The 115124-nt window shown below is 56.0% G+C and overlaps 2 protein-coding genes across 4 annotated transcripts; both read right to left on the bottom strand.

The window, feature by feature from the left end:
* Positions 1 to 6882: 6882 nt before the first annotated feature.
* Positions 6883 to 14807, bottom strand: HGFAC (HGF activator). The gene is made up of 14 exons (XM_082838966.1): positions 14649 to 14807; positions 13869 to 14088; positions 13624 to 13720; positions 13317 to 13396; positions 12556 to 12678; positions 12345 to 12476; positions 12092 to 12202; positions 11841 to 12015; positions 11524 to 11609; positions 10525 to 10789; positions 8825 to 8964; positions 8309 to 8449; positions 8059 to 8207; positions 6883 to 7183 (listed from the first exon to the last, which is right to left on the bottom strand). The coding sequence occupies exons 1-14, from the start codon at positions 14763 to 14765 to the stop codon at positions 7001 to 7003; spliced, it is 2019 nt and encodes a 672-aa protein (XP_082695092.1). The 5' UTR covers positions 14766 to 14807; the 3' UTR covers positions 6883 to 7000.
* A 2150-nt stretch (positions 14808 to 16957) lies between these two features.
* Positions 16958 to 107666, bottom strand: RGS12 (regulator of G protein signaling 12; the record flags this gene model as incomplete). 3 transcript variants are annotated; one of them, XM_082837970.1, is made up of 17 exons in its annotated part: positions 16958 to 17184; positions 24836 to 25276; positions 26616 to 26769; positions 27112 to 27191; positions 28620 to 28716; positions 30547 to 30673; positions 31089 to 31162; positions 31531 to 31725; positions 33611 to 33687; positions 35476 to 35629; positions 35915 to 36094; positions 36849 to 36992; positions 37705 to 37797; positions 38216 to 38385; positions 66530 to 66551; positions 91144 to 91260; positions 105789 to 107666. In XM_082837970.1, 17 exons carry the CDS (start codon positions 107664 to 107666, stop codon positions 16958 to 16960), a joined length of 4230 nt encoding a protein of 1409 aa, XP_082694096.1. The 3 variants fall into 3 exon arrangements, with proteins under 3 accessions (XP_082694096.1, XP_082694097.1, XP_082694098.1); XM_082837971.1 differs by having other exon boundaries at positions 27112 to 27182; XM_082837972.1 differs by lacking the exons at positions 16958 to 17184; positions 26616 to 26769 and having other exon boundaries at positions 25214 to 25276.
* Between the last annotated feature and the right edge of the window lie 7458 nt (positions 107667 to 115124).

The raw sequence follows: 115124 nt of genomic DNA, 5'->3' as shown, positions 1-115124 counted from the left end.
CCCGCCGGCAGGAGAGGGGAGGGCTCAGTGGTGTCCCGTTACCCTGAAATCCGCCTGGGTGGGAACAAGCGTGTGCATCTTCATCCCATCCAGGTCTTGCCTCTCACGGAGGAGGAACTAACGCTCAGAGCTGCGGGCGCCTCCAGGACTGACCCACGTTGGCTGAGCCCCAAGCGGGGCACAGGATCCGTGGGGGCAGGCTGAGCCCTGGGCTGGAGTCCCAGCTCAGCAGCCACCATGCTGGGCACAGAGAGGGCCAGGTCACTGTCTCTGGGGAGCTGAGAAGGCAGGTCCCTGGTGGGCACCACCCTCATTCAGACGCCCTGGGGATGTCTTACCAGGGCGTAATGCAGAGCAGTGTCACGCCAGGCCCAGGAAGCAGCTCTGTGTCCCCTCCTCCAGCACCACCTCCAGCGGCACCTGTGCAGCCACCAGCCGCCTTCTGCAGAGCAGTTGCCCGACCACAGAGCCCCATTCACGCTCCCGACACATCGCAGGCCCCCAGGGGCTGGCCCAGGACAGCCGGCGTGGAGCCCGGTGGCGCTGGGGGCTGTGGCCACCAACACATCCGCCGCCCCAGGCGCCTGGCACTTGGTCATCCCTGCAGGGAGGGTCAGTGCCCCGCTGCATTCCCGAGCGCTGGACCCGACCCAGGCTCCTGCCGTGCCTGGAAGCTGCACCTGCTCCTGCACTGGCCCGAGAGAATGCGGGCCGCCGTGGGGACAGACGGCTCCCCCTGCCCCACACCGGCTCCTTAGAGGTGGGCTGATCTGCCTGCCTGGCTCCCACTCCCAGACCCTGGCTGGGCTCCTGGCCTCTCTCTCCTAAGTTCCTGCTGTGGACCGAATGTTTGTGTCCCCACCCCCCAAGTTCACGTTGAAGCCCAACCCCCAAGGGGATGGTATGAAGAGGTGAGGCCTTTGGGAGGTGATGAGGTCACGAGGGTGGGGTCCCCAGGACTGGATTACTGTCCTTATAAGAAGAGGCATGAGGGACAAGTTCCTTCTCCTCACCCAGCACTGAGGACACAGCCAGAAAGCAGACATCTGCACGCCTGGAAAAGGGCTCTCACCCGACCCCAGCCTGGCATCCTGATCTCTGACTTCCGGCCTCCAGACCTGTGAGAAATGAACCTGCTGTTTTAGCCTCGCGGTCTACAGTGTTTTTGTTGTAGCAGCCCGAGCGGACTAAGACAGTTTCCCCAGCTGTTGCAGCCAGAGTTGCTGGTTGCAAGTGGCAGAAGCTGACTCTGGCCACTGAAGCAGGAAGGAATCTGCTGGAAGAACGTCAGGTGTTGAGTAGAACCCAGGGGAGGTGGGAATCCAGCGGGAGCTGCAGGAGGTAGGGCGCCAGGGGAGCACAGCCACGCTCGTGAGATCGGACGCCACGCCCGCCCTGCGCCACTGCCCTGCCGGACTCCACAGCCGCCTTCCAAGAAGCCCCCCGGCCATGGGTCAGAGCTGTACCACCGGCTGGCCACACAGCCACGGGCACTGCTGCTGGACATCACTGCCAAGGACACTGCCACCACTGCCAGACTCCATGGCCCCAGGGCAGTGTCACCCCATCTGTGGCTCTGCGGCCGAGGGACCTGCCATCAGACGCTGCACCTGCCGTTCACCATCCAAATGAACTTTAACCATCACACGACTTTTCTGGCCTGTTTCCTCTTCCAGCCTGACGTTATTATGATGAGCCCCTAAATGAGATGATGTATGTGAGGGTCTCTCAAAATGATCACGGGTTTTACAAACACAAGGGAATGATGGGGACCAGGGCCAGGCCGCCTTGTCTTGTATCTCCAGGTGCTCAGTGAGGCTGGAGGACACACACCAGCTGATCGTGGCGAACTCTACGCCTGTGTCCACGCGAGCGATACCCTGTGTCACTCCTTCACAATTCCCAGCTCCCCTCGGTCAGGTGGGGCCACATGAAGGGGCTCTGGCCAGCAGAGCGGGAGGAGGTGATGACCGCCACCTTCCAGCCCTGCACGTCTGCCACCCTCCTCATCCACTGCATGGCGAGATGGGGTGTTATGGACCCAACTGTGTCCCCGCTAATCCGTCTGTTGAAGCCCTAACCCCCAATATGACTGTATTTGGAGATGAGATTTTTTTTTAATATTTAAATATCTATTTATTTATTTACTTGGCTACACCAGGTCTTAGTTGTGGCACGCGGGACCTTTTAGTTGTGACGTGCGGCATCTAGTTGCCTGACCAGGGATCGAAGTGCAGAGTCCTAACCACTGGACCACCAGGGAAGTCCCTGGAGATAGGATCTTTAAGGAGGTAATTAAGGTTAAATGAGGTCGTAAGGGTGGGGCCCTAATCCCATAGGACTGTGGCCTTAAAACACAGGGAGAAACACCAGAGCTCTCTCTCTCTCTCAGCACACACACAGGGCAAGGCCACGTGAGGACACAGCAGGACAGCGGCCGTCTGCAAGCCTGGAGGAGAGGCCTCCCCAGAGATCAACCTTACTGGATCTTCATCTTGAACTTCTGCCTCCAGAACCACGAGAAATTTCTGTTGTGTGAGCCCTGTGTGAGCACCACCTCCAGCGGCACCTGTGCAGCCGCCAGCCGCCTTCTGCAGAGCAGTTGCCCGACCACAGAGCCCCATTCACGCTCCCCACACATCTCAGGCCCCCAGGGGCTGGCCCAGGACAGCCGGCGTGGAGCCCGGTGGCGCTGGGGGCTGTGGCCACCAACACATCCGCCACCCAACACATCCGCCACCCAACACATCCGCCACAGAAGTCTGTGGCCTTCTGTTAAGGCAGCCCAAGCAGACTGGTACAGACAGTGTGGAAGACTGAGTAAATGGTGGCAAATGCCCCTCACCTGCACCCACACCCCTTGAAATGTGACCTCCTCCCACGGAGAGGTGGAGCCTGCCTCTCTACCCCGGAATCCGCTTTGAGCAGCTCACGTCCGCTCTTTCTTTGGAACCCGGCCACCACCATGTGAACGGGCCCAGGCTAGCCTGCCGGATGACAGAAGATGTGTGGCCCGGTCACCCCACGGCCCCAGCCAAGAGCCAGCCAGCCCCCGGGGGCAGAACCGCCTAAGACCCGCTGACGACCCAGGTACGTGGCGGAGCCAGCCCAGGGCGGTGAGAAGCACCCCGCCAAGCAAGGCCACGTTACCAACCCGCCCGGCGTCGTGAGCTCAGTACGTGGCTGCTTGTACGTCGCTGCGTTTGGATGTCATCTGTGTCATCGCAGCAGCACTCTGATACACAATGTCTGGAAGCTCTGCAGAGAAGGAGCCTGGACCCCGCCGAGTCGCCACGGCCAAGGGCACCGGCAAACGTCCAAGCTGAACAGGAGTCCGCACACAGCAGGCGGGATGAGTCGGGGAGACGCCCCCACCCGCACGTGTTGTGGTGAGGCCGCAGCACAGCAAAGACAAAAGGCACGAAGGCTGCCGGGCGGGGTTGGGGGGGCGGAGTCATGGCAAGAGAACAACAGTTCGACTTAAAGCAGATTTCTCAGCAGGAGTGACAGCAGACAGCGGAACACCACCCAAGTGCTGACAGCCAGTAACTGCTGACGTGTGAGGTGCGATGCCAAGCGAACAGCTTTACGGCAATAGACGTGGAAATGGAGACAGATACACTCACGGAAGTGTAACTTCCTAAAGCTAGCTCAAGGAGCTCAACAGCGCTCTCCACAAGTCCCAGAGCATGAAAAAATGACTCAGTAGTTAAATAACATCCTGCAAAGAAAACACTGGGCCCAGGGAATTTTATAGGAGATTCTACCAAACTTTCAACACACAGATCATTCCAGCTTTCTGCAGCCCTCCAGTGGATCAGGAAAGAAGGGACATTCCTGAACTCTTTCTATGAGATCAGTACAGCCATTCAAAGAGTATACGAGAGGAAGATGACAGGCCAGTGTCACTCAGGAACGTAAATGTAAAACCCTAAACAAACTTTAAGTCAATCCAAGAAAAGCTTATAACAAGTATGACAGAATGCGTAAGCCAGGGCCCCAGCAGCTGACACTACGTTAGGACAATTCAAGGAGGGATTATTCACAAAGGTGTGCTCTTGGAAGGAACCACACCTTTGTACGTAAGGGGTGCAGTACGTGACTGTGTAGCCCCCGGCCAGTCAGAGAGCCGTGGAACCACCTCTAGACCTGAGGTGGGGGGTTCCCTGAACCATGAAGGGGCGTCATTTCCATCTGGGGAGGATCACGGCCTTCAGTTAAGGGATCTGGGTGTATCCCTTGCTGGGGTACCGTCACAAAGCACCACAGACCGGGGGCTTAACCAACAGAAATCGTCTCACCATTCTGGAGGCCAGCAGGGCTGGTCCTTCAGACGGTTGAGAACCTGCTCCAGGCTCCGTCCTTGCCTTGTTGAGGGGCCACTCCCCGCTGTGTCTCTTCACATCATCTTCCTTCTATGCATGTCTCTGCGTCCAAATTTCCCCTTCTTAGGGGAACACACTCATATTGGATCAGGCCCCACCACACTCTCTAAAGATCCTCTTTCCACATCAGGTCACATTCTGAGGTCCTAGGGGTTAGGACTCCAATATACGAGCTTGGGGAGGACACACTCCAACCTATAACACTGAGGCGACCCCAGAAGAGGGAGCCAGGGAAATCAGCACCCCAACCTCACACTCCTCCCTCCTCTGACCTCCTGCTGGGGCTCCCCCAAAGGGCGCAGGAGCCCACTGACACAGCCCATCAAGATCAGCCTATGGGGCACAGGGCAAGGTGGGGAATAAATCTGGAGAAGCCGACGGACGGTAGCTGGCTCCCACCCTGACTCGGCACGGCTCACTACAGGAATGCAAGGCTGGCTTGACACTAGACCATCTATAAATGCACGTCACCTCTTTAACAGATCCACGCTTAGCACTCGCAGGGGAGGAGGTCAGGGAGAGCTCACATCAGGCAGAGGTGCGGTGGGACTGAAGCAACACGCTTCCTGGAGCCGAGAACAGGCGCTCGGAGCTCCGAGAGTCACGAGTGGGAGCCGCTCCGCCCTCCACGCTCCTGGGGCACCGGCACCCGCCTCTGCTGCCCTGGCTGCGGTCAACGTGGTGGGGCTTCAGCAGCACGTCCCAGTCCACTTCAGGGCTCTGAGCCCCACCCCTGGCATTTGGGGCGATGGGCACACACACTGCTGTCCTCCCAGTGCCCGTCTCTCTTCCTCCGGCTTTGCTGGGGGCAGTGCACGTCCCTGGTGATTTGTCTGGTCCTGTCATGACAACCCTGTTCCCTGCCCTCCCGGCTTCCTCTGCAGCTGGGTGTGGCCAGGGGACGCCATTCAGGCAACGGTCAGGCCTCTCAGGGCTCCAAAGGCTGAGTGAAGGGGGAGGGGCGGTACGGGAGGGAATGTTCTAGGCAGCAGTGGGAACACCACCCGCAAGGGCCCTGGTCAGTTTCACGAACACAAGGAGGCCCGAGTGGTCAGAGTGCAGTTGTGGGGCAGAAGAGGGGCTGGAGGCAGGTGGAGTCAGACCACACAGAGACTGGGGGTAGGCTCCCAGATGGGAGGGGTGACATGGAGGAAGCCCTGGCGTGTCACCCGGGACAGGCGGCGAGACCCGGTCCAGGTGGAGCTGTGGAGATGACAGCAGAGGGGAGTAGGGACTGTGGGGAGAAGGACCCCACCCTCTGGGCTGCTCTGGGCAGGGGCCCCATGCCCAGAGCAGGATGGGTGGGGCTGGGGCTGGATGCGCTGAATGCCACCCTCTTCCTGACCCTCCCTGAGACCAGGGGTCCCAGCGCCGGGCACCGCTCTGACCCACCCCCATACACCCAGGCCTCTTTTCCTGACCACAAATGTCATCACATCCCCACCCTGCTGTCCCATCAGGGACACTTGGGACACCCCCAGCACCTCACTACAGCCCACCCCCCCAACACACAATCCCACCCTCTTTGGCCTCAGCCACACTTCCTTACTTTGATTCAAATAAGCCACTACCAGGGGCTTCCCCGGTGGCGCAGTGGTTAAGAGTCCACCTGCCAATTCAGGGGACACGTGTTCGAGCCCTGGTCCAGGAAGATCCCACAAGCCGCGGGGCAACGAAGCCCATGCGCCACAACTACTGAGCCTGCGCTCTAGAGCCCGCGAGCCACAGCTACTGAGCCCGCGTGCCGCAACTACTGAAGCCCATGTGCCGCAACTACTGAAGCCCGCACGCCTAGAGCCCGTGCTCTGCGACGAAGAGCAGCCCCCGCTCGCTGCAACCAGAGGAAGCCCACGCGCAGCAACGGAGACTCAACACAGCCAATAAATACATAAATAAACAAATAAACAAATTTATAAAAATAAATAAGCCACCATCAGTCTCCTGTCTCAGGACCTTTGCATGTGCTGCTTCCTCTGGCCCAGGATTCTGGGCCCTTTGGGCATCTCAGATCTCGTGCCCACAGTGTCTTGCCTGGCTGGTGCAACCCACTACCCTCCACTCACCCTGGCATTGGGGCTCCTCCCTTCCCCTGGCTTCCTTCAGAGGAAGTCTCCAGTTCTCCCCGCCTAGAAAACACAGCTGAGGGAGAGCTGCAGTCAGGCGGGCGGCCTCCTTGAAGCAAAATGATAGCCAGGGGTTTTCCCAAATAGCCTGTCTTAAGTTCTAGCGTCCGCTGCCGTGGGACAGCCCAAGGCGCCCGGACCCAAGCCCCACTTGCCTGGGGGAGGGTCTGAGACGGGTCTGGCTGGGCACAGCTCCTGCTCTGGAGAAGGTCTCGTCTGGATCCCCGTCCTGACTGCCCAGGCCGTGGGGCCAGACCCTCCCTGTGGGGTCACAGGCTCCCTTCTCCTCTGAGCAGCTGGGATGCTGGCTTGGGGGCCCCCAGCCCTGAAGCCACAGCATCCACAAAGCTGGGTCGGGGGTCACGGCCTGGGGGCGGGGAAGGCTGAGCTGGCGGCAGCGGGACAGGCAGTGTGGGCCGGGGTCTTTTTGGAAACATGTTTATTGCCAATGAGGAGGGAACGGCAGGAGGCACGATGTCCCCAGGGGTGGTCTCAGGAGGGATTCACGGGCCGCTTGGGGGGCCGAATCCGGTCGCTGATCCAGTCCACGTAACGGGTCACGCGGGTGTAGACGCCGGGCTTGTTGAACTGCCCGCAGCCGTCACCCCAGCTGATGATGCCGTACAGGTAGGCCACGCCGTTCTTCTCGCAGGCTAGCGGCCCACCTGAGTCCCCCTGCGCAGAGCGGCCGGTCAGAGCCTGGGGCCCGGCTCAGGAGGCTCACGGCTCAGCTCCTCGACACCCATGAAACAGTCCACCACCCCCTCACCCCAGGCTCCCTCGCCCCAACCCGGAACATGCCTCCAGAGGGGTCAGCCCTCGAGGTGGGCTTCCCGAGAGCTTGGGCACAGATGACATGGGTATTCCAAGTAAGGGGGCTGCCCCCCTTCCCCCAACCGCATAGGCAGGGCGCCCTCCCAGTAGTGGGCTGCTGCGGCCCCCTCTCGCCTCCACAACCAGCAGAGCCCTCCTCCATCTGGGTCCCCCCTCCACCCACCATGTGCACCAGGCGGCCCCGCGCTCCAGCAGACCTGGCAAACCCCTATTCACCCCCTGGGACAAGTGCCAGCGCCCCTTCCTCCATGAAGCCACCCCTGACTTCCCCCAGGGCGCTTGCTGTACCACGCAGTTGAGTGCCGAGCTCCCCCCCCCCCCTTTGCCACTTGTGAGTTGTGTGACCTGGGAAGAGTGAGCAGACCTCTCTGGGCCTCAGTCTCCCCACCTATAAAAGTGGGGAGTAAAGCAGCTTCTCCAACTCAGCACTGATGTGCAGACCCGAAGAGCCCTTGAGAAACGGGACACTGGGATCGGCCGATCGCTCGAGCCCATTTGGGAGGACTCTGGGTGAAAAGGGGTTTGGCCTTCGACGTCACGTGGACAGCCCTGCCCTTGGCTGGACAGCTGGCCCGAGCCTGGGCTTTGGGAGCCGGCCCCTCCCGGGCCTCAATCCCCGCCCCCTGTGAGCAGGGACCCCACTCCTGGCCCCCGGGCCTCCAGCAAGAGTGAGCGCCCATCCTGGGGGTGCTCCCGGGGCGGCCGTCCCGGCTCACCTGGCAGGCGTCAGACCTGCAGTCGAAGTAGCCGGCGCAGAGCATGTTGGGGCTGACGTCGGCCCCGTACACCTCCGGGCTGCTGCATTTGTGGTCGGCGACCAGGGGGACCAGGGCCTCCCGCAGCAAGCTGGAGTAGCCACTCACATCTGACGGCCGACAGGGGGCACTCAGCCCGGGCGAGGCTTGTGGGGCCGGGCCGCTGCTCCCGGGGGGCACGACGCTGGCCCCTCGCGCCCACCCCACTCACTCTCATCCTGGTGGCCCCAGCCCGCTATCTGGCACTTGTGCCCAGCGGGGAAGGTGCTGCCGGGCTCAGGCAGGCAGATGGGCTGGACAAACTGGGAGCGGACAGCACAGCGCTCCCCCTTCTTCTCCAGCCGGATCAGAACTGGACGGGAGAGAGGCAGGGGGTCAGCCTGCGGCATGGGGCTGATGGGCCGAAGGTGGCTGCTGGGTCACACGGGGTCCAGCCCCACCGGGCAGAGGGGCTGCGGCCTGGGAGGCCCAGGAGGCGACAGGAGGGCCAGCAAGGCTGGGCAGCCAGGGTTTCCTCCAGCCGCGCCGAGGCCACTCGGCCACACCAGCTGCTCTCGCTGCCCTCCCCCCGCCCTTCCCCGCTCTGTCTCTCCTTCCCCTCCCCCTCCCTCCCACCCGTCCCCTGAGTGTCTGAGGACCCTCCCCTGCCTGGCACCCACTCCCAGCCTCTCTCCTGGCTCTGGCCCTGGGTGTGCACAGAGCACACAGCACCGGTCCCGAGCCTCACCGAGGTCATGGTCACTGGGGTTGAACACTGAGTACAGGGGGTACGGGATGTACTTCTCTATGCCGAACGTCTGCGTCACGGCCGTCGTGCGGTTGAAGAAGTGTTGGCCGAGCACCACAGAGACACTTTCCCTGGGGGGGCTGTGCAGTGGGAGCTGGTGGCAGCATGACTCTCGGGCCCCTGAGGTCAGCTCGCCCCCTACCCACGGGGACAGAGCATCCGGTAGACGATCCCAGGAGGGTGACGCTGTGCAGGGCCCCCGCCCCCACCAGGCCCTGGGAAAGACCTGAGCAGGGGCTGGGGTGTGGGCCGTAGTGCAGTAGGGAGTGGGGAGCTAGGGCCACAGCCCCCGTCCTGGCAGCACCGCCTCTGAGGCAGCGGCATGAATGACCCTGGGGGGCCTTGTGCAGGTCTAGGTGGGGTCTGCGCTGACATGCACCCACGTTGCTGCGGATCCCAGCTCTGGGCACCGGTTCTGCCCCATGCCCCTGCTACAGGGGCAGGCCTCCTGTGAAGTCACCCGTGGGGCCAGGAGCCTGAGTACTCCCCTCACCCCCCGCACCTGCGCACGAATGCCCTGTCCCACCCACCTCCTCCAGCCCTGCTTGGCCCAGGCCAGGGACCAGGGTGCTGGGGTCCAGCCCACAGGGGATGGGCCCCTCCATCCAGCTTGGCCCTCCCCAGCCCCTCCCTGGACGTGAGCAGAGGATGCCTGCTCCCCTTCTCCAGCCTCTTAACCACCCCCATCCCAGCCATACTGGGGAGGCCTCAGGGGTCCTGTTTCACAGGTCGCACAGCGGTCAGCACAGGGCAGGACGTATGCCCACTGCCCCCCACCCCTACGCTGTAGTCCCTGGGGTGACTGATGGGGACTCACCGTCGGACTCTCACGCTGCCAAGCCCCCAGACCCCGCTCACGTCCCACTCCCTGGGATGCCACTGTCAGGCCCGTTCCCTCCCACTGAACCCCCCCCCCCCCAGAGAGAGCACCCACTCCCCACGGCAGAGCCTTGCTCGCGGGGGACGGGCTGACCTTTCTTGCTCTGAGCTCGCTGTCCCCCACCCTGGGGTGTGGTAGTGGGCCTCGCACCCCTGACCCTTCCCCCAGCCGCCAGCCCCAGCCGGCCCTCCGCTCCGGTAGCCCGCCGAGTGGGCGGGGCCTCGGCCTCCCTGCGCCCCACGGTGCCACCAGCTCGGTCTGGGGCGGGGGAGCGGGGCCGGAAGGGGCGGGCCCTGCGAGGCACGGGCCACACCCACCACCCTGCCGCGCACGCGCTGGCCGCCCCGCCCCGCCCCTCCCTGAGCGGGGAGACCTGGAGCTCCCGGGGTGAGGACCAGGGCTGCGCGGCCACACGGGCAGGGACAGGGACAGGGACAGCACCCCGGGGCAGGAATGGGGCGGGTCTCGGCAGTCTCCATGCCCAGCACTGGGCTGAGCGCTGAGTCCCACCTGAGTCAGAGGGGCAACGGGGAACGGAGGGACCAAAGGACGGGGTTTACACGGGTAGGTGGCGGAACGTGGGGACACATGGGTGATGGTTAGGACAGGCGGGTGGGTGCGTAGATGGGTAGCGGGTAGAGAGTGGATGATGGGTGTATGGCCGGGTTGGGGAGCGGAGGCCTAGATAGCGGTGGGTGGAGAGGTGGATGGCTTGAGGGATGGCACAGGGGTCGTGGACACTGGGGCCAGAACCGCTCACCTGTTGGAGAAGCAGTGGGCGGCAGACACCACCCAGCAGGTATGGACAAGGCTCCCGGCACAGAAGCTGTTCCCGATGTAGATGGCGGCCAGCCAGGGGTGGGAGCCGGGCAGCGAGGACGAGCCACCGATGATGCGTGGCCGTAGGAAGCTCCTCTTCTTGTGCCTCTTGCCACAGGTCTGGCGTCCGGCTGGTCCAGCTGCCGCGGGCCCAGGCAGGCTCAGCAGGGCCTCGGTGGGCGGGGGCTGAATCCTGGCAAGGGATCCTGGGAACACAGGTTACCCGCTCACACACCCCGGGTCCCTTCTGCACACCCCAGGCCAGAGAGGGTACTGGCTGCGTCCACCATCCTCAGGTCCCCCGTGGTTCACCTGCCTCCTGACCCAGCCTAGGCAGTTCGTCTGAAAGAGGGTCCCCAGCTCTGCCCCTGTGGGCACATGACTTACTCTGAGCCTCAGTTTCCTCATCTGCAGGATGGTGAGAACCGCACCCAGTCACAAGGCTTTGTGGGAACCAGGGTGGCCTGGCACACCTGGCAGGTATTCATGTCCTTCCCAGCAGCCTGGGACCCCAGAGCCAACTCGGGATGGTCAGAGAGGCCTGGAGCACGGGGCCAGGGGGCGGGCTGGCCTCATGGAGCAGCCCACTGCCAGGGTCTGACTCCAGGGTACTCACATTATCCACGTGCACCCACACTTCCCTGTCTCTGGGGACCGTCCTGGCACAGTGCAGCCCGGCTGGACCACCCAGAGGACCCGGTGACCAGCTCGCCTGCTCTGACCTCTGGTGTCAACCCGCTGCGTGGCCTTGGACCAGCCCTGCTCTGGTGAGCCTCAGTTTCCCCATCTCTCTGATGGGGCCGTGGTCCTCCGGAGAGAGGAGGCCTGGCATGCGGGTGGAGTGGGTTGGGCCACGGCGAAACCACGGTGATCTCAGCGGGGGCGGGGCCAGTGCTGCCCCCACCCTGCTGCTTCCCACCCAGCCACTAGCTGCGCGCACCGCAGGCTGCCAGGCGGCAGTACTCCCAGGAGAGCGCGCTGTCCTTCACCACGTAGCACCAGGGCCTCTCGTCCTTGTCCGGGTTCCTGGGGTGCAGGGAGAAGCAGGTGGGCAGGGGAGTCAGTCACGGCTCCTCAGTGACGGGTGGGAGGAGAGAGCTGGGGTGTGGCTCCTGGCATTCTGCCCACCCCCACCCCACAGCCTTTGGCCCCTTCTGCAGGTGGTTCCGATCCCTGGCCCTGGGCTCCTCTCGCCACAAAGCCTCCCAAGCCGAGGGGTCAGGACCCAGGGACAGGCCCTGCCCGCCCGGTGCTGACCGGCAGTAGGCGTGGGGCCCCAGGCCGAGGAGGGCCGCGGCGCCCACAGAGTCCACGTGCAGCTCCTGGTAGAGCAGGTCGGAGTTCCAGGCCAGGCAGCTGAGGCCCGAGGCCGCCGTGCTGGCCACGCCTCGGTACTCGGTGCCACTCCCCACAAAGCAGGACTGGGCCGGCACTGCGGGCGGCACGGTGCGTGGTGAGCCTGGGCCCCAGGACGCGGGGCCACGCAGCTCTGAAGTCGAGCGACTCACCAATGTTGCAGAGCCGCCCGGCGTGGTCTGGGGGGCAGGCGCATACAGTGGTCCCGGTGGCCACGATCAGGTGACAGGTGCCCCCATTCAAGCAGGGGCTGCTCAGACAAGCTGGGGGTAGGGCTCAGAAGCTGGGCCTCGAGGGGCAGGGGCAGGGCCTGGTTCCCACCCAGTGCCCGTCTCTGGGTGGCCCTGGACGAGCCCCTTCCCCGGGTGGGAGGCCCAGCGATATGGCCCGCCCCACCCCCCGTACCTGTGTGGCGGGTGCCCTGGCACCGGACCTGGCCCCCCGCACACTCGCACTGTTCCACTTGGCCCCGGTGCACGCGGGCCCAGCGATCGCCCACCTCCAGGTACTCGTAGCGGCTCTCGTCAAAGCATTTCCCTGGGGGCAGCACAGTGAGCCGCTGCTCCCCGCGCGTGCGCCTGGCGGCCCCCTGCCCTGCAGCCCCCACCCTGCTCACCCGTGCCGCAGTCCTTGCCAGTGAAGGCCACGGGGCAGGTGCAGTGGTACGACTCGGGGTCCTGGGTGCTGGAGCATGAGCCCCCGTTGAGGCAGGGGCCAGAGGCACATGGGTCCAGGGCAGCTGGGCACACGCAGCAGGGAGGGGTGTGTCTGAGAGCCCAGCTGGGCCTCGTGACTCCCTCCCCACGCCGTGACTCTCGCCACCTTAAAGATGCCCCTCCTGAGTTCCGTGGTGTGTACGTGCCCTGGGAGTGAGCGCAGGCCTTCTCCCTCCTCACCACATCCTCTGCCCAGCTCTCAGACCCTGGGCAAGTGGGCCTCTGGCTCTGCATCCAGCACCCTGAAAGCCCGACCCCCATCAGGCAGCGCAGTCCTTTCCCGTGTGCCCTGGGACCCTTGTAAGCGGGGCTGCCAGCACCACACCCTGCGGACCCCTTGGGCCCCCTCCACGTCCAGGGCTGTTCCTGTGCAGCCGCAGGGCCCAGCCTGACCACCAGGGAGCGCTATGACCCCCGGCAATGGCCAAAACAGTTATGTGGCCCCCCGAGAGGGCAGGACCTGCGGGGCAGGGTGTTCCCCACTCCCCACTCCCCACTCCTGCAGGCCCCGAGGCCTGCAGTGGGGTTAACCCCGAAGCCCCCTCCTGCACGCCAGGCAGGACCCCAGCCCCAGGTCAGCTCTGACGCCCCTCAAGCTCACCGCCACCACCGGCCCAGCCCCCTCCTAGCTTGCACTCGGGCCCAGACCCCCGGCACCCACCTGGGCCCTCCCGGGGAGTGGAAGCCTGCACACAGTAGCCCCAGGCCCTGTCCCGGTCATAGTTGTGAGTCGTGGCACACCTGGGGGTGACACATGCGGTGACGTGGGGGTCCCAGGCCAGAGACCCGCCCACCGTAACCCCAACTCACGCAGGGACCCACGCTGACCACTCTGGGGCTTTCTCCCATGCACTCCCTCATTCATTCATTCACTACATCTGCTGTGTGCCAGGCTCAGTGTGGAGTAGGGAGGGCAGGGAGCGGAAGCGTCTGCAGGGCGGGCACGGGGCATAGGGACTGGGACCCACCACTTCCTGTGGGCGCTTCCCTCTGTAGTGCAGGAGTGGACCATGCGGCCGCCGTAGCGGAAGGGGAACCTGCAGGGCTGCCCGGCCTCGGTGAGCACTGCCAGAGGAGACACGGGGGTCAAGGGCTCCCGCGCTGGTCACCTCCCAGCCCCCATCACATACCCCACTCCCTAAGTGCTGCTGTGTTCCTCCAGACCCCCCATCTAGGTGTAGCCTGCCACCTCCAAGAAGCCTTCCTGACCCACCTGTGCCCCCAGGGCTGCTATTGGAGGGGGCTGCCCTGGGCAGGTGGGTAAGCCCTCCATCATGGGGTCCCTCTGCCCTGGGTGCTGTCGCTGTGGCTGGGGTCCTGGGGGTCACCGAGGTTACGGGGATCGCGGGGGTCCTGGGGGTCACCGAGGTTACGGGGATCGCAGGAGTCCCAGGGGTCACCGTGGCGTTACATTCTGGGGGTTCCGTTGGGTTCTAGGAAGAGCCGAGAGGCCTGTGATGGGGTCGGTGTGGGATGGACCCCGCTCACACTCAGGCCCTGACTCAGTTTCCATATTGGGGCCCTGAGGTCTTGGAGTAGGGACCAGGGGACACTGGCTCTCCCACGGCCTCAGCTGGACCCTGTCCCCTCCCCTCCCACCGAGTCCAAGGAGTCAGGCTGAGCTGGCTCAGGGTCTGCCAGGCTGGCACCACTGCCCTCCAGGCTCGAACCCTGGGGGTCTGTTCTGGGGGACGGACGAGAGCCGCTGCGAGGCCTTCAGCGGCCCCCCCCCCCGCCCCCACCTCAAACACATGGACCCAGCAGAGGCCCAGAGAGGCGAACAGTCTCCATGCCCCTGGGTGGGGGCCAGCAGGTTGGATCCCCAGGCCCCCCGTCCCCCAGGCCAGCCCAGCACGCCCACCTCACCCCCGGAAGGCTGGCCGTTGCCACGCTGGGCCCTTCACCCACCCCACACCCTGCCCTGGCCTCAGCCCCAGGACCCAGAGTGGGCACGGAGAGCCCATGATCACAGTGCAGTGGGGTCAGTGCTCACCCTGCCAGCCTGGGGCTGAGCCCCTCGAGGCACCAGCAGCAGCAGCAGCAGCAGCAGCAGGAGCAGGGACAGCCCAAGCTGGGGGCAGGGGCTGGGGACCCAGGCCCAGCGCCCCATGGCTCCTCCTGGGCTGGCGTGAGGAGCAGCAGGAGGCGGGAGCAGAGTGGCCAGGGCAGGTGGGGGTCAAGGCCGCCTGGAAATGATTAACCCTGGCTGCCTCCCGTGCCAGGCCCACACGTCCCCCATGTCTGCTGCCCAGCTCACCCTGCCTGAGCCAGCCGGCCTCTCTGGCCTCAGCCATGCTGGTCCTGGACCTGACAATGTCCTCGAGTCTCAGCTACGACACCTCCTCCAGGAAGTCTTCCAGGATGACACGGCAGGAAGGGGCCTGGACCCCCACAGCCCCAGCTTCCGGCCCCTACCTGGCCACAGGGTTGGCCACTGTCTATTTGTGAGCTATACTAACCAGAGCACCTACACATGCTGAGCCCTTTTGAGGGCCCAGGCCTGGAGCATGGGATGTGGCCCCTGGCCAGCAACAGGCCAGGCACAGAGAGGAGGGTGTGTGCACCACTGCACACAATGCCCCCTGGGACAGGGACCTCTGCCACCCTTCTCTACAGCACTTCTGCCTGTGGCTCCCAGGATGAGCCTGGGGTGGGGCCTCCGGGGGGAGGGGGAGTGGAGCGGAGGAGGTGGGCAATACCAGAGCCCCTGCCTGCTGTCCTAGCTCCCCGCCCCCACTGCTCCTGGACCCACTGGGGCACCCCCTCAGGAAGCCCTCTCGCCCCTGGGCTTCCCCTCGTAGCCGGGACCACCCGTGCCATCCCGCCTCTGTCCTGGGCTGCCCTCCTTCCCATCCCAAGCCCCGGCCAGGCACCAGGGCCACAGAGACCTGGCTTGGGGTCCTGCCCAGGTCTGTGAACGGACGCTGGGGTGTCGCCCCCCAGACACGGCCACAGTTGTCGCCCCAGCTGGCCCCTGGTTCGTGACTGCAGCTGCAGGCAGAGCTGCCACGGGAATCTCTTCTGCAATTTGAGGGGCCGCGGAGGCGGCGGGGGTGGTGGTGGTGGGTGGCCCGGTCCCCATGAGTCAGCTCAGCTGCCTGCATGGGGCGGAGAGAAGGGCTGGCCTGGGGATGGGCCTGGCACTGCAGCTGTCTCACTGTGCACCCCCAAATCGCACTCTCTCTGGGCCCCCGTTTTCCCCTCTGTGCAGACGGAGCGAGAGCAGAAACCGAGTGGGTACCCAGCTTGGCACGCGGTGGGTGCCGGGCCCTCTCTTCCACGCGGGCACCCCCAGCTCAGAGCACAGCTCCCTGGGAGGACCCAGAGCAGCCCCAGCGGCCAGGGCGCGCTCAGGCCTAGGGCCCTTCTGACAAACCTGACATGCATCTCGGAGGAGGGAGGTGTGCCGGGGGCCCCTCAGCTGCTCAGCGCCGGGGTTCCGCCGAGGCACCTGGGCTGATGGTGCCGTCTCTATCTGCCCTGCCCACCCAGTGTCACACGGCAGCCCTGCCCACTGGCCTGGCCTGCTACCCCGTCCCCTCCCGGCTCGCTCAAGCCTCAGGACCCCTGCACAGGCTGACACTCTTTCCCAGGCCTTCTGGGCAGGGCAGTCAGGCTTCCCCTGAGGTGGTCCCTCCAGAGACAGGCCCTGCCAGACCACCTCCCTAAATGAGGCCAAGGGCGGGGGATTGGGTCAGAGTGGCCTGAAGGGTCCCCAGGCCAAGCTCTGCCCCCACCGGCGGCCACCCCAAGAGGAGACCCTGCACCGAGCTGCACGAGGCGCTGTGACGTGGACAAGACCAGGGCCCTGGACGGGGCAGGACCACGTCCCACTGCCCACAGGCTAAGCCTCGTGCCCCGCGAGGCCAGCCTTATTTCCCTGCTCACCTCCGACCTCACCCCCGAGAGCCGGTTCTCCCCAGCCCCCTGCCGATACACGCACAGGGCCACGGGAACAACGGCTCCCTGAGGGCAGGGTCCGGGGCCCAGGACCAGGCACGAGGCCGACGATCTGGTCCTCAAAGACGCTTTATTGCGGGAAGGCTGGACGCCGAGCGGGAGCTGGGGCGGGGGCCAGGGAGCCCTGAGCCAACGCTGGCGAGTGTCCGGGGCCAGGACCCTCCCCGCCCTCTGCTGGTTCGGCCCCCAGGGGTGGCTGAGGAGGCCCGTCCGAGGCCCTCGAGATAGGCTCAGCAGCTCCCTCGGGATCTCTGCTCTCCACGTGTGTGTCCAGGCAGGCGGCTGGGACGCCGGGACGGGAGGGAGGGCCGGCCAGCTGGGTCGGGTGCGCGGGCGGCAGCCTCAGACGAAGGTGGCGTGGTGTGGGCCGGCCTTGGGCTTGGCAGGTCCCCCCAGGACGGGGCTCAGGCCGGGGCGGTCTGATGTCAGCGTCCCGCCGGCCCGTGATCTCCGGGGGCCCGTCCACACCCCCGGGATGCTGCTGCCCGGCCCAGGCACTGAGCCAGCCACACGGTCCACGTCGACGATCGTGCTGACTGGGAGGCCTCGGCTGCCTCGGGCCCCACCTCCTGCCGCGGGGAGAAGAGAGAGTCTGTCACCCGTCTGCCCACCCTGGGCTGGAGACCCCACCCCACCCTCCTGGCACAGATGGTGGCAAGGGGCTCCTGAGACCCCCACGTGCATCCCAGGGGCAGGCGACTTCTGACCTGGGGCCCCCAGGCCTGGCGCAGGGAGCCCTCTGCAGTGGGGAGGGTCCCAGGCCGAGGGAGCTGCAGGCTGCAGGGAAGCAAGCTGGGGGAGGGGGTCTGGGGGCGCAGGGCCCAGGTTCCGTGTGGTGGGACCGGCGCGGCCCCTCATCTGTCACGGGTACACCCTGCACCCTGTCCTCACCCGGCGCAGCCAGGACAGTGGGGACGGCCCACCCACTAGGGTGCTGTCCGCCCAGCTGGGGCCCCCTCTGGGGAGAAGCCCGGCACCCGAGCCCCTGCAGCTCCCCACTGACGCCCTGGGGGCATCAGGGGCACCCGCCCCCAGACGACACCGCGCTGCCCCTCGCCAGGGTGGGAGGGGGGAGGGGTGCGTGGCTGTGTGTGGGTTTGCGTCACGGGAAGGAGCACGTGGTGCCCCTCGGTGGGCGCTGAGATGGCGGAGGAGCTGGGGCGGGGGGGGGGGGGGGCGGTCCCAGGGCCCCTCAGCAGGATGCAGCCGCCCCTGGGGTGGGGGGTGGCCGAGGAGGGCCACATGGGGGACGGTCTCGTGGGAACCCTCCCAGCCACCTCCGCTGCGCCTCTCAGACACCCCCACAGCGCGTCCCGCACCCCACTGCGGCTCAGGTTCAGGGCCGGGCCTCCACTCCTCCTCGGGGGGCTGTCCGCAGCCAAGGGGCCGTCAGGGAGGGGCTCCAGGGGGAGGCATGCTGCTGGGCTGAGGGAGGACCAAGCACTGGGTGTGGGTTGCCCCAGATGGGGCTGGACCCTCAGGGCACTCTGGGTCTCCATCCACAGAGCTCACTGCCCAGCGTCTCTGAGGGCTGCGGCTCCCAGTGGGGCAGGGGCCTGAGCCCCACCGCCGATGCCCCCCAGGGCCCTCGCGACCTGGCCACGCAGTTGTCCACCTGCCCGTCGACCCGGGCCTACCTCTTCAGCCACACAAACTCTGAGTCCTTCACGCTCTCCTACCCCATCAGCAACACCCCAAGCCGAGTGCCCCTTCCTCCACCCTACCCTGCCGCCTGCCCCCTTCCAGGCTGCTCAGTGGTCAGCCAGGCCTCTGTCTTCAAGTCCCCACCTAGGCCCCAGGAGTTCCAGGCTGCCTGAAACCGCCTTGGAAGCTTTTCGATCCCGGGCTGGGCAGCCACACTTCCCTGCCAACCACCCCAGCAGGCTGTCACCGCGCTGTCACCCTGGCTGGCCCCGGGGGTGGGCCCTGGGGGACAGAGGTGCAGTCCCCAGGAACCAGGTCGCTGCGGGCAGGGCACAGGGCGCTCAGCAGGCGCCCTCAGCCTCGGCTCCCTCCACCGAGCCCCCCCAGGGCTCACCCCAGGGCCAGGGGTCAGGCAGAGCCCCAGGCCCTGGTGTGGCCAGGTGTAGCGGGGAGGCTAGCATGCCTGTGGGGTGCTCTCAGTGAGCCTGGGAGCCAGGGACCCTCAGGTGCCTGGGGTGCAGGGGGAGTCCCAGCCCCAGGTTCCCAGTGGACAGGCTGGAGGAGTCCAGGCGCAGGGACACAGGGTCCTGCTCTGGTGACCGCCCCTCCCGGGCCTTGCCGGTGGAGGCGAAGACTCTGCTCCCTGCGTGGGTCCGAGGCCTACGTGCGGGAGTGGGGACGGCCGTGGGGGTCAGGAGCCTCGCCTCCCCTTGCAGGAGCTGCTCGGTGGCCCCCAGAACCCCCGGGGCAGGTCCGAGCCTGTGCGAGGGCCTTGCGTCCTCTCTAACAGAGGCGGCAGAAGGGGCCTTTCCTGGGGCCTGTGGGACCCACCCCTCCCCTGCTTGTTGGCGGCTTCCCAGGGCCAGCAGATGATGGGGTGGGGCTGGTCTGCGCTCGGATGGGGGCTGTGCAGAGAGGCAGGGCTTTGCTCCCCAACCGTTTGTCCCCATCTGGGGCATTTGTCTGGAGCATTAAGAGGCCCGTGACCCCACGCAGGTTGAGGGGCACGGCCCTTTCGTGTCCAGCCCCGTTTGGACCCCCCAGGAGGACAGAGGCCGGCGAGGGGGAGGGGCCTCAGCCACGGCCTCTCTGACGCCTGGGCAGCTCGGGTGCGCTCAGGATGCGGAGGGCCGCCTGCCTCTGTGGACGGGAAGCTCGTCCCCGGGCCAGGGACGGGCGTGTCACAGGGAGGGTGGCTGCAGTCCAGGCCCTTCCTGCCTGCCCGCCCAGACTCGCTCTCCTGAGGAAGTGGCAGCCCCAGGCCTGTGACTCAGTGTCAGGGGCCCAGCCCCGCGCGGCGGGCGGGCGTCACGGCCTCCGTGCCAGGGCCTGCCCGGGGTGGCTGCCCTCCCAGCTTCCCGAGGCTCCCCTTGGCTCTCCTGGCGGGGGCAGCAGCACGGGGGACCCTGCAGGGCTCAGGGGCCACCGCTTCCGAAGGGAGCCGGGTCTGCCCTGTTCATGAGGGTCGCCCCCTGGACCTCTGTCCCACGTCCCTCGGACACGCGCACGCGGGGCCGGAGCCAGCGCCGCATCCCCCCCGCCCCTCAGGCTGCCCTGCTGACCCCTCGTCTCCCCAGGGACCACGGGCCCTGCCCCCCGGCTGATTCCGACTCTGCACAGTCAGGCCCTCCCGCCGGGCGCCCTGCTGGAGCCTCGTGGCAATCGGGAGCCCAAGAGCCCCTCCCGAGAGCCCACCTACCAGCCCCTTGCCAGCGGCCAGGTCTGCTCTGGCCCTCAAGGCTCCATATCGGGAGAAGGTGCAGGTCGAGTCAGGACCCTCCTCCTGGGGCCGGCGGGTGCAGGGCTGCACGGGCGGAGCCAGGGCGGTGGGTGCAGCCTGACCCCTTGGCCATCTCCAGTTCTCCCTGGGTGCTGAATCAAAGCTCCTCATTCAGCAGATCTGTACTAAGCATCTAATGGGTGCCAGGACTCCCGCTCATGGCAGCACAGGGTAAAAGGGGGGGGACAGTGACCGGGCAGTCACGGGGCCATACCGAGTGCAGGCGTGCAGACGGGCGGAGCCTGGGGAGGGGACGTGGGCAGCGGCTGCAGCAGTGCTGGCCCCAGGTCAGGGTGTGGGAGGTCACGCTGCCAGCCACTGGCGGCCCGTGGCTTCCACTCTGAGAGACCCAGGGGCCGGGTGGAGCAGACCAGCCGCAGGGAACATGGGGGAGACGTACGGAGAAGGGGACACGAGGAGGATGGGCGTGCGAGGGGAGACCCGGGGCCGTCGGCCTGAGCAGCCAGGAGGATGCAGCTGTCGCAACCCGTGCTGGGGTCTGGGGAGGGGTGCTGGGCCAGCTGGGTCAGCCCTGGGAAGCCCGTGGAGGCCTGTGGAGTGGGCCGGGGGCAGGCAGAAGCCCCCAGACATCTAGCAGGACTCAGGTCCATGCTAGCCAGGGCAAGGCCGGAGCCCCAGAACATGCTCCGCTGGAAGGGGGGTTCTGGAGAGAGCCCTGGCAGAGGGCTGCCTTCGCCGGGACCCCCGGCACCAACGTGACCCCGAGAAGGCCAGGCAGCCCCCCACATGCACATCACGGTTTGCGCTGGGGAGGCTGGCCCATCCTCCTGGAAGGCAGGTGTGCGTGGTGGAGGTGTCCCCCAGCTGCCCAGACAGAAGGGCCAGGGCTCTGCTGGAGAGAGGGGACATCTGAAGGGACAAGTGCAAACTTGGCAGTGGTGGGGCGGCGGTGCAGGTTCAAGAGGCTGGGGCCCGGGCTGGGGAGATCCGCACGGCTGTCCCGGGAGGCCCTGACGCCCCAGGGGACGGGCAGCTGGATCCCCACTGTGGCTGCTGTCCCGTGCACAGCTGCACTTCCCCTACTGTCCCCAGCCCAGGGCTTCCGCCTCACCTGGGACTGAGCAGGTGTGACACGCCGAGACTGGCTGGGGGTCCAGGCTGGGGGCAGAGCGGGGGGTGGCTGACCACTGAGCAGCCAGGTGCAGAGGGGCTCCTGGGACTCAGGGCCAAAGCAAGGTCACGTGGTCTGGCTGCCTTCACTGCCAAGGTGAACGGTGTGGCCCTTAGCTGGGCTTGTGGCCTCTGGTTAACGCTCCAGCCCCGTTCCCATGGAAACCAACTTACTAGGCTACGGCGACCCCTGGCAAGCGGGACAGCTCCACGCACCTGCTGGGAAGCGAGCTGAGGGCTCCTGACCCCACTCTGGTAACTGGACGTGCCTCTGGGGACCCTGGACACTGGCACGAGGCCCCCAAGTCGGCGGCTTCTGCCCCGTCCAGTGAGCAGCACCTCTTTGCGCTGAGGCCCCGGGACCCCGGGCCAGAACTGGTGGCGAGGGCTCCTAGGGAGGGGCGGGTGGCCCTGCTGGCAGCCGCGCTCCTGCAGGAGCGGGATGGGAGAGGCCCGGCCAGGACCCTGACCCAGGCGCCCAACACCAGCACGGCCAGGCGGCAGTGGGAGGGAGGGAAAGCCTGCCCAGTGCCTGGCTGAGGGGCTGCGGTCACCCACTGGACAGAGGGAGGGCCCGGGAAGGGCACCAGACACCTCCAGGGACAGCAGGTCCCACAAGGTCAAGCCCTGCACCTGGGGTTCCCGTGTCCATCTGAGTGCTCAGCCGGGGGCCAAGGTGAGGACCCGCCCAGCCCAAGGACACCTGGGGGCCGGGGGAGGGGGACTGCTGGGCCGGGGCCGCCCGCCCGCCCGCCCGCCCACCGGTCAGCCCTGAAGACAGCTCCTCTCTCTCCCTGGGAAGAAGGTGCCCTTTGGGGGCGACTCCCACGCCCTCTCCACGTCTGCCTATGTGGACGCGGGGTCTTCGCCTGCTGGGTGAGCGAGCCCTGAGGCTGGCTCCGCCCTCTGCAGGGCCGTGGACGCCGACCTCGGAACCTGACGCTCGCGCTGCTGGGACAGAGGACTCACACCGCCACCCAGCTGGTCCTCCCCGGGACGGGAAATGCCCACCAACGCCCACCAATGCCCAGAGTTTTGCTGGAAACCAAACAGGTAACAGTGGGGAAGGTGGCCCGGATTAGGACCAAATCCACGGCAGGCTACACTGGAAGGCTGCGTCCCGCAGCGGAGGCTCCGTGCCTGGGCCACACGGCCGTTCAAAGACCTCCATCCCTCGGCCGCGTCGGGCACTCACAGGCCTCCCCGTACAAGGGTGCTGGGGACCAAGGGCCAGGGTGCAGGCGCAGCAGGGCTCTGAGGGGACCCTCCGCACATGGGGACGCGTTGCGGGCAGCCCCCGACCTGCCCCGGGCTGCACGGCCCAGACGTGGCCCCGGCTCCCCGCCCCAGGGTCCGGCGGCATCGGCACGCTGTGTCTTTCGCCCTGAACGGAGGGGCCACGGTGGCCACCACCTAGGAAACAGCTCACGGCAGCTAGAATCAGCAGGAGGTGTGGATGAGACCTGCCCTCTGGGCCCCAAGGATACAGCTCAGCGCCGGGTCCAGACGCGCGCTGGCCCAAGGGTATCTGTGGCGCCCTACGCTGGCGGGGGAACCTCGGGTCCGGTTCCGCGTCACAAAGGTGGACGCAAGGTTCACAGGACGAGCAGAGGATCCGTCCGGCGAGCCCAAGGTGGAGGCCGTCCCACCGAGGGCCTCGCAGGGCGAACGGGCACCGCACAGGAGGAGCGGAGGCCCTTCCCAGCTCCAGGCGGACGCGGCTGATCACAGACCCTCACGGCCCCCCCTGCCGTCCTCCCTGCTCAGGACACCCACGGAGCCAAGCATCCAGGGTCTCCACCTGGGCTCCTACTCATCAGGGACGACCAGTGCACGGGGGGCACCAACGGCGACACACCCCGGATATGCAAGAACTCGCCGGTCACACTGCCCACGCTGCCGGGCCACAGGTGGGAAGGCCGAGCCCCGCACTGGGTAAGCCACGTGGGCCCAACGCCCCAAGCCCGGAATGTGGAGCTGGAGAAGCCTGGCGGGAGCTCGGAGAAAACGGCTGGACAGCAGGCAGCCAGCGAGCCGGGCTCCGGGTTTACGGGGAGCGAGTCGGAGGGATCCGGCCCGGCCGGCTCACCCACCACCACCGGGCACCCCACCCGGCCCCCAACCCCGGAACTCTCAGGGAGGGGAGAGCTGTGGCCCCAAGCGCTCCATGCCAGCCCCTCGCGGTGTCCCCACTGTCACACCCAGCCTCCCGGTGGAGCTCGTTACTGCCGCCCTTACACAGCTGTGTCCGCGGGTGTGCATGAGGCGCTCAAGAACGTCTGGTGAGCGAAGGTCTGCTTTCAAAAGCCAGTACGTTAAAGTAAACCCAATGAATTCCATTAAAATGTGCAATGTTTTCCCGGGTTAAAATACACCTGTAGTTTTCTAAAGAGGAAACAGATGTTCAAGTGAGAAAGGAAAGCGCTTTAAACCAGTCCAGTGAGGAGATGCAGAGTTTATTTCTCCTGGAAGAGCACAGACTCAGAACACAGGCGAGACTACACACAGGTGTCTACGGGGAGAGCAGAGGGCAAGTCGGATCGAGGCGCAGGAGACATGCAAGGAAGGCCGCGGCTTCTCCCGGCTTCACGTCCGCGGGCTGTCTCCGTGGGGAGGGCGCCGGGAGCCCGGCCCGCAGAGCCAGTACCCCACGGGTACAGAGCCGCCCTGGGTCCCCACGGAGATGCGGCTGCAGGTCCGACAGGACCCAGTCCTGGGGCAGGACTCAGACCAGAGGGGGCCTCCCGCCACCCCCAACAGCAGCCACAGCTAGTGTCTGCCCACCACAGAGCCCACCAGAGAGGACGGCGGCACCCAGGGGCTCCACGGGCACATGCCTGCGCGGACAAGGCTCCTCCCTACACCTCGGGGCCGGGCACACAGGCCGTGGCCCCAGTGCGGGGCGGGAGCCGCTCTCCCGGGAGGCCGGGGGCCTCGCTTCACCTGCTATTAACACTCACGCGGCTAAGGAGCAGCTCCACCACCAGCCCTGCTCACCTTGACACGCTCATGCCTCCGTTTGGGGGGCCGCCTGTGACCACCCAGGGCCAGGGAACCCCATGCGGATCCCGGCGCCCAGCACGCAGGCCTCCACCTGCTGTCTGACCGATGGGCGGAGGGTGAACACCCTCCCTGCAGGGTCAGCGCAGCCGTCCTGCTCTAAATCACACGGGCTTCACCCAGTTGCTCAAGACAAACACTGTTGTTTTCAGCCTTGAGATTAAAATACTAAAACTGCTAGCTATCCAGATTGTAATAAAACACATACATTTTGCAGAAATTCCCAGGGCCTTGCTTGGTGGCATTACTGCCGGGGACCCAGGGAAAGACGGCGGGAGGGCACCGCCGGGCCCAGTGCGGGCACCGCTCACGAGCGTCACGCCACGGGGCGACACCCCCTCCGAGGCCCCGCCGCCCATCCTGGCCACACCCTGACCTCAGCGGCCGCAGGGTCCTTTTAGAGAAGGCAGAGGCCGCCACGACCAACACAGTACCTGAGGGGGCTGGCACGCTGAAACCTCCTTAGAGGGATTAAGGGGCGGAGGGGGTAACTTTGCACCGCTGACGCTTTCTAAGTGGGTGGACAGCACCGGCAGGCGACCCCAGGCGGGCGGGCAGGGAGGAGGGGGGTCAGAGAGGAGCAGGGGCGTCGCGCCCGTTGGTACCTGGTCTCGGAGGTGCGGCCGAGCCCGGCGGGGTGGGGGGCGGCGGCAGGAACGTGCTGTTAGGGCTGCTGAGGTGCCCCTCCCCCGTGAGCGTCAGGTCGGCCACGTGCTCGCCCTCCACGGTCTGGACGCCCCCGGCCTCCGCCGCCTGCGCCGGGGGGCTGGGGGTCCCGGGGGTCCCGGGGGAGCAGAGAGGCGGGCTGTCGGCAGAGCCAGGGCTGGTGGCCGGGCTCTCGCGGGGCCGGGGAGCGCCCTCCTCGCTGTGGCCTGTCGCGGGTCTCGTGCAGAAGGCCTTGGGGGCGGCCGAGGGGGAGAGGGCGAGCCCCGGGGGTCCAGGTGGCAGACGCAGGAACTCGGGCAGCACCAGGTCCTCCTTCCTCAGCAGCCCGCGCTGGTCGTCTGCTCTGTTGCTCTGAGCTTTGGAAATGAGCTCAAAAAACTCTGTTGGAAGAAAACCCACGTTGACCAAGTGTTATCGCGTTTACCCTCCGGCAGGCACAGCAAAAGCGCATCTGGAAAGCCCTGTCCCGCCGCCCCAGGCCCTCCCCCTTCCTCCTGTTCCCGCCCACACAGCCACAGGGAGGCCGCAGGCCACGCGAACAGCTGCGCTCCTCCCTGGACCAGCTCCGGGCCGCCACGGCCCGCGGCCCATGTCTGCGCTCCGCCCGCGTTTGAAGCCTACCACCTTCTGAGCAGGAGGGAGGCCGCTGACCAGGCGCCACGGCCTGACACAGCCAGGAGCCCCTGGTGCCCGCAGCTGGTGAACCAGCCTAGACCCGTGTGTGAGGGGCCTCTCGGGGGCACCACGCCGGGGCAGAGGGCGGTCCTGATGGGACCTGTGATCAGCGCCCGGCCCTCGACCCCTCTCCCCGCCGCGCACCCCGCCCCGGGAGCTCCACGGCCCCCCAGGCCGCCCCCTCCCGGCACCTCCGCCCTGCCGGGGATGTCCAGCTTCTTCGCTGGCTCCCCAGAGCTCTTCTTTTTCTTACCTGGGTGGATTCTCAGTTGTAACTCGAGTTCACCATCCAAAATAGATGGTGTCTACACTGAGCCTTCTCGAGGCTTAAGTTACACTCTGAGCTTCTGACCAGCAAAGGAGCTTAAAAACTCAAATCTTAACAGATCTCAGAAACGCGAGAACTTCAGGGCAGGCGCGTGTTTTTCCCTGGCCCGTGGCCGGACGCCACAGGGAGCAGTGACTAGCCCAGCTGACCTGCCCAGGAAGTGCTCCCTGGGTTACAGCTCAGGGCGCAGAACAGCTCCTAGAGCTTCCCTCTGTCATGAGCTTTCGGAAGAAAAGGAAGTCCCCCACGCCTCCTCTCTGTCTCTCATGCCATCCTTCTTCTGTCCTGCAGGCCCGGGGGCGGCTCGGGCGTCCGGCCCCCATGGCCGAACGCACAGCCTTTCCTCAGGGCCCCGACAGCAGAGGCCAGCGAGGCCCGGGCCCTCCCACCGGCCTCCTCCTGGCGAGGACCCTCAGGGACGCGGACCCCGGTCCCGAGCCCCTCTCTGAGCCGGGACCCGGCTGTGAGGGGGGACAGAGACCTCCTGCCGCAGCCCACGCGGGGGCTCCCTGACTCCTAGGGCCCGGCTCTCGGTCTGAAAACTGGGGCTTTAGTAGAGTTACACCAACAGCTGCAGACAGACACAGGGGCGAGTGCTCAATGTGACGGGTCACGGCCACCCCAATGTCAGTAACTCAGAGAAGCTTCTAGTGACTGGACTGGAAAACTGACACTGCATTCACGAAAAACGTGGAAGTTTTAAAAAGTACACATACCCTCTGCTTCGTCCAAATTAATTTTCTGATATTTTTTTTTCCCAATCTTTGCAATAGATTCTTCTCTCTTTGAAAGCCGGGGATCCCTAGCATTCTTTCCATTTTCTCCTTTAATTTTAATAGAATTAGACTTGCCTAGTGTTCTTTCCTCTCCCTGCGTCAGAAGGAAAGTCAAAGTTCCACTCACATTTCAGACACATGACAACACAGTTCATCAGTTATATAAAAGGGTCTTTGAAACATAGATGGCATTGATTTGGACTTCACATGCGTGGCAGAAACATCAATCGCAATGATAAGGATTGCAAAAAGAACAGCACGTAAGGCACACCCACCCAGCCAGCGATTCCCAGGCTAGTGGGAGCAGGCACCGCAAAGGGACCCTGAGAAGACCCCCCCAACCCAGGGTGCAGGCCCAACCAGGGCAGAGAGCCGCTGGGGCCGCGCCCCTGAGCTTTGCAGGCAAGGAGCGAGGCGGGGTGAGGAGGGGAATTACCATCGCCGAGTGGTTTCTGGAGCTGGCGTTTACGGCTGCGCTCTGTTTGGTGGGCCCGCTTTTCTGCTTATCTGTGGGGGCTGAACATAGCGAGACAAGCTTTATAAAACTGCAGTGAATTGCAGACCCGTCTCCACATCTAACACAATCACCAGATCAAAGCTGTACAGAAGCCAAAGGTATCAGGGGCCCCTTGTCTACATGCGCGCTCAGGCCTGAGCACCCATGCGGGGTCAAGGGACAGAGGACCAGCCTCCTCCGCCCGCCGCGTCTGGGCGAGCTGTGCATGACGGCGACGGGGAGAAGGCTCATGGCTGACTGTGCCCACTGGGACTCTGTGGTCCCGTGGTGAGTGAAAGTGCCTTTCGGGTACTATTTGGCACGAATGTCTTTAGAAAGTACGAGAGTCTCACATTTATTATGTATCTTCAAATACGGCCATTGCCCCAAGTCAGGGCTGCAGGCTGGCCCCCGCTGGCCCTTGTGGTCCACAGACCACTTCCCTGGCCCAGGATGGGCTGGCGGAGTCCCAGCCCTCCTGCCTGTGAGCAGCGTCCCAAACACACTGCACGCACCTGCCCGCAGCTATGCCTTCAGATTCACCTGCGCACAAGCAGGCCCGGAGGTCTGACCTTATCAGACCCTGGAGGGAGGTGCTGAGCACCCGTGCCCCGCTCAGGCCGCTCGGCCCCTGAGGCCGGTTACCGTGCGGGAGAAGCGCACACAGCATCCTCTAGAACCCAGGTGGGCCCACAGGGGGACAGGAAGGAGGCACGGGAGCCCGAGGGCAGAGGGGCGACCGCAGCCCGCCCGGGTCACCCTTGGGGAGGGAGACGAGTGACGGGTAGCCCCTTTCAGAGCTGAGCCAGCCCGGGGAAGGGGAGGGCGGCTCCTGACATGGCCAGCTCCCTGCCCTGTTCAGTAGGCTCCAGAAGGCTCTCTCCAGGAAGCACGCCCCCGCTGCCCCCACCTGGGAGTGCAGGTCCCCGTCCCCAGGGCAGGGCTGCGGGGCTGAGGCAGCGTATGGGAAAGGGCCCTGTAAACCACCGATTCCTTGTGCACTAGGCACAGGGGGCCCCAGCCCCCGACCTCAGCCACTGCTGGGCCGACATGGGGCAGCGACGCCCCAGGGTCCCGGGTCCCTGTGCAGAGGGATGGGGAGGCCCCCCAGGAAGAGAGCACTTTCCAGGGCATGCTGGACCCTCGGAGCGACCGCAGGGCGTTCGCAGGGCCTGCGCCCCTTCTTATGGCAGAGAAGACGTGCAGGGGTCCCAGCCAGAGGCCCTCGTGCTCCCGGTCCCAGGGCCTCCTGCCTGCAGACAGACGCCCAGCCACGGCTGGACTCGGCCATGGCAGGGGGTCACCGGGCCCCATGAGACCCTAAACCCAAGTGAGGCCATCTGCAGTGTCACTCTGAGACCACGGGGCAGCAGGGCAGGGAGCTTTCGGGGGGCCGAGCCCAGGGACCCAGGAGGCCGGAAGGACCAGGGAAGCGTCACCCTGCTCACCTTTCCCTCGGGAGGGGTCCTTCTCCTCCAAGATGACCCGCTGTCCGTCCAGACTCGAGATGGGGGCTCCGAGGTCCAGGGGCTCCTTCTCTCCACTCTAGAGGCAGAGACGGTGCAATGAGCGGCTCACCCTGGCTGGAGCTTTCCGGAACAACTGCGTGTGGCGCATCGGCCAGCAGGACCATCCCAGGCTTGATGGAGTCATGCGCCAGGTGACCCCAGGTCCTGTCGCCTCGGCAGGGCCAGCCGCAGACGCCTGACAACCAGGATCCCAAGCGCCAGCGGGCCTGCCCGGAACGCAGGCGCCTCGAGGAGCCCGTGGGACAGGCCGTCACCCAAGTGATGGCTGCTGGCAGCACTGGGCCGAGGCGAGGCCCCGGGGCTGGAGGAGCGCTTGGTGGGAGCCGGTACCACCTGCGTCCACAAGTTGGGTGCTTTTAGGCGTTAAGTCAAGCTGGCCTAAGTCTCAGCATTACCTCCAACCTGGAGGAGGGGACCTCAATGCACTAGGAGGCGTGGGAGTAGGGGGGAGATGCCTCCCTGTGGGCAGGAAGCAGGCGCATCTGAGGCCCGGGATCCTGCCCTTCTCTCCTGGGGAGACTGTCTTGCTGTTCAAGACCCACATCCTCTGTCGAAGAAAGAATCTGAACTTGTAGCCTGGCTCTTAAATTGCTAAGCGACCACACGCCCAGACAGAGCTCCGGCCGAGTGGGGAACGGACCAAGGCTAGCAGGGTCCTGCCTGGCTCACGACTTCGCGGCCCACAGTTCACTAAGGAGGGTCCACGGAAAGCCACATGCTCACAGCCCATCCACAGGATGCCCCGTACCGCCCTCCATGACTCTCGCGGCCCCGAGCCCTGAGGCAGCGGGACCACTCTTCCCGGTCAGGCCTCAGCAGCCCAGTGGGGAAGGAGCCCCGACCACTGGCCAGCCCTTTGGGACTGAAGCCCCCCAGCGGCCCCACGAGCACGCTTCCATGACTCACCCCACTTTACAGATGGGGAAACAGGCACGGGGACTAAGGATCGCTTAGGCTCTCAACGGAGTACGAGCAGGGAGGCCACATGGAACCCAGGCCACGTCCCTCTCCATTCGGCATATTCTAGACTTTAGGACGGCACCCCCATCCCCCAGTGAGCTGGGCGGAGGGCTTCGGGTTACCCTCGGGAAGTCTGAAAACAATTTAACTGGTCCTCTTATTCACGTCAAAGTCTTGAACAATTCTGGAGCCCATTTCAGAGAAAATAAAAATCCTAAAAATACTTGAAATCGTAGCCCTGATAAAGTATAATTTCTAAAGAAAGGAGACCACAGGCCAATGGGTCATAAGTCACCGCATTTCAAAGCAAACGTGTGGAGGTGCGGGACCACCCTCCGGCTGTAGGAACGGGGACTCTGCTCTCATCCCTGCTTCACCCATGCACGGAGGAACCCGACGGCCCGGCTCCGAAACACCAGAGAGAGCTGTCAGACCCACGGCCTATGGGAAGCTGCACAGTGTCGCAGCGGATGCCCGACAGGCTGTTGCAGATCGGGTCACGCACGCCACCGCGTGCCGTCATCCGATCAGATTTGCAAATGGCGGGAGGCTGCAAGGTTTTCATTTGTTTCTCTTCTTGGTTTCCCTGGGCCCAAACCCCCAAGTCTCAAATACCAACCCAAATCCCAGAGGGCACGACCAAGGTACGAGGAAGCAGTAAGCATTTCCCCCACAGGGTGGGAAACAGGAGGGCGGCGGCAACGTCCTCCCCCAGGGCCTGCTGGGTGGAGAAGCCGCACACAGGCGCTGTGTCGGCCCCACGGCGTCCTCCCGTTACGCCAGCCACAGCTCGCTTCGCGGACAACGGGGGCAGGCTGGGCCCCAGCAGGCAGCGCTGAGCTTGCGGGCGGCTCGGGGGCCCGGGGGCCCCATGTCGCTCACTCACCAGCCGGGCCACCAGCTCGCTCAGGCGCAGGCCGTACTTGGCCGCCACGGGCCGCAGCACCTCCGCGACTGGCTTGCTGGGCTTGGCCTTGAGTCCCACAGACCGGTTAATCGGCACCAGATCCAGCCTGGTTGGAGGGGGAGAAACAGGAGCACGTTTGCCACAAACACGTGGCAACTGTCATGTGGACGTTCCGTCTCAAAAGCAGAGCAGCATGGCACCCACGGGCATCACCAAGGCAGCCCCAGGTTCTGCACGAGAAGAGAGCCCACAGGGGGCTTCTTTAGGGTCTCGTGGGGCTGAGCCAGGACTGTCACACCCGACAAGGAGCGGCCCCTCCCCACGGGTCGACCCTGCCCCGGATGCAGCCCTGCTGTGGTCGCCGGCAGGTGGGGAGCGTGACCCTCTGGCCCCCGGGGTGCCTGGGGCCACGTGCGGCTGCCCCTCTGAGCTCACAGTAGAGCGGAGCCAGCGGGGCAAGTGGTCAGGAACAGCCTGTGGCTCTGGAAGCCTCATGAAAATGGCAACTGCATTTCTCTCACCGAAATAAAGTGCGTTTTTCTAGGCGCAGGTCCCTAGACTCCAAGATGCTACTGTCCTGATGCAGCACCAGAGGCTACGAACACATGAAAGGAAGAGAGACGGGCGTCAGTGGAAGCCGGGGCGCACAGCTGCACGGAGCAAAGTGCAGCTTCAAACGCGGCCCACCATAGCCGGAGAGAAGGCCTCAGCTCTCTGACCAGCTGCTGTGAGCCCGCAAAGCGTTCTGCGCAGCGAGACGGCGCTCTCGGGACCCACCTCCGCCACATGCATGGAGCACAGAGCAGAGTCGGCCGTGAGGCCCAACACAGGCCAAGGCGGCAGGGAACCCGCACGCTCAGGTAAACACACACAGGTTAGCCGGCTCCCGGCTCCCCCATCGGCAGGGTCTCCCACGGGGCAGACGCCCCCAAGGAAACGCCCTCGGTCTCCGCAGCCCTGTACCTTGTCCCCGCCCACCAGGAAGAGGTCCACGGCAGCCCCGTTGATGCCGTGTCGCTCGCAGAGCCCGGCCAGGACTTCCTTGATGGACAGCCCCGCCCTGACGAGCACCACGCAGGCCGTCCCGTCGGGGAGCTGGATGCTGCAGTGCTTGGCGGTCTTGTCCTTCTCGGGCGCCAGGGTCCTGCAGGCCTCTGGCTGGGGGGCAGGGAGACATAGGGGCGGGCGCAGGGTCAGGGAAAGCGCGGGGAGGCCCCGGGGAAGGGCCATCGTAGCTTGCACACGCGTGGGGGGCCCAGCAGTGCGGCTCCCTGTGCACACCCGGCTCCACAATGCAGACACGTTCCGATAAAGGCACAGTGCGCTGTGCGCACACGGCCGCTACGCTGTGGGGCTGCTAGTTGACAGAGAGAGCCACCCCCTCTCAACTATAGGCACCGTCCTTGCAGTCCCAGCCTCCAAGCTCTGAGTCTAAACTTTTACAAGGGCCATGCTAACTAGCTTTCCTACTACAATAGGGTGGGCCTTCCCACTTTTGTTTTCGGGGGTCCGGTCTTGGCCTCCCTGACCCGGAAGCACGTGGAGTCACCCTGCAGAGCCCACTGAGGCCATCTGGGGACCAGGAGCTGCCTCGCCCATCTCTCAGCCTAGGAGCCGGGGACGGACAAGGCAGGCAGCCTCTGCTGCTTCTGGTCACCTTTCTGGCTCTTTCTGCCCGACCTCACAGGCCCAAGGCCTTTCCGAGAGGAATGGACAGACAGACAGCAGGTGGGCCAGAGGGAAGAGGCTGGGAGAGGGGCCGGGACGGCCAGGCCAAGGCTCAGAGGCAGCGGCACACACCTGAGGGTGTGAGGCCCCTCAGACCCTGGCCCCCAGGTCACGAGGAGCTGGCGGCATGGGGAGGCCGGGTGTGAGGGGCACGGGGGAGTCTCAGCTCCTTCCTCCGCAGGGCTGCCAGGGGGTGCGCCCTGCAGGCAGCCTGCAGCCTGGGGTGCCCTCTGCCCAGAGAACGCTCACCACCTCTGCCCGGCGCGGGGGATGTGGCCCAGCCCACCTGTCCCACTGCCAGGCCCTGCGGCGGGGGGCACGCCTGCAGGATGGGGAAGCGCGCCTTCCAGCGCGGCAGCACCTGCGACGTGATGCCTGTGCTGCGGGTGGACTGGGCAGGAGCGGGAGGCGGCCCCTCCCCACTGCGCGGAGCAGGGCTCCCACGTGCTCGGGGCAGGAGCCGGACCGGGGCCAGCCCGCGGCCGCGCGCCGTGCCAGACCTCTGGGTCCCTGAGTTACAGCACCGCTTCCTGGCTACAGACGGCTCCCCGCACGCCTCCTTCTAATGCCCGACTTGCCCTGGTTGTCACTTCCTTACCACTCTGTCCTCCAAGGGTCTGAAAATCTCTTTCTCCCAAGTATTACTTCAGAAAGCTAGCTTGCAGGTGGTAGACTGACTGCACAATGGCCCCAAATGTGCCTCCCACAGAGGCACGGCAGCAGTAAACGGCCTTTGTCTTAAGCCACTGGGTTTGGGGATGCTCTGTCAGGCAGCGATGGCTGACTGGTGCGTGGGCCACCCTCACGGCTCTAACTGGTATTGTTATAACTGAAGAAGAAATGACATCTACACTCACTACTGCCTGACCATCTCAAGTGACTAGGAGGCCGGCAACAACAGGGTTTTCCAAAATTGCCACCGGACGCCAGCTAACCAGCTAGCAGGTCAGCCCAATGCCTCCTCCATCTAACTGGAAACTGGGCCAGACAAGCAACTCAGCAGGGCGTGAGGAGAGAGCGCAGGGCCAGGCAGGACCCGGGCCCCCGGCCCACAGCAGGGGCCAGCGGGGAAGAGCCCCGTCGGCACAGCCCCCAGCGCACAGGCAGAGACACAGGGGTGTCTGAGCTCACAGGACGTGCAGGTGCTGAGACGAAGAGGAGTACCTGCCTGCTCCCGTGGGCGTCCAGAGAAACGTGCCTGAACGGGAACTAAAGGTCTCAGAAATGAACCCAGAGACATTCTTAGAGCTCAAGGGGCGCCCTCCCCATCCATGCAACAGCTCCCTTACGAGGGACAGGCTTTGCGGGGACTCACCAGGTCCAGGCTCCCGGCCGAGGTCATGGAGCCCTGCGACTCCCGGCGGCCCAGGCCTCCGTTGGCGTGCGCGGGGTCTGCAGGGACACGGGGGCTCAGAACACCCAGCGGCACCAGCTTCACGCTTGCTCGCTCAATGCAGAAGCGCAGAAACCCCCCGAGTGTGGTCGCGTCCCCCACAGCTCCACACCTCCTTTAGGCTGAACAGACACGCTCGAAGGACAGGAGCCAGGCTCGGAGGCCCTGCGGCGGCGCAGCCTCGCCCCTGGCACACCCGGAGCCGGGAGCCACCGCCCAGGCCCGCGCTCTGCTCTGCTGGCGGCCGCGCAGCCCCCCGGCTCCTGCTGCCTCATCGCAGGTCAAAACGGAAGCAAGTGCAGGGCCTCCCTGCCCTTCATTTAATCTGGAATTGTCATCTCAACACGTGGCTTCACGTGCCAGCCGGTTACGGCATCTTTTACCGACGGCTAACGTCCCGTCTTCCTGTAAAGTCCTGAATGAGCTGACAATCGCGCCATCCGATGTCACTGACTAAGCTAACTGTAATCTAAAACTCGCGAGAACTCTGACATAGAAAGGACCTTTAAAAACACGGGGCCTAGGGCCCCGACCATGCCGCTGTGCCGGGGCCTGGGGGTGGAGCAGGGGCCTGATTACACGGAGGCCCCCAGGCCCCACTGACCCACCTGCCAAAAGCAACGGACTGCCAGGCGAGAGAGTCAGGACGCCTGGGGAGCGTCCTGGAGTCAGGACTTAGGGCCTTTCCGGGTGGCTCTCTAAAGACGTGCCGGGTATGGGGACCCCGGTCTCCTGGGGTCCCGCTCGGAGACACAGACCTAGAGAGGCAGGCACTCCCCCATCTCTGGTCCTCGGGGGTCCCTGGCCACACTGACGACACCGCTCCCACCCCCAGCTCCGGCTGCCCTTCCTTGTGGAAGAAGAGCTGTACCGGCCGCCCCAGGCAGGGCCCTGGAGCCTCAGGGCACTGGCAGAGGCCCACAGCCTCCCTACACTGCCCTCTTGCAAAGTGGGCATAAGACCTGCCTGCGGCCGGCTCTGAGCAGATGAACCCTCTGAAGTGCCTGGCACAGCACAGGCACCAGCCCCTCAGGTGCTCCAAGCTCCCTCGGTAGGCTGCCCAACCTAAACTCGGGGCCCGGGTCTGGAGCCTGCAGGTTAGTTCCCAGAAAATAATCCCTTTCCTGACAGCCTGTGGAGAAAAAAAGGCCGCCAAACCCTCCAGCGCGGGAAGCACGCGCGCAGTGTGCGCCCCGCCCTTCTCTGCCCTGTCCGCCCCCCACCCGGCCACGCCCAGGCTGCTACCCGCCCACCCACCTCCCTCCCGGCGCGTCCCAGCCCTCGTCCCTGTCCCTCTCACACTGTCTTCTCAGCCACATCCAAGAAAGAAACCAAGGGAGAGAAGATCTAGGATGGCAACCTTTAAAATTTACAATAATAAAATTACAATTTTGAAAATGCTTGGTACCCAAACTATGGTGTCACATTTTCTTGAAGAAATTACAAAAGCTCCTGTACCTCTCTGCACATGGCAGAAAAGCAAGAGGCAGTCTGGGTGGACAGAGGGCAGGACACCTGTATTTTCTGCTTTTCACTTGGTTGTATTTTCCAAATTTTCTACCAAGAGCACCCATTACTGCTCAAGCAAGAAGAGGGTGGTACCCGTCGGGCGCCCTAGCCTGGGGGGTTAGAATGCACCATGCCCCCTCTCAGAGGGCCCTAGAGGCCCCGCTTCCCCAGCCAGGCCGCCCCAAAGGGCCACGTCACAAGCACAGCCCACACGTCCTCATTTGTCCCCGAGAGGGCCTCGCCCCCGCCCCCCCCACCTCACACGACAAACCACGAACCGCTTGGACGGTCGCCTTGGTCCTTCTTCTTCTGGGACCGCCCGGCGCTCCTGGTCCTTGACCAAGAGAAGAACGCTCCTTTTCGTTTCTTCTCGCTGTCCTCATCTCCCAACTCTTCATTCAGGGACCGTCCTGATTTCGATTTTCCATTCAACTGCCGTCAAATGGAAAACGTCGTTAAAACAGCGTGAAGTTAATTTAACATCACATGAAATGCATGGGAAGGGAGCTGGAGCAGGCCGCCAAGACACGTGCTCCGCGGGAGGGCCCAGGTCCCTCAAGGCCAGAGCCTCGGACAAGACGGACGGGAGGTGCGAGCGCTAAGAGGGCCTTGCATTCCCTGCGGGTGAGGGGATAAGCCAACAGGGGCGTCTGCTGTCATCTCTGCAGAACAGCTTTCATCTGGGGGGGGGGGGGCCAGCGCGGCCGGGACGGGCACCTTCTTTGGCGTGGACGTGTTTGAGTGGTCGGAGCTGACGCTGTGTTTGGAGGTGGGGCTGCTGGGGACCTGCTGCGCGTCGGGCAGCGGGCGGCCCTCCACCTCCGCCAGGATGCACTCTTGGTACAGCGGCGATTTCAGAAAGCGAGTGTAGCTGTCGAACTTCATCAGGTTGAAGATCTGCCGAGGAAACAGCGCTGTCCAGTGACACACGGAACCGGACACTTGGCCCCGAAGGTGCGGGGCGGCGCCAGGCCGCACGCGCAGCAGGGCCTGTTCCCAAAGTCCCTCATCGCCCCTGGAGTCGTTGCCCAGGCTCCGTTATGTCTGATCACACTTATAACACGCCAGCCCTCGGTGGCCGTGCTTATGACCAGCCAGTTCCAACAACCCACATAAAGCCAGCGTCTGAGCGGCCTCAGGACAGCCAAGGTGCAATCTTGGAGAATCTTTACTTTGTTAAATAAGAATGAAACCAAAGGCAACTGGAAACCTAAAGGAAGTGAGACCTGTCTTGAAACTACCTTCCTCCATTTTCTTAAACCTCATTCACATGACTCAGCAACAGAAGTAACCCCTGCTAAGGCCAGTGGACATGTGCTCTAAAACACATTAAGTCCAATGCACACTTTTCATCACAGTGATGTCCTAAAACTGAAAAAAATCCAAACGTCCATCGATCTCTATGTATATCACCGCCCATGAACCTGTGATGACACACAGATGCATAAGGGAGAGTGTCAACAGTCAGGTACGCCACGGTGGGGATGTCCTGCTCCAGCGCCCTGCTGAACCCTGGCTCTGAGATGGAGCCCAGGGGCTGGAGTGGGGCGGGGTAGGGGTGGGGGTCCCACTGGCTCTCTCCTCGCAGTCTGGTGCCTGCAGGGGCTGCTCTCCGGGACCCGAGTCCTCTGCCCGTGCCCCGGGCAGTCACCTGGAGCTGCTGCTCCTTGAACATGTCGGGGTGCGGGGCGCTGAGGATGTCGTCCGCCAGCTGGGCCTGGCTGTCGATGTTGACCGGCGTGGTGGCTTTGCTGCTCAGGAACTTACTGAAGATCTCGCGGGCCCTGTAGGAGAGCTGACGGGACAGCATGTGAGTGGGACATGCAGACCACACACGTGTTTTCTGACACGGGTCCAGGCAATGGGGACACATTTTCTTGGGGCCTAATAAATATTTCTTGCTTGGATAATAACTAAAAGTACCAGCCAGTATGAAACTTTTCAATAAACCAGCTCCTCTCCAAATTTTGTCAAAGCGCAATCTGAATGTTCCAAAGACCGAGGCTGTGCTGCTGCTACGGGGGCATCCGGGTGCGGGCAGCGCGGGTGCTGTCGCATGGTGTGGTCTCGCCAAAGTGGGAGGGAGGTCCGGGCAGCACGGAGCGTGAGAAGCAGAGAAGAGGCCTCCTCTGAGGGAGGGGCACAGGCTGCCTCAGAGCGGGTCACGCCGCGGGTCAGCACCCACACCAGCGGGGCTCACCTGCCCCCGCGCAGCCTGCAAGGGGGGCCGTACGGATGGGCATCCTTAGGATGGCCCAGGATTTTCTCTTAAATCCCCTTCCACACACGGAGTGGCAGCACATGTGCTGAAAGTTTTAGGGCCATTTATGCAAGCTATGTTTAGGCAAAATTAAATATCATATATATTAAGAAACATTCTGAAAAAATTTTTTTTAATCGTGTGAAAATATTTTTACACGGACTTTTCAAACTGCACCATGTGTGAACCTACGCTCAAATCACCCTGCCCTTTAACCACTCCCACTTCCCAGCCGGAAGAAACGTACCTCTTTTTTGTCGTGTGCGGGAACATGATGAAAATATTCACAGGCCTGCCAGAATAAAATGTTCTCTTCACTGAATTCCTTCCTTAGAAAATCCTACGAAAAACACCACAGATTAACCTTCACACCATCCTCGGAAAAGGGTACGTCAGTAGTGGCGGTGGGACCTCCCTCCTCTGTGCTCTGTTTCATTATTCCCACAGAAACCAGGGGTGCCAAGCGCCTCTCCAGAATTCACCTGGGAGCAAACTTAAAAGCTGCCTCACTGGGACCACCTGGGCCTCCCAGCTGTTTCCTTAGGAGCTGAGCACGCCTTCCTAGTAGCCGGCCTGGCGAGCAGGCAGCTGCTTCCAACGGTTCACAAGAAGCTCTGGTGCCCCTCACAGCAGAGAGAGGCGCCCTCCAGCCCCTGGGCCTGAGCGCCCGGGGTAGAAGCAGGAGGACGAGACGTCTGCCCTGCCCAGCCCTGCCCTGGGGCCGGCTGCAGGAGGTGCCCGCTGCCCGTCAGACTCACGGAAAAGTAGCGAACTCCGAGCGGGTCCTGCAGAAGCCGTTCGAAGGACACGGCCCAGCTGGCAACCCTCCGCTCGCGCAGGCGCCGGCAGCTCTGCACGCTGGGGAGGCTGGCATTGCTGCTCAGGCTGCGGTTGCTCACGCAGTCCTTCAGGTCGGCGCCGTTCAGCTCTGTGGGGCAGCACAGACCTCACTCACCTGCGGGCCTGTCCCCCTCCTGCCCACGGGGCCCTCACCATCTGTCTTCTACAGGAGGTGCGTTCAGCTGACACAGTGCGGCGAGTGCCCACACCGTGGCCGCATTGTTCTGGGCACCCTGGGTACTGGGCCGAGTGGGAACGAGACCGAACCCACCTCCTGAGGCCGCGCACGCGCACACCCGACAAGGATGCTTGTCACAGGTCGCGGCCGCCCTGGCCGCGGGCACAGCAGGGGCTCCGAGTGAGTCCACCTGAGGTCGGGACGGGCCAGGAGCCAGGGCTGGGTGACAGGTGGGCTGAGCAGAGAGAAAGGGGCACCGGTGGGGTTCCCAGGACCCGGAGAAACACGCACTGTCGCTAAGTGCGCCGCAGTGCCCAGGCAGGGAGCTGAGGACCAGGGCACACGGAACCATCTGGAAATGCTCTGCTTAGACCCCGACACACAAAACTTCCCTGCGAGAGCAGCTCTCGGTTTTGAGTGTATGTGACCGGAAACGTGCTCCTCAACGCGCACTGACACACTCAGAGGCAGGCACACGCTCACACACGCTCACACACGCTCACACACGCTCACAGGCAGGCACACGCTCACGCTCTCCTCTCTCTCCTTGGGGCTGGGGTCCTGGAAGACCACACGTCTTCACGTGTGATTTGTGTCCAGTAACAGGGGCAACAAAGGACTAAACACCACAGACTCCCATCCCCCCAAATTAACCTCTCCTCCCAACACACTTCCCAGTACACGTTCTATTAGAACCAGACAAACTGAGTGTAAAGGTTCACGTGGAAAACCAAACAGGAAATGCTGGAAAACTACACAAAACAAAAGCACGGAGGCAGGGCCAGCCCCACCCAATGTTGCACAGGTCGCACGCCGCATCCTGAACGATGCCGCTGCAGAAGCAGACGCGCCACTGGGACAGGACACAGCCGATCACTCAATACACGCTACAGGGTCAACTGTGACCAGCTGGAGAGTCACCAAGTTGGGGGTCTTGCAATACGCACTAGAATAAATGCCACACGGACCAAAGATTTCAACGTAAACAGTGAAGTCAGAGAAATACTAGAAGAAAGCATGGGACAGTTCTCTGAGATACCTGAGTGAGGGCATCCGGCAGGCTCCTGCCCAGAGCCGTCAGAGACAGACTTGAAGCCTCTGTGTGTGAGAGCAGACAGCTGGTGCCAGAGGCAGTGGGCGGGGTGGGGGCCAATGTGGGTGGAGGGATCAGCAGGTACAAACGTCCAGACGTAAGAGAAACAGGTCCTGGGGACGGACGGCACGGCACGGCAAGTGTAAGCAACGACACTGCATCGCGCGCGTGAAAGGAGCTAAGAGAGGAGATCTTGGAAGTTCTCATCACAAGAAAGAATTCTGCATCTGTGCCCAGTGAGGGAAGTCAGCTAGACTCACTGTGGCAAACATTTCACAATATATACAAATTTTGAAACACTATGTTGTACACCTGAAACTAACATAATGTTGTATGTCAACTACACCTCAAAAAAATCAAATCAAATCTCTGTAAAAAACACTGTAAGCTAAGGCAAAAAACAAATAAGAAACTATGGGAAATACACGTAACACGTTACACAGCTGAAGGACTAATTTTCTTTATATTTAAGAGCACCTACGCATCAATAAAAAAAAAAGATCAATAAACCAAAGGAAAGTGGAGGAAGAGTATGATCTGTCACTAAGTAGAGGCTTAAGATGCCCCCAGCCCCAGGGACCCCCACACGGAGCCAAAGAGAATGTGAACCGTGAACCAGCGTCCGGGGCAGCATCAGGGGCCGAGCAGAGAAGCTTCCCTGCTACGTTTCATGCTGATAAACAGGGTCATCCTCAAAAGATGAAACAGTCTATTTTAAAAACACTCGGTAAAGTATGAGCACCAAACCATTTTCCTCCAGCTTCTTCCCCTTAAGGCAATAATGGCTGAACTGAGAGTTGAGGGATGAACAGAACTTAACCGACCTCAGGAAAGCGGGAAAAGCCTTCCACAAGGGGACAAGCACGTGCAAAGGCCCTGTGGCAGAAGAAACACAGCTCACAGCCCGTGTGGCTGTGAGAGCTGGCAGGCAAGGCCAGTGGGGCCGGGAGGTGGGCATCCAAGCTGTGTGGATTTCACCCTGGAGGACAGCGATAAACAAGGGAATGTCAAGATGGGAGAAAATATTTGCAAACAATGCAACCGACAAGGGCTTAATTTCCAAAATATATAAGCAGCTCATACAACTCAGCAACAGAAAAACAAACAACCCAATCAAAAAACGGGCAGGGCTTCCCTGGTGGCGCAGTGGTTGAGAGTCCGCCTGCCGATGCAGGGGACACGGGTTCGTGCCCCAGTCCGGGAAGATCCCACATGCCGCGGAGCGGCTGGGCCCGTGAGCCGTGGCCGCGGGGCCTGCGAGTCCGGAGCCTGTGCTCCTCAATGGGAGAGGTCACAACAGTGAGAGGCCCGCGTACCGCAAACAAACAAACAAACAAACAAACAAAAAACGGGCAGAAGACCTAAATAGACATTTCTCCAAAGAAGAAATACAGATGGCTAATAGGCACATGAAAAGATGCTCAACATCACTAATTATTAGAAAGATGCACTTCAAAACTACAATTAGGTACCGTCTCACACCGGTCAGACTAGAAAGTCTACAAACAATAAATGCTAGAGAGGGTGTGGAGAAAAGGAAACCCTCCTACACGGTTGGTGGGAATGTAAGTTGGTGCAGCCACTGTGGAAAACAGTATGGAGGTTCCTCAAAAAACTAAAAATAGAATTACCATATGATCCAGCAATCCCACTCCTGGGCATATATCCAGACAAAACTATAATTCGAAAAGATGCATGCACCCCTATGTTCACAGCAGCACTATTCACAACAGCCAGGACATGGAAACAACCTAAATGTCCATCAACAGAGGAATGGATAAAGATGTGGCACATATATACACACTGGAATACTGCTCAGCCATAAGGAAGAGTGAAACCATGCCATTTGCGGTAACATCAACGGACCTAGAGACGATCATACTGAGTGAAGTAAGCCAGACGGAGAGACAAGTATCATATGATATCACTTACATGTGGAATCTAAAGTATGACACAGATGAACTTATCTACAAAACAGAAACAGACTCACAGACATAAAGAACAGACTTGTGGTTGCCAAGGGGGAGGGGGTTGGGGGAGGGATGGAGTGGGAGTTTGGGATGAGCAGATGTAAGCTATTATATAGAGAATGGATAAACAACAAGGTCCTACTGTACAGCACAGGGAACTGTAGTCAATATTCTAGGATAAGCCATAACGGGAAAGAATATTTTTAAAAAAGAATGTGTATATATATATATGTACAACTGAATTGCTTTGCTGTACAGCAGAAATTAACATGACATTGTAAATCAACTATACTTCAATAAAAAATATTGAAAAAAAAGCCATCACATCGATGCTAAAAATAAAACATTCCGTTAATAATAATAAAAAAGAAGGGACTTTTTGTCCTTCTGGCTGCACGTGGAGAGCGGCCAGCGGAGGTCCGGCTGAGGCTGGATGGTGAGGACAGGTGGGGGGCAAACTGCAGACACAGCAGCTGAACCCATCAAGGGTGTTGCAGCTTTTACTTGTCAAACAAAAGGTGTGTGGATTCCAACACGCAACAGGCAGAGCAATGTAGACCAGGGCACACAGGACACGAGGGAGGCGGGGGGTGTGTGGGCAGGCTTCCCAGGCGCCCACCCCTGCCCTGCCCAGCGCTGCAAGTTTGTGGAGGGATTGAGTGAAGGAAAAATGAACGCTGACCGAATACACGTGTTAAGGGAAAGATGACCCGTATACCAATCCATTTTTATAAGATTTAGCCGATATGAATTATTTTTGAAGACTCACAGATCAATAACTGACACTTTAAAAGTCTAATCGATAAAGAAACATTAAACATTACAATTAAAAAAAGAAAGGACCCCCTGGCCGCTCATTGTGGGCTGCTCGGCTCAGCCGGCCAGCGGCAGGCACACCCTGAGGCCTGCCTTTTCTGATGCCTTGGTGGGAGCAGGGCGGTTCCTGCCGTGGAGTCTTAGGGGCACTGGTGTCCTGCACAGAAAGATGCGCTGGGCCTGAGAAGGGGCGGGGGGGTGGGGGGCGGTGGAGGGCTGGGCTGGGCTCTGCCTGCCGACAGAGCCTGTCCTGGGAAGAGTCATTTCAGCTGGGGACGCAGGCCTGGGACCCCAGCTCTCATCTGACCCACGAAGTCAGAAAGTTATCGTGCGCTGGCTCCCCGGGCCTCCCCACAGGCTCCTTCTGTTTCTTCTGGCCGACACACCCACACTGTTGCTTCTGGGACCTGAATGCCTGCTCCCTGGGCCTCAACTCAGGCACCGGGAGCTTCGAGAGGGGACAGCAGTGACCCTGCAGGAGCAGCTCCAGGGCCAGACCACGCTGCCTGAGGCCGCGGCCCCGGCCGTTTCCCTCCACCTCAGCCAGATCTCTGGGAATGTGCACACTCTTCAGAGTGGGAAAACTAGAGACAATGCCTGGCTGCGTAAAGCACGTCAGTACACAGCTCTTGTCATCGTGAGGTCTCCTGGTGAACCTCTAGGTGGCAGCTTCTTGCAGAAGAACATGGAGAGCCATGCGGTGGGTGCAGAGCCCCTGGGGGATGACAAGATCCTAGCACTTCCGTGTGTCCATGACACTGGAGAGTCACCGCGCCTTGACAGCCATTGTCAAGTTCTGAATTTCATAATTCACGCCACCTTTAAACTCACTCTGGAATTGCTCTCGACACAGAAAACAGTGCACATGTGTGGGAGGACTGCCCTTGAACACAAATGAAATTCCTTCGAACGCCAGGATTCCTACCCCAACTCCAAGGCCAGAACAGGTGATGGAAGAAACCCCACTATGTCTAAGCCACTGCCTGAGTCTCTCTGGGGTGTCAGGTGCTTGGAAAACAACACACTCATCCTCCAGCCAAAGAAAAACACGTCCATGGAAGACACCCCACATCCCACCTTACAGCTTCACTTTAGAGAACGTTTCCTGGTTTCTGTTGTCGCAGTTGGTTTTCATTTTTCCTTTCAATTCACCAGTTTAAGTCAGAGAAATGCTTTCCTGGTGAGAAAGTTTTTGAAGTCTGTTTCAGATCTGCTGAAAACTAGGAAAGCCACCACCTTTACATTGGCTGGACAAACATGCAGGTTACCGTGTTGCAAATAACTTGAAGAATGCCTTACTATTAACATTTTATAGATAATTCTGTAACTCTAGGCTTTCACCCATCATTAGCTCACCAGAATATCTCATCCAAACCATAACCTCCAGCACTTTAAATATTTAAATCACAACTCAAGGTCAGGTAATAGGGCTAACTGCCACCGGCCTCCAAGCGGACGGGCCCCCTCGGCACACATACCTGGAGACCGCGCAGTCTGCCTGCCCCCGCCAACCACGACAAGGCACAGACCAGAGGGACTTTACCTGGGCAGAGCCGATAAGAGCCACTGTGATGCCATTTAACCAAATACTTCCAACCATTCACCGCAAACCACCCCTCTGAATCCATACCAGGGTCAGCCAGCACAGCCCCCGGGGCCCCGGGCTCGGGCCACACACAGAGACATTGTTGCTTAGCTCACGCTCCCCAAAGCGGTAAATTAGTGCACTTTCTCCAGAGATCCCAGGCCACAGGCTGACAAAGGCGAGTCTCTCCCTTGCAGCTCTCGGAGAAGGAGCCGCCAGTATACCTAACACAAAGCATCACAGGAGACGCATCCATAATTCAGAGCAGACCTTTAGCCTGCTGCTGCCACGACTGTGAATTATTCAGCAGGCAGAGCACAGCTCCAGAGCTGTTCTCAGAGGCACAAGAGCTGAGGCTGAAGCCCCGGGGGCCTCTGGGCGCTTGTTTTCTGTTCAACTAGCAGCGGCAAAGGAAAAACAAATACTTTTTATAATAAAACTCTGAATTCCCCTATTTAAAACATCTTAATCCCATAAACAGAAAACTTATGTTTTTACTGAGAAGGTGATCACCTTCTCAGTAAAAGACTGCATAGTATCGGGAATAAGCATTCGCTAAGTAGTGATCAACTACCGCAAGCTGAGCCACTTTTAAACGGCAGGAGCACTTTGAAGCCAAAGCAGCGCGCGCGGCCGCCCCGTGAAAGCCCTGTGCATAAAGACTGGCGGGGGCTGGGGCTGGCTCTCAGGCTGAGCCGGCGGCCATAGACCCTTGGGTGGACACTGCTGCATAAACAGCTTCAACTAGGAGACAGTGCTGTTAAAAAGGTGTTAAATCAATCTCAACATTTTCCAAGAAAACAATGCAGGAAAAGTGTTTAACGATGCAGCAGAGCCCCAGTGGGTCCCACTTTCCTATCAATGTCCTTTCTGACCTCACGTTTCTGAAGTGCAGCCATCTGCTGATGAGGCAGCAGAGCTCAGGGGTCGCAGAGGCAGAGTCAGGCCGGGACGTGGGGTCCCAGTCCCTCCGCGTCGGGCCCCTCATCTGCCCAGGGACTCAGGCAGTGCTCAGAAAGGCAGAGCTACTAGCGCAGCTGATAAACTGGGGAGACAGGACTTTGAACGAGGTCCGAAAACACCTCCACTGGACCTAAAGCTGCCCCTTTCTTAGAGCCACACGTGCCATCCTTCGGGGGCAGCTTTTAATTTTGATATAAATTAACCTTGCAGAAAATTACAAAAACAGTTAAAGGAACTCCCATACACCCTTTCCCAGACTCACTGGCCGTCTACATCTTGCTCTACCGGCCGTGTCATCCTCTCTCCCCACCCCTTCACTCCCTTCCTCCCAGTCTCCTTCTCTAAACACACATGCCAGTAACTTTTCCCAAACTATTTGAGATTAAGGTGGAGACAGCATACCTCTTCACCCCTGAATACTTTAGTGTGAATTTCTGAAGTACGGGGACATTTTCTTTCACGACCACAGCACAGCCATCAAAACTGGAGAAAGTGACACAGTCCGAGTTCCAGTTTCACCAACGATGTCCTTTCTGGCTATTTCCCATCCAGGGTCCAATTCAGGTTCGCTTAGTGGTTGTGTCTTTTTAAAAGCTCCCGGCCTGGGGCTTCCCTTAGCGGTGCGGTGGTTACGAATCCGCCTGCCAATGCAGGGGACATGGGTTCGAGCCCTGGTCCGGGAAGATCCCACGTGCTGCGGAGCAACTAAGCCCGTGCGCCACAACTACTGAGCCCGCGAGCCACAACTACTGAAGCCCATGTGCCTAGAGCCCGTGCTCCGCAACTAGAGAAGCCACCGCAGTGAGAAGCTCGCGCACCGCAACGAAGAGCAGCCCCTGCTCACCGCAACTAGAGGAAGCCCGTGCGCAGCAACGAAGACCCAACGCAGCCAAAAACAAATAAATTAATTAATTAAATAAAACAAATAAATAAAAACAAACAAACAAACAAATTAATTTTTTTTAAAAAAGCCCCCAGCCTCTCTTTGGTCTCTAGACCCAGACATGGGCCGGCTCTTTTGTGGACTGCCCCTCAGTCTGGGCTGCCTGGTGTCTCCTGCTGACCTGGTAGGAGCACTCCGGGAGCGATGGGTGCCCCGCGCGTGTCCTCCTTGCACTTCTCTGCAGGAGAAGGGGCGTCAGTCCCTTGCAGCGTTGGTGCTGTTTGGCTGGGGTGCCGGGCTCTCCACTGTGGAGGCGCTAACCTGCCCTCTGAGTTGATGGATGGCTCTTGTTCCTCGTCAAGCTTGTGTCCAGTATTTCAGCATCTGCAGAAGACTTTTCTTTATATATATATAAATTTATTTTCTTTATTTTCGGCTGCGGTGGGTCCTCGTTGCTGCGCACGGGCTTCCTCTGGTTGCGGCGAGCGGGGGCTACTCTTTGTTGTGCGCGGGCTTCTCACTGCGGTGGCTTCTCTTGTTGCAGAGCACGGGCTCTAGGCATGCGGGCTTCAGCAGCTGTGGCACTCGGGTTCAGTAGTTGTGGCTCGCGGGCTCTAGAGCGCAGGCTCAGCAGTTGTGGCTCACGGGCTTAGTTGCTCTGCAGCATGTGGGATCTTCCCAGACCAGGGCTCGAACCCATGTCCCCTGCATTGGCAGGCGGCTTCTCAACCATTGTGCCACCAGGGAAGTCCCCACAGAAGACTTTCTGACACCATAATTCCTCCACATTTTACTGTATGAAAGAGCTTTCCCTCCTCGCCCACCTACTATAAACTCATTTATCTACATCAGTATGCACTCAATGGACTTCTGTTTTTATGCTCTGCCTCCCTTCAAGCTGGCACCTGGGGCCTTCTGGTAAGTCCTCATCGTGCACTGAGCTCCTCCTTATTTTCTGGTGTAAGAACATGTGTGGGACTCATTTTGCACTTTCCGTGCTCCAGACCAGGAATCAGTTTTGCTCCAAGGAACCCAGTTCCTTTCACTGAGGAGTGGTGTTTGGACACCAAGATCTGGACACAAGGGGCACTCATTGCTACTGGGGGGTTTTGTTGCTTCCAGGCCCTTCCAGTGGACAGAGCTAAGAAATACTGATACGCATACCCACACATGCCTATGAATACACAGGTGCACAACTATTTATCTACTTATTTCTACATGCTCACATCCATCTATTAAAACCATGAATTCATACTGACACCTTAAACCCCAACCCCAACCCTAACCCCAATACATTCTCCTGTCCCATATTTGTAACTCCCTCACCAGCAGCGGAGAACTGGGCTCCCACTATTCTTGGTGTATTTGCTCATCTGCTGAAGCCTAGAATACACAGAAGGTACTTTAAGAACTGATAACACGGACTTCCCTGGTGGCACAGTGGTTAGGAATCCGCCTGCCAATGCAGGGGACACGGGTTTCAGCCCTGGTCCAGGAAGATCCCACATGCTGCAGAGTAACTAAGCCCGTGCGCCACAACTACTGAGCCTACGCTCTAGAGCCCGCAAGTCACAACTACGGAGCCCACGTGACACAACTACTGAAGCCTGCGCGCCTAGAGCCCGTGCTCCGCAACAAGAGAAGCCACCGCGGTGAGAAGCCCGTGCACCGCAATGAAGAGTAGCCCCCGCTCGCTGCAACTAGAGAAAGCCACGCGCAGCAACAAAGACCCAACGCAGTCATAAATAAATAGATAGATAAAGTTATTTTAAAAAAAAGAACTGATAACGCATACACTGCCAAAAACAAAACCACTAACTAGACTTTAATCTTTGTTTACAATTCTTTTTGAGATACAATCCACATACAGTGAAATATACAGTCCTAGGTGCAGGATTCCATGAGTTTTAGCATCACGTCATTTACTTTTTTTTTTTTTGCGGTACGCGGGCCTCTCACTGCTGTGGCCTCTCCCGTTGCGGAGCACAGGCTCCGGACGCGCAGGCTCAGCGGCCATGGCTCACGGGCCCAGCCGCTCCGCGGCATGTGGGATCCTCCTGGACCGGGGCACGAACCCGCGTCCCCTGCATCGGCAGGCGGACTCCCAGCCACTGCGCCACCAGGGACGCCCGTCATTTACTTTTTAAAGCCCGTACTTGCTCATCAAGTGAACTGGTCCACCCTTCAAACCAGGCCTTGGGAATATCTGCCATTTGGCCATTTCAACGGTAAAATTCAGCTCTGGGGGGAAACCCAGGTGGAGACTCAGGCCCATGATGGTCATGCTGGCTCTGGTGGCATAATGCAATAGACTGCATGGGCCTGGATATCTTTATGTCTTGGTTTTCTCATTAGGGGAGAAATTAACAATTGCAGGGCTTTGTGCAAGAGTACAAGTTAAGATCTTCACACCACGCATCTAAATACTGAAAAAATATCCAAGAAGCTAACATACTGTTAAGTAAGATATATTCTATTCTCCTCTCTTCAAATGCCCTGAAGTCTAGGCTTGAACTTAGAATTCTGGAACTTGCCCGAGTTCTGCACTGAAAGGTGGATGCACAGGGAGGGCTGCCCGGCCCTCGCCCCACCCCCGCCCTACCCGGCTCAGCTGCACGTCCAAGTCTGCCACGTCCTGCCCACGCCGCACAGTAGGCTCCCTAAGAGTATTCACTTCATTCCCCAGCTGCAGCCCTGACACGTTTTACAAATTTAAAGCAGCAGGCTTTTTTTTTTTCTCAAAGCAATCGCACATGGAATCCCTGTGTGTGGACTGGGCCACTGGGAAGGAAGAAGATACAGACAAGAACAGGTGGGACAGACCTCGGCCATGCTCTGCTTGACCTGGTGCGGCCTCGGGCAGGCAGCCTAGCACCTCCTTCATGAAAGATCTGCCACTATTTACAGAGCCCTTCTGACGATGAGAATGAAATGTCTATGGAGCCTGACAGCACCTCCTCGGCACAGAGTCTGCAAACTATTGATCCATCAGCCCATTTTACAAAGGAAGTTGCTGAAGTGTGAAGCCCTCCTATGACCAGCCTGAGATTAGCTGGTGAAGGTGCTGAGACAGCGTCCATGTGCTCCAAGGGACGCTCCCAGTGTCACTGTTCATGAACTCCTGGCCAGATGTCACAGCCCTGGAGAGCAGGCAAACGCCTCCCAGGTCTATAGGGCAGCGCTCAGTGTACAGTATCCTTCCATATACTTCCCAGGGCCACAGGAAATGTGGGCCCAAACACCAGAAACCTAAATGCTGAGTCTTTCCTGGAGTCACTACCAGAGTCGATTTATAACTGTTCTGGCAGAGCAGAGCAGAACAAACTTTCCGTGTCTGAAATGACACAAGTCCTTCTGGAGACTGAAATGCCAAGCAGATGGGGGTGAGATGCTGGGAGAGCTCGCGAGGCCGTGTGAGTGGGCAGAACGGTAGCCCAAAAGGGTCAGCGTGGGAAGTAACGCGACACGCAAAGGGGACGTGTCACTTGTCACATGAGCGCTCAGGATTCAAGGCACAGTGCTAGCAACTGTGACCACACGTGGGCTGCCCACTAGCCGGCATCTGACCACAGGGCGCCTCCAGGACTCACCAGAAAGGGACGCGGGACACTTTTCAAAGATTAGCCCTAATCAAATTCATTTATTATGTTGATTTGAATGAAAAAAATTCACATTATTCACTTACTAATTCCTTAGTGAAATTACTGTATTTCATCTCAGTGAATAAAATACATACACTCTGTGAAGACCTCGTTTTATTCTGGGGCCAAGAGCCGCACGTGAAGTGTGAACCCTCCAGCTGTGGCCTGACCCTGTCTGGAGGCCACTGCTCAGTGCAGAAGCCCAAGGACCCCGAATGGGGGCTCCACAAGGAAGACTCAAAACTGGCGCTCACCCCTGCCTGCAGCCGAGGCACAGGAGACTAAAGGCACAGCTGCAGGTGCCAGGCCTGCACTGAGACCGTGTAGGTGGGAGGCCAGGCAACGGGCACCCTCCCCAACAGGACAGGGGGCTCGTGGGCTGACCATGAGAGAAGGAAAAGGATCAAGGGGATGAGATCATCAAGGACGCACGGGGCAGGCACCGCCTTCATCAGGGATGGCACTGGGAGGCCACTCCTGTCGGTGGGAAAGAGGTAATACCGAGACATAGGAAAGGCTTACTTTTGGGTCAGGTATAAACTGTACTTTCTGGCTGTGGCATCTATAGCCTGGGATTCTGGAACAGTTATGATTTCACATAATTTTAATAATGAAGATAATATGTCAGGTGCAAAACTAAACGAATGTAATACCTGTGTCTTTTATGTGACTTCCAAATAAAGCAATCAAATTCAGAAAGTCATTTGTCCCAGACTGGGCTCCAAAATTCTGGTCACCAGGCTGGCTCCTGAGGGGTCCTTACCTCGCCCCCACCTCACCCCCAAAGAAGGCAGGCAGCTCTCCTGCCCCTTCTCCTGCAGGAGGCGGTGCCGAGTGGTGGGGCTCCCAAAGCCCCACCCCTGGTCTGGATGTCTCCAGTGGGTGGCGCTCAAGGCAGAGGTGACCCAAATTGAGGTAGCATCGACAAACTAAGGGGTCTGCAATCTTCAAAAGCGGCGTGAATGCGAAAAACAAGCGAAGAAGGAGGAACTGTTCCACTGAAGGAGATAAAAGAACCATGACAACTAAAAGCCAAATGTAATTCTGAACTGGATCCTTTTACCATAAAGATGACATTTACTATGAATTGGCGAAATGAACAGGGTGTGAGGATAAGATGGTAGCAATGTATCGGTGTTAATTTCCTAATTTTGATGGCTGTATTTTGGTTATGCAGGAAAATGTATTCATTTGTAAGAAATTCACTCTAAAGTATTCAAGATGGTACGGGAATCACATCAGCAACTTACTTTCAAATGGTACAGGAAAAGTTCTTTGTCCTACAGCTGCAATTTTTGAAAGTCTGATATAGTCTCAGACTGAAAACAAATTACATGGTGCAAAAAATAAATAAAAATAAAGGTGCGCCCTCTCTTCCCCCGCCTGCCCTGAGGATCTGCCGAGCCTGACTCTTCTATGGAATAATAGATCAGGGCTCCACTACACGGGGGAACCCAACATCCTCCATGTTCTCCTCCTCAAACTGGACGGGCCGTTAAGATGAGTAAGAGGTAAATGGGGCCACGCCCTCCTCCTCATTTCTCAACATACATCTGTTGAAGGTCTACTTTGTGGCAAGCTCTGTCCTGGGAGCCAGAGCCTCCGCCCGGCTCTACCTGGCACAGCTGTGGTGGTTCACGGTGTGGGTTCCGGAGTCACACTGTCCTCCCCGTTCTGTAATGCTGCAGTAACAACCGTGTACTAATGTCACAGGGATGCTGTGAGAACTCCACTCCTCACCAAGTCACCTCACCTTTCTACAAAGCCACAGTAGTAACTGTATACTGGCATCCTAAGAGTATTGTGACAAGTGGTACCAGGCACATAGTAGGCGTTCAATAATACTGGCTGGATAAACAGATCACGTGTTCCAAATACAAGCTAATGAGGTAGCACAGGCTGAAAGGCGTGTAACTTCAAATTATAAACATCCTGCAGTTTTAATGCACAATTCATAAAATATTTTCTACTTAAAAATTTTAAACATAAAAAATAAAATCCCTTATTGATCATTACCTAAAATTCTAGTCCTATCTCCCCCCCCCAGAGGAAACCCACCTTATTAATTTGGTGTTGATCCAAATTTCTTGTTATGCTTTTGCAAACATATATATGTTCCTATCAAAACAATGTATATTGTTTAGGAAAGCTACTACTTTTCATCTTCCTGAACTCCATTAGCTCTAAAAGTCAGGCCTGGCCATGTGACTGATATGCTGTGGGTTTTCTAGTTAGATGAGAATGTCATTTGTAAATAATGATTATTTCATTTCTTCCTTTACAAGTTTTAAAATTTCTTTTTCTTGCCTTATAGTGTTGGCCAGAATCTCCAATATAATGTTAAATAGTTGCTAAGATATGAAACATCTTTGCCTTATTCCTGGGTCTAATGTTTAACTATTAAGTATAACTTTAAAAAAATGAAATGGGTAGAAGCAGACTCACAGGTATAGAAAACAAACTAGTGGTTACCAGTGAGGAGAGGGAAGGGGGGTGCAATATAGGGGGAGGGGATTAAGAGGTACAAACTACTGTGTATAAAATAAGCTACAGGATATAATGTACAACACAGGATATAATGTACAACATGTTTTATAACAACTACAAATGGCGTATGACCTTTAAAAACTGTGAACTACTATATTGCACCTGTAACATATAATATTGTACATCAACTATACTTCAATTTAAAAAAAAAAAAGAATGGGGACTTAATTTTATTAGATACTCCTTTGCCTCCACTGTGATAATCATACAGTTTTACCCCTTTAATCTATTAATATAATACAATCTGCTTATGTGACCGTGATATTCCTTTATTGAAGTGTAAGCGCCATGAAGGCAGGGACTTTGCTTTGTTCACCAATGTATCCCCAGTGCCTGTAACAGTTTTTAGAAGAGAGTAGGAGTTCTAAAAATAACTGTCGAATGAATAAATGGTGACTTGAGTGGAAAATCCTCTAATGTTAAACTATCCTTGCACTCCTTGAATAAACCTCACTTCATAAGGATGCATTTAAAAAATGAAAACACTGCTGGATTCAATTTGCTAAAGTTTTATTTAGGAAGTTTCCATATTTGTTCACTAAGTTAAATTGGCCAATAATTCAATTTTGTGCCATACTTGTCTGGTTTTGGTATCAAGGTTATGCTGGCTTGATACGAGCAGGGTAGGGTAGCTTCCCATCTTCTATACCCTGTGTGGTAGACCACGTTAAGTGCAAAATAGTTGCTGCCCCTGCTTGTGGGAGGGTTACCCGTGCCCCCCACCTCAGTGTCAGGCTTGGCCTTGTGATGTGAGAGAGCTTAGCACGTAGTGCTTGGGAAGGAAGCACTGCCCGGCTCTGCCACAAGACTCACAGTGTCCCATAGAGGAACTGCTGCGACAGCGAAAACACGCAAAGTAAAACAAGGCCAAACTGCAGTGGGCGTATAATGTAAGTAAAAAAGAAATTTTGCTTTCTTAGAGCCACTGTGATTTTGGAGTTATTTGTTATTTGCAACATCATTTATCCCAAGCTGATCGATATACTCACCTATAAATTGGTTTGGGCATGTTGCCTTTTGCGGTATAGATCTTTGACTTCCAAATCATTTTTGCTTATTGATTTATCTAACCAAAGTTTCCTTTTCTTCTTAGGCCAACCATATTTTCCTAAACGTTGTCCAATTGACCTGGTAATCAGATGCATTAGTATAAAGTTATTCGTAGAATTTTCTTATAACTTTAGTTCTCTGTTATCTTTGAAGTCATCTTTGTCTTCTTTCTTCTTCATTCTTAATGTTTTTTCCCTCTTTTTCTTGATCACACGTACTGAAGACTTATTTTTTTGTTTTATTAATCAGTTATATACTGTTTGTTTTCCATTTTGTTAATTTCTACTTTATGTTTTTCCCTACCTTGTTTTGAAAGCTTATTTGCTGTATTTCCCAACTTTTCTTTTCTATAATATATACATTTAATACTACAAAATTTTCTCTGAAAACCACTTTGACTATATCCCACTGGTGTTAATATGTAGCACTATAATTACTGAACAGTGCTAAACTGTATTATAATTTCCAGCTTAATTTTCTCCTTGACCCATGAATTATTTAGAAATGTAGTTTTAAACTTTCAAATGTACAGTTTATTTTGTATTGTCTTTTTGTAATTGACTTCTATTTAATTACCCTGCAGACAGTAGATGTGACCTGTGTACTATAAATATATTTTTAATTTGTAGCAACTGTATTTCTGGAGTAGTATATTGTCAACATTGGTAAATACTTCATGTATCTTTGGGAAAAAAGTGTACTCTCTATTGGATGTAAAATTTTATACATATAAAATTTACGTTGTCTGTTTTATAATTCAACATTCTGTGATCTTACTCTATTTCTTATCACTTGATTTCTTAGTTTCTGAAAAAGGTATATTATAGTCTTCCCCTAAGAATACTTGTCCACTTTTACTGTAGTTCATCTAACTTTGTTTACAAGTGAGAGACTCTATTTTTGGTGCACACTGCCTGCTTTCCTCTTTTTTTATTGTTTTTTCACTTGAATTATTTTGTCTGGTGTTAATATTGCCATACCAATTTTCTTTTTCCTTAGTATCTACCTAAGAAAATAATTAATTTCATTTAATTTTTTGAATCTTCCTGTGTCCTTTTGTTTCAAAATTGAATTTTAAACAATCTAAATGGAGAGTTTTCTCCTTTGATGTCCTTTCTCTTCCAGTGCTCTTATAATCTTCTTCAGGACCTGTCCTAGGCTCTTTTCTCTATGTAGTTCTTCTAGGCAATTTTATCCACTCCTAGTACCATTTATATTGGAAATGCAATGAAAACAGCAACAGTGATATTGACAATAATAATGGCAGCTATCATTTGCGTAGCTTTTCATTATGTGCCACGTACTGTTCTAAATGTATCGCAGGTATCAGTTCCTGTCATTCTCACAGTAGCACTGTAAGATGGGTCCTGGTACCCATCTTACAGACAGAGAACTGAGGTGGCCAGCTGGTGGCAGAGTCAGGGTTTAACCCAGTCCATGTTCTGACTCGTTGTGTGTCTTATCACCTCTCACGTCTCCAGCGTCTTCCAGTTCCCACTTGTCTCATAGGTTTGAGACTTCTCTTTTCTGCATGATCTCTAATTACTCAAGCTTGCCAAGGCACTAAAGTCCACTGGTGGATTGATGACCCTTAAGCTCATGCTTTCCAGGCGCAACCGTTTCTAGCATCCATACTCAGTTACCCAACTGTCTACACCACATCTCCACCTGGGAATTGCGAACCATCTCAAAAGTCACAGGTTCAAAGCAGAGCTCTTGTTATTGCCCTGTTACCTGTTTCTCCCGACCCTGCTCCTTCCCACCCCTGCCGACGTGGTGACCGCCCCCCAGTGGAGGTCTCCTCACCCTGCGCTCTCCTCACAGACACAGTCATCCTCTCTCAGGTCTCCACTACCCCGATGCTCCTTCTCGGCTTTTTCCTGGCTCTTCCCATCTCCCGAAACGCACATGAGGGACAGCCTCTGCTCTCATCTCGGGGCTCGGCTCCGCTGGACTCGCGGGCCTCTGGCTGGAGCAGGCCCTGCCGCCCGCCTCCATCTCTCCCACCACCAGCAGCAGCACATCCCGCGACAACCCACCGTCTCCCAGAGGCGAGCACGGCCTGTCCACCAGCCTCTCTCGGGTGCTCGGGTCACCTTACACGCAAGTCCCTGCAAAGTCTTGTACGTTACAAGGCTTTCCCTCCCTTCTCTGAACAACAGCATCTGTTTGAGGGTGACACGTTGGCCTGAAGTAATCTCGATTAATGCTGGTTTTAGATACTGATAGAGGTCACTCATCTAAAAGAAACAGTTTTTTAAAAGGCAAACAAAGCCAGATTTAGTATTTATTCCTGGGGGAATGACCTGCAGATTTTTAAAGAGCAAGAGAGTAAGTGGCTACGTAATGAAGATCACAAATGTACAGTCACAAAACAATGAAAAAACCCAGCTGCCCTAGTATCAATGGCTGTTAGTGGCTTGTGCCACACTTCCAGTGAAAGCATCACACACAAATTCCAAAAGTGCGGTATCTCCACCAGCTCAGACAGAAAGAAGCACAGGTGACTCTGGAAAACTGGCAGTGACTCACAAGTTAGCTCCAAAATGTACAAGAAAATGCAAAAGGCCTGGAATAAGCAAAACCATCCTGAGACTACACAACCAGATCTCTGAACGCACGACACAACGACAGTAATGACAACACAAGGTGCTGATCCAATGACAAAGAGACCAATGGAACAGAAGCTGGAAGCCAGAAACAGACCCACAAATATACGATTACCTGATAAAGGTGCTGCTTCCTTTCAGTGGGGAGAGGATCGCCTTTTCAATAAATGGAGCTGGATCAACTGGGTCCCAGACGGGAAAAATGAATCTTGTCCCCTAACTCACGGCATACACAAATACAGCTGCAGATCATCAGAGCTTTCAATGCAGAAGATAAAACAACGATGGCTTTACCTTCATGAACTTGGGAAGGGCAACGCCTGCTCTAAAAGGATATAAAAAGCATCACAGAAAGGGAAAATGATAAATTGGATGATACAAAGATTAAAAACTTTTGGTCATCAAAAGAGAGCACGAAGAGGGCTTCCCTGGTGGCGCGGTGGTTAAGAAGCCACCTGCCAATGCAGGGGACATGGGTTCGAACCCTGGTCCAGGAAGATCCCACATGCTGCGGAGCAACTAAGCCCGTGCGCCACAACTACTGAGCCTGCGCTCTAGAGCTCGCGAGCCATAACTACTGAGCCCACGTGCCAAAACTACTGAGCCCACGTGCCACAACTACTGAAGCCCGCACGCCTAGAGCCCATGCTCCGCAACAAGAGAAGCCACCACAATGAGAAGCCTGAGCACCTCAATGAAGAGTAGCCCCTGCTCGCCGCAACTAGAGAAAGCCTGCGCACAGCAATGAAGACCCAAAGCAGCCAAAATAAATAAATTTAAAAAAAAAAAAAAGAGACCACGAAGAGAATGAACAGGTACGCTGTGGGGGAGCTCACCTGAATACATAAATCCAATGTAAGAATCATTTCCAGGATCTATTTTTCAAATTTCCTACATACCAATAAGGAAAAGTAGATGATCTAGCAGGAAAATGGGCAGAAGTCTTGCATGAGCACTGAGTTGAAGAGATAGAGATTAGAATGAGGCCAGGCCAGGCTGGAATTTGCAGGTGCCAGGAGGAAAGCTAGTGAAGAAAGAGCTCCAGAAATCTCAAAAGAGACCCCTGGAGTCTGTTGCTGAATTCTAAGGTGTGTGCACACGGGGCGAAACCCATGAGGCCAGGCAAAGAAGAGCTGGGGGCTGCAGGATGAACGTTCCCAGAACTCACACAGGGTTGTGAGATTTCTGAGTCCCCACTAGCTCTGCTTGAATGCCTGGCCTTCAAAGGAGACCCCACATGTGTCAGGCTTCAGTAGTGGGCTAAACTAGCTTACAGTGAAAGCTACTTTAGATTTGGCCTAGGAAAAAAAAGCGTAAAAGCAAGCCTCAAAGGTTGCCAAGCCAAGCCCCAAGTAGCTGAACTGCCAATTAAAACAAAGCCCTATACTCTTCAAGGGAAGACAACAAAATCCTGCAGCCAGTCGAAAACCACTAGACATGAGAAGATGCAGAAATGTGACCCACGACCAGGAGAAAAATTAGGCAGTAGAACAGACCCAGGAGTGACAGCAAGGATAAGTGAGCGGTGAGAGACTTGAAGACGCTTAAAGATGTTGTAAACACGCTCTAGAGTTTAAAGGAAAGCGTGAATATGTCAGGAGAGAAGTGAAGGGTTCTAAAAGATCTGAAAGGAACTTCTAGAGGTGAAAAATAAACCTCTGAAATGAATAGTCCACAGGATGGAATTAACAGCATATTAAACACTGTAGAATAGATCAGTGAACTTAAACACAGAACAAAAGAAACTATGAAGCATATGGAGAAAAAAAAAAAAAAAAAAGACTGAAAATGAACAAGTCTCAGTGGCCTGTAGGAAAAACCCAAGTCCCCAGAGTGGGAGAGGGGTAAACAGTATCTGACCCTCAACACGCCCCAAATGGCAGATACACAACAAAACCAACCCAAGACTCATCGTAATTAAGTTGCTGAAAACCAGCGAGAGAGAAAATCTTACAAGCTGAGAAGGCAGGCCCAAAGGCCTCTACTTTCTCTCCTTAGTTTTCTTAATCTGCATAAAAGCTGCTTAGGTAGAGCTCTTGCAAAAAGCCACTGAGCCCTCCCCAACCTCAAGGTCGACTTCTAGACCTTTCCCCTAAATTATTTTGGCCAATCAGATTTTCAACCCAATCTGTGTAATACTTTCTCTGAGCAACTTATACCTATTCTCCTGAGTGAATCTAATAAAATTTTCAAGCCATTTGGCAAGTCCTTAGGTAAAAAGCTTCAAGCATTTAAAACAATATTAATTATTTTAGTAAACTCTTCACTGAAGTGTAATACATACCAAAAAAGGGCACAAATCAAGCGTGAACACTCGTGTGAGAGGCAGAACACGGGCTCTGGCGGGAGCTGCCTCAGGGTGACTGCTCTCCTGACGGGACACACGGCTTACTAGACCAGTCCTTACACTGCTCTGCATGCTACGGTTTCCTAAGAGACGCTTTCCCCCCAAGAATCAAACTAATCAATCCCCTTGGAGTGGAAGGAGACACACCTGCTTCCAGGTGGGGCCTCTGGGGGGAGGATGAGGAACGCACACAGGAGGGAGTCACAAAGGGGACCCCCTTCCACAGTGACTGCAGTGCTTTGGAGGAAAGGCCTCAGGCAAATACGCCCCAATGTTAGCTGGCGTGGCTTCTAGGAGGAAGGTATGTGGTCACTGGTTTATTACTTTTGAACTTCTGTTTGGTTGAAAAAAATTTCACAGTATAAATAATTACTAATAAAAACTCTCTCCAAATATCTTGTAGAACTGGAAAGAAATCAGCACACTGCAAAGAATCTTGGCAGAAATCGAGTCTCTATCCTTCCAAAAACTAAACTCCAAGTCTGACTAGTGTTTACAAAATACTTAGTACTTCGTACCCTATAAATACACTATGCAACTCTGGGTATAATTTTTAGGTTCAAAGCAGACCATAAGGTATGTTACAATATATTAAACCGAAATAAAGACTTCTGGTTAAAACAACCCCTCCCACACAGCAAATAACAAATTAACATTCCATCTCTACTAGTTAGCAAACATTTTTGAAAATGTGCAATTAGGCTGCACTGTTCTTCTGATGAGGAAAATATGGCTTCACCAGAATTCTGTACAAATACCCATGACACCACTCTGAAACCTTTACATTTCTCCTTCTCTTTCATAATTTTACAGGATGCAAATTCATTGCCAAAAATACTAGAGATCATAGTACCTCATATTTTATTTTTAAAGATTTTTTTTTGATGTGGACCAATTTTAAAGTCTTTACTGAATTTGTTACAATATTGCCTCTGTTTTATGTTTTGGATTTTTGGCCGTGAGGCATGTGGGATCTTAGCTCCACGACCAGGGATCGAACCCACACCCCCTGCACTGGAAGGCGAAGTCTTAACCACTGGACTACCAGGGAAGACCCAATACCTAGTATCTTAAAGAAGGGTGCAGTTTAACTCCCTCAATTAACAGGCACGTAACCCTCACCACCAGGCAGCTGCTGTAAGAGCCCCGGAAGCGGCCTGACGCGCAGGGCCCACTCCTGCGCCGCGACCCCACCAGGCAGGCAGAGAAGGTGCCATCAGGCCTCGAGAAAAGACAAGACACAGAGAGAGATGACGGCGGCCTGCGAGCTTCCCTCCGTGGCCGCGGAGTGCACGGTGTGAGCGGATTGGGGGCGGGCGGCTAGCCAAGAGCTGCCCGGGGGGAGTCAGCTCTTTCCAGAGAGTGACCAAAGCAACAGGAGTTTTTCTGTGCCTTGATGTATTCTCTCACACACGATGGTGTTAAAGGAGAGACCCTCTAAACCCCAAACCCCTGAAGCAGTAAGAGTCACTTCTGGAAACCAAAGTTTACTGTGAACTTTAGTAAAGCGCGAGGGAAACAGAGCTCAGAGGCAGACCTGGATGGAGGGCTGAGGGTTGGCCTTAGGCGAGAGGCGGGAGGGGTCCCAAGGCTGGAGGTGGGGAATGAGGACCCTTGGCTGGAGACGACCCAGATTGTGCTCACCATGGCTCCCCGGGTGTCCAGCAGGGTCACGGAGCGGGCAGAACCAGGAGATGTGGCCCCGCAGCCATGCCCACTGAGCTACGCTCAGCCCTGGCCAGGTGTGTACAAACTTTTGGGGAAAGAGCCCTGGTGGGCCCTGGAAAGCGGTCTGCTGGGCCTGAGACCACTCACCACCCAGCACCTGGAGGAACAGGCGGAGAGGACTGGAGGCTCTAGTCTGTGACCACCTACTTTGCTCTTTCGTTTCCTACTGAAAGTTATTTCAAAACAAGACAAAACAAAGCGGCACATGGCAGCTGCCCAGGTAAGTGTGGGCAAAGTGAAGACGAGCCACCGACTCTCCTCTCCCCACGTCCAGCACAGGCGGGGGCGGAGGAGGGGCGGTAAAAATCAGCCACAAACTTAGCAAAAGCAACCACAAAAGACGGCACCATCTGATGCCATAAGCTTCAAACAAGAAAAAGAGAAAGAAAAGAGAAAAAATGAAAACGTTTTGACAGGTTCTGAGTCTAACCCATCCCTGAGTCCCCAGCAGGTGTCCTGGGGAAGGAAGGTACACCGACAAAACAGGGAAAGTCAAGGGTACACCCTTGTGGGCAGAGCCCAACTAGTGCTGAGGGTGTCAGCTCAGGCAGGAAGGACACGGGAGCTCAGCACTGTGGTCTCTCTGGGCTCAAGAATGTCAGTGCCAGAAAGCACAGCGTTAAGGGCCATGGGGACCGCTGACATCCACAGATGGGAGGATGACGTGATAGATGGGTAAATGGGTGGGTGGGTGGATGGACAGATGGACGGATGGATGGGTGGGTGGGTGGGTGGGTGGATGGATGGGTAGGTAGATGGATGTGTAGATGAGTGGGCGGACGGAGGAAAGAAGGTATAGAATATGCAAAAAGCAAACACAAAGTCTGGTCTGGAAGAAAACACAGTCTAAAAAGCTTTAGAAATTCTTCATGTTCTATGAGAGAAAGGGGAGAAAGCACAGTTGATGAAACAGATTGAGGACAAAATCAATACTATTACAAAATGAATAAAAAGTAAAAGAAGAGGCAAGATATGTCTGAAAAATCAAATTAATAACATAGAAAAAAACCTTTTACAACTAAATTGCCTTTGAGTATAACTGACTGACTTTCTCAAAGAAGGAGAAGAGAACACTCTTGGGCTCTTAGAAACCTCCCTGGTGAGTGAGAGCAAAGAGGCCGAGGGGCTGACCTGCTTAACGGTGGCCACGTGATCAGAACTCCTTCCGAAGATTTGCAAACCTATCTGATAAAGGATTAATAAACATAATATACAAGGAGCTCATACAACTCAATAACAAAAACCCAAATAAGCAGATTAAAAAACGGGCAAAAGACCTGAGGTGAATATATTCTTAGACACAGAAGACATACAAATGGCCAACAGGTACATGAAAAGATGCTCAACATCACTGATCTCAAGGAAATGCAAACCAAAACCACAATGAGATGTCATCTCACACCCATTAGTCGACAGTCTTGTCTATTATCAGAGACAAGAGGTGAGTGCTGGAGAGGGTGTGGAGAAAAGGAAACCCTCCTACACTGTGGGTGGGAATGTACATTGCTGTAGCTGCTGTGGAAAACAGTATGGAGGGTCCTCAAAAGAATTAAAACTAGAACTACCATAGGATCCAGCAACTCCACTCCTGGTTACTCATCCAGATGAGACAGGATCTCGGAAGATATATGCATCCATGTTCACTGCAGCATTATTCACAACAGTCAAGATATGGAAACGAGTTAAGTGCCCATGGAGGAACGGATAAGGAAATTATGGTGTGTGTGTATATATATATATATATATATTACGTATAATGGAATATTATTGTCTTAAAAAAAAAGAAGGAAATCCTGCCTTTGCAACACCATAGATGAATCTGGAGGACATGCTAAATGAAATAAGCCAGACACAGAAAGACAAAAACTGTATGATCTCACTTCTATGTGGGATCTAAAACAGTCCAATTCATAGAAGCAGGGAGTAGAATGGTGGCTGCCAGGGACTGGGAGGAGGGGGACACGGGGAGACATGGGTCAAGGCATGAAAAGTGTCAGCTGTGAGATGAGTAAGTACAGCGCGGTGACTATAATCGTAGTGTTTTGTACACTTGACATTTGAGAAGAGTCGATCCCAGTGTTCTCACCACACACACAAAAGGTGCCTATGTGAAGTGACAGATGTGTTAATTAGCCTGATTGTGGTGATCATGCCACAATGTGTATGTACATCAAAATATCACACCATATACCTTAAACACATACAATTTTTTTATCAATTATACCTCAGTAAAGCTGGAAAAAAGTAAAATAAAATAATTTTTAAAAGGGAAAAAGAAAGCCTCGCGTAGGAAGCGGTTACTGATATCAGAAGTGAGTCTGAACAACACGCACGGGTGGGTACCGAGCATGACCTAGGGCGCTGACCTCGCCTATAACCGGTTTCTCTTTGGCTGCATCTCACAGCCCAGGCTTATGACGTAGTCCTGGTCACTAAGGGACCATTGGCTCGACACCACATACTCAGCTGCTCTCCACGTTGACTGTAACTACCGATGAGCCTAACCTGCCAGCACACCTCTCAGCTACCAGTTACAAAGGAACTAACCAGCAGGCGCAGAGCCTCCACCAGACCCCCGTCCCCCTCTCCCAGTACTGAGCCCCGGGACTGAGCCGGCTCAGGCAAGGCCCAGAGTTCATGGAGCCAACGTCAGTGCCCCAGGCTGGTGACACCCGGGCTCAGTGGCCAGGGCTCCGCAGCTGCCAGGTGACACGGAGCCCCACCGCTCCGCCTTCCCTGTCACTTCCTAACCTGCCGGCCCCCTTCCTGACGTCCCATTGCTTGGCCGAAGTTGTACTTCGTCGGAAAGGGGCAGACGGAGAAAAGCAGGGCAGACAGTAGACATAAAATCAAAGGCCGTCTCCATTCAGAAAACAAACAACAATTAAAGAATGCATGTCTTTCATCTCAGATATTATTTCTGATTTCAAAAGGTCCCGGTTTTTATGTGAGAACAATAATCAGAAATATTACAAAGTACTGCTTATTAATTTATGGCAACAGAGTTTAAAATCCACTCCAGAACGATCTGTCAGACAGAAGAAACTGCACGCGTGTCCCCGTGGACACTTGGGCCTCGGATGCAGAAGCATCCTCAGAGGCCCTGGCCACGCCCCCGAGTCCAGCAGACGGCTCTGCTGCCGTATTTTACAGAATGGGATTCTACTAAGCTCGCTTGCTTCTTTTTTGAGAGGGTTTCACGAAGAAGGAAAAACTGAAAGCCACCGCCCTAACGGCCTAACGCAGGCCTTAGCCCCGAGGCCCTGCTGTCTGCCATACTGTAAATGCCCGAATTCAATATTCACTTGACAAACACCTCCCGTGCCATCGCTGTGCTGAAGCCACCGCGCGAAGGTCACTGTCCAGTGGGTGGAGGGAGCAGACAAGCCAGTGACACCGATAAATAATTAAAATGATGGTACCTCGTCAGCAGTGTCGGAAGGAGATGAAGCCTAGGCTGACGCTCAAGTGAAGGCCGGGGTGGTCGGCGCAGGGCTCCGGGTGGCGCTGCCCCAGGCCAGGGAGACCACGCTGGCAGCGGACAGTGCTGTGGAAGCCCACCGAGACCCCACGCGTCTGAGGGGCCGCGGGGGACTAGGGGAGGAAGCCTGCCAGCCCGGGGGGTGGAGCGAACCGCGAGGGGCGGAGTTTAGGCGGAGGAAGTGGGAGGGGCCGGGATTCAGGGGGCGGAGACGGAGGAAGGTCACAGGGAGACCCTGGGGCCACAGCATGCTTGGGGAGAAAGAGCGAGGTTGGAAAGGCTAGGTTGGTATGTGTATGAAGCAGCTAGAGAGGACGTGCCCCAGACCCCAGACCCCAGGAGCCAGAGCCGCGTCCCCCATGGTCACAGCCCGACAGGTGCAGGCGTTTACTCGAAAGCTCCCTAATGCCCCAACTTCCCAACCTCAAAGGGCGGGTCCAGTATCGGCAGAGACAGCCTGGCCCTTCCAGGGTGTGGGAGCTGGGTGGGAGGGGAAGTCCTGGCGAAGCTGCTTGGTACTACAGGGTAAAAAAGAAAGAAAATAAGAGAGTAAACTTTAATTACAATAAAGCTGCCTTGTGCCAAACCCCCGGTTCAGGGACTGGAAGGCTCTCTCCCCTCTGCTCGGGAAGGCCTTACAATGCCACCAAGCTGTGGCCACCAGCTCCCCAGGGTTCCGTTCCCACACGGGGGGGATCCGGGGTGAATAAGCGTTTGGACAATTTGCCACAAGGCAGGTCATTGCATTTTAAGCCTCTCTCACGTGCTAGGATGTTCTTCCTTTTCTTGAGGTAGAATCTGCCTCCCTGGACTCCCTCCTGGTCCTGGTTTGCCCTCCACAGAGACTGACCTCTAATCCTTCCTTCACAGGGTGGTCTCTGGCTTTGGGCCACTCTCCTGAGAAATCGAAAAGACACACTTCTGGTTGACAAAGATTGCGAAAGCAGCATTGTCCAGCTTCCTTAAAATAAAGCCACAAAACTAGCTATATGGTGAGAACACACATAATAAAGGTATGAAGTGTGAAATGAGTCCAAAAGTTAAATGAGTCCAAGTGACCTCACCGGCAAGGTGAACTGAACACAAAACATTCCTGAGTGCTGATTTATTAGTCACCCAAACCAGGCCGACGACTCGGTGGAGGCCGCGCGGCTTGTGAAAAGGCTGCTCCCCAAAGCCGGTCCTGAGTCACTGCAGGACTCGTTTCCCATAGAAACAGTTTGTTCCTGGAGCTCCCAGGCCCCAGGAGCCGGAACCTCCTGCTCAGCACGAACATGAAACATCTCTGTGGACACACGTTCTGAGTGTGTGCCTGGATCCTCTCACCAGCCCCGACCGCGGATGGGGTAAGGTGACCCCAGGAAGCAGGTGTCAGGAACTGGAGGGTCCAGGGCTGAGACGCGGAGCAGGGCGCCGTGAGCCTGGGTCTGCAGTGAGGCAGACCTCAGCGCCTGGGCCCAGCCTCTTAACTTGGTGTCTGTGTGACCCTCCTTCTGCCTGCGTGCTTCTACCTGTAAAGATGGCTGAGTATAACACACACCTCCTAGAACTAACGTGCAGAATAAATGAGATCGCTTTTTCTTCTTATTTGTAAGCAGAAAAGAAATTGAAGATGGAAAATAATAAAAGCATGGGAAAACTCAGTAGGACACACACAACTGTCTGGTGCAGTCCCTGAAATTGAAGGCGTGCTCAAGAAATAGTGACCTTGCCCCCTCCCCGCTCTGCCGCAGAGGGACTCATGAGGGAGGAGCCCATCCTGAGTGGCCCGGGGCCTGAGGCAGGAAGAGAAGTAGGGACTTGGGGGTGGGGAGCCCCAGCAGGGCAGGGGAACCACTGCCACCAGCCAGGACACCACTTCCTTAGAAAGGACACAGGGCTGTGAGTCTGGGGCTTCCCACACTTGGGAAGTTTAACTTTCCAAAAATTGTAAAATGAAGTATATAATAAACTCCCCGGGGTTCCTGCATCTACCGCTGACAGAAGAAAACTTCAGAGATGAATAAAGCTTAATAATTATGATTAAATTGAACATTTTAAATAAACTTCTCAAATGTATAAATGTCCTGCAGAAATGAATGCCTTCTAGCAGAAAAGATAAATGAGCGCACAGGAGAAAGGTGAACATGAACAGAACACTGTGAAAACCACTCACTTTATCCTGGAGTTGGTTACAGGTCCTATTTCCTTTCATTAGGGAAGCTTTTCCCACTCCTAGCTTAAGGTGATTAAATGACATGATTATTGTTGTACATAAGACAGGTAACATAATTCCTTTTATTAAAAAAATAAATCCCCAGACACAAACTTTAGGATCTGTCTGGTCTCAGCTTCAGGTATCTGCACATTTCTTGTACTTCCCACAGCTGGACTGACCCCAGCCGGCGGAGGGTGACTGGCGTCACCTCCCAGGCCGAGCCCCACCACATATCTGCCACCCTGTCTAAGGCTCATGACTGAAGTCTGTAGTTGTTGGACAATAGAAACCCTTGGTTTCTCTTTAGCTTACAATAAAGAGGGTAACGTTGAACCCCATGACTCCCCAGCTCTGGCAGTACTTGGGACCCACAGCCAGCAAATAAATGAAAATAAAGTGCTGATACATTTTGACAAATTATAAAATTCAACTCTCAATAGACAGAACAGAGTAATTAAAAACAAGTAAAAAAAACCAAAACTGTGAGCATAGGACTTTTATGAGTATTATAAGAAATAAGGAACGTTTGGAAGAAACTCTCCAAATCATTTTGAAGGGTTTTTAAAACTCACGGAACTAAAATGATAAGGGTTACATCGAGAAATATCTTAAGTGAAGTAGGACATCTCCGGCCATCTGCTTTTCGGGGAAGTCCCATTAAAAGAATCCCCTGAACAAAATCATTTAAAGGCAGAAAGTAAGCTTCCTCTTCATCCCACACCTCTCCAATTATCTACTAAACTTTTCCTAAGAAAGGGAAATTTAGCAACTGAGCGTCTCACCCGAATTTGCAGAATTGCTCAAATTCAGCGAGAGCTCTACAATCTCCACTTGCTGGTTTACAAGCTAGTTCTACAAGGCAGGCAGCAGGTCTTTACTTGCTGGCACAGGAATGCGAGGGGACGGGCGAGGGTGCTGTCACACCCAGCATGTCCCTGCGATAAACTGCTTCCAAACCCCAGGTGGCAGCCACTGGGAGGAACGGAGAGCTGCCCCCAAACTGGCCCCGACTAAACCCTCCCCCCACCCAGGGAAGCAGAAAGGCCAAGAAAACATCGTTACGAGTGAGCCAACAGCAAATACACTCCACATTTGAAAACTTCGTTAAAAATAATAAAAATATACATCAGAAATTGTGACTTACCACCATCAGACACAGTTGCAGACTGAAAGAAAAGAGAGAGAGACATGAGTTAATTGGGCCTCATGACAGGTCAGGAGATGATAGCACGTCCACGTGAGGAGCAAAAGCAGACTCTGGCCGTCCCCGTTCTGGGAGCGGGTGTCCAGGAGACCAGCCGCCTCACTGGGGCGCGTCCCTGCGCTTCCTGGGCGAGCCGGGGAGCAGGCCGGGCGGAAGCAGCCCATCTCCACTTGGGGACAAATCCCAGCACGTTAGACATCGCCGTCTTAGTAACAACCTCGGTGAGAACAGTGTTACAACTTCGGTCTGATCAGCCCCGGCTGGAGTCCGTGAGGCGCACCCACGTCCAGGAGGCAGGCACCCTGCCCACTGTCCGTCCAGGGCCAGGCGCTGCCCTGGGCACATCACAGCCCTGCTCGGCGCTCTCACGCCGAGGCCCGGCCCGCACAGGGGTGAAACCGTCCCGGTGGTAGCAGAGTGGGGGCTCGCCCACAGTCAACCCCGACCACCAGGCCCAGCCACCCTGAGCAGACAGATGGGGACAGGCCAGGACTGGAGGGAGGAGGCCATCGAGGGAGGTCCCGGAACGACAGGCGGGCTGGGCTCCCAAAGAGCTCTGAGCAATTCTCCGATGGGGACAGCTGAGCAAGGCCCCCTGGGGACCCGCCTGTGGGTCAACAGTTCTGAGGTTGCAACCTAGGGAAGGTCACCTGGGACATGGAGGGAGAGGGCTCCGGAGAAGGAGTCGGGAAAGGGAAAAGCTGGGCGGAGCCAGGAGAGGGTGTCGGTGGCACAGACACCAGGGAGCCTTCACCGCGGGAAGGGGAGCGGGTTCAGTGCAGGGCAACCTGCTGCCTTGTTGACATGTCCTGGTCACAGCACAGGCACAGCTCTGAGAGCAGCGGGCAGGCAGGGCCCCAAGGCAGGGACGGGGGCCAGCGGGCCGTTGGTGCGGTGCCGGGCACCGGAGCGGGCATGCTGCCCTCTGCGTCTTTGCCCAGCGCTGGGCTGGGCGCGAGGAAACCTCCCAGCCATGCCCTAAGAATAAACCCACTGCAGAACCCCCAGGCCTTGCATGCCTTCCTCTCTGCAGAGGGAAGGGAGACCGGAGTGCATGGCGTGGGGGGTGAACGGGGAGCCCCTTCACAAGTTCTGGGCCCCCCCAAGAAGCAGAGGTCATGTTTTAAGACCCCTAAGGCCAAAGCCAAACAAGTGAGGACAGAGGTGCCCCAGATTAGCTGCTTCCGGTGGAAGCCCCATCCCCCCGGGGGAGAGAAAGCATGTATTTGTGGCCGAATTTTGAAAAGAGCCACCACGTCAACTGCATCCCCTACTCACTGTTTGGCCCTCCCGTCGCCAGCGCCAGGGCCCCCCAGACCTTGCCTCCTTGACTTCACGGAAGACAAGGGACCCTCTTGGTCGCAGCCCCTCACCTTGTGGGACTTACACCTACCCTCCTGCCCCCAAGGGTCTGTCCTCTGACAGCGAGAAGAAGAGGCTTCCTGACGGTTTTAGGATGGGGCTCGTCAGCGTTTCACACCATCGTGAGCCCTCGGTCAGAAACACTCTGGAACTATAACCTGGGACCTTATCCATATATTTTTCAATAGGAAACACACAGGCTATTGTGGGTCCAGCTTTGAAACCTTCATCTTGCCAGACAGGCGGGCAGTGCGCAGGCCCCAGCGAGCCACCAGCCCTCACACACCAAGGGCCTGGTTTTCACCGGAGAAGCGCGGGGTGCGTCTCCTTCCCAGGGTGGACGAGTGCACTGTGGGAGGCTGTCCTTCTGCCCGTGCTCACGACAAATCACCTACAATCGCGTTGTAAATTAAATAATATCAAAGGCAAATTACTCCCTTGAGATTATGAGAAGAAAATCTGCAAGGCCATACACAAGAGCAGAAATACTATCAATAACAATTTTGAAAACTAAGTCATAAAATGCAAACTCCACAAATGTGAAGGACGTGGCTCACTTCATGTTACGACCATGACTAAAACTAAAGTCTCAGGCTTTAGCGGACTGAACAAAATGCACTAAAAAATCTCACACGCATCCCCAAAATGAACTGAACTCAAGATCCAGGAGACAGGAGTGTGCCTGAAGCCAAGAAGGAGGTGGCAGCTGAGTGCGGGCAGCCCACGGGGAGGCGGGGTGGGCTGGGGAGCGTGGACACGGCGAGCAGGGCGGGCTCAGCGCATCTGAAGAGGCTCCAGCTGCCAGACTCCAGCGTGGGGGGCCACCAGACTCCAGCGTGGGGGGTCCTCCGGTGCAGTGTGAACAGATCCAGGTAAAGTTCCCCAAACGTGCTTTTAGAGCAGTTTTAGATTTATAGACACATTGTGAAGCTAGCACAGAAACAAACATGCTTCCTAACATACTGCTGCTCCACAGAAGCAAGGGGAACCGTGAAGGAGGAGAGAGGGGGAGGGAACGGAGAGCAGCCGGCAGACGCCAAGGCCGCCAGGCGGGACGCAGGGCTGAGCGGCGCGTGTCCACTCACTCGGACGCTCGTGGGGCAAAGAGCCCCAACTCCGGCAGCCACAAACAAAAATCCTCCGGGAAGGCCCACAGGAGTTCCAAGAGTGTGAGCCTGCCCAGACGTGAGCTCACAATTCAAAAATCCCCCCCCCCAAACCCAAGGAAACCCCACCACGAGAAAGAACCAGCAGAAATAGCAATTAACAGAATCTCAGACACTGGAAGGTTCTAATACAGATGTCAAATAACCATGAAATTGTGAAGAAATAAAAGTTGCAATAAAGAAAAGAGGAAGTAAGGTGGTAGATATGAAAAATAACCCAACAGAATGATTGACAATGAAAACTACAACTGCTGAAATTAAACTCTCAGTAGAGAGGTTAACAGAGATTAGAGGTTGAAGAGAAAATTTGGGGATTGGAAGACAGACCTGAAAGACATCACACTGATGGCAGCACAGAGAGGAGGCACAGGAAACAAGCAGCAGAGACTAGGCTGCACTGGGAGGGTGCACAGAGAGGAAATCCTGGCCAGCCTGCAGCAGGGCCAGCGAAACCCCCTCAGGAGTGAGAGCTGCTCTGCCCACAGGCCATCCCTCCGGGAACTTCTCCACGATGCCCACCAGGAAGACGCATCCTGGGTCCAAGTCTCAGTTGTGCCGCATTTTCCAGGAGGGACTCAAAGTCTACAAGCCACAGCCTCAGAGGATGTACTTCCTTCCCTTTCCCCACTTTGGGTAGCTGTCCCAAGAGTGCCTTCCAAGTACTAGGCGTCTGTGGAGCCACAGGCTGGTGGCCTCTGTGTGCTGAGGGTTCTCCCCGAGTAGCCGGATATCCCTGCCCACCCAAGGCCCTAAGCTCTGCACAGAAATCCTTGACGAGAGGCAAGTTCGCTCTGGGATGGCTCCTGACACGAATCAATGCAGAAGGATCACCGGAACTAGGTACGCAGCCCTGCCTCGCGTCTCCCACCTTCTCTGTTATCCTGGCAACTGTCTCCATCCCAACCAGACGTTAATCCGAAAGTAGAGCTCTATGGAGACGCACCTTAATATCACCTGGACACAAAACTACTGTCCCCCTCCAAGTTTCCAAACTTTTGGAGAAGTCGATGATGACTTCCTGACCAGATTACTTAATTTGCAAATAATGTATAATTATCATTAACCTAATTCTTCCATTTACTCTCTAATATTTATTCTATTTATAAGCACACACCTGGGAGTGACAGAGCTGGGCCATCACGTGAACCGACGTGAGATATCCCCCAAAAGGGCCCGCTGGATCCCTAGTCAGCGTCTGATTCCTTGGCCGTTTTGAGAAGGATACGGAAGCAGGCTACGGAGCACATCGCAGGGGCTTCAATATCAGAGGAGGTGAGGCTGAAAGAGGTGACACAGCGCAGCACGGGCAACAGGTGCTGTCACGGGAGGGGGCGGGGGAGGGGGCCAGCGCCTGGCGTCGGGGCAGATGAGACGGTGCAGGCAAGCAACCTGCCGACAACAGCCTTGGGGGAAAGGCAGGCCACCCCCAAATCGCTTCTATTGACCTTGGGATCGGCACGTCCAATTCTGACCCACTTACCCTTGTTGAGCCTGGCTTGCACTTTTCAAGCACATCCTGGTTGACGGGGGAAGCCTCGAAAATGGCAAACATTCAGAAACCCCCACAGATAATTCCCAGAGAAGATCCCCCACAAAGGGTGAGAAGGACCAACTGCAGCTCAACGTGACTTTTAAAGTTAGGCATCCCCCAATTTCCTGGCCTGCTTAGACCACTATAAACATTTTCACAAACTAAAACTTAACTCGCCTAACGTTTGTTCTCATACTCAGTATAATTTGTATCAACGTGTTTTCATTAGCCTGTACTTCTTGGGTTCTTCCCACATTCCCGTATCACACGCTCTTCTTATAAAAAGTGCAGCTGCAGAAAACAAGCTGCCGGTTAAAAGGAACTAGGTACGGAACTACCCAGAAGGAACTAGTTCCTTCCCAGCCGGAAAGTGAGCATTTTTCTGTGCTTACAGTTTAAACACATACCATAACTAAACAGCGCTAAAAAGGTCTATGATATGTCTCCAAGACTGGGGTTTACGCTAACGTAAATACACTTGCTTTTAAAAACTTACAAAGTATTTAGACACGTAATTTAAGTCCAAACAATCTCCATGCCTCAGGTCAGCCTCTTACACCTGAGAGCTCAGTGTGAGCTGATTTGGAACTACTCCCAGCAGGAAATGTGTCTGGGCCACACGTGTGCACAGATATTTTATTTTTAATTAATGTTTTGAACGTTCTAGGTAATTTCTATGAAGAGTGCTATATGATTCTGGTTTATCAAGGCCGAGTCTGTCAGTGACATTTGACAATAGCAGTTATGAGAATATATCATTTCCTAATGACACGGTACATGGTAATATACAGATATATATTTTCAATTTTGAGCTACTGACAAAATTTCCTACTTTGAACATAAGAAATATTAAATAACCATCTCTGGTTCTTAAAATAAGAGACCAAAGGCTTGTAACTTGCCTAAACGTTTTGAAAAAAGAGATAATCCCAATGATGAAAAGCCTTAAGAATCTAACAATTCAATTTGCATCTAATTTATATTCATTTGGCCTTTTAAAAGCTTGATCCTCTAAGTTGTTTTTTTTTTTAATATTTATTTATTTGATTTTTATTTGGCTGCACCGGGTCTTAGTTGAGGCATGCGAGATCTTTAGTTGCGGCATGAGAACCCTTAGTTGCGGCATGTGGGATCTAGTTCCCTGACCAGGGATCAAACCCAGACCCCCTGCATTGGGAGCGCGGAGTCTTAGCCAGTGGACCACCAGGGAAGTCCCGATCGTCTAAGTTTTAAAGCGACTGCTCGCTGGACGGAGCACAGAAGAGAGCAGGGGGTATGGGGCAGGAAGACCACAAGGGGCGGGATGAAGGGCCATCGGACAAGGGATGGAGGGCCACTCCGCTGGTCCTACCCACACGCCAGCCCGCCCTCTGCCTAGAGCTCAGGGGCCTTCACAGCAGGCCACGACCCCCCACGGAGCCATCAAATCAATTCAGCGCATCGTTAGCAGCATTTGTGAAGAGATGAGACAAGATGGGATAGAACAATGTGAAAGCAAAACACCACGAATGCCCGGGGTCTCCGCTGTTTTAGAGCCCGGCCTCAGAGCTGCACGTCTGCGTGCACGCGAGCACACACACCCCGTGTGTCCTGATGTGACACGCATCCCCTGCGCGGGCTGTAGTCCTGGGGTGGTGCGTGGAGAGCACCTGTGCAAACGTGGGGAAGCCGTCTGTGAACAGCTCTGAGAGCAGAGAGGCAACCTCTCCCTCCCCTTGGCCTGGAGCACCCCATCTGGTCCCTAGCGCTCACCTGCAGCCTCACCTGGAGAGCCCTACCTGGGCTGCAGCTTCACCCACGCCTTCTCCAGCGAAGCCTTCCACAGCCATGACGCCCTGTACTCCAGTTTCATACAGGACACGGGGTGACCTCCCATAGACCTCGAGGGGCCCGAACCAAAGGGGCAGTGCCCGCGCCCCAGCCCACCCTGGATCCACAGCATTGCACACACACACCCCGCACTGTTCCTTCCCAGCAGTTTCAGCCAGAGATAGCTGGACGCAAGGCTCACGTGCAGCAAGGAAGAGTTCTAGGTTCAAACCACGACTTTACAGCAGAGGGTCTCTGCGAGCCAGAGGCTGCGGTGACAGCAGGACGACAGCACCACAGGTGTGTTCAGTGCTGCCCAGCGACCAGCGGGGCGGCCGGACACAAGGCGGGCCGGGGCTCACCAGGCAGCTCACGGCGCTTCCTGGGAGGGGTGGGGACAGGCAGTGGGGGCCTGCAGTCGGAGGGCGCAGGGGCCCCAGCTCAGAATGCAATCTGTGCGTCTCCTGTGTGTGTGTGTGTGTGTGTGTGTGTGTGTGTGTGTGTGTGTGTCCCAAAGAGCTCTTCAATCTCCAATAAAATCAGAAGAAACCGAAAACCCACAATCACAGCATTTTCCTAAGAATTTAACAGCTAGTATTGCCACTGTGCCCTTGGAGAAGCCTCAGATCATTCATTACAAAAACTTAAAAGCCCAAAGGAACACGGACGAGGTAACAGACGGGCGCCACACCAACGCTAGGGGTTTGGGGTGAGCATCCAACTTTACACGAGAACCCTCTGGCCTCACTGCTGAAATGAAGACAAAGATCCCCTCCACACTGGCCAGCCCAGCGGAAGAAAGACCCACATCCCCACTGTGTAGACAGGGCGGGAAGTCTCAGAGGGTCTGGGACAACTTTCACGTCTGCATCCCCACAGGACAGCCGGACTCCTGCAAGTCAAGTTAACGTAAACGCTGGCCTCCTGGGATGTCCTGGGCAGGAAGTGGCACTGAGTATAGCCTGAGACAGGCTCGCTCACCGGGAGCTCCTTCTGGATAGTCCACAGAATCCGAAGCCCCCTCTCTTCTGAACTTGGAGCCCAAACCCAGGAAACGTTTGAAACGTTTTCTCACGGAGGCCGAGGTGCAGCCACCACTTGAAAACCTCTGCTCGGCGGAGCTGGAGCCCCTGCTCCCCAGGCGGGCCAGGGGCAGTGGCAGGGGGCGCCGGCCCTGGGGTCAGGGAGCGTGGGAAGTGGGGAACACGCTGGGGCGGCTTCCACTCACTCAACAGAACGCGCGCTCCTCCAGACGCAGGGTGCCTGCCACAAACCTGCAACCCAGGAGCTTATGCGAGGGGCTGGAGATCAATCCAGAAAGTCAAGTCCCCGCCGTCCCGGGGAGGCAGGTGTCCCGGAACGCATGGCACAGAAGGGGGCCGACGTGGGGCAGAGCGAGCGGGGCCCCCAGGGCCCCAGGCAGGGGCCAGCGGGCGAGGAAGTATAAGGTCAGACAGACTTGGAGGGTCTCGGAGGGTCGAGCCCAGGGGCCTGCTGACTGCAGGGCTCCGGGGTCGGGGACCCCGGTAGGAGCAGGGCTGGGCCCTTCCCCCAGGCCTCCCGCACGTCCTAAGGGACGCATCTCCAGATCTGCAGAGGTGGGGCGGGGAGGGCAGCCTCGAAGTAGCAGCGGGATGCTGGGACGCAGACAGGTCCTGCTGTTTCAGGAGGAGGTGGGCCCAGCTTCCACACCTGCCAGATGAGAACCGTGTGCTCAGAGTCGATGGGAGAAGCGCTCACTGAGGGGACCTGGGAGAAAGGAGCCGCCTGCGGCCACGCAAACAAACAAGAGAAAGGAGGGACAGGACGCAGGGGAAGCCCAGTTCCAGGTGACCCAGCCCCTTACAGAAGAAAGGGAAGATGTGAACAAAAGGGAAGATGATCGTTTCCTTCAAGTATACTAGGAGGCCTTCTACAGATAACAAGAATCAGAGCATTAAAAAGGGAGAAAAGAATTTGTGCAGCCCACAGATCAAGTGGGGTACAGTGGACGGTCCTGGGCAGACCGAAGCCACTGTCCCATGCAGTTTTCAGGTGAAGAGGCCTGGGGCAGAGCAAGCCTGAGCGACTGGGGTGCACCCAGCATGACGGGATGCCCGCTGGCAAAGACCGCTGGACACGCAGCCCGGTGCCACCCCGGCTCTGGTCAGGACCACCCAGGGCGGCAGAAGCAGGAGAAGCCGACGTGGGGGGAGAGGCCCGTGAGCACAAGTCAGCTCATCTGAGCTAAAAAGAAACTCGGTCAACTGAAGGGCTCCCTGACAGCCCATGAAGCTTCTCCCGGAGAGGTTCAGAGAGAGCGGGCCCCGCGCCTCAGACACGCCAGCCCACAGAAGGGCGCGAGCTCAGATCTGCCCCTGCCCACGCCGCCCGCAGCCAGCAGAGGGCCAGCCGGGGTCCTGGCGTGCGCTCTGCAGGGAAGGGAGCAGCGGCCCACGCCTGGCCACCCTGCGCCTCCCACTTTAGGTCCTCACTGCCCCAGCACACGGAGCTGCCTTCCTCCAGGGCTCCTCCCCGGGACGCACTGCTCAGCGTCGCATCCCCTCAGCTGCGCCTGGACCGCGCCATCCGCTCAGCGGGCGCCCGCCGCCTTGGCCGCCATGCAGCCCGCCCGCTGCGGCCGGTCCTGACACCTCCCTGCTCAGCGCCGCCCAGAAAAGACTACTGTACCGTTTTTTACAGGGCAGCCTTTATTTTCAAATCCCACCCAGAGCCCAGCGCACGCAGGGATGCAGCCCCTGGTGTCAGGCAAGCTCTCTCCCCGGGACTCCAGAGCCCAGAGGCACCTGCCTGGGCAGAGGGAAGGCCGCACGGAGCTGCCACACCCGACTCTCCCAAAGACCGCCCGAGTGCGACGCGGCAGAACCTGTATGCACGCCCGGGACCCACAGGGCTGAGCGCCCTCCCGGAGCAGCCGCGCCACCGGAGCGGACGCCCAGGCGGGCCGGACATCTCCGCCCGGCGGCACGGGGTGCTGTGGACACGGACTGTGGGTCTGGCGCAGTGAGAGCAGAGCGGGGACGCAGGGTCAGGGTGGCCGAGGTGGTGCCCACGGCGGTGCCCGGGGCCCCCGACCTCACGGGGGCTGCTCCCACAGCCCAGAAGGCGGTGTGGAGCCTGCCGCTGGCTGCGGTGGCGCGGGGTCACCAAGCTCTCCGGCCCGGCCCTCTGCTTGGCAGGGCTGCCTCGCCGGACGGCACATGGCCAATTCTGTCGCAGCCCTCCTGGGCCGCGGCCCAGCCACAGCGCGGAGCACCGCCGCGGCCCCCCACCCCAGTGAGCCAGTCAGACACGGCAGGGGCGCTCGGGCACCGCTCCAAGGTCCGCAAGGGGGTCCAGAGAGGGAGCCCACTAAGCCTTCCTTCTTCCCGCAACGATTTCTCGCGCCTCCTCAATATGCGATCTTACTAGCCCCCGAGGCTGTAACAGCCCATCGCAGTGTGGTTTAAATATGATGATCGCGTTGTTTTGGCAAACGGGCAGATACATTTCAAAGTCTACTTATGTTGGACCTCATTCCTAAAAGATGGGGAGGGCTTCCCTGGTGGCGCAGTGGTTGAGAGTCCGCCTGCCGATGCAGGGGACACAGGTTCATGCCCCGGTCCGGGAAAATCCCACATGCTACGGAGCGGCTGGGCCCGTGAGCCATGGCCGCTGGGCCTGCGCATCCGGAGCCTGTGCTCCGCAACGGGAGAGGCCACAACGGTGAGAGGCCCGCATACCGCAAAAAAAAAAAAAGATGGGGAAACCAACAGGTTCATCTGGCCAGTGAGGGCCTCGCGTTCCTGCCGGGTCCGCATCCATCAGCTTCCCTGTGCGCTTCTTAGATGGCTACGGGAGATGTATCCTCTCAAGGCTCACGGGTTCTCCTCTCCAAGATGAAAGGCGCTACGAGAGACACAGCGCCCTTCACAAGTCATGGCTTTCCTTGAGCACATGCACACTGTGGACGGGGCCCTAGGGCTCCTGTGACACACCCATGGGTAGAAATGGACAATCTGAGGCTCAGGGGAGGCACAGAGCTGGCAAGGGGAGGGCGGCCTTCCCACACGGGCCCCCCAGCCCTACTGCCCTTCACCCCAAGACGTCTCTCACTAGGACTGACCTGGAGGCCACGGCGCTTTCTGCCCCCTTTCCCACCGGCCAGGCAGAGCCGGCCAGACCCGGAGGACTGCACACTGCCCTACCACCTTCCAGCCCATTTCCTATTGCTTAAAATATGACCTTACCAACCAGATTTTGTTATTTGCTGGGTTGAGCATTTGCAAAATTCCAAAATGAATCCAAATCGTTTATGTAGGCAAGTGAAAGGCAGATTTCTAGTGATTTTTTTTTCACTCAAAAAACATTTTCTAAAACTTGCTTCTATATACCACGGGAACGAAAATGCAGCCTACATATATGTACAAGTTAGTAACTGGTCGATTGGTGCATACATCGGACACAGTGCATCCAAGGTTCCCTCTTCCACCAGGACGTGAAATGGAACGGACAGGAAACGTCAGTACTCCTGCAGAGAGGGCCAGAGGCAGGCAGGCAGCAGGCTCTCCCGTAAACATCGAAGCCGCCAGCCCACCCTCTCAAGTGAGCTTTATCAGTACAAGGAGTTTTCAAACTACATAGTAAATATTTTTAAAATCCATTAAAATCTGCACTTCCTTCACAGGCAGGACTCTTGGCCTGTCCAGCAGACCTACTTCTATTTTCTATTTAAAGGGAATGAGGCAGTCATTTTCCTAAACCCAACACCAAACCAGTCACTTCTGAACAAGGAGTCCCTCCTGCTGTTCTCTACAGCAGGCTCTACTAGACGCCAGGAGAGCACCTTTAAGATGAAACAACTCTCAGAAAAGAATGACTTTAAACTGGTCCCCAGTCACTGGGAACAAGCTTTTGTAAGTAATTTAAATTTATGTTTGCCTTTACATCAACACAGCACAGCCACGAGAGGAAAGTAAACATTATTTTCTTAATTTAATCTCAAATCTTTTAAAAACATTTTATAGTAAGTTCAACTCTATAAGCTTAGATACTAATCAATCATTCCACACGACTGCCAGTAAGTAGTTCCCCGTGTATGTATATGAAGCAGAACCAGCTCATTACAGTTTAAAATGCGAGATCTATGCAACCAGACCACTTGGCTGTACAGCCGACACTAACACGCTGTAAATCCATTTTAAAAAAGAAAACTACACTTCAATTTAAAACAAGAGAAAATGTTAGCTATGAAACAGTAATTTAAAGAGTAAGAAAAATTGTAATACAGGTATCTGGTCGAAACTGAATATCTCAACACAATTAATTCACTCATCTTCAAAATCTATCACAATCACGATGGTAAGGGCAAGGAAACACGGATGCTCTCTGTAAGGCTGACTTAGGACGCGGGCAGCGTCCCCCCGAAAGGTTGGGGGGGGACCCGGTGTGACCGACCCCCCAACGCAGCCTCGCTCTGGGTGTTGGTCTGTGGTCCCAGAGCCGGGCTTTTTCCTCCACGGGACTCACTTCAGGCTCCACGATGTAGACACAAGAAAGACATTTTCAAAGTTTACACTTAAAAGCTACCATTCTCTAAACAGGCTGAAAATAAAGCAGTAACCAAGATGCCAAGTTTCCTTTAAACAATTCCGTTTAAGTGACGAGAAACATCTGGAGTTGCTTACCTGCTGACTGTTTAAAACGTGAGTCTCCTTTGGCAACCCTTTTTCCAAATTCATCTTAAGACAGGAGAACTTCTGACCCGCACCAGGCACGCAGCTCTAAAACACACCATGCAGCCCCGCCGCACGCCTGTGCACGTCAGAAAGTTTAAAGACATTTCAGATGAAGTTCCATCCTGCTCCCTCCGTAACCCATGGCAACAGGACACTGCAGGAAGCTGTTGTTTGCCAGGGATTCAGACTCTATCTCAATTGTCTCGTACAAAGAAAAAAAAAATCCGTTTACATAAATCACGCTGTGAGATCATTTTAAAAGTATTTCCTCTACCAAATCAGAAGAATAAACCTTCAGCTGATAGGGGTAATCGCTCAGTCGGCACAGCAGCTGCAGAGAATTTGTTTTTAGCAGCGTGGTGCAGTGCGCCGGCTAATTACAGAGGCTCACGAGTCTATTGTGAGCTCCACGTGCACGCGTGTGCAGGGCCAGCCCTGGGAACCTGCCGTGTTCCTAAGACCTGTCTCGGGGCCTCGGCCCCCGCTCCACGATCTGCCGTCTGCCTCCCAACACCTGACACAACCTGAACGCGAGGGGGCCATGGCAGGTCCTGGTTTTAAAAGGCAAGAAGGAAAGAAAAAGAAAACTGTTTCCAGAACCTAGGTATCACTGAAGAGCTACCTGCTAGCTTTCTGGACATTCGGGATAAACTGGTCTCCCCAAGGTGCTTCCCTGTCAAAACCTCTCCGCAGCAGGTGCCCGGGGTCTCGTCTGAGGGGCTCCAGGAACGGCCCTCATTCCTGGCGTGTTAGACCAGGAGGACCTCGGCACGCATCCTGTCCAGGGCTGTGGGCGCAGTGGTGCCCGTGGGCCAGCGGGCGGGGATGATGGCCTGGGGCTGGGGGTCAGGCTGCCAGCCGGAACGCGCCGAGCCCACCGTACTCTGTTTCCGTGGGAGAAACTCGCACACGGCCAGCGTGAGTGTTCTGTGCACGGGCAGAACTCTCAGAGATAACCAGCGGGCACTGGCTCGGGCTTCCTCAGACAGGCTTTCTCACACAATCAATGTACGGAAGCAGGAGAGGGGAAGGAGCAGAGGCTGCCACGGTCACCCTCTCTGCCACCACGGAGCACAGGAACAGGCCAATGGGGGATGCCGGGGGCTGTGATGAGCCAGCAAGGGGGGTGGGGGAGACCTCGCCGGCTGGCGGACAGCGGGGGAGGGCTGTGTGGAGGGGCAGGGAGGGGACCCGCAGCCCCACCTCTCCCTCTGTGCAGCTGCCCCTGCCCCGGGAGGGGGGCTCCAGGACATAAGAAGCCACTCCTTCCAGCTCCCGGGGTCCCCGGTGCCCGCCTGGCCTGGAGGGGCTTCGAACCCTCTCCTTGGCAGGGCCTCATCTTAAAGAAAGGGGGGGCGCCCTTACAAACGAGGCCCTCTGGGCACACAGACGCCACGGCGGGAGGAGCTGCGAGGTACGCGCTGCAGGCCTGCAGGGCTGAGACACGGCGCTAGACACAGCGACATCCTTTCCACTGCCCAGCCTCCCCTTCCAGCACGTACACACGCACACATGCACCCATCCACGTGCACACCTTCACACGCGCACACACGCACCCATCCACGTGCACACCTTCACACACGCACACACACCCATCCACATGCACACCTGCACACACCCATCCACGTGCACACCTGCACACACGCACCCATCCACAGGCACACGTGCACACAAGCACATGTCCAGAGAAAACCCGCTGGAGGGCTCTGGAAAGACAACCATGGGGTTTTCAGTGATCAGTTGAGCCCGTGACTCTGTGACCTGATCATCCTCCTCGCTGATTTCCGAGGGGCCTGTACTAATTCACAGGGTTTTGGCGGAGGTGCTGGCCTCCCAGCCAGAGCGGGGGCCAGCAGCATCCTAGCCCCAAAGGCCCACCAGACAGACCCTGGAGATGACCACCAGGGACCAAGACGGGAAACAGACTGCAGGACAGGCCACGCCCACAGGGCAAGCAAAGGACCTCCTGGGACCCTGGGAAAACCTAGCACCCAGGTGCTGGGCCGCCCAGGTTACCACTTCGGTGTCAAACTTGTCTTTATTTTAATCATTTCAGACAGAAATATATGTGTCCCTGCAGAAGCAGAACAATTTCACTTTGCGTGTTTATCACTTTCAGCCCAAAAAGCAGCCCAGGACCATCAGGGTCCAGGTGCAGCTGTCCCCTCTGGGTTCTTCTGTCCCTCAGGCTTTCTCTGTCTCCTCCTTTGCTGTCCGTAAGGCAAAGAGAGGAAGGGGTGGGGCGAGAATCTGGCCACAGACTCCCCGGTACTAGATGGTGTCCTGGGCAGCCCAGAGCCCAGCTCACTTCCTGGGGAAAGAGAGGTGCCCGGAGCTCCTGGAACAAGTGACCAGGACATTCTGAGCACCAACCACACCCACCATCGCATCCTCCTTATTCTGGTGGGAGTGTTGACCCGGGGCCACAAAGCCCAGCACAGCCCCCGACAAACCCAGCAAGTGCTGGTTCGGGCAGGAGAAGAAAAGGCTGGTGGCAGCAGACGGCGTGGAGCTGCCCAGCTCAGCCTTGACAGGACAGCCCCCTCTGTGAGCTGAGGCCAGCCACCCTGTTGGCGCCTCCACAAGAGAGCAAACGGCTGGAAAGCAGGGGGGTCTGGGGGGCACCCCAGCCTGGAAGCCCGACGACAGCACCCGCGGGCGAGTCCTGCAGCTGGAGGAACACAGAGGCCTCTATTCCCTGGGGCCGCACCTGCCCGGGGGTCCGTCCTGAGCTAAAAATGGCATGAGAGTCCCTGTGGGGTGCGCAGACCCGGGTCAGGGCAGCTCAGGGAGTATGCTGGGGAGGTGTTCCGGCCAGAAGGGACAGATGAGAGGGAGGGGAGGGCATCCAGCGGGAACTGGGGACCCTGGCGAGCTGCATCCCCGGGCCAGGGGCTGCAGGTGGGGTCTCAGGGCCAAAGAGCTCCTTCTTCGTTGTGGGTTCCTTGCAGAGTCACCTGTCTCCCCAGGAGCCTCTCACCAGTCACCATCCCCCGCCCCACACCACTGCTGGAAAAGGGAGGGCACATTCTCCTTAATACCCTGGACCCACCAGGGCTTCCCGAGGCTTCCGCCCAGCCCCGGGCACAGTTGGGCCTGGAGGGGACAGACACGCGCTTTACTCAAGGTTCGAAGTAACCAAGGGAGATGAGCGCAGACAAGCTCAGAGACAGGCCTGCGTCAGCCTGCCCGGCCCCTCGCCCCTTCACGAGGGCAAGGAGGCCGGCGAGGGCCAGACCACCCTCACTCGGGGATGCCCAGGCTTCCCAAGGAAGAGGCTAAGTGGGTAAAAGGCACAACCGGAGGAGGGTGCACAGCGAGCGTGGTGACCGCCGTGGGGAGATGCTCAGGAAACGCGGCCTCACCTGCCATCCCAGCTCCTCACCCCAGGCCTCCTGCGGCCGCCTCAGGGCCTCGGCTGTGACCCCTGTGGGCGGGGACCCTCGAGTCTCCCCACAGCGCTGCCGAGGTGAGAAGTCTGACCATGCGCCATCTACCTGGCCCAAGCCCCCCACTCCCCAACCCCTCCCCTCACCCGAACCACCATGCGGCCCAAAGGGTGACCCTAACTGTCCCCCCTTCCTGCCCCGACACCCCTACTGCTCATTCTCGGCTTAGCAGCCGGAGGGACCCTTTCCAAACCCTGAAGCTGCCCTGCCCACCTCCTACCCATCCACAGCACCTGTGCCCCACCTCCCGCCCCTCATGTCCATCCATCCCTGCTGGGAGGCCAGCTCCTCCGGGGCAGGGGTTGGTGTCAGTTTTGTCCAGTGCTGTCCACAGAGCCAGAATAACGTCAGCACACAGTAGGCGTTCAAAAACCAGTCACTGAATGAGGAGACACTCAAGGTACTGAGAAAACCTAGTATACGTCCCTGAGTTAATAGGATCTTAAAGAGAATTAAGATCATTTCCTATGTGCATAGTTTAAAGAGAAGACTAGCATGTCAAAAACCAAAAAAAGCAAAAACTGGCGGTCCAGTCGTTAAGACTCCGCGCGTCCAATGCAGGGGAAGCAGGTTCAATCCCTGGTTGGGGAACTAAGATCCCACACGCTGCACAGTGTAGCCAAAAAAAACTAAATAAATTTTTTTAAAAAATAAGCAAAAACTTCAAAGTTAAATTCCCCTAGAAATAGGAAAACAGCAAAAGTAAGAAATGGGTAAAAAGAGCTTGTTTTGAAATGTCTGAGTAGATTTCACCCTGGATAATGGGACTTCTGGAAATCGCCCAGTGTCCCAGAGGTGAGCCAGAGGTGGGAAGGAGTGAACCAAACCAGACAAGTGGCCACAGCCGGCAACTGGGCTGTCAGTCTCCGGTCTGAGGCCCAGCTCGGGGTCCTGCTGCCTTTGCTGTAGGGGGTCAGTCTCAGGGGCCAGCCCAGCATAGCTCAGGGAGCTGGTGCAAAGCAGCTCGCTCGACCTCAGCCTCAGCATCAGAGGGACCAGGCGAAGCCCCCTACCCCCCAAAGCCCCCTGTCCCTCCAGAGCAGAGAAGTCTGGACAAGTGGCCAGGGAGGGAACCGCGTGGCCTCAGCGCCCCCTGCTGTCCAGTCCGGGCACTGCCAGTCCTGCTAACAACCGCTGGGCCCGCTCAGGTGAGAGCGACCAGCACAGGCTGCCTTTGACGGCCGGAGCAGGCAGGCACGGAGAACTCCTGCCAGCGGCCAGCAGTGGCTCAGCCAGCTCCACGCACAACATGGGTCAGCGGCCTCCGGCGGGTGACGGGGGGCAGCCCCCGGAACCTGGGCTGCGGCACTGTCCCCTTTTAGGCCTGCGCTGCTCAGCTTGGGACCCCTGCACCCGGGTCCCACTTCGAGGCCCTGGGAGCCCCGAAGGTGCCCCACAAACGCGCAAGGCGCTCCTTCTGAGACCGGCTCTGCGCCGCAGGCAGGGGCGGGCCTGCAGCAGACGCCACGCTTCCGGCCCCGCCTCTCGGGGCCCGCCCTCCTTGGCGACCCTCCGCCGTGAGCAGGACCAAATCTCACAGAAACCCACCCGACGCTTGCACACCTCCCGTCTCGAGAGCCCTGCGGGGAGGACGCCCCCCACGGCCCCCGCCTCCCCCCACCTGTCACCAGCTCCCCTCCCCTCCCTCCCCCTTCGTCCCCCGCGACGCTGCCCCACCAAGTCACAGGGAAAGCGTAGCCATGTCGCCGCTTCTCTCCACGGTTCTGCACCGGACGTGCCACCACGAGCCACGGCCACACAGATGGAACTGTGCAGACACGTTCTCTGGTGTCCATCTGCTCCCGTGACACCTGCACACCACGAGGCAGCCGCAGGGCGTTCTAGCACGAGCCATCACACTGTGGGTAGGAGAGGTGGCCTCGTCTGGGAGCCTCACGACAACGCCGCCTTGAATTGCTGCCCGTCTCCTGGTCCACACGGTGCCGTCTCAGACACGAGGGATGCTGAGTCTCAGGACACCTGTGTCTTCCGTGTCCCTAGTGACAGCAAACACTCCCCCGTGCCTGGCAAGAGTCCGGCTGCTTCACGTCTGCACCAACACTCACGCCGTCCGCCAGTCTTTTCCACTCCAGACCTCCTGGGATGTGGACCTCACTGGCTGCAGCTTGCCCCCTGGTGACTAACGTGGTTGGAAGCCTTTCCAAGGCCGCATTTGCCACTGTGGATCATCTCTCATCAGAGGCCTGTTCGAATCTCTTGCCCACTTTGCTTTGGTAGGTGTTGTGAGGAGCCTCCGTGGGTCACCGCACTCACGTCCCCCCGCCCCGTCCTTGCCCTCGAGGGAAGGTGCGCTTGCGTGAACATAGGTTCCGAGTATTCGCTGAGTCAGAGTCAGCCTTGGTCTTTATGGTCAGTGCTTTTTGTGTTCAGCTTAAAAAGTCTTTCCCTCCCCAACACCACGGACATGCGTGTCTACTTTAACCCCTACTAACTCGCGTTGTGCCCTTCCCAGGGAGACCTGCGACACAGCTGGATTAACTGCGTTTGCACGGCGTGAGGGAGAATCAGGCTCTCTTTCACTCTCTTTTTCCATGTAGACCCCTACTTACCCCAGCACCACTGAAAAGACCACACTCACCCCTGCTCTGCACACACGGCCCGACGTCCACAGGTGCTGGGTCTGTTTCTTGCTCTCTCTCCTACTCCGCTGTCTATCTGTCTATCCATCTATCTGTGTGCCGCCACTTCCACAGTTTTACATTTCTCTAACTTTATAATAAGTTTCAGCAGCTCATAGAGGAAGTCTTCCTACTTTATTCTTCTTCAAGAATATCTTGGCTACACTTGGCCCTTTGCATTTCCACAAAATTTTTAGAATCATCTTAAGTTCCACAAAACAGCTGTTGGGATTTTGGTTAAAATTACATTGAATCTACATGTCATTTTCAAACTGTGTCCACAACTGATTTTTGTATAGTGATCATATATCCAGCAACCTTGCTAAACTTACTCATTAATTTTAAGAATCCATAGATTCTTTTGCATTTTTCCATGTTACGATCACATCATGGGAGAATAATCACACTGTCATTTTCCTTTGCACGTTTTTTTTTGTTTGTTTGTTTGTTTGTTTGTGGTATGCGGGCCTCTCACTGTTGTGGCCTCTCCCGTTGCGGAGCACAGGCTCCGGACATGCAGGTTCAGTGTCCATGGCTCACGGGCCCAGCTGCTCCACGGCATGTGGGATCTTCCCGAACCGGGGCACGAACCCGCGTCCCCTGCATCGGCAGGCAGACTCTCAACCACTGCGACACCAGGGAAGCCCCGTTTTTTAACTTCCATTGTTCTACTTTCTTAGTACACTGACTAGGACTTGCAGTAAACATTTAAATGGAAATGGTAACAGCAGACATCTTTCCTCGCTCGATCTCAAAGGGAAAGCTTAAGTCTGACACATGCAATAGGCTTTTTTATATCCTTATCAGGTTAAGGACGTTCCCCTTAATCCCTATTTTGTTAAGGTTTTTTTTTAACCATGAACAGATATTGAATTTTACCAAATGCCTTTCCTACTTCTGTTAAGATGACATATGATTTTTCTACTTTGTTAATGTGGTGAATTACACTGACTGATTTTCAAATGTTAAAAAAACACTGTCCTTGGAACATGAACAGCTGGATCCAGCAGACATGTAGTTTAGGACCTTCCACCTCTCTCAGCAGTGAGCTGCCCCTTAACCCTCCTTTCCTCTAAGGCGTCTCTCAGGTTTCGGTGCCAAGGTTTTGGAGGCCTCATAAAATGAGTTAGGACGTAAAGTCTCTTTACTGATTGTTTTGATAGGTTTCTGTTTCGTTAATTTCTGCTTTGACCTTCATCGCTGTCCAGCTTCTACTTCCTCTGCGTCTGTTTACAGCTCTTTTCCTAACATCTTGAGGTGACTTCCTACTTTCCTTCATGTCTAACATTCGCTCATAAAGCTACAAATATTCCTCTAAGCTCAGTTTTAGCTACATCCCACAGGCTTAGATGTATTTTCTTTATCATTCAGAATATATTCTAATTTCCACAGTGATTCTTTGAACCCTAGATCACTCAGCCTCTCACGCTGGACGTGAGTGTGGTATCTCCTCTTTGCCACTGGTTTCTGCTACACCTGCCTGTGGCCAAGGACAGACTCTGGGTGAAGAGACGTCCATACCTGTTGAGACTTGCTTTATGGCCCAGCACATGGTCAGCTTCCCTGCGTGCTCCACGAGGAGGAGAGGATGAATTTACTGGGTGCCGCACACAGGAGTCCAGCAGGTCAAGCTGGCCAGCTCCTTTACCTCTTGCTGAGCTTTTCCTGCTCAGTCTGCCGGTTACTGAGCAGCAAGGAGTTAAAACTCTCCTACTGTGAGCACAGATTAGCCCAGTTCTGCTCCTGCTTCTGTCAGTTTTTGCTGTAGACATGTTGAGACTGTGTAACTGAATGCAAACAAAATTTGTAACTGCAGCTCCCTGCTGCCTCACTATGACGAAGGCTCCTGTCTATCTGTGGGGCGCTCTGCCTGGGAGACCACTTTGCGATCAGTGCAGCCCCGCGACCAGCCTTCGGATTAGTACTGCACAGGGTCTCCTCTTCCGTTCTTCCATTCGCGTTTGATGTGTCCCTAGCAAACAGCATAACCAGACTTCTAATGCTGCCCTGACAGTCTCTCCTTTCTAACTGGGATATTTGACCCCTTTACTGTTATTGTAACTACCAGCACAGCTGGACTGAACCCCCTCACGGAGGCTGCCTACTTGTCCTTCCTGCTCTCCGCCCTTTGTCTCTCCTTTCCTCCTGTCTCACCTTCTCTCAAATTCAACATTTTTTATTATTCCCTTTCTTCCTTCTATTAATTTAAAATTTACTTATTATTTTATTATCTTAGGTTACCCTGGAGATTACAACATGCATCCTTACCTTATAAAACTCAAATTTTCATCACACCTTTGTCCTCTTCCTAGTGGAGATAAGCCCCCAGAAACAGCTGGCCTCCACCCCCGCTGCCAGTGCTCATCCTGCCGTGCTGTCATTTAACTTCATGTACTTTCAAACCAAACAAAACACAACTCCTCTTGTTTTACAGTCACCACTCATTTGGATTGACTGATACGTTCACCACTTTTGCGCCCCGTCCTGTGCGGTCCTTCCTGGGTCCTCCTCGCCCAGCGTTTAGAGGGCCCTCCATCTGAGTCTGCTCCAGGAGGCTCAGCCTAAGACGCGGTGTCCCGAGGGCCCAGGAAATGGACTCGGAACTGGCCTCGTGCAGAGGAGCCGGGCTGGTGGCAGCCGCATGCAGAGGCCCCGGCAGGGACAATTAAAGGCAAGATGTGAAAGCTGGTGCCTCTGGGGAGGGGGCCAAACAAGGGTGTGGGGCCCAGGAACGGGGATGGCCCAGAGGCCGCCTAGCACACCTGCCGAAGAGTGTGGGACAGAGGGAAGAACAGACAGACCGGGAGTTCAACAGGCCTCCCAAAGGCGAGTGTTAAAGTTATTTGTGCGTCTACATTTTGAAATCTTCAGGCAAAAAGGTCGCAGAGATTGAGTCCCATGTCTCTAACATACTATTTTGACAAAAGCGGTTCACAGGTGATAGAAAGATCGTGTGCCCTGCAGTCCGTGGTCTAAAGAACACTGTGCTTGCGCGTGGCTTCTCATCTGTGAAATGGGGACACTCAGAGGGAAAGGGGAGGGGAGGTCTGGCCTGCTCTCAGATAACAGGAGCCCCCTGGTGTCTGTCGTGACGAGAAGTAAGCGGTGACCGCAGGGCCTGGAGCGCTTGTCCGGAAGCAGACCTCGAGCCACCACCAAGCCACACGCGCTGGCTCATGGTCCCCGGGGGCTCAGGCCCCTGCAGAGACCCTTCTCCCAGGACGATGCAGAGACGACACCTGGCCAAACTCCCAGAGGGAGAATGCAGGCTTGGCGGGGACCCCCCTTCTTGGGACCCCGGAGCCCCGAGGCCCTGAGCAGGGGCCTGTTCCGGCCTCAGGGCCCCCGGGGGCTGCCCCACGGCCGCTCCCCCTCCCACCTCCCAGTACCATGTGCCCCGCTGCCCCAAAACCCACCCAGGGGGCTTCCCTGGTGGCGCAGTGGTTGAGAGTCCGCCTGCCGATGCAGGGGACACGGGTTCGTGCCCCGGTCCGGGAAGATCCCACATGCCGCGGAGCGGCTGGGCCCGTGAGCCATGGCCGCTGAGCCTGCGCGTCCGGAGCCTGTGCTCCGCGACGGGAGAGGCCACAACAGTGAGAGGCCCGCGTACCGCAAGAAAAAAAAAAAAAAAAACACCCAACCAGGACTCTCTGAAAACCCTCTGGAATCAGTCCCCCTTCTCATCTGGATAATGAGGTGATTTCAAGGCCCTTTCTAGCTCTAACAGCCAAAGATTCCAGCTTAGCATCAGAACACAAACTAACTTACTGTTCTAAGCAAAAAAAAAACCCAAAGTCAATTTATTCCAGATAATTGTTATTGAGTTTGTAGGAAACTATGGTTAATTTTTAAAACATTACTGAACTCAGATGTTTGCAAACTCATGCTCACAGCAGCATTAGACAATTAGCCAAGAGGTGGGAGCTACCCAAGGGTCCATCATCAGACAGACGGATAAACACAATGTGGGCCATCCATACAGGGGAATATTATTCAGCCTTAACAAGGAAAAAATTCTGACACCTGCTACAGCATGGGTGAACTGCAAAGATACTCTACTAAGTGAAAAAAGCCAGACACAAAAGTCAAATTCCTGAAGGCAGAAAGCAGGACAGTGGGTGCCAGGGGCTGAGGGAGGGGAGGGGGAGTGAGTGAGTGAGTGATGGGCACCGAGTTTCTGCTGTAGGAGGTAGGAGCCTTCCGGAATTGACGGGTGATTTTTGCAAAATGATGTGAATGTACTTATTGCCCCAAACTGGACACTTAAAAATGGTAAATTTGATGCTCTATTTTACTACAATTAAAATATATGTCTACTGACACCCTAGACAAAGGCAGAAAAAAGCCACAAAGAAGATATTTTCAAAACCTTTATCTGACAAAGGATTTGTATCCCCAAAATGTAAAGAACTACTACAAAATCTATTTTAAAAATAATAAAATAAATAAAATAAAAATTTAAAAACTACAGGAAGGACATGAATAGGCTACTAATTCAAAGAAGAGAAAACCTGGGCTTCCCTGGTGGTGCAGTGGTTGGGAGTCCACCTGCCATGCAGGGGGCGCGGGTTCGTGCCCCGGTCTGGGGGGATCCCGCGTGCCGCGGAGCGGCTGGGCCCGTGAGCCATGGCCGCTGAGCCTGTGCGTCCGGAGCCTGTGCTCCACAATGGGAGAGGCCGCAACAGTGAGAGGCCCGCGTACCGCAAAAATAAATAAATAAAAGAGAAAACCTGAACAGCCAAAGAGCCCGTGATGGAATGCTCAGTCTCACTCACAATCAGTGAAATGCAAATTAAAATGAGTTGGCATTTTATTGAAACAGGGAAAATTTCAGTTTGACAGTACCAAGTGTCGGTGAGCAGGGCAGCAAGGCCCCTGGTCCTGCTGGCGGCCAGAGCCTGGGTGAGGCTCGGATGAGACTGTCACAGCAACTGACTCCCCAGAACACGCTCTCACAGCCCCGGCTGTGCACACGGGCACCTGCATGACACTGTCCGCTGCAGCTCCTCTCACAGAGGTCTGTTCCCAACCTTCTATCACGTGGCCAGCGACAGCAGAATGGATAAAAATTTGTGACATATTCATAATGGAATGCTATATAACAAGTAAAATAAACTAAAACTACAAGGTAAAACTTGAAAGTATAATACAATGTTATAAAAGTGGCAGAATAAGACATGCAGTATGATTACATCTGTGTATAAAATTTTAAAACACACAAAATGAACCCGTGAAAGGACCACGGCTGCCAAGGTCCAGGGTGAGCAGGGAGGGACGACCAGGCGGGCACCTAGGATTTTAGGGCAGTGAGATGCTCTGTGTGACACTGTGATGGTGGCTGTGTGACCTCAATCCATCTGTCCAAACCTTTAGAATGTACAGCACAAGGAGTGGCCTCCATGCACGCTATGCAACCTCAACTAATCATGTACCCAGCATGGTGGCACATGGGAACTCTCTGTACTTCCTGCTTAGCTTTTCTGTAAACCCCAAACTGCTCTGAGAGTAAAGTCTATTAATTTTTTAAGGATTACAAATCAAAGAAGAGAACCACACAAGAGGATACTCTCGATATGTGTGGATCAATATCATGTCTTTAAAGCGGGTATGGGGCTTCCCTGGTCACGCAGTGGTTAAGAATCCGCCTGCCACTGCAGGGGACACAGGTCTGGGCCTTGGTCCGGGAAGATCCCACATGCTGTGGAGCAACTAAGCCCGTGCACCACAACTACTGAGCCTGCGCTCTAGAGCCCATAAGCCACAGCTACTGAGCCCACATGCCACAACTACTGAAGCCCACGCTCCGCAAAAAGAGAAGCCACCGCAAAGAGAAGCCCGCGCACCATAACGAAGAGCAGCCCCCGCTTGCCGCAACTAGAGAAAGCCCACGCGCAGCAACGAAGACCCAACGCAGCCAAAAATAAATAAATAAATAAATATTTTTTAAATAATAAAAAAAAATAAAGTGGGTATGAAACAGAGCAGGACCCTGGGGGGCCTCCTGGGGACGTATCCCCCAGTACCCCCCCCTCTTGTTTGTAGCAAAGCTTTAGCCTCCTAGGCCCTCCCCAAATTCCAAACTGCAAATTTAACCAGAGAAGTGAGAAAATGCAGAATCAAAAGAAAACAGTCGAGCACGACAAAACAATAACAGTTTAGCCACTGAACAGTGTCAAGGACCTCTAGTTCCTCCTCAAGGGCTCTAGATAACATCTGAGCTGTGTCCTTGAGCTGTTCTGCAGATACTAAAACCCCCACCAGGTGGAAGAAGTTATGCAGGCTGCCCACCAGCATGTAGACCCCCAACCGGCTGGAAGGTTGACGGCTGAGATTCCTGAAACATCACCCAGTTACCTCACCACCAACCAATCAGAGAACTGTGCACAAGCTGATCACATACCCCATGGCCCCCGACCTCACACTGTCTGTAAAGGCCCTGCCCTGAAATCCACTGGGGAGTTTGGGTCTTTTGAGCATGAGCTACCTGTTCTCCTTGTCTGGTGCCTGTACTTTCCTTCCCCACAACCCAGTGTCAGTAGATAAGCTTTTCTGTGCGTTGGGCAAATGGACCCAAGTTTGGTTTGGTAACAGGCAATGATAGGCCCCCAGAGGGTTCTTGTGTCTATTACGGCATCTGGCACGTAAGAGAGGACGGGACACACCGTGATGCGTTGTAGACCAAGGAGCAGAGGAAGAGGGTCCGGATGGGGCAGGAGCGGGTGGGGCAGGGGAGGGGCTGGGTGTGCACAGAAGCCCCACTTGAAGACTGAGTTTACAGGAGAGGGAGAGGTGGTAGAAAATGGGTGGGATTCAAAGGAGATTCAGATGTATCATTTTTTAAAACCCGGAAAATGAAAGAAGAAACCCTAAAATGAAGTTACCTCAAGATCATCGAGGGAGCGGGTGATGCTCAGCCTCCTGGGCCTCCCAAAAGATCTCCGGGCAGAGGCACGCTGAGCCGGCGGCAGGAGTCCAACGCCCCGCCCAGACTTGGAGCCCTAAAACAAGAAGAAGACGTCGTTACCCTCTTGGGAGGAGACACTAGTGCTGCCTGACACACCGCCTGGAGAGACCGGAGGAGAGGAGGCCTCAAGGTCGCCCAGGTCAACCTCACACTACAAACGAGTCACCACACCAAAAACGCAAAGTTGAAAAGAAGAGTCATCCCAGGGCCCCCGAGCGTTTGCTGCGCCACTTCCAACTATGTGTCCAGAGGACAACCCCAGCCTCAAACTCCTCGTCCAAGGGCAACGGAAAAACATGTGCGCATGTCTGGGAAAGCACAAGTGGGCGGAGGAAATCATTAGTAATATAAAGGCTGGTTTTCAGCAAGCTCGTGCTTTCACATAATTTTAGAAGCATTTTAGGAAATTAAAGAATCTCTAGACATTCAGCTGGTGTCTGAAGACCAAACCAACCCAAATGCATGAAATAACCAGCCATTAAAACATCTTATTCTTTCTCTGGGAAACGACCAGAATTAATTCGCTGTCATCATGCCAGACATCTCCCCAAATGTGGTGCCAGCAAATGTCATCACATTTTAAAAATAAAAAGCATCACAGCTGAAAATCTTTGACTTCCTGGGTACTCAAAATCCTAAATGACCGGCTTCAGGCATAAAGGAAGCTACAGGTTTCTAAGGACTGCGAGGCCTCAGGCACTCTCTGCTCCCCACCTGCGTAGGGACCCGGGGAACCTTGCAGAAAGACAAAACCTTGCAGCACTCCCTTATAAAGCTCTCGGGGCTAAGTTTCTGCACAGCCAACCTCGCAGACACCACCCCCCGCAGAGCAAGCGGAGGGAGAGAAAGATCCAGAAGAACTAACAGGGAAAGAGAGGGAGGGAGGGAGACACAGAGAGCTGTAGACACAGGGAGAAAGGAGCTGACTCAGGGAGAGGAGACGCGGAGACAAGGCAAGGCTCCATCTCAGATGCGTCGTCACCACCAGCAAAGGGCTCCCCGGGCGCAGTATCGCGTCACCACATGTGTTCAGCAAACCCTAGCATTCCAGCAAGAGCCCAAGAGAGAAGCCGTGTGCACACTGTCCCAGCAAACGCATCCTCCGTCTCTGCGTGTCCACACCAGGCGGTGATGTGTCGCCAGCCTGCCCACCCGCAGTCCCCAGGCCGGTGGCGGAAAACAAGGGTGACACAGAGGGTGCTGGGAGCACAGAGGACAACACAGATGCCCCACGGGGCTGCCGTGGAGCTGGGGCTAAGGGCAGGCGGGGGCCACTGGAGGGAAGAAGGCAGTGAGGGTGCCCGGCCACAGCCAGACCCCCACGGGCTCGAGAGCGTCACTCTGAAAGGGACAATGGCCACGGAGCCGTGCAGAGGTGAAGCTGCACCTGGGCTAGGGCTCAGCCGGGATGCCTCTAAGAAAGCAAGTTGCACAGACGACCTGCCTGTCCCCAAATGGGCCCGGGGGACCGGGCACACTGCCGCTCGAAAGCTGAGGAAAAGCTGGCCTCCGAGAACCCCACCCCTGCCCCGAGCTGGGTGAGCCTGTGGTTCCAGTCGTGCCTCCGCTCCCGGGGACAGGCGCCCAGGCCCTGCCCCACAGGGCTGCTTTGTGACCACTGGCAAGCCCACTCAGGCCTTGTCAAGACCCACACCCTTCCCCGCGTCTGTGTCCAAGTCCCCCTTCTCCGCCCCCACCCCACCCCCGCGAGCAGCGACCTCTGCTCACAGCGGGGCCTTGTTAGCAAGTTACTAAATTTGACATATTCTCGAGAAGATTTGTCTAAGAAATATCTTTTTCAAAAAATATGCCCAAAGCTGAGTCTATGTGTAAAATGTACCTGGAGCCCAGCGATCGCTCTAGAGACCCTCACCCCTGCCCCAGGGCCCCTCCTCGCCGCACGGTGCGCCCCTTCAAGAGCCCCCTTCAGCCCCTTGCTGCGGGGGGGGGGGGTCCCGAGGCTTCCACTCTCAGCAGGAACTGGAACCACAGACCCCCAGCACCACCCCCCTGCACCATCTCCCCAGCTGCCTGGAAGCCCTGGGAGCAGCAGGGGCCTTTGCTCTGTGTGTGCTCCCTTCTGGGACCACCTGCCTGGCCGGGTGGCATCTGCTCAGAGAACACACAAGAGCAAAACTGCGTGGGGGCCTGGGTGCCCAGTAACAGGGAGTCCATCACTGGGGACAGGGGGTCCACGCGGCCGGAAGGAAAGCAGCCGTCTACACGTGGCCGTGCACGGGCGCGTTGCGGGACTGGGGCCTCAGAGGAGGAATAACGCCTACAGAGGTGTGAATCGACCCCGTGGTGACATTTCACCAACAGGGAGAAGCTTCAGCTCTTCTCCGGCTGCTCCTCAGCGAGAGTCCCTGCCCCCAACCCCGGTGTATGAAGACGGCCGTGCATCAATAAACTGCTGGAAAATCCCCGCTGATCTGGCGCCCCCTGCTGGCACTACATCACTCACTCTCCCCAGACAGAACTAAACAGTAGCGATTAGGCAAAAATGGCTACAAATCCTCTTTCTTCAAAGTCAACTCCACTTCTTAAATCGCAAACAACTCATCTTAACTGCTTGGGAAGGCGAGGGGCTGAGGGCTGCCCCAGCTCCGCCTCTCTGCCCGCAAGCGCCCCGTACGAGGGCCAGCGGCCGGCATGGACCTCAGCGTGAGCCCTTTGCGCTCCGGTACCCTGCTCTGGATGGTCAACTCAGAACAGGAGGGCGGAGGGCCCCTGAGGGAAGCCTTCGAGATGAGAAACAGCCAGCAGATGGAGTGAGGGCAGAACTGGGCCGCTGACGCCTGCCCGCCTGCCCACCACCCAGGGAGAGGTCTCATTTTAGCACAAGCAGTGACCTGGACCAGCCAGTCCAGCCTCCTCAACCTACAGATGAGAGCCCAGCAGCCAGTGAAGGGCCTGCTCGGGCCCCCAGACCCAGATCTCGTTGCACCACAGTCAGAACCAGAAACTCCTAACTTAAGGGTATAAACACTAGACCAGAAGCCCCAGTGGGGCAAGGGCTGTGTCCCCCCTCAACAGTGCCTGGCACACAGCAGGTGCTCAGTAAACACTTACTGAACAAATTAACCAAGGATGCCATTTAGCTTAAAACAGAGACCAGACCATCTGAAGACCTGCCCAAGAGAAGCCGAGGAGTAGGATTTCCAGCTGACATACTTACTTCTCCCGTCATATCAGTCAGAAAGCAAAACCACAGCAACTGGTCAACAGAGAATTTCCCACAAAGAACTGCTAACCAGGAATCAGAGAACTGAAAGGGCAGAAAGAGACTCCAAGATGCCAGGACGGGAAGCGGCTGCACCCCCGGGGCTGGGACAGTATGAGAAGAGGAGGACTTATTTAAACTCTGCAGCCAGATGAGGGGAAGGTAGGACCCGGACCTCGGACCTCAGAGGGGGCACAGGCAACGGCTGGTGTCTGGGGAGTGACAAGGCCCCGGACAAGGCGGGGAAACCACAAACTGGACTCAGCGGCAGCGGCAGGAGGACCCTCCTCCTCTCGCCTGGCTGCTGGGAGCAGAGCCAGGTGGGGACCCAGCTGGCAAGGGGAAGAGGGCACAGACCCCCTTCCCAGAGCCCATCACAGAAGGCGGGCTTGGGGCTGAGGGACAACAGCTGAGTAACAAGCACAACTTGTGAGATCTGGTTGCTACAAAACTCTCCATATCAGGAAGAATTCTAAGCCCCAAATCAAATCAATTTTAAGATCAACAAAATTCCATTTCCAACACAACACTGGACAAACACAGAGCGGTGACTCTGGAATAACGTGTGGGGGCTGAAGAAGGGCTCCTGGTCACAGTGAATCACCTTCTCGAGAAAGAAGCCGAGACTGGGTGTCCTGCTCAAGGAAGAAAAGGGTGAATATGTAGGAAAGGACATCCAACTCGAGACAGAAAATTAAGGAATATGTTTGTTTATTCAATAAATATCTAAGAGCCAGGCAGTCATCAAGAGTGAAAACCTTAAAAAGACAGAAACGAGGTGTGTGGCAAAACGTCCAAGCCAATAAAGGAGGTGATGAAGAAAGCAGGAAAACCAACAACAGCCTTGAAAACAAAACACAAACAAAGGCAGGAAAGGAGGAGAGAGCCTAGGAAAAAACAGACTTACAGAAAGTGCACAGTAACATCATGGAACCAAAACTACACATGCCAGTAATCCCAATAAATATAAATGGACTAAATTTGCCAATTTATTACAGTCTTACTCTTGAATCTCAGAATGTCAAATTGGATCAGGAAAAACATGCAACTACCTGCCACTCATAGTAACAATCCTAGAACATGGAGAAATGGAAAAGTTTAAAGAAAAGGACAGAAAATGCTGACTCAGAGAAAGCTTGTGTAGCTATGTTAATAACAGACAAAATAGATCTCATCTCTAATAGGGTTTTTAAATAAGAGATTCAATACACCAAAAAGGAAGAAAGTGAGGAAGAAGAGGAGGAAAAGGGGGAGAAAAATGCCACCATTGATTTTATAACTTTATGAGGTTAGAATAAACTTGATATCAAAACCAGACAAAAACAATGAGAGAAGGGAACACTATAAGACAGTTTTACTCATAAACACAGATTCAAAAATTTTACAAAAATACTAGCAAACCAAACCCATTAGTGTATAAAAAGATAAGCACAAGTTAGGCTTATCTCAGGAATGCAAGCATGGTTCAATATTCAAAACTCTATCAGTGTAATATACCACGTTAGCATTTTAAAGGAGGAAGCCCATTTGATTGTCTCAATGAACACAAAAAGAACCAAAAAAGAAAGGCCAAAATTCAACACCCATTCATGATGACAAGTATTAACAAATACGAACAGAAGTAATCCTGGCAAGGCAGCTGCACAAAGAAAGCAGTGAATCAATTGTACTTTTATATATCACAAAAGTTAACATTTACAATTTTTAAGTAGGCACCCATTTACAATAGTAATAAAATATACAAGGTACCTAGGAATAAATCTGGCCAAATAATCTAAGAAAAAAATCTAATTAACAACATTTATGAAGGTAGCTATAAAACTTTACTGAAAGAAAATAAAGAAAACCTAAATAAATGAAGAGAGGTACCATTTTCATGGATAGGAAGACTCAATATCCTACATATGTCAGTTCTCCCAATAAAAAAGTCAATAGCATTTTATTTTTTGGAGAATTTATTAGCTGATTGTAAAATCTATATGAAAGAGCAAGGCTCAAGCAAAGCCAAGATCAGATAAGGTGATTTGGCCCATCAGATACGAAGACTCACTACAAAGGTACAATTGTGAAGGTAAAGTGCAGTTGGGGTATTGACAGTGGAGGACAGAGAACTGAGACCCACGTATGTGAACACACGGCACACGGCAGAGGGCACCACTGGGCCTCGGGAGAGCCTGAATTTAGTGCTCCAACAACCGGTCGTCCACATAGAGGAAAAAATGGACTTGCCACCCTCCTTATTCCATTCACAAAAATCAACTCCAAAAAATTCTAGGGGAAAAAAAAGGAGAAAATCTTTCTGTCCTCAGGGTAGTAGTGAATGTGTTATGTCAAAAGTGCAAGATAAAGGCTGACAAGCTGGATGACATTAAAGTGAATAACTTCTGTTCATCAAAATGCCACAGCAGGGCTTCCCTGGTGGTGCAGTGGTTGAGAGTCCGCCTGCCGATGCAGGGGACACGGGTTCGTGCCCCGGTCCAGGAGGATCCCACATGCCGCGGAGCGGCTGGGCCCGTGAGCCATGGCCGCTGAGCCTGTGCGTCCGGAGCCTGTGCTCCGCAATGGGAGAAGCCACAACAGTGAGAGGCCCGCGTACCGCAAAAAAAAAAAAAAAAAAAAAAATGCCACAGCACACAGAACATGGAGAGGGCATTCACGGAACGCTTGTAATCGGCAAAGGTTAATAGCCAAAATCTGTAACTCCTACCAATTAGAGAGAAAGACAACCCAACAGAAAAATGGGCAAAGTTTTCAGTAGGTCCCTCACAAAGAGGAAATCAAATCTTTGTGCTCAAGGAAATGCAAACTAAAGCCGCAACAAGATACCATTTTACAACTAATAGATTGGCAAAAATTGGAGGAGTCTGGCGAAGCCAAGCTTCGGCAAGAATGTGGAGTGATCTGAGTTCTTACAGTAGCTGGTACGGGACTGCCAGGAAAACAGCATGTTTCTGCACGGTTACAGCATTCTGAGCAAATTTTACTGAGACTTGGGACCTGTACTAAAAGTTTCCACGTCCTGGGACTCAGCAGTTAAATTATGACCAAAGAGATGGTGAGAACTCCAGGTGAGACTGACATTTCAAAGGAATGAGACCTGGAACACCTCCCAAAGAGGCTGATCTTATGTCCCTCCTGAAGACACCCACCTGCACTGCAAAGGGTGAGAGGAGAGACCCAGGATTTTTCCCCTGTCTAGAAAGAGGATTTGCTTAGAGTAACGGTTTCTCTCCCCTTAAGGAGGGGAAGGGGGCAGCACGTGTATAATCTCCTGGATCCCTGTTTGGGGAGTTGAGGGGTGATACCCAATGTGGTTCTCATTGCTCCAGTCCAGGGCAAGGACTGGGCATGGGGGAACCACTGTCGTATTGTGCATCAGTAATTAAAGCTGTGTCTCTCCAGAGACCCGTCTACTGTCAATATGAATGGATACAGAGACCAAAAGCTTAACACCCGGCCCTGAGACAAACCAGCCATTCCGTTCTTTGCACAGACCCTGAGAAATGCCTTCATATACATGCCTGGAGACGTGTGCAAGAATGTTCACCAACGCGTCATCAGTCATTTTGTTAATGGCTCTGTGTGTGCGCGCGCACACGCGTGGGTGTGTGATGGTGGTATACTCACACAATGGAATGTTACATAGTTAGAATGATGAACTGCAGCTGCAGATGGTATCATGGATAAATCTTTGAAATGATATTCAGTGATTTCAAAACAGGTTGCATGAGACTGTGTTATAAAGCCATTTTCACAAAGCTGAAGAAACAGCAAAACTAATCAATAAGGGATTCAAGCACGTCAAACACTTCTGATTCTGGCAGTGGCCACTTAGCTCTGAATATTCTCCCTTTTCCTGGAAACTATACAAAACCAAAGAACAGTAAGGGGTGGCATTGCTTTGTGTCTCTGCTCCTTTGCTCCCATTTCCTTCACCTCAGTGTCCCCCACTCTCCGTCCTACAGACTGCGTCCAGCTCTGGGAAGCCCTGCCCTGCCTATTCCAGGAGGGCCCAAGCGCTTCTCCCCTGCTCCCCCTAGCGCCTCCACCGGCCTGGGTCTCAAGGTCCACACGCAGCACCGAGCCCCCCAGAGAGCGCTCAGTGCACGTGGTCAGAAGGAAGGCCTTGCGCAGAGCGAGCCCATAGGGAGCTGAGGAGCCCAGAGTGCCCTTCCCAGCCCGGCCCCTCTGCCCGGTGGTGTTATCTCCCCAGACGGCTGACTCTCTCGCTTCCTTTCCTCTTGCCTGGGCAGAGAGTGATGCAATGTTGCCCAAGGGCATGGTTTACAAGGCATGAAGATCAAAGCTGCTGTTTTTAGAGGGAATTATATCATGGGGCCCTAACCTGGCCTTTTTAGTATTCTCCAGAATTTTCTTAGAATCTATTTTAAAACGTCCTCTCATTGTACTAGAAAAACTGCACAAGATCTGTCTGTTGAATCCAATACTCTCCTGGCTGGATAGCTGATGATGTCATTAGCAATGCCGTAGAAATACCACTGCAGCTTCCAGTACCAATCCTCACTTTGCTCTCATTAAAAGAATTAAGAAAGTAATTTTCATTTGTTTCTCCGAAGGCATTATTTTTAGTAAGTAAAATATGTTCAGATTCCCATAATAAAAAAATCAAAACAACACAAAATAAAATTATAGTGTCCTGGACGCTTCCCAGTTTTCACTTACTAACCTGAGGTAACTACTACTATCTGTTTGGAGTGTTTCCTTTTAATTTTTTCTATATACTTACATATAAATATATGCATGCTTTAAAATGTCATAGGTTTATTTGGAGGGTATTGAAATACGTTACACAAAAGCGGGATCATATTAAATACGTACATGTGACCTGCTTTTTCGCTTCGGGCGTCTTGGGGGGCTTTCCACGTGGGTAATACCCCACGCCACCCCCCCATGGCAGAGCCCAGAGCCACAGTCCCCTCTCAGTGATGGACATCTGGGCTGCACACCTGCCTGTGCAGCCACACTTCCCAGCCCCCCTTGCAGCAGGGTGCAGTCACGTGACGAGGCCTGGACAATGAGAAGCAGCAAGAGCTTTTGCAGCTTCTGCTGGGGCTCCACTGCTCCCTCCCCCCCCCCACCCGTAGGCTCCCCCCTCCTCCTGCAGGCTCCCCCTCCTCCTGCAGGCTCCGCCCTCCTCCTGCAGGCTCCCCCCTCCTCCTGCAGGCTCCCCCCCACCTCCTGCAGGCTCCCCCTCCTTCTGCAGGCTCCCCCTCCTCCTGCAGGCTCCCCCCTCCTGCAGGCTCCCCCTCCTCCTGCAGGCTCCCCCCTCCTCCTGCAGGCTCCCCCCCACCTCCTGCAGGCTCCCCCTACCTCCTGAGGCTCCCCCCTCCTCCTGCAGGCTCCCCCTCCTCCTGCAGGCTCCCCCCTCCTGCAGGTTGGAATGTAGCGGAAGCTGTGTCTCCGTCTGACCTTCAAGTGGAGGCACAGCCGGGGAACCTGGCCCCTGATGAACGGGGAGCCCCCACACCAGCCCTGGGCAGCCCCACCCAAACTCTTAACAAACTTAATAAAATGGAAAAGCATCCATTTATAAACATTATTTAACTCTCGTCAACAGTGTCATACACTCGGCTAAGTCTCCGGGTGATGCCCTCCCAGCCCCCAGCCCAATATCTCAGGGCTCCCCAAGGAGGAAACAGTTCAGGAGCATTGCCCGGGTCAGCGCACTAGGAGTCAGAGCACTGGATGTGACTGGGAGGAGGTCAAAATGCCGAGCACTCCCTCTGCAAACCTCCCACTTGACCAGTGTAATAAAAGAGCCTGAGAGGCGGAGACGTGTCCACCTGAACAAGCAAGTGTGGGAAAAGTGGGCCTTCTCCTTGGCCGGTTTCCCTCCAGGCTTCCACAGGAGTGAGGGGTCCCAGAAAGCCGGGGTCTGGACTGAGCTAGGGTATAAAGGACCAAGAAGACGTGACAAAGCCCTGGTAAAGGAGCATCCTGCAAAGACGACTGACTGGACAGAGAACTGGTAGGACTCAGAGACCAGCTGGTGACTGAACGCAGTGGTGTAGCCCCTCTAAGAGCTGGCTTGCTTTGTGCAACACAACAGAAAGGCTGCGTGCCAGACTTTCAAAGGGAACATTTAATACAAAGGGCTGTCAAGTATTACGTGGAAGCAATCGTAACACAGAGACCACTAAAGACCATCCTAGGGCTGCGAGAGAGACAGACAGACAGAAACAGAGAGAGAGAGAGGGCGCTATGGGGAGGGCGTCCTGGCACTGGCCGCTCCCCAGGCCTGGCATCAGCTGTGCTTGCCCCTCACTGGTCACAAGCAACACCCCTCAGGGGCACAGGCGGCCAAGGCTGGCTTAAAAGGAGAAGCTGGGGGGGGGGGCGGTGAGAAGTCCCCTAGGGGTGTGAAAAGCTCCAAGGTTTCCCCAGAACCCACAAGGCCATGGAGGGCTGTGCCCATGCGCAGCGCTGCAGCTGCACCGGCAGGAGTGGAGGCCCAAGCGGGGCCATCAGCTGCCTGGCTGAGCACTGAAGGCTCCACACACACAGGCCCCTCGGCAAAGACCGAGACTGACCGGCTCCAGGCATCGAAGGAGATCTCTGCCCCGTCACTAGCTGACCTCTAAGCGAACCAAGCCGAGACCTCGTGGCCACACACAACAAAGAATGCACCGGACAGAATTTGCTCAGAAAAGCCCCTAAACAAACAACAACAAACAGCAAGGCGGGGAGAGCGCATCTCCGCTCCCAGGACAGCTGCGCGCTGCGCGGGGCGCCCTGCTGAGTTTCTGGGTTGCGCGAAGATCAGATGTTGTGTGCAGAGGGCGCCAGATGCTGGGCTGAGCCAGGCGGCCAAGTCTCGCCTCTTAGCGCCCAGCGCACACCTCTTTGCCAGCGCCGGACCCTGGAGCTGGGCCTTGCAGACGATGCTTTGCCGGCGCGGGCTCGACGGCCGGCTCTGCCAGCGGGGCTGCGCTGGTTCCCGTCGGGCTGTTTTCCGGGCGGCGGGAGCAGGCTGTGCCCGCATCCTGCTCAGGACCATCGTTCTCCGGCAGCCTGTTCCCCGGACAGCACTGACTGCAGCCCCTCGGCCTCCTCCCCTTGGTGTTAAGGCTCCGCCTGGTTGCCGCCCTCGCCCCTCTGCCGCATCCTCCCTGGGGTTCCGTTAGCGCTCGCTTGGCAGTGGGCCACCTCTGGTCTGGCTACCACTTCTTCAGGCTAACGTCTCCCTGTCCAAATCGCTGGTGTGTTTTCTGTCTCCTGGCCAGATCCTGGCGGACACAGCCTGATTTTGCACAGAGTAAGACACTGAAGCCACTGTCACCACGGAGAGGAACTGACAGTAACTCCAGACACCGACTGCTCGACCTTCCACGGCCTCTGGCCCCTCCCCCTCCTGCTCCTAACGCCTCTTCCTCTTCGCATTTCCAGCACTTCCTTCCTCCATCCCTTCCTGGCCTGTCCTCCGCTCATCCTGACAAGCCGCCAGCCAGCTCGAGCCAGACCAGGAGGGACACCAGGAGGCCCACCTTAGAACCCTGGAAGCTTCTGCCGCTCCAGCAGGGGCTGTGGGATTAGACTGCACTAATAATGCAGGGGAACCCAGTTAGCAAAGACCATGGGTACACTTGCAGAGATTAGAGCTGGAACGCAATACAATACAATTTATTACTACTTATTTTTAGATAAATCATGTGTCCCATTACGTCACGAAAGGAACGCCACCTGACTGTGGGCAAGTCGCTCAATGTGTATAAACCCTACTCTCCTTGTCAGTAAGATAATGAGCTCATAGGGCAAATAAGGAGATAAAGCGCACTGCAAACACTGAATGCTACACTGCTACTTTCCAGCACTGGAGGCATCAGTCCCATGTCAAGCACTTCATTCTTTTGTTACAGTATAAGCAATAACAGCCAATACCTTCGTTTTCACTACATTTTTGTTGAAGGTTAAAGAACATTAAAAAGAAGCCCAAGGTCCTCCTAAGTACAGTCCACTGCTCTCTGACAAAGGGGCAAAGACAATACAAGGGAGCAATGATTGTCTTTTCTACAAACGGTGCTGGAACAAGAGATATCCGCATGCAAAAAAAAAAGTGAATCTAGATACAGACCTTACACCCTTCAGAAATTAACTCAAAACGGATCATAGACCTGGATGTAAAATAAAAAACCATAAAACTCCTAGAAGATAGCACAGGAGGAACCCAGATGACCATGGGTTTAGTGATGCCTTTTTGGTACAACACCAAAGGCACGAACCACCAAAGAAAGAACTGATAAGCTGGACTTCATTAAAATTTAAAACTTCTACTCTGTGAAAAACAGTATCAAGAGAATGAAAAGACAAGCCACAGAATGGGAGAAAATATTTGCAAAAGACACATCTGATGAAGGGCTGCTACTCAAAATAAACAAAGAACTTAGGTGGCGCAGTGGTTGAGAAGCCGCCTGCCGATGCAGGGGACCCGGGTTCAATCCCTGGCCCGGGAAGATCCCACATGCCGCGGAGCAACTAAGCCCGCGCGCCACAACTGCTGAGCCTGCGCTCTAGAACCCACGAGCCACAACTACTGAGCCCGTGTGCCACACTACTGAAGCCCGCGTGCCACAACTACTGAAGCCCACACACCTAGAGCCCGTGCTCCGCAATAAGAGAAGCCACCGCAATAAGAAGCCCGCGCACCACAACGAAGAGTAGCCCCCGCTCGCCGCAACTAGAGAAAGCCCACGCACCGCAACGAAGACCCAACGCAGCCAAAAATAAAAACAAATAAGTAAATAAATTTATATTTAAAAAAAGGAACTAAAGGCCTGTTTCTTAAAAAAAAAAAAACTCAACAGTAAGAAAACAAACAATCTGTTAAAAATAGGTCAAAGATCTCAACAGACACCTCACCAAAGAAAATATACAGATGACAAGTAAGCATATGAAAAGATGCTCAACCTCACATGCCATCAGGGGAGATGCAGAGCAGAACAACAGTGAGATGCCACTACCTACGTGTTAGGACAGCAAAAACGCTGAACACTGACACCACCAAACTGGGGCCCAAATGTGAAGCAACAGAAACTTTCATCACTGCTGGTGGGAATGCAAAGCGGCGCAGCCACTTTGGAAGACAGTTTCTTACAAAGCTAAACATTCTCTCACCACACGAGCCAGCAATCCCACTCCTTGGTACTTACCCAGAGGAGTTGAAAACTTATGTCCACACCAAAACCTGCAGGCACACAGATGTTTATAACAGTTTTACTCATAGCTGCCGGAACTTGGAAGCCACCAAGGTGTCCTTCAGAAGGTGAATGGATACATAAACTGTGGCACCTCCACGTAACGGAATAGTACTCAGTGCTAAAGAGAAATGAGCGATCAAGCCATGAAAAGACATGGAGGAACCTTCAATGCATATCACGAAGTGAAAGAGGCCAGTCTGAAAAGGCTACAGACTGTATGATTCCAACTACACGACAGCTGGAAAAGGCAAAACTACGGAGACAGGGAAAAAAATCAGTGGTTGCTGGGGGAGAGCAGGGGAGGGCTGAACAGGCAGAGCACGGAGGACTTTTAGGGCAGTGAAACCACCCTGTCTGACTCTACAATGGTGAATACACGTCACTATAATCTGTTCAAGCCCACAGAATGTGCACCACCGACAGCGACCCTAATATAAACTATGGACTCCGGGGTTACTGACTGTGACAAAGGTACCCTCTGGTGAGGGATGCTGATGGTGGCGAGGCTGCACGCCTTTGAGGGTAGAGAGAACTCTCTGTGCCTTCCTCTCAATTTCATTATAAACCTAAAACTGCTCTTAAAAATAAAGTCTTCAAAACAAGAGAGACGACGAAGCCCAAGGTTTGACTCGTGAATCTGCTTCGTCCTGACTGCTGAGCCTTAGACAAGTCACTTAGCCCTCAAGGACCGGTCACCTCGCCTGGAGAGCAGGGAGCGCGGCACCCGGTCTCTGGGCCTCCTGAGGTCAGAGGCCCTGTGGGGATTGCCACCAAGTGAACGGGCATGAGGGAGCACCGCAGTCTGCCAGACAAACACCACTTATTCCTGCCAGTTCACATGCACAGTGGCAATGGAGGAAACCCATTTGTGGGTTATGTTAAAAGAGGTGGTGAATTCCCCAATTTCTGATAACATTTTAGCCACCTTCCAGGGCCTTCCCTCCCTAAGCCCTCCCCCAACCAGGGAAGCCCAGGCCGAAGCTGCCGCCCACGCCGCCCACACTGCCCACACCGCAGGTGAAAGGAGACCCCAGCCCATGCAGTCCCACCGAGGGAACGGGAGGGAAGGTGCACACAACGGCAGAAGTCCCGCTAGCCCGGCCACTGTAGGAATTCAGTCAAACCTGCGTGACTACAACTGTGTTTTATACAAAAGCACAAATCTATGCTTAGATACATCACAGTGTTACATGGTCATTTAGGGGAGCTAAAACTATGGGAGGCCTGTCCTTTCCTTCGTCTTTAAGTTTTCTCTGATGTGTTCTACGATGAAAAATAGTAAGACTTGGGAAGGGACGGATCCTGAACAGAACGTTCAACAAACTCCACGGCCCAGGCCACAGCACTCCTCCAGTCTTTGGAGGGTCTTCCTGTGGGATTTTCAGCTGCTGGGAACAAAAATGTGAACAAACGCAGAAAAGGTGTTTTAAATCACAAAGGTCCCCTGAGAACGGTTCCTTCCAAGCCAGCCGAGCTGAGGGCCAGCCCTCCTCTCACCCGCGGGCGGCTGCGTCTCAGCCGGCCCCGCCAGCACCGCCCCAGCCTGCCAGGGCCAGCCCTCCTGCTGTGCTGAGTCCCTCCCCCGACTCCGAACCAAGCTCCCGGCCCCGCCCCCAGCTGTCTGATGCTCAAGCCACGAGCCACTGCCAACTTCAGCGGGCGTTTTTTTCGTAGCAGGACTTTCTCAATGAAGGAAACACCAAGGTGAAGCTCCCCGTCCTGAAGCGACCAGTCTCTGTGCTTCCAGAATTTTCTCGCTTCAAAAGGGCGTGAGGCCTCAGCCACTGGGGCCAGAGACAAAGTGGGCTTCAAAGGGGCTGCCAGAACAGGCCCCTCCAGCACCCACGGCAGCAGGAAAGGGTGGGCAGCGGGGAGGAGGGCCTCACCCTGGCCAGGAGGTCACCATCTCTTCCACCACCACCTGTCCCACCTGACGTCCCACCCCGCCCGGCCCAGAGCCAGGGCAAATCCAGGCGGACGTGCCCTGAAGCCGACATAGGTCGCCAGGGCAGCCAGAGGAAGGCAGGACTGGGAACTGGGCAATGAAGGTGCCGTCGCACATCAGTAACTGACCGAGTTATGAGAGCACGCTCACCTTTCCTGACCCTTCCCTAACAGGCTTACCTTTTTGTCTTCCTTAGTCTTTCTAACATTTCGATGGGGGCCGAAAATGTTCTGCATCCCGAGAGCCTTCCTGGCCCAGTCCCTTTTCTGGGTGCTGGGCGCGGGCTGCGCGGGGCTGCCCTCCAGCCGGTAGCGGTCAGCGGGAATCTTGCTCATGGGAGGGGGCAGCGTGCCACAGTTGATGCTGGACCAGCCGTCGGTGGAGTCCGTGTAAGACTCCTGGTCGCTGGTGTGCCCGCACTGCCACTCCTGCAGGACGTGGACCGGGAGCCACCGCTGGCCAAAGCCACCACCGGGGCCCGCAGCGCCCCTCTTGGAAGGAGGAACCGAGCAACGCAAGGATGCCGGGGGGGCTTCCACGTGGGGAGTGGGCCCCAGGTGCTTACCGAGGTCCCGGCACCTGTCGGCCTGCGGAGCGGCCTCAAACGGGGCCCCCTCAGGGTCGTGGCCGAAGGCCCCATTCCAGGGGCCGCCCCAGGGCTGGGAGCCCCGCCCGACCACACCCTCCCAGGCGCTGCCACTGGGGCCGTGCCTGCTCGAGCTGGCGCCCAGGTCCAGCACGAGCACCCGGCTGCTTCTGTCCTCATGGGTGAAGTTCCCGATGCCGCTGTCGCTGTTGCTGCTGGTGCTGGTGTTCTGGTGAGCGTCTGCGTCCCCGTCCGCAAAGGCCCGGGCCCGCACGCCCTCAATCAGTTCGCCCATGTCCCGGTACAGCACGGAGATGAACTGCAGGACTGGAAGCGAGGACGCAGGGAACTCCAGGCAGCCGTTGGTGTCAGGGTCGGCCGTGCACTCAAACCCGAAGCGCCGGGCGATGCCCTGGTGGATCTTGTGACTGAACAGGTCCGGGTCCACCATGAACACATGGCAGGATGTCCGCAAGGCGCCCTCCTCCTCCTGCGCCAGGCTCCCGTCGTCGGCCGCCTGCATGGTCACCAGCCCGAAAAACCTCCTGTCGTCTGGGCACACGGCGCTGAACGCCAGCCTCTCGGCCGGGTATCGGGCCAGGACAGCGGCCTTGTCCGTGCAGAGCTGCACACAGTCATGCATGATCTGCATGGTCACCAGCGAGTGGATCTTCTGCTCGGCCCGCAGGCGCCGCAGGCAGCCCCGGATGGCCTGCACGCTGTCCGACTCCAGGCTGCAGCTGGTGGACGGCAGCTCGATGGAGCCCAAGTAGCCCACAACCATGGCCACGTTCAAAATGCTCGCGTCCACCCCAAAGTCTTCGTGAGTCTCCAGCCCAACGCTGAAAACAGAATCATCGTTCACCACTCTCGGGATCTCCTCCTTAGATAGCAGGCTGGTGTTTGGATTATGTACACCTTCATGGCCAAGGTCAAATCGCCCAGTGGCTGATTCTGAAAGGGATCTTTGTTTCAACTTCAAGGGCTCTGAACTGCTTGCTCGAAGACCAGGGTTTTCAAAGATCATGTTGAGAATCCCTCCGGACTGCATTTCCTCAACGACTCTCTCTGCTCTGTTTATACCTAACGCCTTAGAGTCGAGCTTGGGCTTCAGCCAGCCTTTTCCTTCATAAAATCCAACCTCTTCATCACTGGAGCAGGACTCCAGGTGGCCGATGCCCTCACCAATCACCATGTGCAGGACACCAGAACATTTCCCAATTAACTTCACCACGTCCTCATGGGATGCTGTCTTCACGTTGATCTCGTTGACAGCAAGTATCTGGTCGCCAGCACGGAGGCCCACAAAATCCGCAGGGCTGCCTCTCATGACACAGCTGAGCACACAGGGCGCCTGCCCGGAAAGCGCAAATCCGTACCCCGCCCTTCCTCTGGCCACCTCCACGCTCCGCATCCGGGGGGGCGCCGTCCCGAGCAGCGGCCGCTCCCCCAGGTCCCCCGCTCTGTACATCTCAAAGTGCTTCCGAGACCAGGAGCATAGCTCACTACGCCGGCGGATCCGTGGTTCAGGGAATGCTGGAAGCTACCATGGTTCTCCTTGAAATAATGCCCTACGGAAGAAGAATAAAGAGCTCGTTGTTAAAGATCTCATATTTATACTGCTTACTGCTACTACCCAAACATAAAAAGATACCTCACAACAAAACCGTCACAGGAAGAGTCTCTCGTTGCCACACAAATGTCAACGTGAAGGAGACACACTACCTCTGTGCAGCAAATCTTAAAGTCAGCCTAAGAAATCTTCCAAAGCAGAAGGCCTTTCCCAGGGCTGGTATCCTCCCCAACTCGGATCTCGCCAAGGCTAATCCCACCCCGGGTTTGAGGAACACAGGACTCCCGCAGAATCTGCTTCCTCCCTGTCTGGATGGAAAGAGGAGAGCCCTTGGACGCTAATCACTCAAGGGTGTGGTCCAAGGACCAGTGCCCAGCTCCCCGGAGCTCCCTGCCATGCACTGAGCCAGGGGCAGAGCCGAGGGTGGAAAGGCAGCTGCGTGGCCCCTAGTCCAGCCCCGTCTTTGATCACAAGCTCCCTCCACGCAAAGTTCTCCCCCAGGAAGGGTTGTCAGCTTGTTTTCCCTCATATCCACCACCCTCGCTCAAGTAATTTATTTTGAACAAAGCACCGTGTGGAGAAAACACATTAGTCTGAAATATTGGGTTGGTCAAAAAAGTTCGTTTGGGTTTTCCCATAAGATGTTACAGAAAAACACAAAGGAACTTTTTGGCCAACCTGATACTATAGAGGCTGCCTGACAGCACAGAGGAAACAACCAAAAAGAGCAAAGGAATTTAAACTTAACTGTTCCAGGGGGATGACTTCACAATAGAAAGTACTGTTTGTCACTGAAAAAAAACCCATGTCGGGATCCCCAAGACCACCGCTGGGCTTCCAGCAGGAGGACACGCAGGGCACATATACTCAGGGCTCTGATCCATCACAGTGAAGGGCTGTGAAGCAGAACCACCGAAGGGAGAGGGCCTGGGGGCGAGGTCCAGAGGAAACAGGCGCTAGCTTCCAGAACCCCATCCCGTGGAGTCACGTGGGCCACACTCCACCCCCAGCGACACGCTGTCCCCAGGGAAGCTCGTCAGAGACTCAGAACCGGGGCTCTCATTGCAGGCCCCTCTGCCAGGCACACACCGAACTCCAGCCCCGGGGAGGGGGGGAAGGGTGTCAGCACAGACACAGCAGGGGAGGCCCAGGGAGCCCCCCATCCCGACACCCCAGCTCCCGGACGCCAGCCCAGGGCCAGCCCCACACGCAGGCCTCGCAGAGGGCGGCAGCCAGGCCCGCCGGGAGGACTCCTCTCCCCACAAATCCCTTTAGAGATCACTTTGAAAAGCAATACAGTGAGTGATTGTGTTGTGAAGATCCAAAACGTAAGAGAACATGTTTTTTAAAGAGTATATGTTTTTTAAATAATTGTTTTAAAGTTGTCAGGAGAAATTCTCACGTCTTGGGATAAAGTTTCCAGTAACAGAAGCGAAACTCAGTAACTGATGTATACACATCAAAAAGTGAAAGAACTGGCCAAAATGGAAAGTATACTATTCGATGACTCCAGGAGCAGCTGCAAGTGACAAGACACTGACATGCAGGACGCATGCTTGAGTAGAATTATTTCATGACAATAAGAGTGAAAAGACAATTTATTTATAAACTACCATGTTATTCAATACCTAAGTGATGCTAAATTAATCATTTAAATATTAGGACTGGAATTTAACTATTTAATATTCATCATTAAAAATGTGTATATTAAAGTCTGCCATGAACTATGCTTTAGGGTCTTCTCATTGGATCTTCTAAAGGGGTGTGGGCTACACAACACCCCAGAGACGCCACATCCAGATCCCTGGAACCTGTCACCTCACGTGGCCGAGGGGACCTTACAGATGTGATGGAGTGAAGGGTCCCGAGATGGGAGGTCACCCTGGATTCGCCAGGGGCGGGGAGGTGGGGGCCGTGATCACAGGGTCCTGGCAGAGGGAGATGGGAGGGCGGTGGGAGGGGGGAGTCAGAGAGCAGAGCAACGGGCCTGGAAGGGGGGGAAGGGGCCTCGCCGGGGGACTCCAGGAGGAACCAGCCCTGCCCGCACCCGGCCTCCGCCCGCGACACTGATTCTGGACTCCTGGCCCCAGACTGTAAGGGCGTAAATCTGAGTTGTTTCAAGCCACTGAGTTTGTGGTCACTTGTTTCAGCAACCACTGGAAAACTCGCAAAAGGGGAATCGCCCTATTGGTGGGGAGAGGGGATGCAGTGCACGCATGACACATCCCACCTGAAAAATGCTCACAACAGCGTCTGGCTCCCGGCAGTGTAGGCTGTCACCGTGAACTCACTGGGACAGGGTTAGCGAGGCCCTCCTGGTTCCTCCAGGAACAGAAAACCCCTGGCTTTCTCTTCCAAACAGTAACAGATGTTGCCTGTATGAAAAAAACAATTTCCCAGTTTTATATGCAGAATTACTCCATGATTCATCCGACCACCATGGAGTCACAACACTGTGTGACACACTATTCAATGACAGTCTTGTAGGTGGTTTACCCAAACATTTCTATTAGACTCTTACTGTCATGTTCTTCTATCGATTAAAAATAGTTTCTAATTCATACTAGTAATATCTTGATACCTAATAATCACATTTTGTAATCCAACCTACAGGTTAATTTTTCCTTAAACTGTACCAGTTAATAGTAAAACTGGCGGAACAGACAGTGAAATTCAGAAGAAACCCCTGGGCGCTAGTTTCCAACCTCACCCGGCACGTCTGCCACCCGGGCTCCCGCTCTCGCTCCTGCGCTCAGAGGCCCCGGCTTCCGAGCTCTGAGCAGAGGCCAGCCCCGACCCACTGCGCACGGCCCAGGTGATCCACACATGGGTGACAGCACTTGCAACACCCCGACTTGAGACCGTCTGCTACGGGCTGAATGTTTGTGTCCCCAAATTCATACGTGGAGATGCTAACCCAGTGGGATGATCCGGAGGCGGGTCCTTGGCAGCGATCAGGTTGGATGAGGTCATGAGGGTGGAGCCCCCACGATGGGACTAGTGTCCTTGTGGCTCCAGAGGAGACCCGGGAGCCCCTGCGCTCTGCTCTCCACCATGTGAGGAACCAGGAAGTGGGTCTCACCAGACTCCGGATCTGCCAGCGCCTTGATTTCGGACTTCCAGCCCCAGAACTAGGAGAAATCAACACCTGTGGTTTAAGCCCCTCGGTGTAGGGAATTCTGTAACAGCAGCGGAGCGGACGAAGACATCATCTCATTAGCCAGCCTCCTTGTTTCACAGAAAAGGTAACCAGGTCGGAGAGAAGTGCTTCTTCCAAGGGCCACCTCCCGATGGCTCAGTCAGCTAGGACACCAGGGCCTCCCCTCTCTGCACACCCCGCTACCACCGTCAGCCACTCACCCTTCAAACCAACGAGATCTAGAAATAAACACCAGGTGCCTACCCCTTTCCACGGTTTAGATCTGGCAAAAACGAGTCCTGTCCTGATGAATTTCTCCACTCACAGGCACCAAGTGAACGCCTACCTGGGCCAGGCAGCGCCCCAGACCAAGAAGCTACAGAGAGGGTCCCAGCCCTGCCCAGCAGCCCGCCGTCCCCAGAGAGGGAGGGGCAAGAGGAGGCGAACAGCCATCACTCCGGAGCAGGGCGAGTGCCAGCCCCGGCCCTATGCTCGGGTGCCCAGGAGTCTGCGGCAGATGGGCCGGGAAAGCCATCCCAGGAGGGGGCGACTGGCACAGCCGCAGTTCGGCCTCCACCTCTGCCCGTGAGATGGGCGATCTGTAGGGACGGCGCTGCGGGTCTCATGGCTGTGCCGCGAAGGCGACAGATGTTCATGGGGCAACAGGCCGAGCTGAGCACGGGGTCAAAAGACCAAAGCAACAAAGAACAACCACAACAGGGCGCGGAAACGAGCGGGAGGGAGAGAAACTGAGGACCAGGAGGCAGAAAGCACCCAGCGCACGGAGGAGAAGCGGGAAGCCCAGGAATAAGGGCAAGACAGCCCCGGAACGGCAGCCGTGGGGAAGCCGCACAGTCCACGGCGTGCGCCGCGCCGCTCTGGGGGCTTTACACGTACTAACTCGTGTGAGTGAAACGTCGCTATGAGGTAGCTACGATTATTATTCTCATTTTGCAGAGGAGGAAACGGAGGCACAGAGAAGTGAAGTAACTTGTCTTCAGCTGCACAGCTAATCAGTGTCAGAGGTGGACTTGAACCCGGCTGTTCTAGGCTCCCTCTCTCCCCATGCAGAGGGGCTCAGAGAGGAAGCGGAGCGGTGGTGGGACGCGCCCAGCAGCAGACCCCTGCTCCTCAAACCCATCCCCAAAGCCACTGTGTCCCAGCAGCTACCTACAACCACCACCCCAGCAGTGCCCACAGCGCCAGCACCCGCCACACACCACCTCCCCCGACACCCCTCAGGGACACACACGCGCACGGAGGACCCAGTACACCCCCAGCAGACACACGCCAGGATGCACGCTGGTGGTCCCTGTGTTCCGGCCGCCTCATCCCCCCAGTCCATTCCAGCGCCCGTTCCCGACTCCTGCGAAGCCCTCCCGAGCCCACGGCCACTCCGCCTGCAGCAGTGCCCAAACCACCCGGGAGGATGCGCGGGTGGACTCTGCTCATCAGGGCCACTTCTGGGCCCCTTACTGCCACCAACAACCAACGCCCTCGCCAAGCTTTCATCCTGAAAGGGCCCCTTTTCCACTGCCTGCCACCTGACGCCCCCCACCGACGTCGGGGAGACCCGTCACCTGTTCATCGGTGTCACCGGGCGCCCACTGTGTGTGAGACTGGGCCAGACACGGGGCTGCCTCAGGAGGGAACGGTCCCTTCCTGTGAAGACCTCTCCGCAGGGGACCGGGACCCGGAGGCTCCGACGGCAGCAGCTTCCCGAGGGTGTCTGCACAGCTGCTGCTCGGGCCACGAGGCCTGGTGAGCGGTTCCCAAGGGACCCTCCAGGGAGGCAGCCCAGCTGCTGCACTCCGCGCATGGGGCAGCACTGTTAGCTCCGTTGTCCCTGTCCCCTCTCCCTGAGGACCCACTTCCTCTCTGAACTCAAAGCCCCCACGTGGGTGACCCCAAGGCCTGACCCCGGAACTCTCTCCTGAGCGCCAAACCCATTTCCTGAGCTCTCAGCGCCCATCACCTCTCTCTGCGTGTCGACACCCAAACACACCTTTGTTGGAAGCACCCTTCTCCTCTTCCTCGGCCCCAACATCCGCCTAAGCCCACCCACCCTTCTAGGCACCAGGCAGTGCCTCGGTCATCCCCACTTCCCCCTCCAGGCCGTCCCTCCCACCCCGCCGCACCGTCCCCCTGTCCCCAACACCTTCCACCCACCTGGACGGCCCACCCCCAGCCTTCTCCGTTCCCCCTCCTCCTCACTTCAGCGGCCGCTCTCGCAGTCACCCCTGTCCAGCCTGCTCCTCTCCGGCCACACGCTGCCCCCGTGCCCCGGAGCCCCCCGTCGCACCAGCCCCCTCAGCCATCCTGCTTCTCCCGCCCACCTCCGCTCCCTCCACCCCGCCCGCCAGGCATCAGCCCAGGGACGCTCCTGTCCCCCGACTCATGTCCTCTGCCCCCATCCGGGAACCCCCTCCCCCGCAGGAATGGCCTGGGCTTTCTTCACAGCACGTGCTGCGGGGCCGCCACGACATAGGGCCCCCCGGGCCCCTGTCCAAAGCCACGTTCCCAGCCCCGGGGCTCTCAGCACTCCCGTCAACCCCACAACTCTCCTCTGGTCACTCACGACCACCCAAACCCACCCAGCCTTCGCCTCCCTGCCCTTGGCTCGTGGCCTGTCCCCTCCTTTCCAGAGAAGAAAGACACCCCGCAGGCCCTCCTTCTGCAGTGCACACCCTCCCCCTACGTCAGGCCAGCTTCTCCCCCAGGCCCTCGACGCCATCCCCACCACCTTGGGGGGCTGACACCGCCCGCCTGGGTCTGAAAACACCCAAGCCTCTCTAACCCTAAAAGGAGTAAAACCCCTCAGTTGACTCCTGAAAGCACTGAAAGCACTTCCTCTAAGATCAGGAACAAGACAAGGATGTCCACTCTCACCACTGTTATGCAACATAGTTTTAGAAGTCCCAGACACAGCAGTCAGAGAAAAAAAAAGGAAATAAAAGGAATCCAAATCGGAAAGGAAGAAGTAAAACTGTCACTGTTTGCAGGTGATACGATACTATACACAGAAAATCCTAAAGACACCACCAGAAAACTACAAGAGTTCATCAATGAATTCAGTAAAGTTGCAGGATACAAAATTAATATATAGAAACCTGTTGCATTTCTATACACAAACAATGAACTATCAGAAAGAGAAACTAAGGAAACATACTCCCATTTACCACTGCATCAAAAGGAATAAAAAAACTAGGAATAAACCTACCTAAGGAGGTAAAAGACCTATACTCAGAAAACTATAAAACACCAATGAAAGAAACTGAAGACAATACAAACAGATAGAAAGATATACCATATTCATAGATTGGAAGAATTAATATTGTTAAAATGTCCATAATACACAAAGCAATATACAGATTCAAAGCAATCCTTAATAAAATGCCAAAGGTATTTTTCACAGAAATAAAACAATTTTAAATTTTGTATTGAAACACAAAGACCCCGAATAGCCAAAATAATCTTGAGAAAGAAGAATAGAGCTGGAGGAATCCCACTCCCTGACTTCAGACTACACTACAAAACTACATTAATCAAAACAGTATGGTACCGTCACAAAAATAGACACATATCAATGGAACAGAATAGAAAGCCCAGAAATAAACCTACACACTTATGGTCAATTAATCTATGACAAAGGAGGCAAGAATATATTGGGTTGGCCAAAAAGTTCATTTGAATTTTTCCGTAAGATGTTATGGAAAAATCCAAACTAACTTTTTGGCCAACCCAATATGATGGAGAAAACACAATCTCTTCAATAAGTGGTGTTGGGAAAACTGGACAGCTACATGTAAAAGAATGAAATTAGAACATTCTCTAACACCACATAAAAAAATAAACTCAAAAAGGATTAAAGACCTAAATGTAAGACCAGAAACCATAAAACTCCTATATGAAAACACAGCAGAACACTCTTTGACATAAATCACAGCGATATTTTTTGGATCTGTCTCCTAAAGCAAAGGAAATAAAAGCAAAAATAAACAAATGGAACCTAATTAAACTTAAAGGCTTCTGCACAGCAAAGCAAACCATCAATAAAATGAAAAGATAACCTACTGAATGGGAGAAAATATCTGCAAATGATATGACCAATCAGGGGTTACAGCTCATACAACTCAACATAAAAAAATCTGATTAAAAAAGTAAGCAGAAGACCTGAATAGACATTTTTCCAAAGAAGACGTGCAGGTGGCCAACAG

Source organism: Leucopleurus acutus, assembly GCF_964270905.1.
Source record: "Leucopleurus acutus genome assembly, chromosome: 4".
Lineage (NCBI taxonomy): Eukaryota > Metazoa > Chordata > Mammalia > Artiodactyla > Delphinidae > Leucopleurus > Leucopleurus acutus.
Note: the sequence above shows the minus strand (reverse complement) of the source record. Positions and strands in the feature narration are given on the sequence as shown.

What these genes read in the sequence shown, in the direction of transcription:
- HGFAC (XM_082838966.1), bottom strand. Translation starts at nt 14,765, where the DNA reads ATGGGGCGCTGGGCCTGGGTCCCCAGCCCCTGCCCCCAGCTTGGGCTG. An exon ending in GGAAGCGCCCACAGGAAGTG is followed by an intron (nt 13,397 to 13,623) that starts GTGGGTCCCAGT and finishes TGTCACCCCCAG; the next exon opens with GTGTGCCACGACTCACAACT. An exon ending in CCCCAGTGACCATGACCTCG is followed by an intron (nt 8,450 to 8,824) that starts GTGAGGCTCGGG and finishes TCTCCCGTCCAG; the next exon opens with TTCTGATCCGGCTGGAGAAG.